General features: G+C 36.5%; 5 protein-coding genes across 5 annotated transcripts; 2 read left to right on the top strand and 3 right to left on the bottom strand.

Moving 5' to 3' along the window:
- The first annotated feature begins 1,061 nt into the window (after positions 1-1,061).
- Positions 1,062-19,707, top strand: LOC121431784 (neurotrypsin-like). The gene is made up of 9 exons (XM_041629484.1): positions 1,062-1,494; positions 5,901-5,986; positions 11,160-11,295; positions 11,972-12,109; positions 12,702-12,889; positions 14,301-14,451; positions 16,572-16,790; positions 17,118-17,258; positions 17,734-19,707. The coding sequence occupies exons 1-9, from the start codon at positions 1,362-1,364 to the stop codon at positions 18,018-18,020; spliced, it is 1,479 nt and encodes a 492-aa protein (XP_041485418.1). The 5' UTR covers positions 1,062-1,361; the 3' UTR covers positions 18,021-19,707.
- A 7,757-nt stretch (positions 19,708-27,464) lies between these two features.
- LOC121432046 (transmembrane 9 superfamily member 3-like) lies at positions 27,465-50,564 on the bottom strand. The gene is made up of 11 exons (XM_041629866.1): positions 50,344-50,564; positions 43,810-44,005; positions 42,860-42,982; positions 41,615-41,853; positions 40,427-40,558; positions 39,646-39,812; positions 39,194-39,288; positions 35,659-35,789; positions 34,951-35,159; positions 33,385-33,615; positions 27,465-32,776 (listed from the first exon to the last, which is right to left on the bottom strand). The coding sequence occupies exons 1-11, from the start codon at positions 50,422-50,424 to the stop codon at positions 32,632-32,634; spliced, it is 1,749 nt and encodes a 582-aa protein (XP_041485800.1). The 5' UTR covers positions 50,425-50,564; the 3' UTR covers positions 27,465-32,631.
- A 6,496-nt stretch (positions 50,565-57,060) lies between these two features.
- LOC121431960 (FAS-associated death domain protein-like) lies at positions 57,061-67,130 on the top strand. Its single transcript, XM_041629754.1, has 4 exons — positions 57,061-57,145; positions 61,821-62,207; positions 64,569-64,607; positions 65,584-67,130. The coding sequence occupies exons 2-4, from the start codon at positions 61,835-61,837 to the stop codon at positions 65,847-65,849; spliced, it is 678 nt and encodes a 225-aa protein (XP_041485688.1). The 5' UTR covers positions 57,061-57,145; positions 61,821-61,834; the 3' UTR covers positions 65,850-67,130.
- A 6,431-nt stretch (positions 67,131-73,561) lies between these two features.
- Positions 73,562-78,174, bottom strand: LOC121432255. Its single transcript, XM_041630114.1, has 2 exons — positions 77,975-78,174; positions 73,562-75,530 (listed from the first exon to the last, which is right to left on the bottom strand). The coding sequence occupies exon 2, from the start codon at positions 75,509-75,511 to the stop codon at positions 74,195-74,197; it is 1,317 nt and encodes a 438-aa protein (XP_041486048.1). The 5' UTR covers positions 75,512-75,530; positions 77,975-78,174; the 3' UTR covers positions 73,562-74,194.
- A 6,382-nt stretch (positions 78,175-84,556) lies between these two features.
- Positions 84,557-128,607, bottom strand: LOC121432237 (netrin receptor UNC5C-like). Its single transcript, XM_041630089.1, has 15 exons — positions 128,559-128,607; positions 126,102-126,317; positions 123,473-123,589; positions 113,065-113,346; positions 111,956-112,132; positions 111,625-111,777; positions 94,203-94,265; positions 92,269-92,424; positions 90,655-91,311; positions 89,892-90,160; positions 89,169-89,405; positions 88,476-88,622; positions 87,653-87,817; positions 86,874-87,049; positions 84,557-86,019 (listed from the first exon to the last, which is right to left on the bottom strand). Exons 1-15 carry the CDS (start codon positions 128,605-128,607, stop codon positions 85,848-85,850), a joined length of 3,036 nt encoding a protein of 1,011 aa, XP_041486023.1. The 3' UTR covers positions 84,557-85,847.
- Between the last annotated feature and the right edge of the window lie 15,572 nt (positions 128,608-144,179).

Here is a 144,179-nt window from a genome sequence, read left to right as displayed (position 1 = left end):
AAGTTCAAATTTTAGGAAAAAATTCATGCAATTTAAAAAAAAATTGCTCGCCCTTCGCACAGGCATTATAAAATAAGGATTATGATATTATACATTTATGTTGATTTAAAGAATAAAGCTAAGATGTGACTTGTAAGACTACCCCCTTCAAAGAAACAAACCCAAAAAAAATCTTCGAGCGGCCGATCGGGGAAAATATGGCTGAAAAAAAAAATTGGGCCCCTTTATTGGCGAAAGCTGGATCCGCCCCTGATTCATGTGCCTATGAAATAAGATAATTTAACATGCATTTAAGGCACTTATGATTGCCTGGGGAGGGGCCGCCATTTTTCCGAAAAGTACACAGGGGCGCCAAAATCAGGTCGAATTTGGGCCCCCCTCCCTACGAAATCCTGGATCCGCGCCTGATTTGGACTACCGGCTCTTATAAAGGAACAAACAAAAATCACCTTCGAGAGGCCGATCATTGAGAAAATATGGCTGATTTTTTTTCCACCCCTCCCCCCCCCCCCATTGGCGAATTAGGCTGGATCCGCCCCTGCTGTTTATGGTGAAGTGATGACTGATGGATGTAAATTAGTTGTGGAGATGTATAGGTTTGGGCGTATAGCTAGTTTCGATGGGGAGTTGAAGGGGGGGGGGGTGGATGGTCTGGGATCACGAGTCAAGAGATCTCTAGCTGTTGAACGCAGTTATTCAAATAGCAAAGAAGGTTAACGAGTTCAGCTGTCTAGTTGATTAATGAAAACCCACTTTTTGAAGACAGACTTATTCAACCTCTCTCATCTCACCCCCTACATATAGCTACGCACCCACCGGGGGGGGGGCGCACCCACACGGTGGACGTGTTGCTCACCTTTTTTGGCAAACACTCGACTAGCTGTTGTATGGTTTTAGTATCTTTTTCAAATCTTTTGTCCCGTCCATCAAACGCAAACATGACTCCAACCCCAAAAGCTATTCATCACCATACTGGTGGTTAATAGCCTATTATTGAACATCCAAACCAGAGGTGGTGCGCTGCATGCTATATAAATTATTATCCCCTGTCCATTGATCTGTGGAAAACAAGCGGAGATCTCTTGACTCATGAATCTCATATAGCAACACACGTCATTCGCAAACACTTTGGCATCATAAAATCATAAATGAATGAGATTTCAATTGACAAGCTCGTATCCATTCGCTTGAAAAGCGTGTACACGCTGAGGGGGGAAAACACACTTTGAAAACTATTCATGCCTGTGATTTCTTTATTTGCTAGTTTCTGTTTGTTAACTAAAGCAGGAAACGGGTGAGTATACTGACGCGCCAAATTCCGAACATTGTTCAGAATTCAGGTGACTCCTGTATGTGCGTGCATGTATCTAACTGAAATAATGGCGACAACGTCGCGACTGTTTTGCAGATATCATGGTTTACATGGTCGACAAACTGGACCTGGCCTGGTTCTCGTCCTGGTTCTTGCCATCATCTCTCTGGGCGTGGAATACGGTAAGTCATTACTCAAGTTGATTCGATTTGACCGAGGAAGGTTTACACATCTAGCTCTAGTCCACTATCGATTTACATTCATTAATTTGTACTTCTATCGCGTGATTATTCTGGGACTCTGACAGCCCCCCCCCCCAAGTCGGGATGAAAACTCTAGTATACGTAAAACTCTGAATTGTCTTTGAAGGATCGAGTTCAGTTGCCATGGTGCAGAAGGATCCATGCGTGGTGTAAGGTGATCTCCGAGGAGACATACATGTTCATGATAATATGTTTGGGTATCTTATCTGGGTGATCATTGTCGGCGCCCAGGGGAGTTCACCTGCTGTGCTGAAATGACAATCTTACCATGTTATGATAGATGGGGAAGAGGGGGGGGGGGAGTTCCATGTGCACCCCCAAATATGTGGAGAAGGTTCAAAATAATATATCTATCCCTAATATGATGGGAGAGTGGAAACACATACCAAAATATGGCTTTATTCCGTCAAATTTTCGAGCAGGATCGAGTGCATCTTTTTAATTAGACAGTAAAGAGTCTGAAAGTCTAGACCAGTCGAACTCGGGGTCGAACTTTTGGCTCAAAATCGCTTAGAAAACTTTTCGGTATTGATCAGCGCTGCTCGCTCACAGAGATCCTGACTGCTGTTACGAGGCGAGTTCGAGTCCCAAGCTAAGTAAATCTGAAGTGAAAGAACCGTAGGCCTTAGTCTCGACAATTTGTTTACTATTTTTTAAAACTCTTCCCTATATATTTCGAATACGGGAATGGCTTACTAATTTGGGAACCAAAATGTCTTTGGCACTAGAATGACTATAAGGACACAAAAAATTACTTGGGCTCACCAGAATGACTTGGGACATCAGAATGATCGGACACTACAATGACTTGGAACACCATAATGACTTTCTGTAACACCTGGACGCCAGGTGAGCGATTCATCAACATTTTAAAAGTTGTCAGATCTGACAACTTTCAATGATGTTGATTGGCTAAGAAGCAGTGTTACTATGGTAACTGTTGGATAAAACGTCTGACAACTCCTTCCATGAAACGCTCACCAGAATAACTTAACCAGAATAGTTTTGCACACCAAAATGACTTGCATGTGACATCTTAATTACTTTCACACCAAAATGTCGTTGGACACCAGCTCAGATATTGTGATATTTGAAAAAAGGAACGACTAAAGTATTTTCCACTTTTCAACTTAAATGTACGTTTACGAAAGAAGTATAGTTATAAACTAGGTTTCCAATATTAATTAATATTGTAATTTTGTCATCTTTTCTGTAAATAGTATTTGGTCTAAAGTCTTGACTAAACACAGATTTGTCTTTTCCCATAAGTTTTACGACTTAACTGTACTTTACTTGTGGACGTAGGCCCCCGGTACGTAGGCCCCTATTTGTAGTTTGAGGCTGCACTTACAAAATGTTTTCAAAACATTCTGTATAAGCATGATAAGCATGATAAGTGCAGCCTCAAAAATTGTCATAAGTGTATTTTATCTGCCATTGGAAATAAAACATATGTCGGCTTCCATCCGCAGTTTTGAGGTAAACTGTGATTATGACACATGGAATTTGCAAAATATGCATGAAAGCTATCGTAATAATTTCATTATAGTTAGTAAAGCAATATGACCTCAGTATCATGTCAGTATCTACATAGAAAATAACTTGTGGTTTTTGTGTTTATACGGGGTCAACATTTTCCGTATTTACTCTCCTCCAAGGACGACCGCTCGTTCCAAATGAATGACTTATATTATTCGTCCTCGATAGATTGTGTTGTATGGTGCAAGGTTATCTGTTTAGTACACAAAATGCATGGTAAAATAATAAAGCCATCCATAAACAAAATATACATTTGATAAATTCGATTATTCGCGTGGAAAATTTTACTTTCGGCGAAAATTTCTGTGGTAATCACGATGCTATATATATGAAGCCAAATTTTTGACGTTATCCACGGTAATAATTCTCTTTATATCCTTCAACTCTTGGAGAATGCCGTCCATTGAGAATTATGCGTCATGGTATTTGTATGCGGAAGTCCGCGGATAAAATAAGCAAGAATCGTTGATCAAGAATTCGTGAAAAGATGAAACGCCATATTGCACCAAGACCATCAGCGCATATACATTGTCATAGGCCTAATTGATTACTATAATTAGATAATGAATAGAGAGAAAGCAATGTTCTAATATATCATGTGTGTTGTGGCTAGAAATTTGATATCACTCTAACAATACACCTCACGGTATTGTCGGGATATTCAAACGAAGTGACGAAAAACGCTGCACGCCCCTTTTTGTCAACATTTTCTTTCTTCCAATATATTCATTGAACATTTTAAAGGATGAATACTTGTAAGTTGTATTATTCATGCCAAGCATACATGCGCAGAAAATTGATTATGAAATATAATTTTACTCAATTCGGCGAAAATATAGCCCCCCCCATCCCCCGAGATAGGAGTGCGTTATTGGGATCACAATAATGAATATTTGAAACTTAAATGATTGGAGTTGTCCAGATATTTACATTTGACTGTTTCAAAGCTACCATGATAGAAACCATGGTAAATTCATTTCGATAACAGTAATGCTATCTAATGAGACTAGAAATCAATCTGTCAGATTTTAGTTGAGGACCAATTTAAGATTATATAGTGTGAAAAAAAACTTTTAAATCAGTTAAAGATTTCAATCTAATTTTGGATTGGTCACTGACGTTTTAATTGATTCATTGTAAAATTTATATGATTGTGAATACAACATTTCATTGATTGTATTTCATTACTATACCCTACATGATATGATTATGGTTCACATGGAGGTACAGTGCCTTGAAATATGGGGCAAGGTTCAAATTCAAAAGTTGCAAAATGACACAATATTGAAAGTCACTGATTTTTTTTTCGTGGTGATGATTGAATTTCTCAGCTGTTTCTTTTTTTTTCATGCACCTTAACATCACCATATTAACATGGAATCAAACACACCTCTGCACAAGCAAAAACATAACACTCAAACAACCATGCATGAGTATTTCAAACCACGACTCAAACCATGTTGTCTCACAGAACCATCACTACATAACCACAACAAAACATATAACAAATGGAGAAGCAGGGGCTTGATTTGAATGAATTTTCATTCCTATTTACACAGACAACGAATCATGTTCTTTATTGACCCTTCATGACTATTTCTGCTCGTTTTGCAGCTTTTTAATTCAGACCTCATCCAACACTTTTGAATCCTGCTCTTTTTGTGGTGGCATGATCATAACAAGCATGGTATTATTTTAAAGAGAATCAAACGATCTTTTGAATGATATCGTATATGCATTGTGTAAAATTGGGAATAGGGAGAAATTAATGGCCAAGCCCAGATTTCCAAACCTCTTTTTTGGAGGGTTTAGATCAATCACTGTAAGGGCTACCAGAAAAAACTCGGATATAAGGCATAAAGAAGAAAAGAATAAAAGCTGAAAATTGAATTGGTAACCGGGATTGGTAATTTTTCAGAGTGTTTTATTGGGGTCTGGAGCGAATCGTTCTGAAGATAAAAAGCACACAATAATGCCATTGCTTTATCAGAATAGGACAACGAGGTCATAACGAGGTGGAGAAGTTCAAACTCGTTCATCTATTCAAGTGAATTAACTCAATAAACACCCAATTTGAGGTCACTCACAAGATCAATGGAGAAAATATGATTCAGTACAAAGATTCACAACGTTAGGTTTTTTGGATTTCCATTTTGTCAGTTGATAAAGTTACCAGCATTCCATTTTCTCTTTTTTTTCTTCCTTTTTTTGCTTCGTTGAATCTCAGTTATGTGAGAGCGGCACAAAATTGAGATTATGGAACTTACGAAGAAAGGATAGCAATGACATGAATTGTATCCGACTTTGAATTAGATTCAAAAGATGCCGATTTTTGTAGGGCAAACCACAATTCAAAGAACTAAAGATGTGTTTACAAGTAACAGATGGAAATAATAAACATCAAGTAACCTTTTTCAATAATAAGATGTTTCAAATCACTAGTCCTTCTGTTTTTAGGGTCGTATTATATTTTATCCAACATGTTTTCGCGTTTGTACAAAAACTGCAGTGTTCATGTATTTACGTTTTTAAAAGAGTCTTGGAGAATAACTTGCTTAAGGGCATTTAAATGCCTCGCCTGATATCGAACTTTGGGCTTCCAATATGTCTAGACTTTAGACCACTCGACCACATGATCTAGTCTAATGTTACGTTATTACTTTTTTCCGGGGAGTTTTTTTTTATGATTTATTGATTTATTGATCCTTTGTATTTCAACTAATATGACGTTATTGTTTTAGTGATATTAACCTGCCATAGAATATTACAATACCTTTTTCCCATAGTCGAACCCTCGTCAACGCAGGAACCTTCGAATGATGCAAAAGTTCGTTTGATTGAAGGATCCGACATACATGAAGGTGTTCTTGAAGTAAGTTTTTTAAAATTCATATTGTCTATAATTTTTTTAGGGAAATAATTTATTAATCCGGCGTAGACTTCATTACCATTCTCTATTCAATTCTCAAAATTCAACTATAATTGACTTACCATATTTTGTTGTAAATGTATTAACTGCTAGTTTGATTATCTTTGCTTGTTTATAATTTGATACCCATATTTTCTTCTACATAATGAAATGTCATAAGTTAGATTTGATTTTGATGATATATTTATGATTATCTTAGTCCTGTATACAACATGGAGATTCTTTTATATAGGTGATCCCCAGTCATTGACTGGTGCTTACTTATACTTTCTCATGTTTGTTATCATCTTGCCCGGAAAGTAAGTTGATAAAATAAATAAATATTTTTGTTATATTGTTATAGTGTTTTCTCAACAAACATTTGATCACATGATGCTGGAATATACTGTTAAAACTATGTGGTTCAGAACAACATCACATTTGAGATAACCATATGTGTTTCAGAAATACAACATAGAGTTTGAAAACAACACCAAGTTGTGTTCAAATATTCGACAGAATGTGTTAGAATAACATCGTTTGTCCTTTTTACACAGGATTTTCTTAACCCCGGACTATCGCTAACCCCGTACTATCCTTAACCCCGTACTATTTTTTTTCCTTTTCACACATGCCAAATTGTTTTTGCTAACCCCGGATAAGGAATGCTTGCTTTTCACACACGAAACTCGCTAACCCCGGACTAGTGGTTTTTGTCGATCATTCGTAGTACATTTAGCCCCACCTATAGACTATAGTACGGGGTTAAGCTTAGCCCACTTTCGTTTTACACATGCGATCTTAACCCCGTACTATTGCTCTTAGCACCGCAATTGGTGGGATAACCCTGCTTTTTTGCAGGGCCAAATAATCCCGTACTATAGGTGGGGTTAGCCCACTTTGCAAAAATGCTGTGTAAAAAGAAAGTGGGCTAAGCTTAACCCCGTACTATAGGTGGGGCTAAATTGCCATTTAGCCCCACCTATACAGTGCGTATCAAAAAAGTTTACACTTTGAAAAAGCCCTGGGAATTAAAAGATATACAAGATGTGGGTAATTTTTTCACGTATAATCTGGGGTTTGGGTCTCATCTATCCAGCAAAAGTAAAAGTTTTGACAGAATGTTACACTCGAGTGAGCACTGTCCATTTTTGTAAAGCTCGCAGAAATCTGTTTGCGCAGAAATGCTCGTTTGTACGCTGTGTCAAGAGGAAAGGGCGAAATCAAACTTACCCTGCGAAACATTCCTCATACATTTCCCTTGCATTTTTAGTCAATTGAAATTAAACAGATACATTCAAGCATTTTGTAACAATTTCGGCACCCAAAATTAGAATTTCAACACTTGGTAAACACAACCTTTTCCCTTTTTGTGCCTGCTGTATCTGAGGACATACATGTAACTGAATCTGAACAAAAGTTTATACCAGACATCTCTAGCATTTTTTTTTTCACTAAGTTTTTATCATTTAAAGTGGGTTTACATTTCATTTAATACTTGGTTCTCCACACTTTTCCCAAGCTTGACAATGATTAACAAAATGAAAATCAAGCCTAAGCCATTTTATGTAAATCACAGCTCAGTGTAAAGCAAATATCGTCACAATGGCCTCGGTGTGTGGGGGAGTGGGGTGGGGCGGGGCGCAATGCACTCCTGGAAGTGGTTTGGGCAAGGAAACAAGTTAAAAACGGTAAAAGATATCTTCAAATCAATTTTACTAGTTAAATTCCACATGCTCTTCATCATTAAGGTTTACTTTTATTCGCATAACTATTTCAAAGTTCTGCGCAAATCATTTTTCACTAACTTTTCAAAAGTAAGTGGTGCTCACTCAAGCGGAAATATTTTTCGACAGTTATATCGTCATTTGCTAAAATGGATCTGTACCAATGTTAAAATGTGGAAAAATCTTCAGGATATTACAAATGTATAGTTTTACAGGACTTTTTCGAAGTGCAAACTTTTTTTTGATACGCACTGTAGTACGGGGTTAAGGAAATTTTAGCCTGTGAAAAAAGGGTACTTGTGTGTTAGACTAATACAAGTCTGCGAGCACAGACTCATTTTAATCAAAGGGTCTGTCTGTGGTTGAGCCAGGTACATCAGACTCTGCATGTCTGCATTATGCACTGTTCGAATTGCGTAAAAAACCAAGTGTCAGTGCCTGCAGACTAGACTACATGTAATACAATGAATTCAACATTCGTGGGAACTGCATTCGGTGGAGTACTTTGTTAAAGGGATGGTCTGGGCTTGGGATATTTATACTTCAATAAATAGAGTATAATTCACAAAGCAAAGTGGTGAAAAATTGATCCAAATCGGATAACAAATAACGAAGTTATTGAATTTTAAAAAATTGTCATTCAAGTGAAACAGTTCTATGTATGTCTTCATGAATTTTCATTCGGTGGGCTGATGATGTCATATCCCCACTTGTTCTTTTGTATTTTATTATACGAAATAAGGTTTATTCGAAATCTGTCAACCAAGAACTAAAACGGTTTGATTGACAACTGACTAGGTGCATTAGTTATTTATTGCTGCAATTTATTTCATCAAAATGGAGACGCCATTTACGGATGTATAAAATATGCAACAATTATGATTTTCATGGAAAACAAAAAAGGACAGTGGGGATGTGACATCATCAGCCCACCTAATGAATATTCAGGAGAATGTGCTGTTTCACCGGAATAATCAAAATCTTTAACATTCGATAACTTCGTTAAATCTATTTTTTATATATAAATATTTTCAGCCCGGACCATCCCTTTAACACTAGTGGTGTAGTTTTAACACCGAAATCATTGTCATTCAAAAATAGGGCTGTGGTGTTGGTCATTCTCACAAAAACACACCAATTGATGGGGAAAGTCTACAGAATGGATTGAAAGATGTGTATTATGTATGAGAAAGTGGCAACAGAAAAAAGGCAAGTCGCCTTTGCGTCAATTTGAAGTGCTGACTGCCCGGACTGACTGGATCAACTCAAACATTGTATATCAATGTTACGGAAGTTAAAGGGGAATGAAACCTTTGGAACAAGTAGGCTTGTGTCGAAACAGAAAAATAAAAGAATAAGAACAAAGAAAGTTTGAGAAAAATCGGACAATTAATGAGAAAGTTATGAGCATTTGAATATTGCAATCTATGGAGATCCTCCCATTTGCAATGCGACAAGGATGTGTGATGTCACATGTGAACAACTTTCCTTTGATGGACTTTAAAATATCCTCAAAATGTCTTTTTGCTTTTTCTCATGGTGATACAAACTCTTTATCCATAATGTATTCTTTAAAAATCTGTATTTCTTGCCCTCCTATAGAAAGAACACATGATCTACTTATAGATGTGATAAAAGAGGCAATTTAAGTGAAATATATAAGTAATGAGGAGAGTCGTTCACAGGTGACATCACACATCTTTGTCGCATTGCCAATTTGAGGATCTCCATAGCACCAGTGATCGCAATATCCAATTGCTCACCACTTTCTCATTATTTGTGCGAGTTTTCTCAAACTTTCGTTAATCTGTTTTTTTTTATTTGTCTTTTTTCACGCAAGCTATCTTGTTCCAAAGGTTTCATTCTCCTTTAATCAATAACATTGTCCACGTGTGTTACTCAATTATACAGATTTTGAAATCAATAAAATAGAAATGCACACAATTCAGTCAAAGTATGGTATCACAGGTCTATTTAATGAAACAATATGTAAATGCGGTCCTAAGCTTTATCTTGAAGGTAGTAAGAGAATTTTCAGGAGGGATATGTACGATATCAATTTGTTCCATATCTTTCCACCTTGAAGCAAGAAACGTGTTATGCCCTATTCAGTTCAAAGCCAGTAGTTGGTCAATTCCAGATCGTGTTTTTATATTGATATACGGGAAACAAATATATCGCTAAATATGGTTGGCCAAGACAATGTAAGAATTTAAACATGACAACTTTAAACTTTCCTTTCTTATTTTACTTGAGAAGAAAATCCTTTGGCTTACTTGATTTCATAAAAATAATGCACATCTTTCGATGAGTGTGTAATGAAAAAAGTGTTTTTGCGTCTAAAAGGGAGACCCTTATTCCGGAAAGAGCGGAAACAATGTCATTTAGTGGATTAAAGGAGAAGTTCATCCTGACAAAAAGTTTATTGTAACAATAGCAGAAAAAAAATAAAAATATTGGCGAAGGTTTGAGGAAAATCCATCAAAGAATAAAGCAGTTATTAGAATTTTAATTATTTGATTTGTGACGTCATAGCTTCCCTACATACGGTAAAAAAACAATGACCCGTTCCTTAAAAGAAAACAAGTGTAAGTCATTATGAGTCGAAACAGTGTCACTTATTGGACAAGGACCTTTTTTTACATTAGCTGGTCTCGGCGTAGGTTTTCAACATTCACGACAAAATATGCATTGGAAATTTAGAGCTTGGAGACCATATCAAATCAGTTGCTGTTACAGTATACGTATCGACTCTTTAAGATACATGTATGTCCTGCTAATTACTTTTTAAGGCAAACACTTCAATTATTTTAAAATCAATGATGATAATGACACTGATTGAAAAATAGCTAATGATGATGATGATGATGATAATGATGATGATGACGATAATGATGATGATGATGATGAAGATGATTGTATTTATGATGAATTAATCATATAGAAATATAATGATATTGGTAATAATAATTATGAAAGGCCTACGTGGTAATTGTCATTTTCTATTTTGATAATGTTTATAATGATGGCGTTTTTATTATATTTGTTATATATGTAATTATTATTATCTCTAAATATGCATTTGCTTAATTTGTGGAATTTGAATCGGGTCGATAGTAATTTTGCAGGGCTTTGGAGCCGGGGGGGGCTTGGGGCTTCAGCCACCACCTTTTTTTCCAAAACCGTGTACAAAAATGTAAAAATCACCATATTTATTTTTTTTAATTTATTTTTTGCATGGTCAGCCCCCCCCCCCCCCCCTTTGAAAACCGTTTCGCGGCACCTGTTTTGTCATAGCAATTTTACAGTAACGACAAATTTTATGTTACAAGGATCAGTTGTGATATTTATCCCAACACTTTGACGTACTTGCATTTTTCCCCTTCTAAATCTGTATAATTTTGAATTAGTACTTCCATCCATTGGAGAAAGTATGGCTACCCGTGTGTGGTGAAGGCGTACAGACAGAAGACGCAAATGTTGTTTGTCGAGAGCTCGGATTCCATGGAGCTGACGTCATCAAGAACGTCACAGGATTCTCAATAAGTAAGAAATAAGTTTGACAAATAGAGAGAATGGCAGAAAGAATGTAAGAGAAAGGAAAATGACGAGAAAGTGATAGATTGAGGGAGATTAAATTAAAAAAAATTGTAAGCATCATGGAACAACGATGATATCGAGTTTCTATGGTAATTTTGATGTCCGATAAGAATGATAAAATTTTTTTTGGGCAATTCCATAAAATAATCAACCTTTTGTACATCCGACCCCGATTTTTCTGAAGTTATACTTGACATCATAAACCGACGAAGTCATGGTCATTTGGTCATTTGACAACATTACAGAATGTCAAAAGAACCAGAAATCAGAAACAGAAAATTTCATGAAGGTCCGACATAATGGGGTCAGACGTTCATATTTTATGGGATTGCCCAAATGTATAATTTAACCAAATTTTACCGGTCAAAGTACTACGCAAAATAAATTTTTCAATTCAATTCAATTCCAATGTAAATAAATGTTAATTTTCTTCCATTTTTCAAAAAAATATTTCACAAAAAAAAAATCATTTTTTCACAAATAATATATTTGCAGGAACTAATCATTTTCACCATGAATCTTGAGAATGTGTCAAACATTCTTTCCAAAAAAAGAAAGAAACCAATAAATAAAACTCTTCAACGAAATAGCGCCTTAATTAATAGCATTTCTTCGTCCACAGATGCAACTAGTGCTCTGTTGAATGTGTGGTGTGACACAGTGGATGGAGTACATATACAACACAACTCCTTGGATGAATGCTTACAGAGCGGTGTAGCGGATATTCAGTCGTGTAATGAAAAGGCGGCTCATATTAAATGTAAGTATTTGGTGTAACACTCCAGGAATAATATTTTTTTGTGCTTGTCATCAAGATAGCATCACGGTTTTGGCACAGTCAAAAACCCCGATCATCATCATCATCATCACCACCAACACCATCACTATTATCACCACCACCATCATCATCATCACCATGATCACCATCACTGTCATCACCATCATCACACCACCATCATCATCATCATCATCACTATCATCATCACTATCATCACCACCACCATAATCATTACCACAACCACCACCACCACCATCATCATCATCACTATTATCACCACCACCATCATCACCACCACCACTACAGCCACCACCGATATCATCGTCATCAGCGACCCTGACACTACCACCCAACCGAAATGTTATTATAATCAATAGTTATCACCAGCAAACCACCGTCGTCATCGGCATCATCATCAACCTCACATCGACATCAGTTTGTACGTTCCCAATATTTTCAGCTAATATAATACAATGCATGATATAATATTAGGAGCAGGAGGTGATTAATGAAGACTGTATTGGTGCATTTTCATCATTGTCCACTCATTAAATATCTTTTGGATTTATTTCAGGTTTGACTACTCGACTGACCGGCGGGCATGACATGTCCAGTGGTCGGCTAGAGGTGTGGTCACCGGGCTTTGGCTGGGGAAAGGTTTGCAGTCCGGACTTCGGAGAGAAAGAGCAGGAAGTCACCTGTCGTGAGCTTGGATACATGTACGTCAATTTAGAGAATCTGGGAAGCGCAAATCAATTTCAGGTATGAAAACGGCATCCTTGGTGCATGGACAATATGGAAAGCCAGCACCGCAGTAAAACGTACCGGGAACGAGTTATGGCGGTGCTGGCCTTCAGCCTATAGCACAACTATATTAGCGCGGGGGAAAATAGTGCGCAAAATGTGGAATTCGATCGTGTATTAAACACCTGTCTTACCTTGTTGCAATGTTGTGGCGTAATGTATTTTTTATAATGTAATGTATTTTGATTCAATAGTAAGATACTAGAATTGTAGGTTTTTGTTGGATAGCAAATCCCTTCCTTTCAGCCACCCCTGACAATCGCATTATGTTTATACCTTGTGTTCTGTCCTTCTATTTCTTATATTTATCTCACTTTATGTAATACTTGTTTAATTTTGTAATGTGCTTCTATGATGAGTGTTGAATAAATGTGAATCGATTGAATACTATGCAATGTAAATTCAACCCATTCTATCATATAGTATTATGTAGTATTATAAAGTATATTTTAGAATAAATTTGCAATCTTTTGACCTAGATTAACAGTTCGTTCTCAAATAAATAATTCCTTCAATGCCCTATTGTTTGTGAAGCACATTCAGATAATGAATATCACGAGCAATATAATATAAGTCATGGCTAAACTTCAGTCGCCAAGATTGGGAAGATAATTTGTTTGTGAGATGCAAGATCTCTTATTGCTAAAGAGTCCATTCTATAGAAAGACACATTCTCCCACATCTAAGACATGCAATAGGGCGAGCGATGAAAGTATGATAGTGATATTATTGATATATTACCTTTTTATCAAAGGACAAGACTATTCCAATAAAGAGTTGATTTGAATAAAAAGAGAAAATTCTAACGAGCAAAAAACACTTAAAATATATAATAAGAAAGTTATGACAGTTTCAAGTTTCACTTAATTTCACAAAACAATTAATGCACATCCTGGTTGGTATGCAAATGAGGGAAGTGATGACATCACTCACTATTTCTATTGTATTTTATTATATGAAATAAAGATTCTGATTTTCTCCTCATTGTCATGCTGTGAAACAAAGTTGTATTTCTCTCTGAACATGTGGAATTACCATTGTTTAACATTTAATGGTTTAGTCAAGTTGGTCCTTATTGTAAAATCTGTAAAAATCGAAATATTGTATAATTCAAACAATAAAAAACAAAGAAATAGTGAGTGAGGGACATCATCGATTCTCTCATTTGCATGTAACTATATTGTGAATATAACTATTTTCTGAAAATAAAGCGAAACTTTAAAATGTCATAAATTTTTTATTTTACATCCGATTTCGATGAAATTTTCAGCATTATTCTTGTCTGATTCTCTATTGATTTAAATCAACGTTTTTCTGAGGTGGACTTTACCTTTTACATTCTATTTCATTGTACGTTACACACTGGTAGGATTCTGCTCTGACGTATGAATGGGAGGATATAAGATGCACTGGATCTGAAACCAAACTAGCAGACTGTGATGTGGATACCACTGGCTCTACTAGCTGTCCTGGTGATAATGATGCATACGCATCCTGCACTAACATCGAGTCTGATCCAGGTACGTTGCGTAACGGCCCCGGCGCGCCGCGGCGTTACAAATATATATTCATACACATATAGGCCTATACATATATATATGGCGCCGAAAATGGTAATGTATTTGTATGTGACCCGCAGTGAGCCAAAATTTTCGAGGGGGCAAGACATAGCGTTTTGGGCAAACTTTATATTCAAAAGTTGCAAGCGAGCAATAAAAATTTCGACATTTTTATTACAGAAATCTAATTTTGTGATAGATTTTGACATGGCATGATATTTAGAAAATAATATTACATTTCATACTTCTCCCTTTCCTCTTTTCTTTTCTCATTTTTTTTCATGGGCATTATTATTTTTTCGGTGGGGGAGGGGGGGGGGAGGGTAAACGCCCCCATGCACTCCCCACCTGTACGCCACTGGTGACCCGGCTATATCCGCAACTGTTCCCCGTCTGTCTACTCTGATTCGTCATACTCGGATTAGACCCACTTAGATGCTCTGGGGCCCGTTGAAGAAAGAGTTGCAATCAATCGCGCATTTGGGACTTGCGATTGATTTTTTGACTTGCGTTTAAACGAAACTCTTTCTGCAACGGGCCCCAGGACTTTGAACATGACTGTACCTAAAACTCCAAAACAAGTATGCTCGTTAGATTTTGAATGCTGATTTTTCAATACTTACCAATGTTCTTCGCACCCAATTAAACTGGCAAGCCATCATGTTTAAATTGATTAATGATTTATGTTCCAACGTATTTAAAGGAAATTATTGCATATCGTGATATTAACTTTCAAACTCGATATGCACGTTCTCGCCAATATTAAAAATCAAAACACCTCGAACAGAGTATTACAAGAAATCTTTGCATTTTTTAATGGTTCAAACCGATGGAACAGTTTACCCCAGAATATGCAAAATGTAACATCCTTTCCCATATTTAAGAAATAATCTAGAATTTTAACTCCAAATTTTAAAAAGGCAGTATTAATTTTGATTTAATGTCAATATTATACGTGTATTATTTTAGAATTGATTTTAACTTAATATAAATTCTCTGCTTGAATGTGATTTTAGTTTTTTTATTTTTATTTGATGTCATTTTACTTGAGTAAATTTCTGTAGTTGTGTATATAATAATAACAATAATAGTAGTACCAACGTGCTTGTATAGCACATATCACTGCTAAGTGCGTCCCTATGCGCTTAATTGGATATTATTACCTTGGCTTTAGCCTTGCAGCATTTTACAGCAGTGGCATTTCAAGGAATAAATTCCTGCCAAGTACCCATTTACCTCACATGGGTCGAGTGCAACACAATGTGGATGAATTTATTTCTGAAGGAAATAACGCCATGGCTGAGATTCGAACCCACGACCCTCTGTTTCAAAGTCCGAAGACTAATACTGGGCCACAACGCTCCATAGACCAGTTCGTAGTTACTTCATGGGCAATTTTGGTCAAATGACCTTTCATTTCTTTCATCATGATAGGCATATTTCAAAGCGAGATATTACGTAAGCTTGCCTTACATAGCAGGATGAAGAAATTGAATAGACCAGGTGACTAGAATAGCACACCAATGAACACTTAATGAAGGTATTTGTTGCATTCCTACTTTGAATGCATATCTTAGCATGTTGCACAATGTACTTGACAAACTGTGAAATACCAGTCGTTCGTGGAAACATTGTTTTTTTTGTGGATGTAAATGAAAACGACAATTCAAAAGAATATATGAATAATCAAGACATCAAAGTTGGTGCTTATCTCATTAGATTTTAAAGCACCATGTCACTTTAGTACAAATGACCTTCTTCTGATCATGCGTAGAATCTTTTGATCATGCGCAGAAAGGAACTACGAACTGGCTTATAGTTTGAAGTTTTGTGTGTGTAAATTGTTATTCATATGTATTTGTTTTTTTTTATTGTGCAGGGCCCCTTGGTAGAGCAGTTTTGTAACTGATAGGGCTACCCTACTTAAATAAAACGGAAAAAAAAAATCTAATTCATATGTCGAAATAGGTTATTTTACGACATTATGACTTTTTATAAATCGGCATGGCAAGATATAATAACTCGCCAAGTAGATGACGCTTTACAGCTTCACTTCAAATGATCCCCTATCTATGCCTCAGGTAAACCTCCTTTCATGGGTGTGAAGTTGTTTGATGGGCCCTGTGCAACGGAAGGTCGACTGGAGGTCTTTGATGGTCATGATTACGGTACGGTCTGTCAAGAACAAATCACTCAGCTCGATGCACGGGTCGTCTGCCGTCAACTGGGCTTCGAGTACGAGAATGCTGAGGTGGTTAAATGCTGTGATACCTACCCCGCTGCTAGGGTGGGAGCCTCTGGTAAGAAAAGATATGCTCCGGTAGTATAGGCCTCAAGGTTCTTTCGCATCGTTACTCTTTAACCCGAATATTATATAAAGTTAAGTAAATTTTACCTTAAAAACTGGAAAATGAAATTTAAAGGAAAAGATACTAAATTGATATAAAGGGTAAGTTTAAAAAAAGAGTCCCATGTTCATTTTATTCCAACTTAATAGATCGTCTCTTGTCACACCACCCTTCGTTTTAATAGTGGCTTTTAAACGCTAGAAAACAATAAAAGCAGTATTTTTTATTTCCGCTCGAGTATGCATATTTCCCTCATGTCCTATTCCCTATTTCTGTTAGATTTATTCGGAGTTCTTAATTGCACTGGTGACGAGTCCATGATTGCTCAATGCCCCCACCCTCCGGTTGGATCCAGGGTGGGGTGTACCACGTTGAGACACGTCAATGATGTGGGGATCAGATGTCAAGCTTGCCAAATAAGTAAGTATACGGATAATCTTTAACATTGTGGGATTTCAAATTTGGTGTTGGTATTAGAAGCAAAATTTAGATTGTTGTCCCTGCATGGCTCCAGTACCTCGTGTGAGTTAAGAAAAATCGTGTAACTGATAACTAATTGAACACCAAACGGTCAACACAGTACTTGGAATCACCCATTATATATAAACCGGGTGAGAGGAGCGAATATTCCGAGCACGGTGGGGGGGGGGGGGGCTTAGGTCGCAAAAGTGTTTATAGTTGACTATACTGATTTCGCTCTTAAAATTATCACAATGTTTTTAGATGAGCGTATATTAGGTGATTTTGGCGTTTTAATGGTAACTCGGGGTAATACTTTCGAGAAAACTGATGATGCATCAATACTTAAAGAACAGAGTCAAACGATGTTTTTTTCTCCCTCTCTATTTACCCCCCCCCCCCCTCTCTCTCTCTCTCTCTTTCAACCCCATTACAGAAAAGGTCAACATCGCCGCTGTGATCGGGGGTGTCGTGGCCTTCACTGTCGTCTTCATCGTCATTGGTGTCGTGCTGTGGTACATCTGCTATATCCCTAGGAGGAAATACGAGGCAGCTGCCGACGAACAAGACGACGAGCCCGACATTGAACCAAAGGATGAGGCCACCGATCACGTACCTACGGCGAATGGGTTTGAGGAGAATGCAAATGAAGATATGGGAACCGAACTGAACGATGATGACTTACGGGAAAAGAAATTAGAAACGGAAGATTCATTCGTTTGATGATTCCCGAACAGTTTTTTTTATAGTGTAGGCTTACAAGCGTACTAACGAAAATCAACTTTGCTTGAAGGCGAGTTGATACATCCCCTCATGATAGCATCAACATGGTCAAGTTGATTTGAATAAAATAGAGAAAAACGCTATATACAGTGCATATCAATAAAAAAATTACACTTTGAAAAAGTCCTGGGAATTGAAAAATATACATTATGAGGATATTTTTTCGCACATGTTCTTGGGTTTGAGTCTCATCTAACATACGAAAGTAAAAAAAAGACTACATGAGCACTGTCCATTTATTGTAAAGCTCGCAGATATCGGTTGGCTCAGAATTGCTCATTTTCACGCGGTGTCAAGGAAAAAAGGCGAAAACAAACTGACCAAGTGGGATATGTCTCATACATTTCTCTTGCATTTAGCCACTTGAAATGAAATAGATACATTTAAACATTTTGTCACAACTTTGCCACCCAAATTAACACTTTAACCCCAGGTAATCACAACCTTAACCCTTTTTTGTGCCAGATGGATCTGAGCCTGGACATAACTGAATGTAAACAAACGTTTATTTCAGACTTCTCCAGCATTTTTAAAGTAAGTTTGTTTGTTTTCTTAATCATTTAAAGTGGGTTTACATTTCATATTTCATTTAGTACTTGTTTCTTTACGCTTTTCTGAAGATAATTCTAAAAAAAATATTTCATGTGTATCACAACTCTGTGTGAAGCAGACATCACCATGATCATGATGATGGTCTCGGTGCGTGTGAAGGGGCGGGGGTGCAATGGCGCTCTATGATTTTTTTGGCAAGAAAACGAGTCTAAAAGATAAAAGATATATTCAAATCAATCTTTCCAACTAAAGTCCATGTGTTCTTCACGATTAACGTCTACTTTTATCCATTTAACAATTTCCAAGTTCTGCGCAAATCATTTTTCACGAAATTCTGAAAAGTAATTTTTGCTCACTCAAACGGAAAGATTTTTCGACAGATATATCATCATTTGCTTAAAGAGGTCTGTGCCAACGTTTAAATGTTGAAGCTTCAGCATATTACAAACATATAATTTTACAGGATTATTTCTAAGTATAAGCTTTTTTTGATGCGCACTGTATATCCTTAATTTGAGTAACACAGGAATAACTGAGAGGAAATCATCTGAAAGCCTGTTGAACCGGATGTACTTTTTTTATTCAAAGTTTGCCTAGTTTCTTGAAATATTTATTATGGATAACACGAGGGGTATGATAAACAGAGGAATTTATTTGCTTTACACAATCATTGTTGTCTTTGCGTTTGGTTTGATTGTATGCTATACTGCTATATAATAGCAGGGCCCCTGGGAGAACAGTGTTCGGAACTGAAGTGACTTCCCTGGGTAAATATGCCGGTATTATTATTATTACTATTATTATCATACTTGATAGGTATCAATAGTGGTTAAACGACGATTTCATAGATCGAAAATATGACACGTTTTAAAATTTCATACAATAAAGTACAAAAGAAGAAGTGATTATTTGACACCATCGGCTCTCTCATTGCAATACCATCTGTAACACAATTTTGTTTGTTAAAGTTAGAAATACCATGATTTTGATGTTTTCATATCCGATTTTTATCTAATCGTCAGTGTTATGTTGTTTTATTTGTCTCTCTTTCATTAAAGGTATTTGTTGTAAGGTTGGACTTGGGCTTTAATGCAATGTCAACATTCTTTTTCACAACGTTTTACAATGTCATAGCAATGACTATCATCCTAATAAAATTTTGTAAGTCCGGGTGACATGTACATAAAACAATTCAATTATATCAAAACTCTCAGGAGGCATTTTGTACTGAAGTGTAGAAATTCTAAACAGGGTGACGCTTCGGAGGGGGGAGGGGGCAGACATTTTAAGGAAGCACTTATAGTCATTGTAATCACGAATGAAAATACGCATCTCAGCAATCAAATAATGCGAGCGCGAAGCGCGAGCTGAAAATTTTTGATATTCAGATCTAAAAAGGGACATTATAATCGATTTTGTAATCATGATACGTACTTGTCTCGCTAAACAATGCGAGCGCGAAGCGCGAGCCGAAATTTTTGTATATATTGACCCCAAACAGGGAGCTCTTAAGGACTATATTTTAGGAATCCCTTAATAGTATACATATCTCACCAAAAGTGCCAAGCGCTTGCTGATTTTGTTAGAATTACATCTGAAGACATGAAGCCCTTTTTGAAGTCATTTTAATCATGATTACTATACGCATCTCACTAATCAAATAATGCGAGTTCGAAGCGCGAGCTGAAAATTTAGATAATTCAGACCTGAAGCGGGTATTCTAAGGCTTACTAGTAGGAATTCACCAAGACCATACTATTTCACTAACCAAATGATGCGAGCGCGAAGCGCGAGCTGAAAATTTTTGATATTCAAATCAGAAAAAGGGACATTTTAAGGACTGATTTTAGGAATTATCTCACCACTCCACTGATGCGAACGTAATTACGGACAGGAAATGTTTCATATTAAGACCTTATAGCATGGGGCAATCATTTTAAGTAGTCATGAAAAAAAGAAGCGTATGTCACTACATAAACAATAATATATTTGGTGCATATTGACTTGAAACGGGAGTTTTTCGTACAACAGGTTTATATATCTCTTTAAACTGACAATGCGAGCACCAGGAACAATGACAAAATAGGCCCTGAGCAAATTATGTTTCATAAAGTTATAATAAAAATGTTTCTTATGTAATATAACGTAACATGATTATAATGTAATATACCATTATAATGAATAATAATTTCTTCTTTCCCACTACGTTCCTCTTCCTTTCTCCCTCTTTTTCTCCTTTTCCCCGTTTTTTTTTGGTCAGCCGATTGGGGGGGGGGGCACGTGCCCCCCATGCCCCCCGTAGTTACGCCACTGGGCCTAGGTATAACTGAAAAACCTTGCCTAATCCTTTGGTAAAATCAACTAATATTGTGGCTTCAATCTTCAGAAAACAGGAAAAGAAATGAAATATTACTAAAGGCATATGTATACATTCAGTGAATTCAACTTCACTATGCATAGAGACATGTAATAATAATTATTTGAAATATTGTTATTAAAATGTTTTTGTAGGGTCGTAGATGTCTAGAGAATCGAATGAAATACGAAATGTGTGCAAAGATTATATTTTGATTATTTACATGTTTATTATACTACTATTAAATTTAACTGAAATTAGAATTGGTGAAGAATTTATTATTTATCAAGATCTTCAAAAATGATAAACATTGTATACGTATAGTATAAGTGACTATTTGATAAATGAGGTCATTCAATGACAGGAATTTGTTATAAATGAAACTGTATATTGATGTAATATAACTGTAATAAGTATTCACTAGAATAAAAGAAATGAAAAACGTGATTAAAATCAAACAAACAAAAGAGTAGCATGATCACAATCGGACATGATGGAAATTAAATGAACGGCGTAGACTTGGAGTTTCGAGTTATTTTTTCTTCAATTTACATGTGTAATACTCAAGAATATATATGAAGAGACTTTATTTTATGCTCAGTCTCCACAATCTGAAACATCATCTGTAAGTTTTTATGTACAGTACTCTACAGTCTAAAGGGCTTTCATGTGTAATAAAAACGCGATCGTATTTGTACAAAATATGTTTCAAAATCGACTTGTGTTTCGCGTATTGAATGTGAATTGATGGATGTGATGTTATGAATTGAGTATTTTGCTATGTTACAGTCACAGATTTTAACAGAGTTACAACAAATATCATTCGGCGTGTCTGATTGAAAATATTAGATTCCCCTTTTTACAAAATGGAACACAGAGGTTGTTAAGAACTTGCGCAACTCTGGCAAATTATTCGACATTTTCCTCCCAACAGACACTTGGGTGAGTTGATTCTATTTCCTGCAGGTAATATTGAGAATATTGTATAATTCAATTAAAAACTCCAGAAATTATCATTTTAATCGTTTTTATCAACTGATTGATTTTCTTTACAGTACAATGGTTACCGTGGTTACTGTACTTTTTCAGATATTCGTGAGTTAAAACTAAAACGGAAGTTCACTTTTGGAAAAGAACAACGGGAATACGTCTCAAAATATCGTAGCTAATCTTTCTCGACTCTCGAGACGATAAGATATGGAGCAATGGCTGCATCCAGGAAATCGAAGCTCCAACTGCATCAAACATGTCAAAGGACTCTTCCCTGACGAAGTCGGGAATGAGAAAAAACAAAAGAACAGGAACCAAACAGACATAAAAAGACACCGTCAGAAGAATCACAGACAAGACTCCTTTGGTTCTCAGTCCTGCTCCACGAGCCGCGACCTTTCTCCTTTTTGGTGGACCAAGTGTAGATACTTTCCTATTTGCACGCTGATTGGTTTTAAGAGTGCCTTCTGAGGGCTCGACATTGGTGTCCTTTGTGGCGTCTTTCTGGACTTGGTGATTTGGACCTTTGCTCTTCATTGGTAAACGAATGACGTTGATATCCCTCCCAATACTTCTTGCGATTCGGAGGATCAAGGCATCAAGGATTGTAGTCATGACCAGTTCAATAGCAACCGGGATAGCTACATTCAGTGAAGATAGAACAGTGGTCCATGACCGCAGGAAAGAATGCTTCTTGTTCTCACAGCTATAAATAAGCTCGGAAATAAAAGGAACCCCTGGAATAGGGAGAAACATTAAACACGAGAGGCAACAAAGAATCTGCGTAGCTATTAAGACTCCTTTGATATTGCGAATGAAAAACAGAGTGTAGTACCGTAGAGGGCGGGCTAGCAGGTAGTACTTGTTGAGAGATATCCAACACAAGTAAGACGCCACCGACATCATTGCGGATCTGTAAACGAACGGGAAGATGAACATTTGTATCTGACAGCCTCTTTGATCATTGATTGCTTCCCACATGATAGACCAACCACTCCATGAGATTCCTAGAACTATATTTGCGTGCATTAGGATTCTGAAGAGAAGGCGGGTAACATCGTTGATTTCAACTTGGCGATGGATGACCACAAGAGCGAACGGATTTAGTAATAATGTAAGAATCATGCTGGTTATGTAGGCCGAGATAAGCCACCAAGAGCAATCATATGTGCCATGCTCTTCGTCACTCTCTGTTAGATTCATCGTCCTGATTATCAGAACAGTACAGTTTCAAAGGCTAATGACGTGCCAAGTCAAACTCTTGATGATCCGGAACTTGTTCTAAATTATTCATTATTTTGTGAATATCTAACTTGTAGACGTTGTCCGTAGTAAGTTGTCCAAGAAAGATCCATACATCAGAACAGCTTCAAGCTATTCAACTTCAACTTTACATTCAGCCGATATGAAGTCTTCTCCAATCAGTACCACAATTTCAGCACACACTCGTCTGTACCTGCAAACAGATGACTGGGGAATGGCAAAGAAGGTTTCCACTGCTGCACAAAATAAGTTGCAGCACATGTCTTACTAAATGCCCACCGCTAATTTAGTGGCATCTCAACTTACTTCAATTAAGTCATGTTTACCTGATGGCACTAACGACTAAAAGCAAGATTTATCAAATTACGTCAATCGCGGAAATTATGTCGAATGATTTTCGGCTCCTATTTCTGACAATCTCTAATCGATATTGACCGATGTCACCAACGTTTCAATATACAATGTGTCTAAAAAAATATACAGTTTTGAAATGGCTGCCAAATAGAAATATATCACCTTTGGGGAAAATTCTTATAATTATGGAAAGCCAATAAAGTCAATCCTAATGACACCGAAACTGGGAAAACTATTCATGCTTGAGTGAGCACTATCCATTCAACAAAGGGTGTGAAAATTAGGCTGGGCAGGAACTAGCCTTCCAATTTCTTTCGGTTTTGGGAGGCAAGTTCCTTGGAACTTGCAAATTTTAGGGTCTTGTGATAAATAAATGATCAGTCGTGATCATATTTGGTTGTTTTAGAAAATTTCATGAATTATTAGATTGAAATTTAATGCATGAGTGGATATGAATTGCATTTTTAGTGCAACAATTTAACTCTATGGATTCTATTATGGGGTTCATGGGAGTCAGGAGAATATGGGATAAGATAAGATTTAAATTGGTGAAGTAGGTTGTTGAATAAGGGTCAACAGAACATTAAGCTCCCCCCTTCCTCCTGTTGAGAGATTTCATGATTGCCATTCCAGGTACGTATGAAGTCCACAGCGGACTGTCAACATAATAAAATTTGAAATTAGGGCATCAAATTCTACCTATCAATCATTTAATCATCAATTTTATAAGTAAATCAAGTTGACTCAATGTGATCAATCAAACATTAAGCCTTTTCAATAAATTATTTAATATATCATAAAGGACAAGTTCACCCCAACAAAAGTTTATTTGAATCAAATGAGAAAATCCAAAGAACTATAAAATACGAAAGTCATGACATTTCAAAGTTTCGCTTTATTTCACAAAACACCCCTAACTTTGCATTGCTTTCACAAAAAAACTAAAACTTGCAATTCATGTTCACTTATATGCGTTAAATTTCTATTAAAAACTTTCCTCAAACAACAAACCATGGACCTACTACTCTGACCATGAACAAACTGATCATGATTGATCATTTTTGATGATTTCATCACAAAACTCCCGATTTCGCAAGTTCCAAAGGACTCGCCTTTATAAAAACTAACAGATATTGGACGGCTAGTTCATCCCCATCCCAATTTTCATACCTTTCATTAACAGTGGGCAGTATTCGCCTAAGCGTGAACAGTTTTCCATCTTTTTGGTGTCATATAAAAGTTGACTTTATTGGCTTTCTTTTTATCCAGAACTTTTCCCCCAAAGTGATGTATTTTTTGTTTTGCAGCCATTTCAAAAGTGTTTAGTTTTTTATTGAGACGCACTGTATAGCGGGCAGTTTTGATACCGATTTTGGAAGCTTTCATTTTTGTTTGAACTGATTTTAACTCTGTATTTGCTAGGGATGTGCGTCTCCAGGCTCTGTTGAGATTTTGTAAACATGTCACCCTATCTTGATATTTCACTACTTTAAACGACAACTAATATCGTCGCCAAAACAAAATATGAAAGCACTTTCATGTTTACTGAGAAGGCAACATCCGTTACGATGCTGACGGGTAATTTAACAAGGCGATAAGATGGGCATCGAAATAGGATTGATAAAGTCCACCTCAACGAAAAGTTGATTTAAATAAAAGGAGAAAAATCCAATAAGCGAAGTAATGTGGTTCAATCAAGTTGGTCATTGTCAAATCTGTAAAATGTTCAAATACTGTACATGAACAAAAAATGAAATAGAGAGCGAGGGACATCATCAACTTTCTCTTTTGCATACAACCGAGTTGCACATAATTATAACTGTCATGTGAAAACTAAGCAAAATTTTAAAATGTAATAACTTTCTTATTTCACATCCGATTTTGATAACATTTTCAGTGTTACGTTTGTTCAATTTTTGTCTACTGATTCAATGCAACATTTTTTCTCGGGAAGAATTGACGATTAATTTAATTGGATGTAGTGGGCATGGTTATCTACCGCTTTAGCACCCTTTCAAAGGCAATCATTGTTCTCATGTATTGGTCGACAGAAACGAGAGCACTAACTTTTTTCCAGCCATATGATATCGCAAACAACAAATATTTCTCTTTGGTGATGATGAAGTGGCGGAGGAGGGGGTTGTGATGATGGCTAATAATCTATTTGGTATTATATCCCGCCCGATCACACCAGCCGAGTGCATCTTCTGTGCCCACTCTCTTGATCATTCGGCAAGAATGGCAATAGACCGACCGCCCAATTTTACACCAATAATCATATTGACCAATTAAAGGAAAAGTCCACCCCAACAAAAACTGGATTTGAATAAAAAGAGAAAAATTCAAAAAGCATAACACTGAAAATTTCATCAAAATCGGATGTAAAATAAGACAGTTATTGCATTTTAAAGTTTCGCTTCATTTTACAAAACAATTATTATGCACATCTCGTTCGGTATGCAAATGAGGAACTGATGACATCCCTCACTCACTATTTCTTTTGTATTTTATTTTATGAAACATGAAATATTTTTATTTTCTCGTCGTTGTCATGTGAACAAAGTTTCATTCCTCCCTGAACACGTGGAATTCCATTATTTTAACATTTTGTGCTTCAGGCAAGGAGGTCCTAATCGTCAAATTCGTAAAAATTGAAATATTGTATAATTCAAACAATAAAAAACAAAAGAAATAGTGAGTGACATCACTGACTCTCATTTGGATGTAACTGGCTCGTTCATATAACTATTTTGTTAAAATAAGCGAAACTTTGAAATGTCATCACTTTCTTATTTTACATCCGATTTTGATGAAATTTTCAACATTGTGCTTGTCTGATTTTTCTCTATTGATTAAAATCAAAATTTTCTGAGGTGGACTCGACCTTTAACCCTATCTAGGCGGGGGGGGGGGGCCTCGGAGGCCCCCCCCCCCTCAACGAATCGCGCGATATTTTTCGGCGCGCGAAATTTTTTGACCGCACCGCTCGCTGAGTTTTTACTTTCAAGTCTTGCGCAACTTTTGAGACCAATTTTGCGTCACCCGGGTATGTAGTTCCGAAATTACGCAACATTATGTAAGTGCATGTCAGACCGCAAATTGCTCAAAAACGTGATTTCGTGTACAAAGTCAATGCAAATTGTGTTTTCAACCAAATTTCATAAATGTATGATTATTTCTAGTTTTGCTCGTCTAAATGTATTCATTTTATGCTTTTTATGATCACAGAAGAGTCCCCAAAAAATTTCATTGAAAAAACAATGAAAAACAAAAGGTCAAAAAAACAAAGAAATACATAAGAAATTGCAAAAAACAATATAATACATAAGAAAATGATTTGATATCACAATTTTTTTCATGTACTCTTGCTTAGGACAGATTTCTATACCAAAAATTAGTACATTTGGAGCTTTATTTAGGGAGTTAGAGGAAAAAGTATGATTTCGCATACTAATTACGCATAAATTAGCATAATCACTTAATAGCGATTCGCATGAGATAAATTACTATACAATCTTGTAGATTATGTCACAGGCAACCCGTGTGCCAATTTTCGGCGCGATCGCGAGGTCGACGGCCGAGATCTTAGGGGGGGGCCTGGGAGGCCCCCCCCCCCCCCCCCGGGGTGGACCATAGGAACTCCCAAAATACCCCGGCCTAGATAGGGTTAAAAGAGTACAAGTGTTGTATAGATGCTGACGATGACAATCACAATGATGATAATTGAATAGTCACGTCTGAAAACTTCACATGATTTTTTGATGTCTTTATGTTTTCTTAACGTCTCGTGAACCTCTACTAAATTACTTAAACTTCATTTTGTGATTTGTCAACACACACAAGAAACCAGAAACGTGCATTTACGAGTGTCAAGTCGGCAATTTATTTAATCATCAAATAAGAATCAACTTCACATACATATAAGCGCATTTTCTTTGCTTATCATTTTAAATATCAACCATAGAGAGAGTAACCATAAATTGTGGGAAAAATAAAAACAAAAATGACTTCATCTTAACGGGCTATTGGCAACCAAAATTGGACTTGATCATAATGTTTAACAAATATACATAATAATATATATCTACAAAAACTATAACGAAGGGGAGCTATCAATTTCTATTCAAATTTTCATATGTACAGAGCAATACATAATCTCTTTAGCTATACATTTCACACAGTAGAAATGATATATGTTACAGAAAGTATAATACACTTTGGTAAATAATACCACTTTATGAAAGTTTAGAACTATCAATGTGAGTGTGGGACAAATGTTATAACACATAACCATGTTTTCAGGAGACAAGAGCAGCCAAACATATCCCTTGAAATACAATAGCAATTCACTTCATCATACAGTAATCATTAAGATAAAAAAAATATATATACTCATACATACTGATTCAAATGAGTTATATTGCAAATACTAAACTAACAATTAAAATAAGATTTAGCAAATATGAATGAAAAGTTTGTTACCCTTTTTGCATGCAGCGTGCTTCTGAAAAATCATGAGAATACACAAATGTATGATTTAAAAAGAACCCCAAAATAAATTTTTCAAAACTGCATGACTGAGAATAAACATATCCTTTTGTTTTGACATTGGTCATGAAGAGTGCAAAAAGAGATATGAGAACATAATAATAGGCATATTGGAAATATTGAGAATGAAGATGGTCTTTGTATTGAGATGAACTGGTAATTATGATTGGTATTCAATATTGCCTGCCCTTACAAGCACAAGGAAGGAACTTTAGACAAGTGTGTGATGCGCAGATGTAGTTCCTTGTTCCTTTTGCCCCAAGACCACAAATAACAGAGTTCCAAAACAACAAATATTACACAACAAAAGTATCATATGCAAGTACAATCACAATGGTAACTGAATGTCAGTGCAAGAGAACAAACCATGTTTGAATTACCATTTTCTTTGGTGTTTGTCAATCAGCCTATTTCAAAACTCATATTTAGAAATGAGTTAAATTTTGCTACAGAGACCAGTCAGTGTTGTACAGAGGACTGCAAGCATTCCACACCAGTGACTTTTTTGGTTTTAGTTTAACATCCATTGGTGTAAATCAGTTGGTTATATCAACAATATTGAGTGCTATACTCAAGCTGTGGTGTATTTTTAACACCTGAATATGACACTCCTTGGTGTTGTATACTAATATGACACAATTTGGTGTTAAATTCAAACTCCATGGTGTATCTTTACCACCCAAATGTGTGTTCCTCTAACACTACAATGACTGGTGTTTAAAGTAAACACTGTAGTTTCATTTTTACAGTGTTATCGAAACTAAGGCATTTAAAGAGCTGGGAGCTATATTATCATTTACACTTAGCATTGGGTAATGACACCAATGCTTACTAAACAGGACCATGATATGTATGAAAGGGAGTAAAAGGGACAAATCATTCCCACAAAAATCTGAGATAGACACCATGTAAGACTAAACCAATGAACAAAGAGACCTCTTTCATTGCAACTGTAAAATATGGCACAAGTTTAAGTGCTAGGTGGTTCATGGGTAGGCTTAGACATTTTGTTGCTTGAAACCAATGTTTAACAATCAACTATGATCATTTTCAAGTGCCCAGGCAATGCCAATTATTAAAACCTACATCAGGTTAATGTTTAGATAGTAAGATGAATAATGTATGCCATCTGCTCACCTCTGTTTCTCTCGCAGTCTCCATCTTTCTACTTTTTGAAACATTTCTAATCTCACTACTACAATTGATCACAGAGAACACTACCAAACTTGTCACTCTTGCAGTGGAAATAAATTTGAGAGTCAAATTTTGTTAACGAGTCCCAAGCTTACAAAACAATACCAAATGCTTTCAGAAGTACAGGCACTTTTCATTAATGGATTACATGAAAATGAAAGCATATAAAACATTCTAGGTTAAAAAAAAAAGAAAATGAAACGAACGAATCTTTGGCATGCTCTTAAATGATGCAAGACATGCAGTAGGCCAAAATAGAGATTTATAAAGATGGTATGTCTAAATCCTATAACTCGCTTAGAACCAATTGAATAGAAAAATACTTGAATTTACTGTTATTAAATTCTTTATCGTAATATTTGTAAGTTTTGACACAATAATGTGAATGTCTGTCTCACCAACTCAAGCCAAAAAATTTAATGAGCTTTGTGGGCAAACAACATACATACAAAAATTTGAGGAAAACAAACAAATATTGACACCGTCTCTTAAATTGTGAGCATAATGGAACGATATGCATTGTGGAGAAATGTGAATAACTCTAATAAGGATTCAAATAAACCCTATCGTAGGAATAAAATTGGTTCAAATTACATTCCTTTCCACAAATTAACAGACTAATTCAGAAGGACTTTTTGCTTGAGCTGTCTGGCATACCAACAATGACATATCAACTAACCCCATTACAGATCATTCAATATCATATTATGTGCAAATTGGTGATCTCATGAGAAAATCCCATTATAAAAGCTTCTAAGACCAACAAGATAGAAATAATATAGGATTTGTATAGCGCACATATCCACCTTGCTTAGTAGGTGCTCAAGGCGCTCCTATATTACCCTGGCTAAGCTGGTCTACCGATTCTGGTGCCCAAAGCTTTTTGAGGAAATACTTCATGCCGGTACCCATTTACCTCCACTGGGTCGAGTGCAGCAGCAAAGTGTGGATAAACTTCTTGCCAAAGCGGGAGTCAGAACCACTAGACCACGATGCCCCTACATAGATAGCCCAGGCAATTCAAGCTGTGTGAACCATAATGGTGCGATCCTGGAACGGCAACTCTATTGCACTTCTTCTTAACACACAGAGCTTACCAAAGCATCATACCAACCAGACAATGGCTACCGGTTATCCAAAATAGGGGCTGTTCCACAAATATCTAAATGTGACTTAAAATCGCACTTCAATTCCCGTACCATATGGTATGAAATGCACCACAGTACCCGCGTAGCCATCAACCAAATTACATGCACTTGTGAAACACCGCCCAGGGTCCCGTTAACACACAAGTCAGTGATTGATCGCGCTTGATTTTCATGATTGAATGTAAATTTTACGCAATACAATCAATTTTTAAAAAATGTTCGATCATTGCTAAGCTTTGTGTTGCAGGCTCCAGGTCTTGTAATCCCACAAACCAGGAATTTAATCAGTCGATGCATCAATTAGCCCTGCCTAATTACATGTAAGAATTACTCTCCATTACCCAATCCTTTCAAAAAGAACAAAAACTGCCAGTCAGCCCTGTAATTGCTACACAATACAGGCATTCATGCAGCAAAATCAATCTTTAGAAAAGAGAAAAACAAACCCGAAACTTACCCAAAATCCAACAAATTCATATTACATTACTATGCAAATTAAATCAACATATACCTTGGTGAGAAATTCGACATCATCAAATTTTAACCTCAAATATTTTACGGCAAAGACTATTCACAGGTCAAGTTGTTCTAAAGTACAAACGTGTAGTAAGCATACATACGTGTGGAAAGCATACATACAATTAATATGTGCTACTGAACATTAACTACAAACACATCCTCCATAAGATTAAATGAATCATTGCGAACAGAAGTGAACCTCCCTTTTCAACACATAAATATCTTATTTCTAATTATTTCTGAGACTGCATTTCACTTTTACTTAAATATCATTGAGATTGATAGTTAAAGGAAAAGGTCAAACAACCTTTTGAAAAGTAATCATTTATCTTTCATGTCAAGTAATAGAGAAAAATATTTTTAGAACATGAAGAAAACGAACTCCAGTTATTCCGCAGTTTTCCAACACCATAAAACTCAAAATAGAAAAGCACGACACAAAACAAAGCATAAAAAAGGAAAACAGAAATAAAAAATTCATTGTGAAAAAAAATTAACTGACTGAAATAAAATATATATATTTTCAAATCTCAATGCTATATTCTTAAATATATAAACATCTAATACTCGAATTAGAGACTTTCAAAGCGCTCTTAAACTTATTTCCAAACCTATTTTTAAATCAATACTAAACTTGTTGATTAATCAAATGGTACATGAATTCATTTAAGCCTCCTCAATATTTGTTATAAATATATTCAGTGATATTCTTCTATGCTTATGCAGTGAAAATTGTCACGTCATAAAATAGATCAAGATGTAGCTTCACATGTCTTATGATACATAATCAACATTAGACTGGCTCGACCATCTTCTGGTTTTGTCTTTCTTTCTCAAACTCTCAACATCTCTATCTTCCTTGTCTATTCCTCAATATAGGAATGCCAATCTATTTACTGAAATGGTCTAATTAAGCTTAGAATTAGCACTTTGTAAGGATCCGAATTCAAACTGGCTTTGTGGTTCTCAACCCATTTTAACATCAAGGTCTGCAGTGGCTTATCAGAGCAGAAGAGTAATAATAAATTTGAATGAGAAAGACACTTTTTGTCAGAATCTTTCAAGCGCTGCATCCAAAGAGTTAACGTCACCAGTTGAGAAGCACTTGCACCAGACGATAATTTTGAGACATTTTTCCCCATTTATCTCAATATCTCTTTCCCTGTATCTTTTGTTTTCATTTTCTCATCTTCCTTTCCCTTTTCTTTCTCCCCTTAATTACTCAGTATCTACCAATGTACAATCAAACAAAACAACACAGGTTAATTGAACATTTGCTAACACTGGGTGTGCATGGGTGCAGACTAGCTTGAAAATACAACTGGCATTCTCTGAAACAATGGAATACACTGAAGCAATCTTTCCACATCTTTCAATTTCCTCACTTTTTTTCAAAGACAGAAGGGCACTAAGACATTGTAAATAAAACTGAGTCATACAAAATACAAGTTTTAATGCCTTTCTGTTTTAACAGATGAGTAGTTGTACATGCCTTATAAATCCATAACCAGCCTCGACAATTATAGTTCCATTTCCACCAAATCAAGATTCAAATCTTTTCTCCATTCCACAGCCAATTCAAATCCTGGTGCACGTAGCCAGATGGCCGATCCACTCCAAAACTGCTCTAATCTATTTTGACGGTGGAGTAGATCTTTCTTACAAAAGTTCCTGTACCGACGTAGCCGATGGTTCCACACATCACTCCCAGTGCTAAGCTGAACAGTGCCATGTAACCAAAGTAAAACGTTGTTTGAAACAAGCCATACATTCTGAAATGAAAAAAACAAGTGAGACCGGTGATAAGATCAGAGATCTAGTACAGTTGTAGTATATTTTGAAAATAGCATGTTGCTAGCATGTTGCAGACTGGTGTAGTTGCCTTGGCCCCATCTTACACAGAGTTACAATGATCCGATCAAACGCAACTATGGACAGCCAGCAACGTCAACATCTACATAATGCATATTTGTTCAAAATATTTTCTAACTATGATGTAAACTCATGCATTCATTGTTTTCTTGAAAAGTCACTATGCTCCTCTTTGTTTACAAAAGACATTGTTTAATTTCCTGTAGAAAAAGTTATGACGATGATGGATTTCCATGGTTACGATTCGATCAATCGTAACTTTGTAAGACAGGGCCCTGCTGTAACCCTTTTTTACTGTCTAAGCATACAGAAATTATTTTCTTTTTTTTACCTTTATTGTACCCTCTCTTTTTTATACAGAGAGATGCGTCGATGGACAAACATGAAATTTTCGCAAGCCTGCATTACATTCAAGATAGATAATTAATCAGAGATTGTATTAAATCAGTTACAGACCAATATTCACTCTAGTACAAAGGGTTCAAGTGAGCTCAGAAGTCCGACTTACTTTGTTTTGAAGAGGAAGTAATAGAAACTATACAGGTAGACATAGAAGGATGTAGAGGCCGCTGCCAGGAAGCTTGTCCACTGCCAACGATAGTCCTCTGCATTGAGCAAGAAGTAGGTACAGACGATGGTGACGCATATCGTCACAACGGCCAGGATGCCAAATACCAGCAACATGAAGCCAAAGACATAGTAGATCTTGTAGGCCCAGAAAGATGTGAAGATGAAATACCTGTAATGATAAATATGAATTACGATAAAATAAAGTGATAACTGCACCACACAAATAATAATATAGAGGATTTATATTGCGCACATATCCACCTCGTTAGGTGCTCAAGGCGCTCCTATATTACCCGGCTAAGCTAGGCGTTCATAGTGCACACAGCTTCTTGAGGAATTACTTCCTACCGGTACCCATTTACCTCATCTGGGTTGAGTGCAGCACATTGTGGATCAGTTTCTTGCTGAAGGAAATTACGCCATGGCTGAGATTCGAACCCACGACCCTCTGTTTCAAAGTCCGGAGACTAATCCACTGGGCCACAACGCTCCTCAAACAACATACAGGACAGGGTTCTAAAGTATACTTTAACTTAGGCCATCATCTTACTGTTTGCCAAAATCATAGCAAGCTGAATATGTCAAAATATTGTTTCCATTGTATGTTCCTTATGATAAAGATAACTATTTTCCTTCAGCAAGGAATTTATCCACATTGTGCGGTACTCGACCCAGGTGAGGTGAATGGGTACCCGGCAGGATCATTTCCTAGAATGCACCGATCGCCGGTGATGGTAGCTCGAGCTAAAGCCAGGGTAATAATAACAGCGCTTTGTATCCTCAGGCAAAACGCGCTTTACAAATAAAGCTATAATTATTATTATTTATCATTATTATTTCAATTATTGACATACAATTACGAATGACTTGAATGTCAAATGAGCTGATAAATACAATGCAATAGACACCTGTCACAATTAGCAATTTATTCAGATTATGGGCCACTGAAATATATCTTTAGTAAACACTCAAAGAACACAACAAATATGGCATTTGAAGAAAGAAGGCTGTTAAGGCAGCTTCTTATACACAATGGCCAATATTCTGAAGTCAGGTTTATCTTAAACCACGGTCTAATTCTCTGCTAAAAATTATGGGGGGCAAAAAATTCTGTTTATATTGAATATTTCTAATGTTTACTATTTTGTTTCCTTTTGCTTTCATAGTGAAGAAAAATACTTCAAAATACTTAAGTTATCATTCCCAGATGATTTGGGTGTCACATGAGTTAGTAAATAGAATGTGTACTATTAGGGATTTGTGCCCCAATTGGCTCTCCATGGTTAAACCACAAATTTAAACTAGGGTTTAATTTAAAATCCAGTTAAGAAAACAGGCCATAAACTACCTACATGGGAAACTGTTTTCATGGTCACTATGAGCAGGTGGCTGACAGATTTAATTTGAAAATGGAAAATGAATAAAAAATGGAGACGGGATGGAAGCATGCATATTCATGACCGTTCTTATGTTGTTCTTTTTTACCCCAAGCCTAAAATCTTACATTTCAATGAAGATAGAACCGAAGGGTAGAACGCCCCCAAGCAGCACGATGACCAAAGGTTCCATGAACCATTTCTTCTCTGGGATGGGGCGTGGCACTGCGTTGACCCTGCACGGGTGGTTTGGTTGACCGGCTAAGGCCCTACCCAGGATGGTACCCACAAGATTGAGGGGTAAGATCACAAACAGGCAGATAGCTGTCACTGCAAGCTGTACCAAAGAAAAGAATATTCATTCAATCATTTAATGATATACAGGGTTATCATCAACTAATTTTTAGCAATAATTGGAAAGTTGCCTGACAAGGGTAAGAAAATTAGTCGGCTTTCATCATTTTTATACACAGTGAAAATGTGTTTTACTGGATAAATTTTTTAACTTATCTTGGAATTCATTTTGATTGATTTTTTCTATAAAAGTAAATGCTGGCACATTTTTTCGATATGAAACCACTTCCCAAGTATGGAATAGGAGACAAATTTTAGGATATATCTTTAGTCTGTACTTTTGAATATCTAATTAAATTTGTTAAAGAACAATTTCAAAAGAAAATCTTAAACACTTCTGAGAGTGGCCACTAGAATATAAAAAAATAAAAATTTGAATTTTCATGAAGAAAAAAACAGTTGAATAAAATAAACAGCCTACACGCATTTCTAGGATAGGAATGTGAGATGATTGCCTCATATAAAGCTATGGATTTACTTACCATAGTGCCTAATGGGATAGCTCTTGATGCATGATAATACATAGCGATGAAATTGATTAAGAAAGCAACACCACAAACGCTCATTGGAACAAGAAAAGCACCCAATACCATCTGTTTGATCCATGATTTACCTGCAAATTTAAGATGAATATACTCAATTCCATATCGATAAAGTAATACACAGGCAAAGAAAAACATTGATACAAGAAGTGCCCCCTGTTACGGCACATTTTGATAAATTACCAAAATGTACAATTTATCAAATGTACCGATAGTGCATCTATGCCTGACTGGATCTATTATTACTGAACTCTTTACATAAATCATGATGTGTTTGCACATTTTGGTAACATAACTTAAAGACAACTTCGAATTTATTATGGAGTAAAAACATGGTCCTGTGTGGAAGATGAACAAGACGAAACTTTTAACCCTAATTCTCCCGGGGGGGCCATAATGCCCCCCCTCAACAATTTTCGCGATATACCTGCTGCGCGAAATTTTTTCACCTCGCAGCTCACTGACTTTTTACATTCAAGTCTCGCGCAAATTTTGAGACCAAAGTTGTGACGCCCGGGTACGCGGTTACGACATTACGCAACATTATGCAAGTGCATGTCAGACCCAAAATTGCTCATAAACGTGATTTCATGTACAAATCCAATGCAAATTGCGTATTTAGCCAAATTCATAAATGTATCATTATTTCTACTTTTACTGATTAAACTTAATTAATTTTGCCTTGTTTATGATCAGAATTATGTCTGGAACAATTTCCATTGAAAAAACAATAAAAACAAAAAGTAAAAAAACAAAGAAATACATAAGAAATTCATAAAACAATAAAATACATAAGAAATTTATTTCCAAACCAAAGTTTTTTTGAATTACGATTGTTAAGAATGCTACAAAGAAAATTTTTACCAAAAATTAGCATTTTAGGAGCTTTATTTAGTGAATTAGTGCAAAAAGTATGATTTATGCATAAATTAGTATAATTAATTCATATAAAATAAAAATCTCATTATTTTGGAAAATTTTACCATACAGCCTTGTAGATTACATCGCACACTACCAGCGTGCAAATTTTTGCGTCGCTCGCGCAATCGGCGGCCGAGATCTTAAAGGGGGCCATGCCCCCCCCCCCCGGGAATGACAAGAATCAAAATACCCCGGGAGATTTAGGGTTAAGTGTGTCGGTACTGCATCACTGCCATACAGATGGGAGGGGGCTTGGGGCTAGGGACCCCCTCCCCCCATGACCAAGAAAAAAAGGGAGGTAAGGAAATAAAAGAAAAGAGAGAAGGCTGAAATATGACATTAATTTCTGAAATATCATGTCAAAAGCTTATCACAAAATTAGATTTTAACTATTTACAATGTCAAAATTATTGGTTGCTCGCCTGCTACTTTTTATAGTTTTGCGTGATACGCCGTGTTTGGCCCCCCCCCCCCACTTTTCTTGCTCAATAAGCTACAATACTTCAAAAGCAATTTCCCCATCAAGAAGTATCTGATCAACTCTGATGATTATACCAAGCACAAATAATTCTGACTCAAGACAAGAGTTTCTATGCACTCCAGGAGTACACTAGCAAGGACAGCTGTTAAGTGTGGTTCTAGTACCCTTTTTACACAGGATTTTCTTAACCCCGTACTATCCTTAACTCCGTACTATTTTTTTTCCTTTTCACACATGCCAAATTGTTATTGCTAACCCCGGATAAGGAATGCTTGCTTTTTACACACGAAACTCGCTAACCCCGGACTAGTGGTTTTTGTCGATCATTCGTAGTACAAGTACTTCACTCGTACACTTTTTATACACTCTAAAATTTCCTTAACCCCGTACTATAGGTGGGGCTAAATTGCTATTTAGCCCCACCTATAGTACGGGGTTAAGCTTAGCCCACTTTTGTTTTACACTAGCGATCTTAACCCCGTACTATCGCTCTTAGCACCGCAATTGCTGGGATAACCCTGCTTTTTTGAAGGGCCAAATAATCCCATACTATAGGTGGGGTTAGCCCACTTTGCAAAAATGCTGAGTAAAAAGAAAGTGGGCTAAGCTTAACCCCGCACTATAGGTGGGGCTAAATGACAATTTAGCCCCACCTATAGTACGGGGTTAAGGAAATTTTAGCCTGTGTAAAAAGGGTATATAACATTTATATTGAATATCACCTTACAGAAATACAAGAAAATGGCCTAAAGCTATGCACTCATAAATAATATTGACATTCATGTACCTGAGAAGGGTTACCAACTGTTAACACTTCAGGGACCTTTTGCATAAAAGTTACTATCATGGTTAATTTGCCATACAATGGTAACCTCCCTGAAATCCTTGATTCTGATTGGCTGCTTGGCATTGTTACCATGGTAGTTATCATTGGATGGCAATGTTACTATAATAGTAATGTTTATGCAATGCGGCCCTGAAGAAAAAGCAGCTGTGTGGGATCAATTTCATGCCAAATGGATCCCTTGCAATCAATTTTTCCTGGCTACATGTTAGCTCTCCAGGGGTCCGTTGCAGAAAGAGTTGCGTTTAAACGAAAGTAAAAAATCAATTGCAAGTCACAAATGCGCGCTGTTGATTGGTTGAAAATCAAGTTGCGCAGGATTTTTAAAGTTGCGATTGATTGCAACTCTTTCTGTAACGGGCCCCAGCTCAGCTACATTCCATTTTTCATTGAACTCTGGACTCTTTGTGAATTCCAGGGGCCTTTTTCAGTTTTCCTGGGCTTTAGGGGGTATTTCAGAGATGAATTCACCCAGGCACTTTTTAAAGGTCAAGTCCACCCCAGGAAAATGCTGACTTGAATAAATAGAGAAAAGTCAAACTAGCTTAGTGCTGAAAATTTCATCAAAATCAGATGTAAAATAAGAAAGTTATGACATTTCAAAGTTTCGCTTATTCTTCACAAAACAGTGATATGCACAACTAGGTGAGTCAGTCGATGATGTTCATCACTCACTATTTCTTTTGTTTTTTTATTGTTTGAATTATACAATATTTCATTTTTTATAGATTTGACAATAAGGACCAACTTGACTGAACCATATAGTATTAAACAATACTAATTCCACATGTTCAGGGAGGAATTAATCGTTGTATCACTTGACAATGAGGAGAAAATTAGAATATTTCATATTTCCTATAATAAAATACAAAAGAAATAGTAAGTGGATGACGTCATCAGTCTCCTCATTTGCATACAGACCACGATGTGCATATAACTGTTTTGTGAAATTAAGCGAAACTTTAAAATGTCATAACTTTCTTATTTTACATCCGATTTTTATGAAATTTTCAGTGTTATGCTTGTTGAATTTTTCTCTTTTTATTCAAATCAACTTTTTGTTGGGGTGGACTTGTCCTTTAATTTTGTTTCTACCTTATTAGTTAAGGGTGAAAGGAAGCTGTACCTGCACATGTTTTTTTTAAGACATCTGGAACAATATGTTAATCATTCATATGAATCAATATAATATACCAGGGCAACATGAAAGAAGAATCAACATCACTAACCTCCTATTCTTGAATAAAGTCCTCCTCCATAATAACCGTTCACAGGCGCTGTAGCAGCATAGGCAAAGATGGCTGTACTGAGGATGGATCCACGGCTGAAATTAAGACAGAGTAGGTTCAATCAATCAATCAAACATTCAATGAAATTTGATGCAGTGTACTTTTGCTATTTATTTCCATATTGATTGCATCCTTTTACACAGCCTTTTCACTATTAATGTCGTTTTTAAACTGCCATAACTTTTTCATTCTTTCAAACTTTCACTATTCTGCTTTCATTTCTCATATTCTAGACAAACCATTTTTATTCATTTATTCATCTATCTATCCATTCATTAATTCATTCATTCACTCTCTTACTCACTCCATTCATTCATTCATTCATTCATTCATTTTTTATCTATTTTTCTACAAAGGTTTGATTTGGACACATATATCTTAATAATACTCACTCTGTGTATAGATGTCCCCAAATGCAGAAAACAATGACAGAGAGTACTACAGTACACATGTGATATCCATTGCCTATCAATGAAGAGAATACAGAAGGGTACGTTGGAGGTCTGAACACATCCCCATGAACCTGCTTCCATCCATACTCATCACCAAGGTCACGTTCCTATTTGACAGAAATAAAACGTATATGTGAACCATTCAATATAGATGAAAGTGAGCAGTTTTACAGTAGTACATGTAAAAATCTTTCTTGTTTTAATATCACTTGTGAAATGAGTGAAGAAACCTTTACACTAATTAAACTTTGTGCAGGATTGAAAATCAAAATTACTGATTTCGCTGCCAATTCAATCATAATTGCAATGCTTTATTGCAATTCTTCAGATCAGACAGAATTGACAACCACTTTATAAAGCCAAACATTCAGTTATTTCTTAGGATGTGATAAACTATGATTTCAGGATCAGGGTATCACCATTCTTTGGCAGGCATGGTATTAGATGGTATAAGATCAGATACAGGTGTACTGGGCATCCTAAGCGGTCTGCCTGTTGAGTGCTCAAAGGGCGAATGAAGAGCCTCAATAATTTGTTGCCCTTTTAGATAGCAAATGACTTTATTTTGCCTATGTATTTCAGGATTGTAGATTATACAGCAGGAGATAAAAATTACCCTTTTCAGTCAAAAGAAAGTTTCTAACTGAAGTGGCTACCCTGGGTAAATTATTATTATTAAACCAGAGTTCCGAAAACAGGCCACAATGTCACTCCTACATACCATGTCATCCAGATCATCATCCCTGCTGTAACGAGCGTAGTCTTTCCTCAGAGTCCTCATGAGAATCATAGAGACAAGGCCAACCAAGAAGATGACCATCATGAAGGAATTAAAGATGGAAAACCAATGAATCTATAGGACGTGGAGAAACCAAAATAGTAGAAAGTTACTACCATTAAAGAATGAAAGACGAAGAACAAAGGTCACACGTATGTACACGCATTTGTAAACTTTTCTTGGTTTTATTGGATGAGAAGTGCAGTTGTAATCTTTTCTTGGTTTTTATTGGATGAGAAGTGCATTTGTAAACTTTTCTTGGTTTTTATTGGATGAGAAGTGCAGTTGTCTTGACTTTCACTTTAGTAACTGACGGATAAAACACCTCAAGTAATTTTGTGAAACACACCCCATTAACAGGTTGCAGAAACACACAATAGAGGTCTGAATTATCAGACTACAGAAGCATTGGGATAGTGTATGAAAGATGTGTAGCTATTCCAACAATTTGTGCTAGACTTTTTTATGACTAAACCTCTTGTGTGTGTGTGTGTGACTGAAGGTCTGTGCTTGCAGAATTACCAATTGACTAGATTAAATTAGAGAAACTACATGCAACTAATGTTATGAACAATATTGTTTAATACTCATAATCAGGAGAGAAATTTACCAAGCAGAAGTAAAAGAGACCCCCCCCAAAAAAAGAGAAGAAAATTACAATACTAATAATAAAATGTGCACATACATTGACAGAACTCAAATGTTCACAAACTGAACAGTTAAGCATAATACCTTAAGAAATTGACAACACTTATATTCCCTTGAAAACAATGTTATCCCAAAAAGATGTTACAATTCATGAAAGTACATCATGTCTTTATCAATTCAGCTCAATGCCCCAAACCTCCATTTCATGTCATTAATAGGCAAGCTGTTCATTGCACCTGTGCTTAGTACCCAGCAACTCTCCAATCCAAATATAAAAGCTGATTACACAAGAGTGTAATAGATCTTAAAGAAGTTTGTGTATTCCAGCCTAATCTCACAACGCACAGGTGGGGTGCACAGCCCATCTTTCATTGTTACTGTTTAGACGATACAAGGTAACAAAGCTCTAGGCGAAAAGATGGTCAAGACAATAAATTGGTTGATTTTTTGTTTAAAATTTGTAGAATGAGGCGATTGACCTACCCTGTGTTGGAAGAAGTTGGGATCAAGGTACTTGTCAAATCGCTTCTTGAAGGTGACAGCAGACTTTTTCCACTGAATCTGATACGTGAACGGAATCTTGATCCCCTTCTCGAGTTTGACCTTGACCTCGGAGGTCAAGTTGACATCGACGATCTGGTTGCCGTTGTAGCCGATGTCCAGTTTCTTGTGCGTCCAGATATGGTAGTCCTGACCATTGTCATCTGCCTCTCCAATGATACCTGGGCGACAGGGGATATCATGAGAATGAGAGATGTTTGGGTGACATGGAATTCAGGAAAAAACACACTGAAGGCTAAAAATAGCCTTTCTTTCACCCCCTGTTTCAATTTCTCCTCTCTTTCCATCCCCTGTCTCAATGCACCCATCCCTCTCCCTCAGCCCCTCCTCCCCACCAATATCTCAGCTCCCCCCCAAATAGTGAGTGAGTGACATCATCAACCCTCTCTTTTACATATCACTGAGGTGAGCATAGAACTGTTTTTATTTTAAGAAAAATAAGTGACAATTTAAAATGTCACAACTTTGTTATTTTCCATCCGATTTTGATGAAGTTTTCAGCATCATTCTCATTTCATTTTTCTCTATTTATTCGAATCAACATTTTTTCTGGGGTGGACTTGACCTTTAAGCTACTGAAATTCTTGCATCTACATGTAATTGGCTGGGGGCGTCACTAAAAAATAGCTTTATGAAATGGCCTCTGGTTTCATTAGACAATAGGTGGTTTCAAACCGCCTCGATCACAAGAATCCCCGTTAAATTACGAGAACTTTTTAAGGCTAAAAAATACCCGTTAATTATTCCTGCATTCACACCGCCCCGAAACACATCCTTCGGGATAAGTTCCCGAAGTTACGAGCATGCGCAGTGTGGTCTGATAAGCAGGCAAGGCGGGAGATTCAAAATCACTTGCCCAGCAGCCACCACGCCGCCGCGCCCAACGACACGGTGGGATAAAAGTTCCCGTAATTTGCTTTCACATTGCCAAAATACCTGCGACCTTGGAAAAATCCCCACGAAAGTTCTCGTAATTTCGCCAAGTACCTACTATTTAGCGGGTATTTTCTTTTGGGGAAATTACGCGTAGTTTGCTTTCACATTACCAAAATACCTGGTATTTTCTGATCGGGGTAAATTTCCCGATCAGAGAATACCTGGAACTGGCGAACTTCGAGGCGGTCTGAAACCACCTACTGGGTTTAGTGTTACAGTGCAAATACTTACCCCAGATGGGTAGATCATCAATATACATCTGGTACCAATAATGATTCTTGACGGCATACGAGAAAGCTCTCAGGATCTCGTCTGTGACCTCAATCTCACAGTACTGAGTCTGGGATTTATCCACTAAAAATAATAACAGAGAGAGAGAAAGCACAATTAATTATACTGAATTACTAAAAGTCTTCTAGTAATTTAGAGCAAACATAAGCATAGAATTTATAGCAGTGAATTAATGAATTAAAGCTTTCTAAAATATCAATATCACAGAAACAATATTCATTCATTTATCCATTTCCACATAAAAACAAATAATAATACGTTATAATAATCAATATTACACAATATGGGGGGTCACTAGAAGCTTGTGAAAAGAGACTCCTGTTGTTAAGAAAACTAAAACAATGCTCCTTGCAATATAAATAGTACACATCAAACTGTATAAATTATTAAACGGCAAAATATAAAATGTGGGCTGAACACAAAATACTACAAATAGAGGAAATGAAATAAGATGCAAATGTAATAGCTTTAACCATTCTTAATTGAAGATCAATTGCTATTCTCTATCAAAACGAAAGAAAAAGAAACCCAAACGTCCTCTAAGGTTAATCTTCAGAACCTCACTGTAATGAATGATAAACATGGACATCTATGGCAAACTTAACAGGAATAGTAATGTATTATTTGGCTCTGATTCAATACAGTAATTGCATTATCCATTGCATTTTTCAATTCATTGACTATGAAACATGAACGTAAGGGAATAGCAACGCAAGAGTAGCAGCATTGAAATTTCTTGCTAGCAGGGTTTGCACACACAAAAAATAACACACATCTTAAAATTATTTACAAAACATTGAATACAATTTAAAACATTACAAAAAAAAAAAAAAACCTGTTAAATTCTCAATCAGTAATATTTTTATCACAACCCTTCTTTCAAGACTTACACTTGAAATCGATGTCAAGCCCGCTGAACTCGAGCTCGACGCCCTGCAACGCCTCGCCAAGAGTTTCATGGTAATGGCTGATGCCCTGCTGGGGCCCTCTACAGAACGGGAGGGAGAAGTAACTGTATGTCTCCTGTCGATTGTGGTACGGACCTACCGTGTTCATCCACAGGACAACCTCTTCCTTGTCTTCATACTGTCAAAGAAATAAGAGAGAGAGAGGGGAATAGTGATTACTTCATCGGATCCATGCTACATGTACATATGAACATAATCATTAACTCTACCACAGTAATGTAGCACATTTACCTGAAGGGAACATGTAAGCCTACATGCACACTACATGTATGTAATAAAATTTAAATTTACAAGTAACAGATGCATGTACCAGCACATATACATGTACGTGCATTTAAAGGCTTATGGTACATGTACATGTATAATGCCTCTGTGCAAATCACATTTGACCCTACTTCCCCCAAAACCTGATATACACATATGTGTTTTCCTCTTTTTTTTGGGGGGGGGGGGTTTGTGGGCTCCCATTCATCCTTCAAAAATGAAAAGTACCAGTAAAAGGATAGAGACAGGAAGTGAGAACTGTATGGATGGAGATATTGGGATGTGTGTGATGGCACGAGATTTTGCATGAGGTGAAATAAAGATGCTCTATTCAATGAGGCGTTAGCCGAGTTGAATAAAGTGTTTCTTTCTTTCACCTAATGCGAAATCTCGCACTATTGCAGGAATAAGAATATTTGCTATTTGCGTTGTACAACGCCTCGGAGTTGAACGAAAATATGAAAAAACGAGAGTTTTTCCCTGCAGTAATCTATGAAAAGGGAGCAAAAATATTGAAAACGAAAAGCAAAATCCCACAAGCGCACATGACCTTGGGCAGCATTGCGCATGTAGCCAGCAAGCTATGCACATATTTCACCTTTATTTATTACTGAGCGCAAAGAACTGAATCGTATTGTGATGTCACCTCAAGCCGTGCAACCGTACATTTTGGATGGTATGTCGTGTGTGGAATGGTACGAATGTTTGGCATTCAGCCTCCCATTTGCTCGGGTACAACAAGCTACATGTAAGTAGGCGTTGTACATGACAATACAGAATGGTTTACTCCTAAACTTGTTAGTACCTCACCAGTCACCTAATGAAATATCAAAATAAAACCTATGGGAAAATATAATGAAATATTAATTCAACTGTTCATCTTACATGTACATGTACTACATTTGTACACAAAGCACATTCTATTGTGTAGAGCTTTAACTGTAAAATGTACATGTAGGTTAATGCTTGCTCAGCTGTGGAATACCTTCCAAACCAGTGAACAAACAAAAAGATTTTTTTTTCAGAAAAATCAAACAATAAATCAGGCATGAAAAACAAATATATAAATACATTTTACACACTATAGAGTAAGTACATGCATTTCCCAGCCTTGAGGAATCATCTTTAATTGGCAGTAGAGGTGTGGTCAAAATGGGAGTTTCTCTCTGATAGGCTTGAGCCATTAATATGCTTTTCACATTGCATTTCCCTAACCCCATACTATCCTTAACCCCGGACTATCCTTAACCCCGGACTATCCTTAACCCCATACAATCTATTTTTGGATTCACACTGTCTTTCTTAACCCCATACCATCTGCTTAGCCGGGGTTAACGCCTTAACCCCGGACTATCCCATAGCTCATGAATATTGATGATTTTACCATACAGAGCGTGAGTAACGAGCAATTTCGACTTCTATGATTGGCTATTGCTTAGCCCCACTTTTCCTTAGCCCAGTTTCGTTTCACACTGCATCTCTTAGCATCACAATTGTGGTGCTAGCACCACAATAAGCCGGCTAACCCTGCTTTTTTGCAGGGCCAGATAGTACCGTACTTTTTGCTAGCCCACTTTGCTAAAACGTAGTGTGAAAAGGAAGTGGGCTAAGCTTAACCCCGAGAAATTGGTGGGCTAAGGCCCCCCCCCTTAGCCTTACCAATTTTCCCGGGGTTAAGGAAAAAAATGCAGTGTGAAAAACATGAGTCTAGTTTGAAAACATTTTAAACGCTATTAATAAACTGGCGTTTACAGACCAAGGGGGGGGGGTGAACCTTCACCATAAGTTGCTAAAATGTCACGTTTTGCATCTTTGAATCCATGAAACAGCTTTCTTATCTATATTTCCTGGATTGTTTTGATTTGGAAACTATGAAGAAAAAAATAAGAATATTCACCTCTTTCTTGACTCCGAAAGATCATTCTTTGATGTAACAAAAACAAATATATAGTTGTAACTTTACAGAAGTTGTTAAAATTTCACATTTTGCATCATTAAACCTATAAATAATGGCTGTCGGTTTTCCATATACCAAGAAAGTCTACATATGGGACTACAATACTGACGGAGTGTAACATTTTGACATTATCTTTCAGAGTCAAGAAAGAGTTGGACATTCTTCATTTACTTTATAGTTTCCAACTAAAAAAAACACATTTTTTTTGTAGTCCCACATGTAGACTTTCATGGTGTTGGAACATTAACTGAAAACGTTGATCGTGTGATCATTTTGATCATTTCTGATCGTTGTACATTTTGTCAACACTATGAAAGTCTACATGTGGGACTACAAGTATTTACCCAGTATAAAAGCATAAAAAGATCTTTCAGAGTCAAGAAAGAGGTGAATGTTCTTCATTTTTTCGGTAGTTTCCAACTATTAAAAACTAAATAATTTCAAGGAATACAGTGTAGAAAATAAATGGCCATATCATGAATATAAAGATACAAAATTTTCAGCAAACTTTTTGGGAAGGTTTTTTTTTTCCAATGCCCTGGTTGGAACTTATGTTGGAGGCTACATACATATATAAAGGTTTAAAGGTTGTCAAAGTAGGTACCGTAAGTAACGGTGTATTAACCGCACCCGTGTATTAACCGCACCCCCAACTTTGGACTAAAAAAAAAAAAAAAAAAAAAAAAAAAAAAAAAAAAAAAATCTTACATTTACATGCATATTTGAGGTACGAAGAAACAAAATCGAAGTTTTTAATATTTCAAAGTATCCAAAGAGATCACCGGTATGCGGAAATCTGCTGTTCTTGATCAATTCATCTACAAATGTTAGAAAGAAAGAACGGTCCCGCCAATATTGGCAACTTACACACTCACAGTCACAGTGTACACGCACACACATAGCACTGCCATTACATTGCAAACTACGATACAGTACCAGTCATGCCAGTACATCAAATTATGATCTGTGTCTTTCCCAGCGTAGGAGGAAGAAACATTCACATTTCTTGCATCACAACCTCACAATCACTTTCGAAAATTTGATGTCTTAGCATGAATTTTGGATACGGGATTACAGGAAGATTCAAGAAACAAAGAAATTGACATTTTGTCCAGTTGTTTTTTTTCGGCTTCGTGCCGTCTCTCTCGTGCATGGTTTACATGGTATCTTATGAAAAGCAAACAGGAAGGCAAAAAAAAAGCTGGCGCGAAACGGGACTTTGAATAGCGCCAGCTTAAGTCGCATTATAACCACATTCCAACGCAATCTAAGCAAGCTCACTCAACTCTCGCTCATCGGTGACAAAAATATTACCGAGTATGCTTGGCGTCCCTTTTAAATTAGCCAGGGAACTTCACTACTTTGAATCGAGAATAAAGTCAAAATTAGTGTCATGAAGGTTGGTGCGTTTGTTATGGACATCATTTAATTAAGATCGTTCGCTTCTCATTACCCGCGGCTCATACCCCTCTAAACGACATTGCCTGGGCGGCTACGCCCGGCCTCTCGACGTGTTGTGAACTGGCAGACATCGTACATGTACGGGAGGGGTACGGCGGGCTGGCTCGGACCCGTCACCGTGTATAAACCGCACCCCCGACTTTTGCTTCTATCCCGCCGAGAAAAAGGTGCGGTTAATACACCGTTACTTACGGTAAACGCTTTTTATGGTTGTTTGAACGGCGTTCCAACATTTCTACTAGCCTCATCGTCTTCTCAATCAAGTAATTATTCTGGAGTTTAGAGTGCCATTTAAAATCGCCGAAATTGATCGCGGTGCACAATTCTACCAACCGATATTTGGCAAAAAACAATATTCTGGTAGTACATGTAAGTAAATACTTTCAATTTACCATATTTTTTTCAATTCTATTTTTATGACATTAATATTCAACGTTTTTATTATGGAAATACACATTATTTGATTCAATAATCAATGATTGCATTTTTGTTTAGGTCCAATTTTGCTTAGGTGTCTGCTATTTGCACACTTTAATCCCTGGCTGACAGTAAATCTCTGTTTAGCCGAAACCGTCAAGTTGAAAAAGCTAATTGCATGGGCAGTAATTTACCCGATGGAAATATGCGTGCGTCGGGTAACGTTGGCGAAGAACAATAGTTAACAATATGGCGGCGTAAACATCACGAAAGTCTCTTCCATCTTTTCACAATATTTTTCTCACTTTTTTGATGAATTCTTGTTCAAAAATAATAAAATAACAAGAGCGTAGAAATGTCGGAAATGAAGTTTAATCCCATGTACATGATTTAGGGCTAGATCATTTAGAAGTAGAAATCTCGGGGGTGAAAGTTTCAGGTTTTGGCGTCCTCCATGTAGGTGAATGAAAAGGAAGACCTGGCTTCATTGAAAGCCTACGTCAGTAAATGATTTTTACTCTCAAGAAGCCGCCTGGCTAGGCTAGGTAAGCATACGTTAGTAAATGATGTTTACTCTATAGGCCTCCTGGCTAATCTCGCCCTGCCCCTGGCTAGCCTGGAGGCGTGTGGGGAGTAAAATTCATCTACTATACGTAGGCTTACTCCCCTAACGCCTGGCTCGGCTATCTATGCCTGGCTGTAGAGGCCAGGATTACCCATATTGAAACTACATGTAGACCTACATGTAAATCACCAATTTTATTTTTTGTTTTGCACCCAAACTAAAGTTCATGGGCAAGTATTATGTTTACCCCATTTTTTATTTCATTTTTTGTATTTCCGTTGTTTATATAGAAAAAATGTACGTAATTATAAATAATTGATATAATACGACCAGTTGTGTATCCGGATGGGTTGTGTGTCCGGACGATCAATTTTAGAATGTCATTTGGAAAAATTTACAAGCGAAGTTTCATCAATTTTTAGTACAAAATGTTTATAGGAAATATAAAGAACAAAATGGAAAATGATTACAAGTAATGAATTCATATTTTTAGTGTAATCCACAGAGAAGTAAAAAGATGTCCGGACACCCGACCCCCTTCCTATTAATTATTTATAATCACGTAATATATTTTATTTGTAAAATAATAATTTCTATCTATAAATGAATCTTTAGAACGGCATCGCTAACCGGAAGTACCGTTCATAATACATAAGCGGTTCAAGGGTCGACGCCATTGTATTTGCGTTGTTTACATCGGTAAATTACATGTGGATCGAAGGGTCTACGCGACATCGGTCTGGTGAGGATCCTTTATTTTTCCCCCGTGTTTTTTTAAACCTTCCTACGGCTACGCATTAGGTGAAGGAAGGTGTAGGCCTAGAGTTAAATAAAATCACGACCAATTAAGTGATTTTTAAAAAAAGAAGGATTTCCAAGGGGAATCCATCTTTATTATGGTGCTTCGCTTAAGTCTTAAGAAACTATTACAACGGCATTATCGTGATATTGGGAACCACCGTACACACCATACTTCATACAGCAGCACTTTATTCAGTCACACGCACGGTTCCCTATCTATTTCCACCTCCAGGCTCCATTCACTTTGTCTTTGTACACAAGTGCGCATATACAAATCAACGAGTGGTTCCCGAAACCACGTTTGGCCATTACAACAGTGTCAAGACATGCAAGACGTCAATGATATATTATATATATGTCAGTTTGTCAAAAATAATCATCATTGCGTCCTCAAGACTCAGAGCTACCAAGTCTCACGCATTGTGCGTGAGACTCACGCATTCAGGGTCCGTCTCACGATCTCACGCATGGCACCCATTTTTCTCACGCATATCGGTACCCAACAGAAAAAAAGAGGAAAAGTAGCATTATTCGCCAGATAATACGACTGGCTGACCGCCTTCGCGTCTAGCCCGGCACACGAGACGAATCAAAAGTGCAGTCAGCGCACAGCTAGTACGTGATACGATGACTAGCGTGCGTGCATCGCATAGTTTTGAAGCCCATATCTCATGCGCGCGCGCGTTGCGCGCGCACCTTTTCGCAACGTACGAGTGTAAGTACTGGCCGCGCGCGCTCAGAGACGTCGAGTCATGAAAATCTCACGCATTACATTTTTTTTAACTTGGCATCTCTGAAGACTAGGCTACCCCTGGCCCCCGTATTCCACACAAATCACATCACTCCACCCCGACCCCGGGCCATTGCATAGGCCATGTACAACGTCTACGGACGTTACCGGCTTCCCGACCCGACCTACGCAGCTAGCTTATTCCAAGATCACCCAAGTCAACCAGCGAAGGCTGGTCACAATAAAATAACATCAACTTACTTCGTGGGTATGTTCATCTCCTTTCACCACGAATATCAGAGTAAAAATCACAAATGTTAATATCAAAAGTCCCTTCCACATTTTGATCTGATGAAATTCTGCCTAAATAAAACAGCGAAGTAGATTATCGTCGATTTAGATGAGATAACCAACCAGTCACTCTAGCGATGACTACAGCTTCGCCACGTCACAAACACATACAAATTACACATAAAATTTTCATATCTGGCTATGCTAGCTAGCTACACTGTCTAGTCTACATGTATGTACGTGTACGACGATGAGGGCGGTTCGCTTCACACTTTCTAGAGTACTCTTACCACTGATAGAGATCAGTGACTCTTACTCTTTCAATTCCCACCATTTATTTATCAGGAATGAATTATTCTGACAGTGCATACAAACAAAATTATTTAGGCCTACGAGTACGAGTGAGCCTATTTTGGCAATGGCGTAGTTAGCCAAAATAATTGAGGGGGTACGTCAAAAAAAAAGATATGATTCTGGTGAGATTTTGACTTAATATAATATTTCTTGTCTCCTTTTCTGTCTTTTCTCCTTCAGTCATGAAACATTTTGGGGGGACATGCCCCCCCCCCCACTGTATAGTCTGCAGGAACAGACCCTCATTGGAACTTTGATCAACAAGTGTGACTCCACGCAAAGACTAGCATATAGAAAACTTGCTGTTCCAAGCGAGAGAGCCTTCAGTGCACAAGCCCAAGCCATGAGTAGGCTGCACATTCAGACCCTTATTTCGAGTGAAGGGTTTGCCCAGCAGACTACCAACTGTACGCCAGATGCCAGTATGTCATATTTCCTGAATCCATGCAGCTGCACATCAAGTTCCAGGCCCCTCTCTTTCTTGCTCCTGTATAGATTTTACTTTTTAAAATACAGTCATATACCCCTTACATGAAAAAAGTAGGTCTATACCGGGTCCCCTATAGTGTTTAGATTATGGTTATAAAGCGCGGCTGCATGCCAGTCACCGGAGCCAGTCAACCTTTCCGCGGATATAGCCTGTGTATCATGTAATCCCAGATAACATGAAGTTATCATTTTTGTGTTAATCCAGCATGTCTAGGGGGCTTGAAAAATGTTTATCCAATCATGAATACATAGGCGGATCCAGGGGGGGGTGGGAGCGAGGGGCCTGGCCCACCCCCTCCCCTATTGGCGGAGCAAAAAAAAAAGATTTCCAAAAAAATTAGCTCGCGCTTCGCGCTCGCATTGTATAAATAAGGATATTATGATATTATATATTAATGTTTATTCTGAGAATAAAGCTAAGAAGTGACTATTAGGACTACCCCTTCAAAGAAACCAAAAATCATCCTCGAGATGCCGATCAGTGAAAATATGGCTGAAAAAAATCCCCCCCCCCCCCCTATTGGCGAAGGCTGGATCCACCCCTGATGAATATAATAAATTCACATCTGAAGGGCGGCAGAACCAACAGGCAATTTTGATGGCTGAGGGGGGGGGGGGCTTGCCACTGACGACCTTTTTATGACTATTATTTTCACTTTTGCAAAACAGGGCATACTACCAACAGTGATCCACGTCTCTCATCTTATACAAAATTAGTCTTGCTCTTTTCGAAATATGACGGATATACTTTAGAAAACGGCAGCCCTGACCGTTTTTTCCCCTTAAACTTGATCATCAGGGGAGAGTTTCATCAACATTTTTGTCCGACAAGTTGTCTGATCTGACAACTTTCAATGATGTTGATTGGCAAAGAAGCAGTGTTACGATGGTAAATGTTGGAGACTTGTCGGATAAAACGTCTGACAGCACATGAAACGCTCTCCTGGGGGCGTTTCATGAAAGGATTTGTCGGACGTTTTATCCGACAAGTCCCATTTTATCCGACAGTTACCATAGGATCGGTGCCTCTCAGCCAATCGTCTTCTTCTTCCCTCTTTTCGGGCCGTTTTTCCTTTGCTAGTTTAAAAATCATAGAGGGGGCGTCTGCCCCGCGCCACTTAGGACAGCTGCAACACCCCTTAAATGAACAGTCTCCAAATGTCCGAGTAATGACTTGAAAATTAGCAGTATGGGATATGGTGAGCAAAATACCCGGGGGGGGGGGGCAGCCATGAATGCATTATTTGCTGTACGCACGCATGGCCAAATTCTTTCCAAACACCCCCTAAACGAGTTTTTCTCGCGCTTTTTTTTTTTTTTTTTTGGGGGGGGTTACACGTGTGTACAGCAATACTCCATTTTGACCCCCCCCCCGGGGGCAAAATATGAACATACTTTCATCACCACATTAAATCATGGAAGCTCATGAAACACATTACAACACACTCACGCACACACACCCCCTCTCTCTCACACACATGAGCTGAATTATCCAGCAAAACACAATCAAGTACAGTACTCGTATTAACACACCTCTTCAAAAATATATACCTCAGTCATATTTCCCCTACGGTTTAACATATATAGGTATTATAGGCGGATTGAATAAAAGTGAATAAAACGGCTGTTTTCGACTCGCCGTACGGCCACCGTAGAGCAAATGTGACTGAGACCAAGAATCGGCTTTCCTCTTCGAAACTAGGTTTACGAAACGAGGGGGCACCCGCTGGGCACCCGTATCATTTCAACGGCATGCTGTTTCACGAAAATTATAGGACACGTTATCTCGGAACTCATCGCTCAATTTGAACTTGGAATCAGTATGCCTATACTAGGCCTATTTTGGAAAACGCTCGTGTGTTTTTCAGGGCCGTCACCAGCTTTTTTCTAGGGGGGGTGCTTTTTATGAAAAAAAAAAACACAAAAACACAAAAAACAACGTTTTAACTCAATTTCATGCAGTTATATAGCCCGCCGGCCAGATCTTTTTCAAAAGAGCCCTCAAGTCTCCTTACCCCCCCCCCCCCCATCCGGTTTTTTTTTCTTTTTTTTTAAATTTTTTTTTTATTTTTTTTTTATTATTATTTTTTTTGGTTCTGAAGGGGGGTGCGTTTGCACCCTCCGCACCCCCCTGGCGACGGCCCTGTTTTTGTGCTTTGTTTTAAATTGTGTCGTATACGGATAGGCGGATCCAGGGGAGACGAGCACCCCCCCCCCCCTATTGGCGGAGCAAAACAAAAGGAAACAAGGAGAGAAAGAAAGAAAATAATGGGGAAAGAGAGGAGAAAAAATAAAAAGAGGAAGACGAGTGAATTAAGTAAAATGAGGGGAAGACTACATAAAACTTTTCGCTCGCGCTTCGCTCTGGCATTGCCTGTGAAGTGAATGATATATCTTGCACAATATAGAGCTTGAAATATCAATATTTCAGCTCAGAAATCGAGCTTTCATTATTTCGTTTGATTTACAAATTGATTTTTAAAAAGTACTGTGTAAATGTCAGTTTTATGGTCTAAATATAAACATTTTCTGCTCGCGCTCGCAAAATGTGATTTGTCAGGTATTACTGTCGTGTATTTCATGAAGTTTTCAAAATATCCCTATTCAGGTTTAATTTAAAAAAAAAAGTATTTGGAATGCCCAGATTCTAGGTCTAAATCTGAAACATACGCGCGCATGTTTATTTAGATACGCAGCTTGTTGTCTATCAGAATATCAGCAGTTTTCTGCTCGCGCTTTGTGCTCGCTTTTTTATTGTAAGAAGATCCCCCAATAACTCATCATCTTATCGATTTACAAAACATGAATAAAGTGTCTCGTTTTTTAAAGGTATAAATCTCCAACTTTTCCGCTCGCATCAATTTTTTAGTTATATACCTATTCTGTTTGTCATGAAAATCAATTAAGCAAGCGCGAAGCGCGAGCTTAAAATATTTGATATTCCGATCTAAAAAGAGGTCAATTTAAGCACTTTGTATATAGGAAAATTGTAAGGTGGATATGAATCGCATAAATATATGATATTTTTCATTATTATTACTTATAGTTTTGACTTAGGACCGAGACATTTAAAGGACATTATGTCATCATAGCTGATACCACTGGCGTAAATCCCGGGGGGATGGGGGGATATATCCCCCCACTTTTCGAGGAGGGGGGGGATGGCCTGTACAAACATCCTCCCACTTTTTACGAAAGAAATGAAAAAAAAAACAAGAGACAATTGTTTTTATTGGTGAAAATTCTTCCTGAAATACCGCTTGACAAATAAAACAATATTATTGAATCGTAAAATGCAAATAAAGAGCCAGTTCACCATTTCCAAACGAAATACTTATGTCCTTATTATAACATTGAAGAGAAACCCCCGTTTCTTCCAATCAATGATGGGGTCTTTGGGAAGGGATTAAAATGTCACTTTTTAATGTAATCTCTAATAAAACCATTAAACCATCATGGGGTAAAAAAGATAATAATATTGGAGGGGTATTTGCCATATGGACATACAGTGGTGTAACTACCCCTTCGGCTGACCCCCCCCCCCCAAAAAAAAAGGGGAAAAGTGGAAAAGGGAGAAAAGAGAGAGAAAGGAAGAGAAACGTAGTGGGAAAGAAGAAAATATTATTCATTATAATATTTTATTATATTATATTATAATTATGTTACATTACATAAGAAACATTTTTATCATAACTTTATGAAAGATAATTTGCCCAGGGCCTGCGTCTTTATTGTTCCTGGTGCTCGCATTGTCTGTGTAACGAGATATATAATCCTGTTGTACTAAAACATCCCGTTTTCAAGTCAATATAAACGAAATATATTTCCTAGCACTGAGTTATCATTGTTCTATGTAGTGACATATGCTTCTTTTTCATGACTCAAAAAGTGATTGCCCCATGTTAAGGTCTTCGTATATATGAAACATTTCCTGTCCGTGATTCCGTTCGCATTAGTGGATTGGTGAGATATCTGCTCTTCATGAATTCCTAAAATCAGTCCTTAGAATGTCCCTTCTTCTAGCTGATCTGAATATCAAAAATTTTCAGCTCGCGCTTCGCGCTTGCAATATTTGATTAGTGAGATGTGTATGATAATCATGATTGTAAAGAATACAAAAAGTGTTTCATGTGTTCAGATGTAATACTCGCATTAGATGACTATGGTGAGATATGCATACTCTTAATGGATTCCTAAAATATATTCCTTAAAATCTCGCTGTTTGGGGTCAAAATATACGAAAACTTCAGCTCGCGCTTCGCGCTCGCATTGTTTAGCGAGACAGGTACCTATCATGATTACACAAATTTGATTATAATGTCCCTTTTTAGGCGTGAATATAAAAAAAAATCAGCTCGCGCTTCGCACTCGCATTATTTGATCAGTGAGATACATATCCGTTTAATGACATTGTCCTAAAATGTCTCTATTAGGTCAGAATAACTGGCAACTGAGCGCGCTCACTCAGTGATTCAAAATTTTGCTGTGCCCCCCCCCATGCCGTGACCCACGGTGGACATATCTGTGGACATATCAATGACAATTCTTTGCATATCTAAGAACATGATTGCAAAAAAATGCCAAAATATTTCAGTCATCCCCCTACCCATCAACACGGATTTAAGCCAGTGGCTGATACGTTTTGACAATCAGACCTGCAATAGGGATATTTTGAGAACTACATGGAATACATGAAAATAATAAGTACCCAACAAATCAAATTTTGCGAGCGCCAAGCGCGAGCAGAAAATGTTCAAAGTCAGACCAAAAAAATGACATGCTTACAGAGCACTTTTTAAAAATTAATTTGTAAATCAAACAAAATATGAAATTTCGATTTCCGAGCTGAAGTATGTTTTGTATATTGACTTCCAAACTTTATATTTTAAGCTCCATATTTGGCAAATACGTAAATCACCTAACAGGCAATGCAAGCGCAAATTTTATATAGTGACATGAAAGATTTTATTCCCCTCATCTTTATTTTATTCCCTCGTCTTCCTCCTCTCTTTTTTTAGTCCCTCCTTTTTTTCTTTGTTTCCGCCCTTTCTGTTCCTTTTTTTGCTCCGTCAATAGGGGGAGGGCGGACCCCTCGCTCCCTGAATCTGCCAATGGATAATAGTTATAATAATAATAATAATAATAACTAGCTTGCAGAGCCCGTGGAAATTCCACGGGTTTTGGGGGTGTGATTAAGTTAAATAGAATTTGTTGTAGATTGACAGGTTTATTCAAGATAGGGAAAGAAATAAACATTTGAATTTTTTTAAGAGAACATTTTAGAAGCTTTTGGTTGTAGTTTGAAAGGAATGTGAAAGTTAGGTTTTTATTTGAAGTCGTAATTTTTTTGAAAAATAATATATGATTGATTAAAGGTAATAGTGAGAAAGTAAAAAGTCATAAAGAGTTTAGGATTTTGGTTAATAAAAGAAATACAGATAAGAGAATTAAAATGCTATTGAAGTTGGACGAATCATCCCCCCCCCCCCATTCGGACTAAGAGTATTCATGTATATGATACTAATCATAGAGAAGGTTCCATTCAGTATTTGAAATACAAATCAACGTTAAAACTGACTTATATTTCAAATACTTGTGTATTGTAATTTTTTTAATTAACCATGTATACCTGAGTTAGAATTATCTCCTCATGTTGACATGTTTTCATCATCTTTTGCTTTGTTCTGTGTATATACATTGTATCTTCATGTGTGTAAACCAGTGGAAAAAAGGTTTCCTTTATGGCCAATAAAGTTATTCAATTCAATTCAATTTAGTTTCTTTTTCATGATCTCTATGGCTGTGATTTAATTGGGCATTTCGGCGATACCATAAGCTGTCGCTGATATTTTGACTAAGCCGAACTGAGCTGAGCCTGAGGCCAGAGGTGAGCTGAGAGTTTCCTGGAATTCGGAAGAAATTTCATCAGGTGATTTTACTCTTTCATTTCCATAATCAGAAAAGATGAAAACAATAGATCTAGATGTGTAATGCATGGTTTGTCGAATAGTATCTTCCTTAACAGCGCACTAACGTAACGTTTGAGTGAGCTCGAGGTAGCTCGAGCTCGAAGTCGCTCAAGATCTGAGTTCGTCATCTACTTTGATGCTTGCGTGCTCCATTTCTTATGCATGTGTAAATGGCCAAATACCACGATTCCTTGATACTTGTATTCGAATATCACATAAGCGAAATTACCGGCTATAGCCCTAGCAAGTCGGTGTACCACAGCTCAACACCAAAGTAGTCCCCGGAACTGAATCACAAATTAGCTGATATTCGGTGATATTAATTTCCTGAAGTCTTCAATATTGTTTTGAAACGAAGTTCAGTTAATGCACTTATTCAATGAACAAGGTCAAGGTTATAATATAACCTTGTTCTCAGTTATATCTCCATGTGTGGCAAAATAAGGGTGGCAATGTTTGGCTTATTTTCTCTTTTTCTTTGGGGCAAATGCTTGATTTTTTTACACTGACAGTTTTTATTACACCTATTATTCATACTACTTGGCTCTTATTTCAATTTGATTCATTAAATCATTTTTTTCTTAATTAAAAATAGAGATCAAAAAATGAAAATCTTCTTGCCATATTACTTTCCACCAATAGAGGGCGTACACAAAAATATGCCCAAAATTCAAGTTTTTGAGCGCTCTGGTGAATACAAAAATTATTCCCAAGTTACTAATGAAAAATGAATTGCAACTGTATGAAAATTAGTAATTTTGGTCACAAAAGTGACATTTTAATGATTTTTTGAAGTGTGTGCTCTGTAGACTGTACAACATTGGCATACCATAGACAGTCCAACCTGTACTGTAGATTCACCACAGGCAGGGTGGTAGCAGTGAACAAGTGAGTTAATGGTCAACTAACTTACTAAGGCAGAGGCTGAAGCAAAAATAGACAGCTGGCAGCCGTCTGTTTCGAGTTTTTTTTTTATTTCTCCTCGTACACAGACGGCTCGCTATCGTGCAGCCACCATTAGGGGACTTGCAATGCAAAATCCCCCCGTCGGGGCTTTTCAATTTTTGTCTTTAATGAATAAAAATTTCGAAAATTATAGTGACCAGGGTGCAAATTTATATTCCCTCTTGGCATCAATTGCCAAAAAACGGAGAAAATTGAAGTTAAAAGGAACAAAAACAGTGACTTACCTCGGCTGTCGCGCAAATTCACTTCCCCGTTTTATCCGATCTTAAGTACATAAACATATGGCCATTGAGTCCCCTGTACAGATCGCGCTAGAACTTCGGTCTCTGTATTTGGTGAGTGAAGCCAACGAAGTTCAGCTGAACAACCAACAAAACAGAGACCGAAGCTTTTGGTCTAAAGCAAAAATAGCTCCTTAAATTATTGTAAAGATAAATTAATTAAATTTTTAGACATCGGTTAAGTATTTAACACTAGACTATGGCCTAAATTCTTCTGATGATGATAAAGTACAGTCCACCGACTGGTGTATTGTCATACTATATTTGGCAGGTCTGGTGTGGAGTATGTACAGTGCCATTTTAAAATATACTAAAAAGTTACTACTTGTAAGTGCAGCTAATAAACCATGCTCCTCTAACGTTATTATATTTACAGTTAACTTGTTAGTTACTTTTTTGACCAAGCTTTTTATGAAATAAATAACGTAAATATCTAGACTTGTCTTTCAGGTGATGATGATAAATAGTGATTGGTTAGGATGATCCGGGGTGTGTATTACAGAGTCTCTTAGAGTTCAGATTTTACATGTATGTGTATTCTACATGTCAATTCTAGCTGCTTTCATCTCATTTTGGTTTTGAATTTTAAGCTAATTAGTGATAATGGTGATACATGATGCAGATGATGGCGATGATAATGTTGCAGACTGGCTGATGATGTTGATGGTGGTGACGATGAGGAAAATGCTTGGCGGTGATTGAAGATGAAAATGGTGATGATGATGATTGGTGGTGGTGGTGATGATGATTATGATGATGATAATGATTATGATGATGGTGGTAGTGGTGGTGGTGGTGGTGGTGATGATGATGATGATGTAAGATGGTTATTTTGTCATTTTGCTATTTTGTTTATTTCCTTTATTCTTCAGCTGTTGTACATTTCTGTTCTGTCTAGACTTGAGTTCATTTGCATTTCTTTTCACACAAAAAATAATTCTGACTTTTGATCTTAAAATTTGAGACTGAAGAGTTTCAATATTTTCTTACAAAACATTGCCATCTTCTTTTCTTCTTGTCTAGTCTTCTGCCCATCATTTGAGAATATAGTGATTGGTAGTTGACATCTGTGGCCATACTTCAGATCTTGGAAGAAGTCCATGTAGTTCGTAATGACTGTTAGCTTGGGTTGGTACCGAGTCTGTATGAAGACGTACAGGTTTGGAGGTGAGCGCCAGGGTTGATGGTACCCTGACCTCCCTTCCGAGAAGAAGGATGATACTCTGCTTTGGAGATCTCAGAGAGAATGAAAGAATCAGAGTTAAAGGTACTCTGATCATTCATCCAAGAAGGAGGGTGAATGCTAGAATGGGGAGAAAAATGTGGAGTCTTGAAGTTAGGGTGATTACTGTAGGTGAAAGGAGACTGGTGAAGGATGAAGTTGGAGGCATCATCTTTTGTAGGAGACTCAACAATGCTGAAGTCATCTGCTGGGGTAGACTTGAAATGGCTAGAGTCATCTACTACAAAAAAAATCTTACTAGAATTTTAAACATTTCATTTCCATGCAAGTATGAGATATACATTGAAATTATTTGCATGTTTTTTATTTTTTTTTAACCAAAGCACAGTCATTTTTTTTGTGTGTGAAGTTACACATACGTTTGGTGCCAAAAATAAAAAGTTAAAAATTCTAGTAAGATATTTTTTTTAATTAATCCTTAATTCTCTCCTGGTCATCACATTTATATATTGTAGATATTGAATTATATCATTATGTGATTTTTGTTTGAATTTTATGTAAATAATGTTAAATGTTAAAATTGTTAAAATCTGGTTTTGCAGAAACTGATATTTATTTTACTTTTGATTTTTAAAAATTGAGGACAGATTTTTTGGAAGGAGAAAGTTTATGTAAGATGGTTATTTTGTCATTTTGCTATTTTGTTTATTTCCTTTATTCTTCAGTTGTTGTACAATTCTGTTCTGTCTAGACTTGAGTTCATTTGCATTTCTTTTCAGCACTGCCCTTGCAGTCTGAACTTAGGTTATTTGAGTTTAATGATATTCAGTTGTCATTCATTCATTCTTCTCTGAATGCTTTTTCTCCAATTCTCTTTTGTCATCTTCATTCCTTCTCTATTCTCTCTTCAGGTGTTCCACTCATTCCATCCCTCACCTGACTCCTTAGTTTATACTTTCATTATTACAAACACCAGACATCTTTGTCATCTCATCTCATTCCTTATTGGTTTATCTTATGAATTGGGTTCTAACATTATAGTTTGACCCTTCTATTTTCTTCAGTTTGATTGGCTGTTATTTCTAATTTAGATATTTATGTAAATCATAGAATGATTTGATTTTAGCTGAGGCAAAGCAGCCCAGATATTAAACAGTGCACTACCAGACTTCTTCGGTTTAAGTTCTCTTCATTTTGCGTCTGTTTTACTTATTTCCCTCTTCAGTTTGATAATTGAGTTTGAATTAGAACTTAGATTATTTTCTACCTCCAAACATAGAATTTTCTCAACCTTACAATGATGATGATGATGGTGATGATGATGTTGATGATGATGATGATGATGATGATGATGATGATGGTGGTGGTGGTGGTGATGGTGGTGGTGGTAATGATGATGATGATGATGATAATAATGGTCATGGTGATGATGGTACTGGTAGTAATGATGATGATAATGATTATATTGATGGTGATGATGTGAGTGATGATGGTAGGGATTAGCCTTGAGAACTCCGTGATGATATTTTAATCAATTTTACATTTCCCTTTCATCATCGAGCCTTGACATGGCTGCCGCAGAGACGGGTAAATTTTATCACAAAAATGTTTGGGAAAACATGTCATTTTATAAATCTTAAAGCCTTTATATTCTTAATGCATATAAAGTCTTCAAAATATATCAGATCAGAAATATAAAATTCCTCAAGTTTCTTACCAGAAAGATCACTCACGATTTTTGCCTATCCGCCATTTTGGATTTCCTTACCTCGATATCGTGCTGTTAAATCTTTGAATGTAGAGGGCAGCAGCACATGGCCGTATTGTTAAAATCAAATGATGTGTGCTTGTGAATGTTTTTGATATGGCCGACTGAGGGCCGGGGCGAAGGGTATGATCGATTGTGATGGAGTGGCCGTCTACATGTAACATTTAATATTCGTATTTTATTGAGATTTTGGAGTAATTTCTTTTGCTGTTCTTTTTGAAGAAAAATATGTTTTCCATGATTTTCCGTTTGAAATGCCACTTTCCGTTTCAAAGGCCGTTTCCGTGAATTCCTTCCATTTTCCACGATCACGGAAGATTACTGTCCTTATGATGGTGATGGTGAGAGTTGTCAATATTTAAAACAGCAAAAACTGTAACAATAACCTTTTCATACTCCTTGTTCATTACGTATGACCTGTATCTTTTCTGTCACAGGTTCCTGTTTAATCATGGCTGTGGATGTCCAGGACCTGCGCTACAAACAGGTAGCCTACAAAATTGGTAAAGCTCTCTCTCCAGAAGAAATACACGACTTAAAATTTCTTTGCAAAGACATTCCAGGCTTCTCCCAAGCAGATGTTGATGAGATTTCCGATGGTCTTGCCCTTATAACCAAACTTGAACAGCTGGATGTTCTTACTAAAGAAAAGGTGGATTTGGTGGTGAATTTTTTGTCTTTGGTGAATAGGAAGGACTTAGAAGGTGACTTGAAGCAATATGAACAAGAGTTTATCACAAGGTCATTGGCAGGGCAAGTAGGAGGGCCAGTAACCCAACCAATGAGCGCTCAATTTCAGCAGAATAATGGATATCAATCAGCAGGTAAACTTTTTTTTAAAGCCCATTCACTCGTGTCGGTGCAATAACTCCCCTAGCAAAACATTTTTGTGCACAGCATCGATGCAGAAACACCCTGACGTGATGCACTTTTTCTGCTGGTATTGTAAGGGCATTTTTTGCACTGACACGAAAAACCCATTTGTGTGATTCGAATAGAATTTGTTTTTGGCCGCTTGGTTCAAGTAGGCGATCTGTAGGTGCTTAACCCTGATGTCTAGTTCAGGGAAGAAATACACAGGTGCTTCTCCCTCAACATGCCCTAAAAGCCTGAAAGGTCCCCTGAAATTTCCATACGATCCAATGTAAACTGTAATACAAAGAATTTCAAAGAAAGAAATTGTAAAATCCATCAATAAATAGTGGGGGGAAAGATGCAATGACTCAATAGGTACAGACTGCAACTGAGTCTGCAATCACTTTGTCTACTTTTCATTTGACAGGGCTCGACACTAGCGGCGGTCCGACGGTCCCAGACCGGTAAAAATCTCTGTCGGGCCAGTAGATTTTCAGAAAAAGGAAGATTCACTGGTCTGACATGACGAGTAAAAAATATTTTTGTCGGGCCAGTAATTTTTCATAAAATAGCAAGATTTTAAGGGTCCGACATGACCAGTAATAAAAACCATTGTTGGGCCAATAACTTTTCCAGAAATGGTCAAATTCACTGCAAACCATTCCCCCCCACCGACAAATTCTGTCATTCACACACAGAACGAATTGCATGTAAGTGTTACTAGGCACTTGAGTAGATACATATACAGCTACAGCGAACATGTAGCTAGCCATACAACTCCCGTGGTAAATTCTCTACTGGCTGCGCGAACGAAGCTTGGCTAAACTCTGGTAGAAATCTCTCACAGAACTGTCAAAATTCATGGTTCATACTCATGAAAGGCTCTTATAATGTCCATATTTCCTAAAAATTGGAGTAACTCTGTCATTTGTAAGCAGTAAAAGGAGAAATTTTCACTTCTTTTTGGTTCAAACAGATCGGGTTTCGGGTGATATCGTCTGAATTCATATTAGCCCCACATATGCATTTATGTGTGTGTTGAAACACTTGCTTTCTGGCTTTCTTTTGTAGCTATTTTAATTGAGCCAAAAAGAAACTGATAAATTATTTATGATGATAGTTTTAGCTTTCTTCCTCTGTTTTCTTCCTATCTTTCTCTCCTTCTTTCTTTTCAATCTTTCTTTGTTCCTTCCCTCTCTTTCATTTTTTTGTTACCAGTATTTTGTCTTTCTTTTTTATTTTCCCTTTTTTTCTTTAATTTGTTCTTTCATTCTTTCTATCCTTTTAAAAAATAATTTTCTCTATTTCTTTTTCTCTTTCTTTCTTTCTTTCTTTCTTTCTTTCTTTCTTTCTTTCTTTCTTTCTTTCTTTCTTTCTTTCTTTCTTTCTTTCTTTCTTTCTTTCTTTCTTTCTTTCTTTCTTTCTTTCTTTCTTTCTTTCTTTCTTTCTTTCTTTCTTTCTTTCTTTTTTCTTTCTTTCTTTCTTTCCTTTCCTTCCTTCCTTCCTTCCTTCCTTCCTTCCTTCCTTCCTTCCTTCTTCTTTCTTTCCTTCCTTCGTTCCTTCCTTCCTTCCTTCCTTCTTCGTTTCTGTCTTGCTTTCTTTTTGTCCTTCATTCCCTCATGTTATTGGGGGGGGTAGCGAAACGTTAGAAAAATAAACTTGCGCCTTTTTTTTTCAATGTTTTCTTTATTTTTGGGACCAGTAGATTTTAGGTTCGGACCTGTAAAAGTTTGAAAAACTGGGTATCTACTGGCCCGACATGAATAGGTTGGACCAGTAGAAAAATGGGTTAGTGTGGGGCCCTGCATTTGATCTCATTTCATATGGTCTTATCATATTTTGTCTACAGCTTGTTTGCCTTATGAACATTTGACATTCAGCCCATTTTTGCTTTTTTAATTTAATTTCCACTTATTTATCCATTTCTTCTAGCATCACTTACATGTAGTCTTTGCTAAATTAACTGGTAACGAATCAAATTTTCATTTGACAAAAGTGCAGAGTAAGTTGAAATCAGAACACCTGGGCATTCGAGTTTCGACTATATAATGGTTAGTCACTTTGACCAAGTGATGGTAGGACTAAATGATAATGATACAAATTTGATAGTACATGTAGAACATGTGGGCCAAGTTATGATATTGTTAGACGATCTGATAATTGGACAATCTGCTAGCAGATCCAGTAGATACAATCCACTCATTGCAAAAAAGGGGACATTGAGTGATCACTGATGTTTAGACTAATTTTTTTTTTGTAGTTGGTGTTGACTTCTGCCTGGTTAAATGTGTATTAATTTTATTTTTTTACCATTGATTTCTCTTCCCTAGCTTTCAACTCTCAGAATCAACCAGCTGCAATGGGAGAAGGTTAGTAGAAGAAATAGTTCTGGGGCCCATTTCATAAAATGTATTATTGAAATTTGCAATAACAGTTAAATCTGATTGGCTGACAGTAAAGATATTGTCCATTTTATAATAAGTCTGTATGATATGGGACCTTCATGATTTTGTTCAGTATCATCAAAGTTGTCAAGTAATATGCTCTGATGATATTGTATTGTTATATATATATTTATTTTTTTTGGGGGGGTGTATTTGCAGAATTGTATTTCAAAATAAGCTATTTTTTTACTTTAAGTAAGATAACATAACTTAAGTCTAACTCGGTAAGTTTAGACTACAAAGAATATCTACATATTCAGAAAATGGTATTAAATGGTGCTATATTTTTATCATTAACTGTAAAGTTAAATGAACACTTGCTAAATGTCTGGTCCTAGATGTTAGTAAGCACTGTTAATGATTACCTCGTTTTTATCAAAAGTGAAGCTACTTTTGGAAGAGGCTGTCTGCAAACTCTTTTTCACTTGTTTGAGCATGTCACATACAAAGTTACATACAAGTCACATACAATCACTTCTCAAAGACTTGCTAAGCATGTACAGGGTATAGACTGATAAACACTCTCTAGCACAATTAAAGCCTGAGCTTATGCATTGGACTATGCTTTGAGCGTAGGCTGGGTACAAGGATATGTTGATGAAACGCGACAAAATTGTATCCTACAATCATTCTATCTCTGATCGTCTAATATCAGAGTTGAAGATGATGAAGCTGGGGGTTTGGACTTACATAGACACCAGCAAAAACTATCTCTAATACTCATTGAACATGTGACTCGGCCCCAAAGCATGGATACAAAGCCAGCAAATAATGGCCCAAAGGTCATCCTCAACATTATCCTTTTATATTATCCCATATTTACCACCAATTATTCAAGTTAATGGTCCTCTTCTCCTCAAGATACTTGACCCTTTTCTCCTTACCGGTCCTCTGCTTGCAGATCTTAGTACTGAATTTGACATCATCGTTGAGAACATTGGCCGTGACTGGCGACAGCTAGCAAGGCGTCTGGGTCTCACTGAAGTTGACATCGAATGCATCACTGAGAACCACAGCAGGAATCTGAGGGAACAGTCCAGACAGGCTCTATGGATGTGGAAGAACAAACACAGAAGAGAAGCCACAAGGCAGGCACTCATTGCCACCCTCAGGAAATGCAAGATGAACTACATTGCTGACATTGTGGAAGGGTATATAAATCCTTGAAGGAATCATCAAAATAGTCAAGATTTTAAAACATGGTAAGGATGTTCTTCAAGGTTTGAAGACATTGTTAAACAGTTTATTGAGGTTTGAGTACATTATGAGGAAGTTGTCAAGGTTGAAGGCATTGTCTGGATGTTAGTCAAGGTGTGAAGGCATTGTCAAACAGTTCATCAAGGTTTGAAGACAGTGCCCGGACATTTGTTTTGCCATGAAGTCATTGTTTAAAGGTATAATGCAATGGTAAGGCAGTTCATTGTTGAGACAAAGCAATGATAAAGCAGTGATGAAGGATTGCGGCTCCAGACCATCTCTTCCTTGAGGACAGCTTACTTTTGTTGTGACAGGTAGCTGTTATAATGGTAGGGGGTTAGTAGTTATCATTTATATATAGGTAAGGTGTCCTCATGGAATACTTGCCCCTAGGATAACTTTACTCTGGTGGAGACAGCATATGCTACAGGGGATATTTCATGTAGGATTTGTTGTAGTGGAGTTGTCCCCCAAGAGAGTTTTCCTTCTAGGCCCCTCATTGTAATACCTTGGTCACATTTGATCTACGGCAGCCGTATGGCGAGTCAACAACAGCCGTTTTTATTACTTTCAATTCAAACCACCTATAAGCAGTTGGTACAAAAAAATGTTGAAACGGCTGTTTTCGACTCGCCGTACGGCCGCCGTAGAGCAAATGTGACCAATGTATAAGTCAGAGCCACGTCTTCCCCAGGAAACCTGCAAGCAGATTTTCAGTAGCAGTCCTCAGATTTTATCTTGGACAAGATAATGAGGAATGCAGGAAAGCCACAATAAAAAGACATATTGTGCCAACGTTTTTTTTTTTTTTTATTCCTGCCGAAAAATACTGCAGGATTTGACATGTTGCCTTAAGGTACATTGGTACTCAAGGAGTTTAAGACCCTGCCATTTTGTTCCATGCAAGCCTTGCATGTGACTTGCAGATGACTATATTTGCTACCTGCAAGTTGCCTGCATTAACAGTATCTCTCAAGTATCTTGCACGTAGTTGCCCGCTGAAGTCTGATTTGCACGCCGAAAAGTTTTGAACATGCTTGAAAATGTTGTTGCGGGTGATTGCCCGCAACTCAACCACAAGGTTTGCATGGAACGATGTGACAGAGTCTTATGGTAGGGATAGAATTCTTGAAAAGCTGTGTAGACGTTGATCCAGATTATTTCATCCAGGTACAAAAAAAAAACTATCTACTAGGCTATTTAGGAAGAACTTGTAACTGGCAATTATTATCATTGTTTTTTTTTGTGGGGGGGGGGGGTTGTTTAAGGGCCTCTTTAAGATATTTGAAAAATATATATATTCTAAAATATTTGTGAAGATATGATGAAACCCTGAACATAAGCTATATTAAAGGATATGAAATCACTGTTTCATCTATGATTATTTTCCCATTGATCTTTTCTGAAATCATGTTATTTAATGATAAAGTATTCAATCTTTTAAATTGTGCTTTCTCTGCAAGAGGGATATTACATCTAGTTTCTCTATTGTCCATTGTTACATTCACCCAGTAGAGGGAGCATTATAAGAGGGAAAAGATAGAATGAGATAAGAACTTGCTCTAGGCACCTGTCAAATTGCACGCATAAAAGTTTTGAACATGCTTAAAACTTTGTTGCGGGTGATTGCCCGCAACTCAACCCAACCACAAGGTTTGCATGGTGGTCTCCTGCGTTCATTTGTTTATGCTGCTTTTATTATCATCCTAATGTGAAGTATATGCCCAAACCATTTTTTTTCGAATTATGTAATGTGAAGTATATGCCCAAACCATTTTTTTTTCTAATTATGTTTATGTTGTAAACATTATGGATTCTTTTATATATTGTAAACAATGTAAATAATTTTTGATAATGTGTTGTGAACGCAGAAATAAAACAAAACAAACAAATTGTGCTCTGAAGTTTTTTCAGGGGCCTGAATCAGTGGCCACAATTCATGGCCCAATTTCACAAAGGAAATTTTATTAAACATTGGCTAACGAAGATTTCTTGTATATATTACTCTTCGTTATATTACAAAGGGTCCAATAAAGAGAGCATGCTCTTGTCACATGGTGCTTAATTTGGGCTTGTTGCTACACTTAATGCATCATGAACCCATAGTGTGTATTACATGAAAACTCTGGACTCAAACCATAGCCTTGAACTTGGCGCTCTGGTACAAAAGCAAGAAATTTATCAACATTGTGCTGCACTCTACCCAGGTGAAGTAAATGGATACCTGGAATGTATTCCTTTGAAATGCTTAGAGTGTAAGAGTAGCTCAGCTAAAGCCAGGGTAATTATGCTGCATTTAGTGTAGAGTGCATAGTGACTTTTATAAACCATGCAATAAAGCATGTACATAGACTCCTTACTAAAATTAGGTGTAATTAGTGTATGAAATTGTTACTTTTTTTAATCATGGTTTCAACCAATGGAATGAACAACCTGTATCATTACAGACATAAAAGTTATTCATATGGGCCTTGATTCAAACAATCTATAATTGCTCTTGAAACTAGACGGGGGGGGGGGGTAGATGTTTATTTATGAATCCAGGCCATTATGTGTTGTGAAAAAGACCTTAGTTTGATTCAGTACTATAATGTTTGTATGGATATGTAAAGTTAATTTGTACCTACATAGATCTTGTCTCTTTGGATAGATTCAAGAAGGGAATGGATTGTAGGGGTTGTATCATGGAGCTTTTACCTCCATGATTATATATCAGGGCGATTCCATTTCAACAATATCTAGTCTCTTAGCTGAATCTTGAGCAAGAACAATTTATTTTTTGTCAATAAAGTTATAGTGGGTAGTCATGTGAAAAAACTGATAACCAACAAAAAATGTTTGATTATGGGTGAATTACATACACAGATGAAAATGCTGTGTGTTGTACGACATGCAACATTTTCACGTCTTATTCACCTGTAGACAACATATTTTTGTTGGTTATATTTTTACATTACTACCCAGTAGTACTTTATTATTACCACAAAATACATTGAAGTTCCTTGTTTGTTTTCACAGTAGGTTGAAAAATGTTGTAAAACTGGCTGATTTATCTAGCATGGAATCGCCCATCAGAGAGTTTGATTTTATGTGGTTAAATATCAAGAATTTAATTCTGATAATAATAATAATAATAGGCATTTATATAGCGCCATCTATCTAGAAATATTCTATTCCGAGGCGAATTTATTATTATTTTTACCACGGCTTTAGCTTGAGCTGCCTTTCAGCGCTCATGCATTCAAGGAATAAATCCTTGAATTAATATCAATAATTCAATTCTCAAAATCAAGAAATGGGAATAAATGTTAACATGGCTTGCCATATGCCTGCATCGATGAAAGCTCCATACGAACTTGCTATTGTGACATCCCAATCACACTCGAAAAGTGTGTTGTCAAAATGTGTAAAACTTTATGCATGTTTGCACTATGTTCTGTTTTAAATCTTGTAATATGTCATGTGGTTAAAGTTTCCAGGATGAATATTGTTGAGTCTCTGAAAACAATAGTTAAATAGTATTGATATTTTTTTTTCTCCTAGAAAAAATTGTCAGATGCGTCAAATGTCAAATTATTTTGAAATAATTTATTATTTGTGTATTGATGAGGTATGAAACAGAGTCTATTATAAACAATATCATCAGGGCTGGAGCCTCAAGTAGCACCTGTGGAGTGACTGAATACTTGTCTGTGGCATATCAATTGAACTAGAAATATCTATATTGTTGAGTAGACAACATCGTGGTCAAATAAACTTTTGATGTAGGCCAGGGGCCCATCTTACAAAGAGTTGCGATTGATCCGATCAATCACAACTATGGACAGCCAGCAACGTCAACATCTTTTATGCATGTTTGTTCAAAATATTTTCTAGCTATGCTGTATATTCATGCATTCATTGTTTTCTTGAAAATTCACTGTGCTTCTCTTTGCATACAATTAAAGGACATAAGTACAATTGCAGATATATTAATTAATTAGATTGTGATTCCATCTCCAGCCTGAATACTTAGGCTGGCGGGGAGGGGGGGGGGGGGGTAGAACGAGTATTGTGAGGTAGGTAAATTAAGGGTGAAGGAGTATTAGAAGGGGGGGGGGGTTACTACCTTTTCATACGGTAAGCTAAGTGCATTCCCCATTCTATCTGATAACTACTATTAAACACATGTTGAGAATTTGGAAAGAGCATCCAGACATCAGAGATCCAAGTCGAATCTGGGCCCCGTTTCATAAAACCTGTTATAATAACAGATTTGAAATAACAGTTAAAAGTTACTGAATCCCTCAATCTGATTGGCTGAAAGTAAATTTTCTACAGAAATTGTGCTTTATGAAACAGGACCCTGGTCTGCTTTGAATGATGCTATATAGATGACACTTTTCAATTTGAAGCTTTGAAAACTTACATTAGCCTATTATCAAAGATGACAATAGGGTTTTTGATTATTTGTAAATTGTAAATTTGAAAATTTCAATCTCATGAATCATCATGTATGAAGTGGCAAACAAGAGATCATTTCAATTGTGTCTGGTTCTTGATAGAAAAGAGTATGGTGTTTTATGTTTCCTAAATAATGTGTTGTGTACATGTACATTACAATATGTGAAGTGCCATCTTTGATGCTTTGAACACCTAGGATGAAATTTGGTCGGTGTCGTGTGTCTTATCTTATTACAAAAGGGAGGGGGTGATTCTGAGATCCAACTCTCCTCTGGCTATGCCCACCCGAGCTTTATTCATGATTTCTAGGAGAATGTATATTATGTTTTCAGAGATGAATATTGAAACCATCTATTGGTGAATTTATCATAAATTTTTGTACATAGGTTATTTATTTATCTCGACTTTGAAATTAATTTCACCTGTCACAAGCTTGAATATATTATTGATCATGGCGAAGATTATTTTGCAGAAGATTTTGGAACACATGTTTATTTATTACTTAATCTCATTCACATCATGGAACTTTGATATCATTTGTAAATAACTTTTAAAGCCATAATGCTGCTTGTAAAGTTAAGCAAGACTTGATGAATGCCTGGAAAATCAAGTTTGAAAAAAGATCCAAAAAAGAATATCTTCATGCCTCTCACTTTATCAAAGTTCTCAGTTTAAAAGAGGATATTGGATTTTGAAAAATCTCAATCATATGGTGGGAAAATACAATATATATGTACTTTGCAGTACAACAAAGGTCTGGATGATAATGTAAATCTTTATCTCTATTGCTTAACTTTTAACTATGATTAAAATGCTTGAGAATCACATTTGGCTTTCCATATTTCAGTTAGTCATTACAGTATGTACATGTATGGTATTTTACAATGAGCTATATGGAATATGTGTACATCCAGACAGTATCTGTTTTCAAATCGAATATGGCAAGCCAAATTTTATTCTAAATCATGGTGAATTGTAAAGTACGAATTAACATCTAATGTGTTCCAAAGAAGCTTTCTCATGATTTTTTCTTCACATGTGAAGAATTCGTAGGAAAGCAATCACAGGAGAAACGTCTTGAGTGTGCCTATTCTCACTGTTATCCCATTATTTTGTAAGGTTGTGTGTAATATAACCCCTGTCAATTTGTATTGATTCAGTATTCATTAACTGATTCTTTGTCAAATATTTGTTTAAAAATTAATCAGTAATCAAGTATTTATAAATTGACCTTTTTAAATTTTATATAAGTATTCAGTTTCACGAGTAATATAGCTATTCCCTTATGCGTGGATATCATGTATTATTCTATTTAAAAATATCTATAATGTACTCCATCTACTAATTTTATGTCTATATGTGTTCAAACACTATTTGGCATCAGATGTTGTAAATATAACATATAGTAACATAACATGTGGTTAAGTTACATGTTTTAATAAATACATCTTCACTTAATATATTTCATGAAATTGTGTCATTGGGATTAATTTGTGTGATTTAGTGAATAATCAGGACAAGGATAACAAAATGACAAGTGGCAGAGAGAAAAAGAGAGGGAAAGACACAGGGATAGAGAGGTGAGGGTACAGAAGAAAGAGAAAAGAGAGATTGCTGAGCAGAAAAACAAGAAAGACTGAGCGACTAAGAAAGTAAGAAGCTGAGGTGAGAGAGAGAGAGAGGGGGGGGGGGGTTGAAAGAAGACATACTTGATATACATGGAGTTATACAAAGTGAAAGATGGAATTCTAATGTGAAAGGCCATCCAATAGCTCGGAAATTTGGAATAATTATGAGAAGACGTGTAGCTCTATGAAACGAAAATTATTTCCCATCAAAATAAAATTAGAAAATCAATGTGTGTAGAAAGTAAAACAACAACAATATTAATACTACAGAACTGAAATTCAATATGAATTTTATTCACAATTAGCATAACATGCGATTACAATCAGATAAGAATAGAAAATCTCTTATTATCTTCGTTACATTATTTTTATTCTCTGGGTAGATTTCTGCATAGCGCCATCAAGAGTCAGATCATGTCCACTTGGCTACGTTAGGTCTCACAGGCCTAATTCATTCCCCCATAGACTCGTGTTAAATTGGCACTTTAAAAAATTCATAAAAAATAAGGATGAAATTCGGGGGTCGAATGTTTACTACCAGTGGATAGGATTTATATCTGGCAATCCATATCTGACCAGAAAAGGGTCCCTCGACCGGCTCATTTTAAAAATAAATTGGCGTGTTTGAAGACATCGTCGGGGGAACAGATTCATCACCTCAAACAGCAAAATAGCCCTAATCCTTCCGCCAGTCAAAATATAGTCCAAAATTGGTGATATTTCTTCCCAATTTGGGAAAAGGAAGTTCAGTAATTACCAAAAATAGAATCAGTGTTAGATGGACAATCATATGCATACACTTTGTCAATCAGCCATATCAAAATAAAAAAAATAGCAATGGGTTGGCTCGAATGAATATCTATGGCCTGCCACTAGTGATTAGGCCCGTGAAACCGTTACTGATCTGTTCAAGATCCCTTAGTTCTTAGTATGCTACTATGAGGGACTGAGGAAGAGAGTTATGAGGAAACTGACAGTTTTGAAAATACCATCCACAGGAATGAGGAGGGGGATCTCCTTAGGAGATAATGTAAAATAGGCCCATTCTAAACCACCATGATAGCGACGGAGCGAAACGCCGAAGCCTACCAATAATATAATATTATAAAGGACAAGTCCACCCCAACAAAAAGTTGATTTGAATGAAAAGAGAAAAATCCAACAAGCATAACACTAAAAATTTCATCAAAATCGGATGTAAAGTAAGAAAATTATGACATTTTAAAGTTTAGCTTAATTTCACAAGACAGTTATATGCACATTACGGGTGGTATGCAAATGAGGAGACTATGATGTCATCCACTAACTATTTCTTTTTTTATTTTATTATATGAAATATTCAAATTTTATCCTCATTGTCAAGTGATACCACAATTAATTCCTCCCTGAACATGCGGAATTAGCATTGTTTGATACTATATGGTTCAGTCAAGGTGGTCCATATTGTCAAATCTATTTTTAAAAAATGAAATATTGTATAATTCAAATAATAAAACACAAAAGAAATAGTGAGAGATGGATATCATCGACGGACTCACCTCGTTGTGCATATCACTGTTTTGTGAAAAATAAGCGAAACTTTTTACTTTTCATCCGGTTTTGGTGAAATTTTCATCATTATGCGAGTTTGATTTTTCTGTATTTATTCAAGTCAGTATTTTCTTGGGTGGACTTGACCTTTAAAGGATTTTGTGCACATTTTACGAAGATATGTATGGGGAAGCTCTTGGCGATCCAGGGGAGGGAGTGGGTAAGTCAAGCCCCTGCCCCTATCCACCCCCCTTCATTCCTGCCACAGTGTACCTCCATGGGCATCGTTGTGCAATATTGCTTGTACTTTGAAAGACAGTTTCAGACCGTTCACGAGAGCAAATTTGATTCAGGAACTAAAAGGATAAAACAATTTTTAGAAAATTGTATCTCTTGGCACATCGTCGTCCTTCAAAGTTTCAATTACCAGCCAACAACGCTAACATACACAAAAAAATCTAGAATATTCGTCAGCATAACCATCCTTTTTACCAAAAATAGTGCCCTTTAGTGTACAGTGCAGCCCTCACATGTGCCCTCAACCACTATTTTGGTGTGGATGGAAATAGACCCGTTCTTGTGTTTTTGTAAATTTGTTTTCTAATAAAATATCATGTGTCCTCTCCCCGTTCTGAAATCCTGTATCCACCCCTGATGCAAAGAATTGTTTTAGTATAAGTAAAATTATTCAAAGACTTCATATCCCGATTTCAATCAAGATCCAGGCTCGTGTTGTTCATTTAGTTTCTTAAGGAATCTTTTCGGTCTCTTCGTAGTATCAATAGATAACCTCTTTAAGTGATTGGTGAGGGGTTGGTCTTCATTTAACTTCTCGACCATCTCCTCATCTTCGCCCCATCGGATGTACCTACACTTCCGCATCTCATCGAACAACTCTCCTTCTTCAAGGTCCTCAATGCTTGGTATATCATTCTCCAGGACGTTGAGGCTCTCCTTCTTGAACTTCCGGAAGCTTTGGAAGCTTTTGACCTCTTTATGCAAAGTGTTCATGCCAGAAACGGCGGCCAAGCTGGTTCGCCTGAGCCTCTGCCGCAGACTTTTCCGGCGATTGGAAGCAGACGTATCCGACATGAACCCTGGGCTTTGGCTTCTTTCGTCCTCTTCGTCCTCCTCTGCGATCGTCGGGCCAGCGGTACGAGGTCTTTCGCTCGGGTCTTCTGTAATTGCTGTAGCCTTCGGCGAGCGTTTATCTTTGATAGCGGACATTCTTCGCTGGTGCTTTGCCATTTGCGTCTTGTACATGTCCAGGAAGTTTGTCCTTAGGACTTTGTTTTTTGGATCCTGCGCTTGTTCAATCATTAAGGCCGTTGCATTTGGAACGGACTCGCGTCTCTTGCGTCTGGCTGCGTCAGGTATCGATGTCTTTGGTCGTTCTGGCTGACTAAGTCTACTGCTTGATGATGAAGGTATCGCCGTATTTGGTCGTATGTAAGGGGTACTCACAGACAGTGACCCATTAGGTAGTGCTTCCTTCTGCTCAACACCACCAACACCCACATCACCATCGACGTCATCACCACCTTCGTTCCCCTGGATAATCTCATAAAGCGGTAGTATTTCCTTTTCCCGCATGCTCTCCAATGTTTTACGGTAATGGATGATATTCAAATCCATTGACTTCATGGACGATAGCCGTCTCTTGGAGAGCTGTCTATAATTTCCCGCCGATTGAGTCCTCTCCTTTGCCTTCTTGTTTGGTAAAAGCGAGCTGAGTTCTTGCGGGGTTGGCAAAGTCGCATGCGCTTGCTTTTGAAGATACGAAGGCACATCTTCCTTGGCACTGGAGTATTTCGGTGGATGAAGTCCAGCTCCCGTCACCATCCAGATCTTCTCCTGGTCACGACGGATATTGACGTCACGGTTGGTCGCCAGGCTCTTGACTGACGCTTCCAGCTGCCGGTCCAATGTTCGGTTTAGGTTCTGAGCCCGGTTGAAGATCCTGTTCGACCGGGATTTGAACTTGTCAAGGCGATTCTTGTAGTACGTCTGGGAGTCGACGGACGCAGACATGGCTGATCTTTGGTATATTCTGTAATTGAAAAAACAAGGGTTTGTGAAATAATTGAATGAAAGTTTTTAACTATCAACTCATTATTTAGTTGCAAATGAAACGAGTCCAACTGAAATTGATAGAAGTTAATTTAATGGCATGCAGTGATTTTAACTAATCTTAAATCTTATATCTAAAGGGCAAATCTTAAAACCAATAGGTTTGCAAAAACAAAATAGGTTCATCCTCGCAGCAACACCAACTTTGCAAAGCATTAATGTAGACAACTAATAAAAAAATAGAAACAGCCAGTCATTTAAGCTTAATATAATTTAGCTGATGTTCAACGTGCAGTATAGTTAGGCAAATATCTAAAGGGCAAAGGAAAGTTTTTTCTCATCTTGCTAATAATATTGCTTCCAAACAGAGACAAAAGTTTAGCATTTATAAAACGAATAATTTATTTGTGTTACTTCCTTTCAATGCATGCTTCCTACGTTTGTAAATGCCAATGAAAAAGCATTCTAAATCAGGGTAGGAGGCATGTCAAGCAGTCAAAGGTGACATTATATTGTTATCAAGATTATAACTTCGAGTTAGCATCGTGGGGATACAACGTGTTCGAATCTGAACAATACAATCATAATAATACTCCACGCATGAATTGTCTACAGTTGAAATACATAAGAATCATTTCTGGCGTTAACAAAAAAGTCCCCAGACTCCTTTTCAAATGGAAGGATGTTTTTTTCGGGGAAGCCGGTATCGTTCATCTATTCATATCAAAGCCTTGTTTATGGGGTTCCTAACGTTTAACGGGGGACGCCATGGCTGCATTTTATTAAAAACGAAGATATCATTTTAGAATGTCGAAAATGTATTCAATGAATAAATCTGACCAGACTTCTTTAATTGATCAAGGGGCAAAAATCACGTTTAGAATATTTCTATGGTTTGATAGATAAAAGGTCGAAAATGTGACATGTATCTATATCTCATCTTGATCTATGATAATTGTCTGTGAATGGAACAGGAACATGTTCATGATATAGAATAGAATCATGTAGAGATGATTTTAAAGTTGCATTGAATTGAATTGAATTGAAGGTTTTATTATCATTTCATCGCAGCCAGTGGCTGAATTGAGAAAGATTTACAAAGTAAAAACATAATATATAAACATAAACAGTGAAATATTTGACGTAAATCATAACCGCACTAACATTGAAAGTAATATTTTTTGAAAGAAATGTCCCATAACCAATTAATATTCCAGTAAAATTTGGAGACATGATAAACCAATGCGTATGAACTTATATATAGTTTTACTTGAAGTTGAAATTGTTGGTATAAACAATAGTGTTATAATAAATTGCCTACTGATGGAAATAAGAGATAATTGAAGAACTATTGTTCAAAGAGAAATATATATACGTTTGGAGAGTGGTGTTGGTCTGGTCCGACTGCGTGACTGAAGCATATCGGAAGGCCGCCTCAGATTTAAATTTCAGAGTCATTATCATCTTTATATATCTATTTTACGTTATATTATTTATTTTTACTCAGAATGCACCACGATTTCTGTATAACTGTAACAAACTTTGATATCTTGCAAATCTAATACAATTCTTGATACCATTCTTAAAGGGGAATGAAACCTTTGGAATAAGTGCATGGGCTTGCGTGGAAACAGAATTAATCAAAGAATGAGATCAAAGAAAGTTTGAGAAAAATCGGACGAAAAACGAGAAAGTTTAAGCATCATGAGATCGATCACTAATGCTATGGTCCATGGCCGAGACTCTGTTGTTAGAATAAGAAATATTTGATTAATGAGGCCGAAGGGGTTTCTATGGAAATATTGTTAAATGCTTCAATTCGACTAGGCTTAATTAATGTTTTAGTTTTATGTATTTGGAAAATCTCTTTATATGTTGTGAATATTTGGCACTGGAAAAAGTATTTGAGTACGTTGAATTTATTAGATTTTTTTGTAGCACTCAAGAAAAAAGTAAAGTGTTAAATATATGAGTTCTCAATGTATTTATGTATTACTTTGTAAAAAGATGATATTTCGTTTGACGTATGTATTCTATTTTGTATAGGGATTGAAGATGTTGACAGATAAAAACTTCTTAACACACAAAAAATAGCATTTTAGGGAGGTGGGGGGGGGGTAGGTAGGGTCCAGGGCTGAGATTTGTTGTTAGGATATGAAATATATGACTGAAGAGGCGAAGGTGATGGGTTTTTTATGAAAAAAATTATAATGGCTTGAATTCATGTAGGTTTCATTAATGATTTATTTTTGTGCATTTGAAAAATCTCTTTTTTATGTTTTGTTTTTGGGAAAGTTAATGTTCAAATTGATGGGGATCTTTTTCAGAAAACAACTTACTAAATCTAGTTGTTTTTAAGGAAATGATTACGATGAATGCGTTTAAACTCTACCATGAAAACAGGGACGTCATAATTATACTTACAATAAATATTAAGATTGCACTTGATAAGCTCTGGACCCAGTTTTGCCTGGAGCAGATTATGTCAGTCAAGTATCTTCCATCTTCTTGGGCTCAATAGTTCACACTTGGTTTCCTTAGGAAGGTTGATCTTTAACTGCAAATAAATCGCTTTACGTCTAGAATGTTTTCACATTTGCCACAAAGACGCGTCTCCATTCAACGTAGCAGCAGAACGGGGATTATTTTGAGGAAATCAGCCAAAATCCTTGTTTGTGTTCAAACTTCATTTGGCGAAAAATTCATAGATTATATCTCAAATCTGATGATGTTGACTGAGAGTTCTCATCGTGTACTGGTCTGTGTTCTCATATGAGCATGGGAAGATTCGTCTAGTGCAGATCATATCATATTCATGTGAACTTATTCCCAATTATGAAGAGAATTTATTTGACACTCAAAATCATACAGTTCTTCTGAAGAGTCCTCGGTTTTGGCGAAATAACAAGTACGAACTACTGAATCTAGAGCTTGATGATGATTTCATTTCGTAAGTCCACAAGGCACGTCCTAACTTCCTAACCGATAAAGGCAAACTAACTTAAATATATCACCAGATTGCCCTAATATCGATCGTTTGGGGGTAATAACTTTTCATCCAAGCAAAGACACCGATGAATGTGAGATCCCTAGTCTGAGCTGATGACTTCCAGAGCACATTCAAGTTCCAAATTGATCGGTAAAATATTAATATTATTGAAGATAGGGGCTAGAACTGCAATCGTGCTAGAATGATGCCACGATTGACAAACGAAATGATGACCAATGGACATGAAGGAAGAAACGAAGATCGGCAAAGATCCAAGAGAATCATTCCCACAGATGATGTATCAGGGATTAGTCTTAAGTATTCTAAACTGGAATACAACGGTACTCATCAAAACCCAGGTGAAAATATATCAATAAAAGAACCGACCACAACCGACTCGTGTGTATTGCGTTGCCTGGCTCTACCCCTCGACAGCGCATCAATAACATTTCGAAATCCCATACAATTAAAATCAATACATGAGGTTTGAAAGAAAGGAGGATGGGAGATTAAAAGACCTGCAACAAAGTTGGCTTTGTGTGGGGTGATTGAGGGGTATTGTAACGAATCGATGAAAATTTCCCCAAGTTTTATTTTGTCCCGCGCGGAGGTAAACGCTCCAGCGGTATCGATCCAAGGTGAACATGGTCGACGGAAGAATGGAAAATGAGACTCGTCATGATCGAGACGGTTGGCAGAGACAAGGGATGGTATAGACCCACAGGGGTTCGAGGGCGTGGTGGAGCTTTGCAGACTGGTGGTGGTGTTGGTGGTATTGGTGTTGGTGTGACGTGTGGTGGCGAGGGGAAAGAAAGGGAACAATGGTGGCGAGGGTGAAAGTGACGAATAGTGAGAAGGCGAGAGGTGATTCATTACATGATGAAGATGGGTGTGCCAGGGTAGGGGCGTCGCCCCAAGATGGAAGATACATTTACTGAGGTTGACTGAAAATTACGGGGGAATGATTCCACAAAAATGCTGAGGTGACCGGGGGAGGTGGTATTAGAAAGAAAGATCAGATTGACGTCATCATGACAAGACGATCGAGGGCGTGATCGCGTCGCTTATCTTGAAAAAGGGCATGGTCGTAAGAGAGGTGAGTTCGTGATCTCTCTTAATTAGTTCTCTTATAAAAATCACAACTAAGTCCAATTTTCTCCCAATCAATGTTGGATTCAGGGGGAGGGGTCGTTTTTAAAAGAATTAAAAAATATGTAAAAATGTGGGTTCCCTACTGCAGGTGGGGGAGGAAAGGGATGATTGTCATAAAAATGACAGGATTTTTTCCATTTGGAGCTTGTCAGAAATATTTTATAAGAAAAATTGAGCCCCTTTTTGCCCCCTCCTGTTAGAAAATATATATGGGGATCAGCCATGCCCCCTACCACAAACAAAATCTCATACGCCATGTACACATAAACCTCTCATGCCTACTGTAAGATCTGATCTCTATACAGTATTCTGCACATATCTCAACACATAAAACAATATACAAAAACAATTCACAAATGATATTACAAGTGAAACATAGTTTTATTAATAATTCATACAAACATCAAACTCCTCTCTATACAATAACAGTGTTATTTATCTTATCTCCAATCTCCTCCATATATTTGTAATGATTCAATAATTATCTAATTAGATTAGTCTTCTTTAGACAACATTTTGTCAGAATTTGACAACAAAATAACAAAAAAAATCATAAGTGAAAATCACATTGTATATGTTCTGTACCATTTCTTTTGAAATAACAAAAAAAAAACAAAACAACTGGACAATGTATTAAACGAAAATGGAGGGGTTATAATGTATGCCTAATGAATATTGTATAGACATTTATTTAAAAACAAAAACTGGGAATGTATTTGATGCAGATTCTAGATTTAGTAGATAGAATTGTCTTTATCTGTACCAAATAAATGACATATCCCCACCCTCTTAATTTGTTCTTTTCTTTTTGGACAACATTAACAGCAACAAATGAGAAAGGAAAAGGGAAAAAGGCAGAGAAAAACAGAGATAGAAGGAAAATAGATGGGAAGAGTGAGGAAGAATGTCTCCCCTCGCCACCCCCCAAAAAAAGAGAATGTGAGAGATTGGAAAGGGTCGCCAGCAGTGGTCGGGAAGCTCTTTATCTAATTTTTAGAGCATACAGCACCTTAACAGGGTACAAACTTTGCTCATTCTCCTGTAGACGACAAGAACACACTTGTCGAGTTGGGTGGTCCTTTTTATGACCAACATTTGCCCAAGACAGATACATGGTGTATTGTGAAACCTACGCCATGAAAACCTTAAGAAGTTACAGGAATATTGTCACTATACAGAAAAAAAAACTTGCTCATTATTTGATTGGTCTATATTCATTGTATTTCATCTTACAGGCAAAATTTATCTTCATCAAAATCATTATGATTGCTGTCTCTTAACAATTATCAGGCCTATTCAATCTAGCCCACTTGATAGTTCTATTCTGCATTTTCTCTGTAAAAAGGGCAAACAAAAAGCAAAAAGTAAGAAAAGTAAAACAAACAAAAATGCAAATAACAGTTTTGAAACACACAATTGTCAAAGAAGAGCATATTGTATTGAAAAAGCAGATTATAACTCAAACCAACTGTTGCCTAACCTTCTATGAAATAATCAGGAGGAAATGGTGAGTGGCTACTGTTACAAAAAAAAAACTTTGGATCTGGTAAAGAATTATTTGTACATAGAAAATCAAGAAAAAGAGTAAAGCTATTGATCAACCAGTAAAGATGACATTTTCTGCTACCACACTAACAGGATGATAGATGGTATTTGCAACATGAGCTACACATACGGATATCAATATGTGCCATGCTATTCATTCTATAAATCATCAATAGGAAAATGAAGGTTTTTTTTTAACTTTCATTATCAAAGAATCAGTTTTTCAGAAAATCTATGATTACAACAGTCATGAATGTATCCTATGCAAAACGGCAAAGACCGGAATTTGCTATTGAAAAAATCATGCATAGTATTTGTAGTAAAAACATAAAACCAGAAGACAATAGGTACGGAGCTGGTGCATAAGTGTAGCCAACCTTACAATGAGCGATCAACCAGGTTTAGATTTGGAAATACATTAAATTGATCTATTCACTACCCCAACAAAATCACCCAAAACATTTGTTTCTCTCCAAATTTGAATATCATAGATGGTAAGAAGATCAACTCTAACAAAAGGAAGCGTGTATCAAAATTTTTTTTTTGGAAAAGAACTATATGCGTCTTTCTTTGAAATTTTGCCTGGAAGAAATGATCAATTTATACAATGTAGATGCAAAAAAAAAAAAATTTCTGCTAATATGTACTTGCTTCCTTTTGTCAAACTACTGACATCATAAAGAGGAAGGATGTAAGTACTGATTAGGAAAAGTACTTTGGTTTCTTTGGAGTTTGATTATTATATCACTATCTAATACTAGTGACTGGACAATGTGAGGACAAAAGGACGTTAACTACAAGGAAACATAAAACCTGTCTCTCACTTCACAGGACACACTTTTATTCCAAATGAATGCATAGTATAATGCATGACAAGTGAATGTCATTCTATTAATTGCAGCTGTCCTTATAATGAGTACGAACGCCCCCTATTGAAAAAATTACATTTCCATCCCTATCGTTTCCATTATGAGATGAATGGATTTGATTTTATTTGTCATAAACTAATAGACATATCCCAAATCAGTATATTTTAGGATGGCTGATTTGCAAAATTTGCACACATATATATTTTTTTTAATGTGCAAATTTGAGCTAATAATACTCTCAATTTCTGTGAGGTTTTCGTACTTTGGGGGAATTATGCCTCTATGTTACTAAATCTTAAAGGGCATATCTCATTGGAATGCCCTTTTGCCAGGCAATAAACGAGTGTACACATACACTTCAAATTCTTATATTCTTTTCCACTTTGATAAATATATGTAAAACTAACATTATTTGAAATATAGAAATAGAATTATATTCAAACCCAAGTCTTATAATCTGAAATATTTTTTTTCATTATACAAAATAAATATTTCCTTAAGATAAAAAAATGAAATTAACAGGTTTCATGTTTATGGGAGTATAAATATTGGTGAACCATCTTTTCAAAAGTAATTCCTAAAAATTTGTGCTATTAAAAAATAGTAAAAAAAATGTAAAGTGTGCATTCTGGTTCTTAGTAGCATGAAACCTTCTACTCTTAACTAAGAACATGTATCACATGTGGTAGATGCAGAAGGATACATCTTTTACAAAGGAAAAAAGACACTAAGACTGATCTTATATCATATCATGACAGATATATATATATATATGGAGGAAACACACATATGTATATATGCACAGAGATAGAAGCGAAATATACACCATTTCCCGTGCCCGATATCTATCATTTTATAAAAAATATCCTCACCATTCATAAATAGGATCAGCTTATGGGGGTTGAACACACAAATTACCAACTTAAACCCCAAAGTGATATAAATCTATAATCATATTTAACATGTATTAAAGTGGGTACATTCATAATCATCATCACAAGCCCCACCACCATTTATAATCACAAATAGAAGAGTTATAAATATTTGCAATCATAACATCTTTTCCTTTTTTCTTTCTCTTCACAAGATTCTATTATTTCTTTTTTACAATATTTGTTCATCAAAGTGATAGGTATATTATATTTGTACATATTCATTTACATATTTCACAATTTACACAGTTATGGAATCATGCTCACAATCGAATCACAATGTTGCTCATGTCGGCCGATTTTGCCCCCAAAATCATTGCATAGATGACTTCTCAAGCCAGTAAAACAAAAGTAAAGACCCAACTCAACAAATAAGAACATGTTAACAACCTAATCACAAACTTCTCCATTTTGGAAGAGATAGAAATCACATATTCAGGAAAAAAGAGAACTCTCATGACCTGGGCTACAGAAAACAAAGCTTGTCAATTAATTACAGAACAAATCTTTTTCGAGTGATTGCATTGACTACAATGTACGTAAAATCAATCGTAAAAATCAAGCATATGATCAACTGCTAAGATTTGTGCTACGTGACCCTGGTTATCTTTTGACATTCATCCCTTGTATCTATAGGCCACAGATAAAATACATTGCTGATGGCTATGTGCATTTCTTTAAATCATTACCAAGAGAAAAGTGATGAAACAATGAAAATAATCCTATGTATCATAAGGCTAAAGTGAGCAGCTTTTGCATGTGGCAAAAGAAATGAGGAAAAAGCAATATACAAAACATTTAGAAGACTCCAGCAGCTGTCCGTATGAATTAACAGTTGGAGATACTTTATATTCAGGGATGACAGACTTTGTGACTGCTCATAAGATACCCAATTAAGTATGTTGTGTTAGTCTTTGCTATGCTCCCCAAAATACCTCGATGATCTGGGTTTATCATAACAAATATCAATCATAGCTCTCAAACGTATCATGCTACATTAGTGCTGAAGGCATAGCCATTTTTAATAGCAAAAATTGTGTTCCTATTTGGTGAATAAGCTGTTACCATATCTGCAAACATAATTTCTGAATATATTAACATATCTTTGAACAATAAAAAGCATACACTTGGTGCAAACATAAATTATGCAACAAAACAACAATCTAAAAAGTGCACATTTTTTTTCTTAGTGGGCAAATCACATTACAAAAACAAAATATGTACAGCAACACCCCAAGAGGACTTATGGTCACCAACAATGGCTTGCAATTATATGAACAATCATTCATCTATCTGCAAGTCATGACGAAAAAATTGTGCAGCACTCGATCTAATTACAAAATAAAAAACAACCTAGAAAGGTACATTTGCATAAATGGAATTGATAATTATGGAGTTGTTTTAAGGTTACAAGTTCTAACGTCATGATTTAAGATTGATATAAAGCATTCATGATGGGGAATTTTCAATTGCACCCACAGCTAATGGAAACAGTATCTCAAACTGAATGGAACCAGTTGAAACCGGTAAAGTTTACCAGTTTGGTAAGTGAATGTTCCATATGATTTCAGTGGATGCACAAATTCAAACTGGATTGGATTCATTATCTTTATTATCTCATTGACAAGAATAACATGATATAAAAGCATGACCAGGCTAAAACCCTGTATTACATAATAGGCCAACACGTTATATTCTTTCCACAGAATATATACATTCAAAGAATACGATAGCTGATTCTTTTCATATATTTATATAAGATCCTCAATGATTGCAGCAAAACAATTTTAAATTCCAATAGTGGATTCTCATGAAATTACCTGTCAAAAACCTTTCCTTAAAAACAATCTGGACACGTTTCTTGTCATAAACACTTGACCTTTGAAAGGTTAAAGATAGCAATAAATTCAACCTATTTCCTTGAATGCACACACATTTGATTTCCAACATTGCTTTACCATAAAATGAACTTATTGATTATTCTGTTAATATCCTTATTAACCAATCAGAATATTCCATACATTGACATTGCTTCCAAATTTAGTTATGTAATAAATACACAAATGGTATCTGTTGGTAGATTGAAATGATTAATTGAATTGAATCGCTAATATAAAAAGTACTTCATATTGTAAATAAGTTACCTATCCCAAACAAAGAATTAATATACTTGAGGGGTGAGGCTTATTCAGTCATCACCCTTTTCTCACAGTCAAAATGTTTCGGTCACATGTGACCTTCTGTAGCATGAAAATATGTTTGTGAATTAGTTATACAAGCAAGCAGGCAGTATTGAAATGAATTGTGCATTCAGTGAGCGACTATATGCAGGCGAGCTGACAAATGATTCCTTCCTTATGCGTGCAACGTCTTGGGAAAGACTCGGATTTGAATCATGTAGAAGGATACCAATGCTAAACCAGCATACTAACTGAAGACCTTGCAGTGCTTCAGGGTATGAGACCACCTCAGAATTGCCAAAGACTATGAAAAGATTTTTCAAATCACTGTTCATCACAGGTCTTATCTGTCTCAAGTAGGTCATACAGAGGTGTTTATACTAGCATGGTGTGTTCTGCTGAATCCTCTTTCTATTAGGCTGTGTCATGAGTGCAATTCCGGGTCCAAATTGGGACCAGGTCCCTGCACGGTCCTGGTTCCATTAGGGGACCAAACCTTCATAGCTGCTAAAACATTCCATCACCCCACACATCCATCTCTTCACAAAGACGACTATTGCCATGTAAGCACCAATTAGAGAGTGTCAGTTAAAAGTTTGGATCGCTTTTGCTATCACAGGGCGGTAGACGTCACATCCATGCAGCCATCTGTTTCTGGACTATCGTGACGGCATCGTGTCTACCCATCTCCTGGAATGCTCCTGCTAACCTCATGAGGGCTCCCTCCTCACTGTCCCTGGCTTCCCACATGTCAAGGATTTGATCCGTTGGACTTGGTTTGATGCCAAAGAAATTTAGATATCTGATAGAAGAAAATTACAATATTGTGTTTATGAGTCTGATCTAAATGAAACTATGTAGTTTCTACTAAAAGAGGGGGCTACTGACACCCTTCCAATACAGCAAAATATACCAAAGAGCATACAGAGTTTGGAACTGGAAACCACTGTTTGCAAAGTCTTTATTCAGGACTTCCTAACATCAAATAATAACTAAGATATATAATGGTGGCAGCGGTGGGATTTAAACCCATGTCATTGAGATGAATGTTGGTAGTGACTAAGATGTCACATGGTCCATGGTAGGATTCAAACCCACACCATTGAAATGAATGTTGGTAGTGACTAAGATGTCACATGGTCCATGGTAGGATTTAAACCCACACCATTGAAATGAATGTTGATAGTGACTAAGATGTCACATGGTCCATGGTAGAATTCAAACCCACACCATGGAAATGAATGTTGGTAGTGACTAAGATGTCACATGGTGGCAGCGGTGGGATTAAGCCACAGCCATTGAAATGAATATTGAAAGTGACTGAGATTCATTTCAGGCACCCATACTCGTATCTTTTTAAAAATCTAAAGAATGTATAATTGTAAATCTGATTATATGAGAGTAAAAACAGCTGAAGTTTGTTATTGAAAATTAGGAATAATGACTAACTAAAGCATCATCTTCTGCGGAAAAGCTGTACAAATCCCCCTAAAATCACGTATCAGATTTTGAAGGAATAGCTTGCAAACCTCCAATAATAACTTAATATTCTAGATTTTATCTACATGTTAAAATTTCAATACTTTCATTTCCTACAACTTCTTTACACGGATTTTAAGAATGACTAACATTATCTTCATGATATCATCAACCTACCCATCGACACCTAGTTTGGTTGCAAGAAGTTTCCAGTCATTACCCTTGGGCTGGGGGATATCAAGGCATTGGCACAAGGCGGTTCTGACTGGTTTAGACAGGTGGAAGGCGTTCTGAGGCGGTACCATGTGGTTTGGGCTGTAACCATTTAGTCTCAAGTCTTGCTCAACTAAAACCTAAACAAGGATGAAATAAGAAAAGACACTTTTAATCAGGGATATGAGAAACTAATGTATTTTAAGGTGGATGAAATGGAGGGGGGATGCCTCTTTGTCTAATAACATTACTTATCTTGAATAATTGATCCAAGATGGTAGAATTCAAAGCAAATAACAACCATAAAATGCATTTATTATAACTCTGATCCTCGGGAAGTAATCAACAGGATGGCAGGGTTGGGGTCAAGGCAATGCTTGAGGCCACAGTTTGCTTAGATTGACACAATACAAACTCTGGAGAAGTAGAGAATATTGTATTTTACTGCATTGCCAATTAAAGGATTTTAATTTTATCCATAAAAAAAATGATCAACTTTAATGATGGCCACATTCAAAAAGCTCTAAATATATCATACAACATCATGCTGCATAGAAAAAAGAAATTATTCAGTGCATAATTTTTAATGTAAGTATTCTACATAGAATAATGCTTTATTTTCAAAATACCCAGATACTGCCGATGCATCGATCTTCTGAATATGACACTCTACCTCTGACAGTTACCATAGTAACAGTACCTCTCAGCCAATCAACATCAGAGAAAGATGAACCACTACCTACCCCATCTATGGTCCTCTCCATGACCTGCATACTGGTTGTATAGGTGCCCTGAGTCACCTCTATCCTGCAGCCGATTGGTCCGATACCCGGCTCCGTCTTAGCCAACGCAAAGGAACAGTGTAACGTGTTAGAGGTCCCGCTCCAAACATGGTAGAAAGGAATCTCCTTGGGAAAAAGAAACGTTGAAAATGACTCACTAAAGATAGTTGTTTTATATCTATTCTACTTCATTAAATATGTCTTACCAGCTATCATTAATAGCTCATTATTCAAAACTACAGATTATTATTTTTTGCTACAGCAATTAATGCTTACCAGTTATGGATAATGGATTTTATTCAAATGATTGCAAGAATAGATGTTTCAAGCAGTCTGATAAAATGATCCATTATCGCTGATCTTGGGTAGATACATGTGAAAATTTTGCATCAATTTACTAAATATTTCCATAAAGTTGTTTCAAACCAATTCATCATCAATTTTCCATTTGACAGGTCTATTGGTTAGTAAAAACCTTGATACTTCTCGATTATAAGCACTTGCCAATTTACAACATGCAACTTTACAATTGCATCATTAATTCATTTATCAGACCAAATTTTAATTCCCCAACTATCAATTTTCACAGAGAAGATTAAAAATATATCACATAATGATTAGTGGAATTGATACTCAACCTGCTCCCTACCCTAGCGGAAGTGGTGAATACAAATGAGCTTCAAACATCTGAAAATATATATAACATCTATTTACAATATCTCTTATCTGAGCAATAATATCTCTTATCTGAGCAATAAATAAAATTTTGTTTGAGATAACTTACTTGACAGTTCTTGGCCAGCTTGCATTGCCAACCAGGGACTATGTTTTGGATCTCCAATCTAAGATTATTGCCGTTGTCATGGTAATCAAATTGGCAGCTACCTTGGAGAAGCTGCCCTCCTAGTCTTCTCTCAACATTCAAGATATGCTGTTAAAATGATAATGAAGGAGTATTTTTTCATTACTCTGTAAAATTAGGAGCCATATTGATGGTATTTAAATAAATGTTTGTACCAAATGAAAAGGATTTACATTCACATCAAGAGTCCACAGAAGATATTGTAGTTTTTATGTAAAAGGCAAATAATTTTATACTCTTATGGTTTACCTCATCCATCAAAATTATTTCTATCACTCTATAATTGATGATATATTGATAATGGAAAAACAATGAAATGGTCTTTGAAAATATATCACCACATTTTGATTATATGTTTTAAATATGTCATATACAAGGCAAGAATACCAAAATGACACACATATTTCCTTTAGATTTACTCAATAAGGATTTAACTTGCTGCCGCTTCAGTAATCTTGAAGCTTAGTTATTTCGATATTGAGAATTCATCAAGCACTATTTGCATTATTCCTTTCTTGTCTTAATATCAAACCTGTTCATTTTAGGGGTTGTGTCAAAAGATAATAATCTAAACAAAAAAGAAATTGAAATTGGAAAGAAGATTAAAATTCTTACCTCTAATGCATCTGGGGTATCTTCTGAGATGTAAACCTTGATATGATAATCTAACGTTGAACGGAGTGCTGGACCAAAGGCTAATAGTTTCAACCTCTTTGCGGATTGTCTCTCTGGCTTTGACTCGCCACTGAGGGCGTACCATCCTAGCTGATCCGTAACGATGCAAGATCGGTGGCTATCTACTTGACAGAAGACTTGAAGGTTTATGGTTTCCTCTCCGACTGTTGTCTGTTTCTGGATTAGGTCATAAAATTTCAAAATTTTAGAACACAACATTTGAGGATAGTCTGAAGTCAAGGGTAAGGAAACTTGATTTATTTAGTGGGAAACAAAAGAGTTTAAAAGTTCTGATGGTGACTTTAGAAGCCCCATTAACCATATACCCCCACTATTTTCTGTACCACAACTTTTGACAGCATAAATTTGTATTTGTATCATTCATTATTCAAATGCTCATTTTTTTAAAGACCCATATTTAAAAAAAAATTGGCACTGATTTTTTTTATTTGCTCAATCCAGGAGACCGATTCATGAAGCTCTTAGTAAATTAAGAGTGACGTTAAGAACTGGTGATCCTTTCTTGTGGTAAATGATATTCACCATTAAATGTCCATTTAGCACGTAAGAAAGGATCACCAGTCATTCTTTAATGTCGCTCTTAATTTATGAACAGCTTTATGAAAACACCCACCGGGATCCATCCCTGATGCTCATGCTTACCTCCCAGCATTTATCATCTGTTGGATGTGTACTGCTGGCAATGACAGAGAACCTCCAATCATTCTTACTCATCTGAGCACAGTGTGGTAAGACTAGAACAACTGACTTGGCAAGGACTACAGAGGGCGGTCCACACAGTATGACCGGGCTGAGTAAGGTCTGATTGTGTTCTATGTGTGGTCGGTCCATGAGTTCATGTGAGACGGCTAAGTAGATTTCAACAGTTTGACCGCGAGCTATGGCTCCTTCCGGTATCATCAGACTAACACCTACAACAAACAAAATAATAACATCGCTGAATATGTTTATTTTATTTTGGGATGCTACAATAAAAGCTAATACATGAAGATAATTATAAAAATATTTTACGTAATAATTTCCAGAACAATGTGTAATCAAAAGGAAAATTCAGATATCACTAAGTAAACTCCAACTGTGTCTCTGGTCCTAAATGAAAAAAAAACCACAAAAGAATGTTGTGATGCATACAAGTAATTTTGAAGAATATAGGTGTTTTCATAACAAAATATTGTTAAAAAATTCAATGTCAAGGAGTACAAGAATATATTATTACAACAAAAAGATTTGCACATTAAAAATATCTCCCAGGCTTTTATATAATACACGATCTAAGAATATTAAAATTTCTATCTCAGTTTCTGTTGTCAGCAATTTTATCTATAACCGCTTTGAAAAGAATCCACAGTAGTTGTTAAATCTATCAAGGTACTTGTCAAAGACTGAATTCTAGAGAGGAACAAACCTGAATCCGGTAGTACTAATCTTCCTCCTCTTGATCCGACATGCCCCGTTGCTATGCTATAATCAGAATGAACTGGAAGCCCAAGAGCACCGCTAATCATTGTCCTACCAGGATCAGAGTCACACATAGACTTAGGTTCAAGACTTTCCTCTGAAGAATGTCCCTGCAGCATATAGTTCTCATCTGCCTCCTCCATGATGTAGCCATCATTGTCCTCTATGTCACCGTAGCAGCGCGTCTGACAGTATCTAGGATCCTGCGGAGGCTCTGGAGGATTCAACGTGGCGTAGATGTGCTTGTCCTGTCCTGGACCTACAAGAGGGACGTACGTGTGGCTCTTCGTCGGTGACAGCGACCGAGAGTGCGGATGTGAATGCAGCGATCCGTTCGTTAGCGAGTACTGCGAGATATCCGATGACCCCAGGCATCCGAGCTGTGTGATAGTACCTCCCTTTTTCGGCGAGAACTGGACAGTGAGCTGGTGCGGGATCTTTCCTCCTGTCAGGTCAGGGTGGTGGGGATGGGTTGGTGTCCCGGACATGGGTATCTTCTCATCGTGGTTCGGGAGGCTGACGTGGGTGGATCTCAGAGATGAGTGCATGGTCTGCGTGGTGATGTCTGGTGGTTGTGCTGTAAGCATAGCCAGGTTACAGTCGTCTGTTAATGCAGGTATTGTTCATGAAGGGGTAGCCATTGCAGCGGGGGGAAAGCAACGTACAGACCAAAGAGAAAGAAGACACAAAGAAGCAAACTGAAATTCTCATGCAAACAAAAATACAAGCAGCAAAATTACATTAAAATGCATTAAAACAAAGACCTGATTTTATACTTGTACATCATTGGAAGGTCTCAATTTTTTGCAATTATGGAACATTTTGATTTATTCATGAGTGTATGAATGACACTCATTGAATAACTTCCAAATATTTAGCAAATACATGATATACACCACAGATAATGGAGCAAAAACATCCACAGTCACAGAACAAGGGGCATACAAGAATTTAAAATTTGTATTCTTCACAAGCAAACATGAATTCAGCCATTTTGAAAACTATTGACTAAAAGTCAAAATGAAATTTGAAAAAAAATCAATTTCTTTTGTTCTTCATATAATCATTATTTATTAACATTGACAAAAAAATTTCAGTTAACATTTTTCTTCTATGGCTCATGCAAGTAAACAGTTAAGCTTTTTTTAACAAGTCATGCAAAAATCATCTTACTAAGATTGCTTTTATAAACTTAATTTTTTCTCACATAAATTGACATGCTTTTGCCATTCATGCACACATCATCAACAGGGACATCTGAATTTTACAGACGGAGTTCCCCCACACAATTCATACTTGTGTTTTTTCTTAGTTTGTGAAAGCATTTTATCTTTGAATTGAATCTTAATAAATCAATCAGAAACTGAAAACAAAACTTGAAATTTACTTAGGGGTGGGGCGGTGGTTCAGCATGAACATAAAGGGGTGGGGTGTCTCATCCCCTCTAAAGAGGGAACATGTCTACACAATCTAGGAGTATAACTGACAACTTCTCTTTTTACTTGGTACCCTAACATTCATCATCTTTGCACAGCATCAAAGGATTGTATCATCTACTTACCGGTAGAAGTGGTGGTGTAACTAGGGGAATTCCCCCTTTTCCTCCTGGTTACTAGGTAGATAGCGATGAAGAGGAAGATGAGGACAAGGAGGACAATGGCGAGAGAAATTCCTATGTAGACTGGTATTTGTTTGGACAGTCCATTCTTGCTACCAGCTGAAATTTGAATGAAAATTGGAAAATTTATTCCCAAATGTCCAATGGTGGAATATTCTGGGTTGACTCTTGCAGTTTTAATGAGTAGTAAATTGTGATCAGCACCAGTATTCTTGTTTACATTCAAGAAATCAAGATAAGGGGGGTGGAATATAAGAAGCTCTCCTTGGAAAGCAAATAAACAGAAGACCATTTACAATTCTAATTTCCTTGATTCTAATTTCAAACAAGTCATGACTACTTTGAAGAACATAATGGGTACTTCATGCATAAAGGGTACTTTAAACTTTGTTATAACCAATTCACAATGATTAAAATACATAAACTGTGTCTGCTGGCCGAATTATTTTCATCTCTGATTTTTAAATTGATATCAACCCCATATTATCTTGTTCAATTGTTATTAGGTTGATGACTGCTCAGTGGACTAGAGCCCTCTCTAGGTGAACATTGTACATTGTGTGAAAGCTAAGATGAAGATGTACAAAGGTTCTGATACTTTTCAAATAAAGGTCGGATATGGTAAATAAACAAACATCCAAGTAAAATGAAAGGTACTTAGAAAATAATGAATCGAGCATAGGTTGAGGTAATATAGAGGTGGACACAGGGGTATATAATTAAAGGGGAATGAAACCTTTGGAACAAAGAGGCTTGTGTAGAAACAGAAAAATCAAAGAATAAGAATAAAGAAAGTTTGAGAAAAATCGGACAAATAATGAGAAAGTTATGAGCATTTGAATATTGCAATCACTAATGCTATGGAGATCCTCCCATTGGCAATGCGACAAGGATGTGTGATGTCACTGATGAACAACTTTCCCTTTGGTGGACTATAAAATACCCTCAAAATGTCTCTTTTTACTTTTTCTTATGATGATACAAACTCTTTATCCAAGATGTATTCTTAAAAAAATATGTGTTACATGCCCTCATGTAGAAAGAACACATGATCTATGGATAGATGTGATAAAAGAGGCAATTCAAGTGAAATATATACTAAAGTAATGGGGAGAGTTGTTCACAAGTGACATCACACATCTTTGTCGCATTGCCGATTTGCTATCTCCATAGCATTAGTGATCGCAATATTCAAATTCTCATAACTTACTCATTATTTGTCCGATTTTTCTCAAACTTTTGTTGATCTGTTTCTTTGATTTTTCTGTTTTCACACAAGCTATCTTGTTCCAATGGTTTCATTCTCCTTTAAATGAATATGATAAAACATAAATATTTTTAAAGTTAATCATCTTAGAAGAAAGACAAGAATGAAGGAGACCTAGGAGGTGTAAAAAGCAAGATTCATCTCAGAAGGTTTAACATTTCCCTGGTTCAGGAGAGATTAAAAAGAATAGCAAACATTTCTTGCTTACTTATATTCAACACTGATGTCAAATATAGATTTACAGGCTTTACGCATGAATATTTTGATTTGGCAATTTTCTATATATATTTGTGGAATATTTTAGGATTTAGATTTTCAGAAATTTTTACATACGGATCCTACAAAATGATAACAAGAATTAAGATGGGGCCATCATCATCATCATCACAAGTATATAACAAGCTACACAGACCCATTCATATATCAATCCTGTCTGTACTTAATAATCAAAAGCAAAAACCATTGAATAAATAAAATGAATGATATCAAATTATTTAAGTTTGGGAAAAGGGCTTGCCTATTGACTAAAAGACGTATATTTCTGACTGTATTAAAGAAAAGAAAAATCAGAAAAATTGAAGAAAAGAGAAAAGAAAGCACTCTCTCTCACCAGACGGATTTTGAGACGATGTGTCTACAGCGCTAGGAGAAATTAATCCTGGATCTTCAACTACTATATGAGGCAAATCATAGGAAAATAAAATATAAATGAGTAAATAATACATAATGGGGTAACATAAAACCAATTCATAATCATGCAACAATCAACTGACACTTGGTTGCAGCATTCATTTGTAATACAAAATAAAATATGTTCATTAACTCATATTGTCCTATTTATGACATTTGAACGAGTGTGAAGTCAACATCCAAAGTGCATTTTTCATCACAGCTAAGGTATGTGAAATCAACAAATTTAGCAAAGATGACTTATTACATACAAATTATTGGTTATTATAACCTAAGCCAAGATTGGCCATTCTTTTTTTTTCTAAATAAACAAATCAATGCCACAACAAGTTTTTCAGAATTGCAAAGGTAATATAAATAACTTAACTAGGTAAATCATTTGTGTGTACGAGGAAAAATCAATAAAACATTATGAATGTAATAACAACATAAAACAATTAAAAAAAGGAGTTGGGTGGCTTAAACAGGAAGAAATTATAGGTTAACGATAAGTATCCATTTTGATTCCCTTTCTCTTGGGTAGACAATCACAAATGTTCACACAAAAGTTAGCACTGGCTTGAGTGATCATGACCTAAAAATTTATAGTATCTGATCTCAATAGAATTTCATATTATTTGCTATTCTTATCAGCGAAGAATCTGAAACAGAAATGAAAAAGGAATATCCCCAGCAGATTGTTACAATATTAGATAAAATTGTCACTTATCATTTATATTACATTCCTCAACACACTATCAGGAAGGAGCTTTACTGGGTCATATTTGTAGTAACACCCTATTTTCAATTACAGAAAATTTATATAAATAGTAATGCATCAAGATTTACATTAAGATTAGACATGACTACCAACTTTTCACGTTTTGATAATCCCCCATTACTATCTCACATAATAAACCCACAATAATTGAAGACAGCTATCAATAGATCTCTTAGAAAACATGACAATGTCAAGGATATATTTGATCAAATATATTTATTCATTTTCCCATTAGCATGATTAGGCCAGGTGCGTAGTGTATTGCATTCTAATTTAGTTACAACTTTTATGACCCATTACTTGTCCTACTTTTCGGAGGTCAGATTGGGTTTCATAGGAAAGACATTATTTTTAAAAGCGATTTCCTTTTAAGAGATGAAAATTGACCTAAAACTTCACTTTTCATCAACAGAAGTGCAGAGATGCAATAAATTGGCATTATATTTGTACTGACGGTGGGAAAAATGGGAATCAAGATAAAAAAAGAAGAAGGTGGCTGTTGTAAGAAGAGGCAAAAAGGAGGGGAGAAGAAGCAAAAGAGTATAAAAAGAGAGAATAAATGACAGAGATTAAAAAAACACTTGTTTCTGTTGAGCACCATTTTAATTAATCAATTGCAAAAAAGGAACCACTATTGTCATGGTATTCACTTTTCACCTCTTCATAGTTATTTCTTCATTCTGTATCCATTTGATCCTTGCCCCTCCTTGGTCTTTTATCCCATTTATTTCAAAATCATCTACTGATTGGTATATGGTAGGTTACATTCTGTTGTCATACTGCACGGAACATACTACTACCATCTACCATCTGCTAACTTTAGAAAATGACCTCAAAAGGATGAGCTCATTACAGACCAAACATCTGTCCATTTTGAAGTCCATCATACCCAAAGATAAATCATCCCATTCAAAACATTTCAATGAAACTCATCTTTTCTAAAGCAAAAGCAACGACAAGGCCTCTGAATCACACATATTGAGTGCTAACCACCCCTCTTTTTTTCTACTTTTCAAAAGCTTAGAACTGTGGATCTTGATTTTTGATGAGATAAGATAACAATGTCATCAATAATCTTGCAATGGATGGGACAGACTTTCCCATGAAATACTTGAAGTAGAGAAAGATAAAACAGAACAGTCCATCTGAACAAACTGCTGTCTTTTGATTTGAGAATACAGATCTTGGGCCTATGAGCCAAATTTGTGAGATTTATTCTTAATTTTACCATCTGATTTATCACAGAGATGATAATAATATTGTACTTATATAGCACATAATATTGGTAATCTCTATGCGTTTAACAAATGAATTATCTATTACATAAGAGATCAAAATATTAATATGGTTTTCATTAAAAAATAAAATATTCTACATTAAACTAAGTATTGTGCTACATTGTAATAAAAATTAAATTTACATATATCATTACATGGTATTAATTTAGTACTAAACATATTGAAGAAAACTATATTAAACTATATTACGCTACAACAATGAAAAAAGATCTTTCCAAATTACTCACTAAACGATGGGATTATGAATCAGTAAAAATAAAATAGTTTTTGTTGGTTAGAATGGTTTCCGAGGTGTTGGGGGAAGAAGGCCCTTGATGAGCAACAATATTTCTCACCAAATCCTAAGGAAAATTCACTTTCGCCACTCAAAAGGTTTCAGGAAAATATGTCTTTCCTACCTCAAAGATTCCTCTTTTGCCATGATAGGGGCATTAATAGGCAAAGATTTATTTTTCAAAAATATACTCATGGACTCCTCCAAACAGCCATCTAGGATCAATACATAAACAAAACCAATAAATTCAATGTATCATAATGATTATTCTAACCTTATAGGTATTGACATAGAAGTCAACGAGGTCTGACCCAATACATCTTTCATGTTCCTTGAAAGAATGCATGACTGACAGACTGGTACGACACATTGCTAACGATTACAATCTATCAATGCATTACATCTAAAAGGTTAACATATTTACATCAAGCTGTAAATTGGCAACATATGCACATACCCAAACAAAGATCAATTTAGTGTTGCCAATTGCTTCGCTTCAACCCTGATTTCCTATTTAAAGTTATCAAGCTCGGCTTTTCATTTTGCCTTTAAATTAAGACATTTTAAAAAACTGAATCTTACACAAAATGCCACAACATTACCAATCAATGACATTAAGTCAGATTAATTTATTGAATACTCCATCTTTACATTAAAAAGCCATATGCTCACTTAATCCTACTAGATATGAAATAATATGACTTCAATAAAAGTATATTTTTTTGATAAAATTAAAAAACTATAATTGGGTCTCATTGGTGAGACTAGTACTATCTCTCCTCCTCCTGTCATGTATTATCTCAGGTCAGAGAAGTTGCAAAGTAACATTTGTTTTAGATTTCAACATGAAAGTATTGAGTAAAGTGAAAACAGAAGTGGAATGTCACCCCCATCCTCTCATCAATGCTAGGATAGCATCAATTGCTCTAGAGAGGATGTAGTAAGCTCCCATCTGTTCTATGTATTCCTAATCTATCCCCCCCACCCCATCGACCCCTCCCCTTCATTGCTCTCCTGTATCTAGGTGGTTTCAAACCCCCTCGATCACAAGAATCCCCGTTAAATTACGAGAACTTTTTAAGGCTAAAAAATACCCGTTAATTATTCCTGCATTCACACCGCCCCGAAACACATACTTCGGGATAAGTTCCCGAAGTTACGAGCATGCGCAGTGTGGTCTGATAAGCAGGCAAGGCGCGAGATTCAAAATCACTAGCCCAGCAGCCACCCACAGCGCCGCGCCCAATGACACGCTGGGCTAAAAGTTTCAGTAATTTGCTTTCACATCGCCAAAATACCTGCGACCTTGGAAAAATCCCAGCGAAAGTTCTCGTAATTTCGCCAAGTACCTACTATTTAGCGGGTATTTTCTTTCGGGGAAATTACGCGTAGTTTGCTTTCACATTACCAAAATACCTGGTATTTTCTGATCGGGGTAAATTTCCCGATAAGAGAATACCTGGAACTGACAAACTTCGAGCGGTCTGAAACCACCTTCTCTTCCGTTCCTTTGTATTTTTCTCTCCCTCACTCTCTCTTTTTCTTTATCTCCATGTCACATCCCCTTCCTACCTCTCTTTCACTCATCCTGCCGTCAATCTTATCTTTAATTCTTCCCAACTCCTCTCTGCACTACAAGCATCTATTGTAGAAAATCCTTGGGGGAGGGGGTGTTGGTATATCATATTGTTGTATTGCATTCTTTATCATATACCTGGGGGCCATTTCATAAAGCTGTTCGTAAGTTAAGAGCGACTTTAAGAACGCCTGGTGATCCTTTGTTGAGGTAAATGGTATATTCAGTGGCTTTGGTTACGCGCGTAAGAAACGTTCACCAAGCCGTTCTTAAAGTCGCTCTTAACTTACGAACAGATTTCTGAAACACCCGCCAGATTGCAAATGATATATCTTTTATTCATATCAATAGTCAACGTAAACTAATGGACCTCATAAGCCCCCTTACATACTATGATATTCCTCATGATCCTTCGACAAGCGCACTAAAATAGACAGACAGGACTTTAAACAAGACGTCACTTCTGAAAGTCGATGATGGTTGATTGTGAGGAGGAAGATGAAACTCTATCTTGTAGGCCATTCCAACATGGTAGAGGTAGAGCTATAGGAAGGCTACAATGACATTCTGTCTGTCAAAATACTCTCTACCCTCCCCCTTGTATCAATATTAGCTATTCCTAAACCCACTGCTAATATCTCATGCCCCCAAAACAAGAGTCCCCCACATAAAATTATAATAATTCTATTTTGAATCTCCACATGGGTGTCTCTATATGATTCAGAGTTTTAACTGAATACTGAGTTGTTCTAAGGGTGTGGCAGCATAAATTATGTCAGTCAAATTTTAAAAATCCATTATTTCATCAACTTAAGATCTAGCTGTAAAAGAAAGAAGTCAGGGGCGGTATTCTGAACATTGTCTTTTCTCCATATTTTATCTTATCTCAGAGATATGACAAAATCGGTATTCTGGTGGATGTCATAACTTTTGTCAGAAAAATTGTCATAAATTTTGTCTCTTCTCTTTAGTGCGCACCAAAAATAAGTGGCTTTAAATGCGTGTAATCCTTTTATACAAGCAAAAGTTATGACAGGGCAACTGTTTTGGGGATACGCCCTACCTGCCACGGAGCCTTCCTATTGGCTAGAAGGGCTCCCACTGGGAACTAACGATGATTTTGATTGGTTTGCTTCCGAAAAATGTGTGGGAACTTTAAGAGATATGACAGGAAAAAACAATGTTCAGAATACCGATTTGTGACAATCATAGCGGTGTCATATCACGGAGAGAAATGACAAAATTTATGACAAAAGTTATGACAGAGTTCCAGAATACCACCCCAGGATTTCAGTTGAAATAAAATAATGTTAACTTTCTCTTTTGAAATTTATGAAATAAGAATAGAGGGAAAAACAGCTTTGGAATCATAGACATATTATCTTGACTGGTGCCTTGATACATATAGATCTATCTAAAAGTAAACTCTCGAAGGCCAACATAATTTGAAATCAATAATGACTGACATACATGGTTGTAGTGGAAAAGTCACCTTCCACCAATTACAGGAAAAGAAACACTTTATATTTGGAATTCAAAATCCATCATAAAAAAAAATCATTTAGAAATTCTATTTGAAATGCATAGCAATAATTGGTATCTAGATCAAGAGCTGCCTTAAGATTGGCTGACGAGTGAGTGAGGTCTATTAACGACTTGTTCAATCTCATCAGGATACCCATACTGACCTGATCCCATCACAAATAAACATTGCCTGACATAGCGGAGATGACAAGGAAGACATCTTAGACTCTATTAGATGTCATTAAAGGCATATCATATCAAGCTCAAACTCCTGACCTCTCGCAAAGTCGTTATACAACTATCCCCTCTGACATACTAAGCAGTCTCGGATGCTGTGTTCACACTGAACCAAAAACTTCAACCAAACATTATATTTGTTTATGATTGTTTACTCCTTTTCTGGGTTTGTGCAGATCAAAGTTGGTATAAAGGCCTACATGTAACTATTGGGTTCATCCTTCAGATAAAGGTCGTGTTTACAACCTGTTCAATTCAAATGTGTTAAAATCAATAGCATGCTAGTATAAAATCAAGTTCCTTTCCAATCATAATATATTCGCAATTTGAGAAATGAATGTTAATTGGCATAAATCATGAGAGGAGAATAAACTATTTCGAGGATCAGGTTATTGTGGTACAGTAGCTAGACACTCAATCCTAGGGTTACGGGTTCTAATCACAGCTTACAATGTTCTCCAACCACATGAATTAAACAATGTTTTCCAATCTCAATACAGGAAAATTAACATCTTTTGAGAATCTCGTATGAATGAAATCATAGAAAAACATCCTTGGCTCGATGAGCCATTACATGTAGTATATCCAAATTCAGAATATACAATATTTTTCTCATTCAAATGTTTGATAAGAGCAAATATATGTATGGTTTAGACTTCAGATTCATGTTTTATACATAATCATAAAATGATCTCTTCTATATATCATCTGCTTAATTAATTGGTTAAATAGTAGCTCTAGTAGATACAGGATGCATGGAGTATAGATGTACTCATCATCCATCATTCTATTACACATAGGTCATCTCCAGGATAACATGTAACAAAAAAATGACAGCCCACATCTATATCAATGTTGATGCTCAGTAATACTTCATCTTGTTTGAATATTTAATCTCCATTTCTAAAACATTTAGGCCTATACATCTATGACTCAAACAATATCCTTGATTATTCATGAATATATAGCAAATCTACTAAATAATGAGTGTTTGTAGAGCATCCTTTTGATAAAAAAATGGGTCCATGTTTTTATCTTCTGTAGGAATCGGAAATTATGACTCATGCTGGGTTTTCACTTCTGATTTATTTATATGAGAAACTTAACAATGAACCGATTTGTTGGGGTTTCTCTCCATACATGCATAAACCCATTGGCAAAGTTATTCTTGTGGTTTTGTCGTAACTAGCTTTAACTGGTTGCTTACGAGGGTTTTAAATTGCAGTCTACTTTGTCGGAGATCAAACGTGCTGCCGCCTAGTTTAATGACAAGAGCGGATTCCACAAATGTTGATAATTTGTATGATTTTTGAGCTTCTAAGCTTTATGCAATTGTAAAGATATGTAAACATGGAAATCCACAAGATTTTACTTTATTCATGGGATTTTGCATAATATTATTATACATAAGCTCAACAAGTGTTGTTATGTATCTCTTTTACTTTGTAATGTACTATAAATACATAATGGTGAAAAAAGAATATTTCAGAAACTTTTCAGAGTAAAGAGGAATTCATTTTTGTTGCGATGATTGTAGAAGCTGGATAAAATGATGAAAGAAAAACATGGCCCTATATTCAGTAAGAAAGAAAATAAAGGTGATTTGAGAAAGAGCATGGCGGAAAAATTACAAGTATATGGATATAGTGATATTAAATGTCTGATAATAATAGTAATATGAAATGGGAAACAGAATAAAGAAAAAAAAGGTGAATCTCTAAAGACAAATAGAAAGGGCAAATTCAGCAAATACTATGGAGACAGAGATAACATAATGAAACATTCTTCAAAATAAAACACAGGAAATTCAGACACATTAACTTCATAATCACTCCAAACCTCATAGAAATGCATCCTTCTTTAACATGAATGACTGTGATACAACAGGAATCATTAAACTATGTGAGCTTGCTTCATCAAAGGCCTGGGGCGATCTCCGAGCCCATGCACATCACACGCGCCAAATCAAAACAGACAAGCACGTGTAATCGTCGCAGCCTCTGGCAGCCCATTGGAGGCTCTCCATCGTCAGACGATTCATCATTTGCATGCTTCTAAGACGCTTCCTCCCCTACCCACTACACTGTGTCTGGCGTCCGCTGGACTTATTTCCCGCCTAAATTACATCAATAATCATAAATACTGTCTCCATTAAGCCCCCTTCATTCTTCCTTACCATATAACGGACCTGATTGAGAGAGATGGAAAACTAAAGCAAGGAGCTGTTCTTTTCTCTACGGAGGCCATAACTATAATTCTTGTATTCATTTGAATCCTCTGCATATCTAGGCTGATTATTATTTTTTCATCATTGCTGAGTTTTATCATGTTTGTTGGTATATGAGAAAAACAAGATTAGGATATTGAGACACTTGGGATGGCAATGAACAGATTCTTCATTAATCTGTAAATTTGTTGTTGACATAAAGAAATATGAAAATAATTTACATTGATACGTATTACAGAAATTTATAATTATAATTATTGCCCACCTATTTATATTCACTGGGGCAAATTGATAAGGAATAATAATAGGCACAAAGTTGTATATGTACATTTTTTTTATTTCCTATTCATTTTGACACTTTGTCTAGAAATTACAAAAATGTTAACCAACTTTACTAAAATTTCAGTACTACAATCAATTCACCAAATGATGTAATTTAAATATGATTTGAATTTTTACCCTTGTATGAAATATCAGTTTGATCTATATGATATTGTAATAATAAAATTATGAAAGACTCACTGAAGAAATATTGAAAGCATTTAAATTAAAACTGTAAAAACTGCATGCCTTTAAAAAAATTAAATTGTACATAAATACCATCCATTTCATATGCATGATCCAATGTTTAGGAAGAAAATATCCACAGACCCCACTTCATTGTTTAAGACACAAGGGTTTCTACAAGTTAATGTTATCTATCCTACCTTTTGAATCTTGAATTAGTTAAAACCCAGATTAATATACAAGTGATTTTGGGTAATGCATAAATCCATATGACAAAGTCTCATGGAGATGACCAAAAGCCATAGGTCTTCTGGTTTCTTTCTGAATAACACATGTCCTTTGTGGCGCAACGAAACGAATCAATTGCTGCTTTATTGGCAACATTTATAATTGAACACCTCATATCAGTTTTACCATTTCCTGATCACTAAATCCAAGGGAACACAAAAAAAATTAACATAGGTTGTAGCAACGGTCCTTCCACTTAATTACAAAGTACATTAATTGCTTCTTAATGCACACATGGCATAAAATAGAACTGCCTTTCAATTCACTTAATTTCCTATTGAAAATCTAGAGCAAACCTTCCTCGATTGCTTGCAGATCCCAACCCAAAATAACTGGGGCGAAGCAAAGTACAACATTTGCTTTCACTAGGTATTTCAAACTAACCCGAAGCGAAAGGCGAGCAATTGATAGTGTTTGAAGCAGTCATCCATTAGGGTTTATTGCTACTGGAATTATTTATTGCAGTACTCCCCATCTTTCATGCACTGATTCATGATGTTGGTGGATTTTTAGACGTATTGGAGAAATAATGAGTACGCTTCAATCATTTTAGATGAAGGGGATAAAAACCGTTGGTCAGCGATTCACTTGACCAGTCTAGGAATGATGCAAATGACCAGGTCATCTTGTAGTCAAATCAATCCCTGGACATACACAGTCATACATATATCATGGTCAACGCTTATGACATCCATCATTTCAAAGATGGAATTATTCTGCAGAGCAATTCCTTTGGTGAAAACACGCTTTGTTAACATCAGTGTTACGCCAGCTCAAAAAAAAAATCACGACAGATGGAAAGAGAAAACATGATATTGTAAGAATGATCAAGTTATCTTTTATCATGATTAAGAAAGAGTATTCCCTAGACCTGTGTTGCTTTCCAGACAAATATCATCCATCTTTAATAAAAAAAAATCTTCATGAGCTAGGTACTGGGAAATAAAATGAACATGTCATGTAAAATGAAAATGCAATGAAAATACAGAATAAATATTTCCCCTGCTTCTTTTCCTTTTTTCATTTCTTTTCATCATACAAAATGACTTTTTGACACGACATTTTAGCTATACAAGTCTTAAACATCTCAATGCCATGATGGGATGTATGTATGAGATCAATTTGCTGTCGTTGGAGCATGCTTTTGTGCCCACTGACAGAGTGCAAACATATCATAACTATACCAAGTACAAGCAGTTCAAAAAAGGTGAACATATTAAGTGTCTTAATTTTTACTTCAAACATGTTTTAGTCAGGTTCAAATTAAGGTCAGCTCTTTTTGATGATAAAGTGGAAAAGACAAGACTGCGAGTCAGCTTTTGAAATGGATGAAAGGGAAAGGGATAGATGCTTTTTAATGGTTTTTAAAAAAAAACTATTGCTTTGTGAAGGGTAGCAAGTAGACAGGTAGATTTTTGTTTAATCTTTGTTGGAAGAAACTTTCACAATACCCTTATGCTTATCAAATATGACTTCTTGGATATTACTTGGCTACCGATCATTAACTGCATTGCTGTTTATACTGGGTCCCTTTATTGTTGCGGTACGCTGATCTCATTTGCATATCTATAGCCCAAAGCAACACCAAATGGAGGTGGTGTTGACTTTCAAAATAACACTCACTTCAATCTCTATACTTGGGACTAATGGTTTTTCTCTGCAAATCAATTTTGGTGTCAATTACAATATATCGCAGGGATGCGCATGCTATACATGGTGTTTATTGTGGATCGTGACAAGCAAAAAGCTTCATGTGATTTATTTAATTGCTGCAGAGGAGTAAGCAAATATTTATGGAAAATATGTTGAAAAAAGGCTAGCACTTCCTGCAATATCGCCATGAGAGCATATTTCAATAAAATACATGAAGGGTACTGGTTTATCCTTATCTTAAATCATATCATTGTTTTGAAGATCCAGCCAAATAGGGACAGAAAAAATAATCTCATAGGTCTAAATGTTAGCTTTTTATGGATAATTTTCCGCTAATTTTGAGGGGTTACAGAATGTGATGCCAAACAATATTTATCTCTTCCCCATTTCCTTAGAAAACCCATGTTCAAATATTTTTAATAATATCTGAAGTTTGAGCACACCTCTTTACAATACAGTCAATTTGAAACCATATTTCATCCACAAACATTATATACAGCAACTCCTATCACTAAAGTAGTATAACACTTTAACCATCATTCCCTATTTTCTGATGCCTACAGTGGATATACAAGCCATGATTCACCCATACGTGGAGACATTAAGTCTAGTTAATATTTTTCATTCTTTGACCCCGTATTTGGGTGGATATTTTGACCAAACAGGGGGCACCGAGAAAACGGACAGAGAGGATGGAACAGATACATGGTTGCTTTCATTTAGACTCTCTGCTAATAGCTTACAAGACAATTGGTCTCCGTGAAGATATTAAGCCGACGGACAGACAGGGGGGATGGAAAGCAAGAGAGTGAGAGAAAAGGGGGGCTTAAATGTAATGAGAGTGGGTCAGATATGGAGAGAAGATAGAAAAGAGAGGAGACGGATAAGTCAGCAAAAGGACAGAAAAGCAAATAGTTAAAAATAACAAAAAGAGCAAGAATAAGGGAAATATAGAAACATGAAAGAGAGAGATAGTGGGAGACAAACAAACAGAGAAAAGACAAAAACAGATAAATAGAAAAAGAGAGAAAGAGGGTGAGAGAGATAAAGATGGATTAAAAAAACAATAGGCACAATCATGATATTGACAAGAAGGAGAAACAACCTAATAAACAATATAAAGAAATAAGAGAAATTTATAGAAAGACAGATGAAGTAAAAGTTAATTAAAGACAAAAGAAAAGCAATTTGACATTGAACAAAACAGTGAAGGAATGATGAAGAGAGGGTAGAAAAAGAGTCGGAGGGGACCCTATCAGTCGAAGAGAGAGAGGTTGGTGAAAGGCTTAGGGAGAAAGGATGCGGAAAACATCTCCCGGGCATCAGATCAAATTTGGTAAAGTGCAGAGGCAATCTGCAAGAATCTATGATGTTTGCACGTCAAGATACTAGGATTTATTCATACATGTTTTTTTTTTCTGTTTCATTATGTCTCTCCTGTTTCACGAGACGCTTGCATTAACAGTGACCTGTTGCTGAGGTGCACAGGCATGGCTCTGATCATGTATATCCGCGTCTGGGAATTATACGCCAACAATAATGACAGCTTGTCTGGCGAATCAATGGGATTGCTTACAACTTGGGGGTTACATTTCAAAACTGTAATAGCCTCCATGTTCTTATTTGATGTTTTCATATTCCATTACTATAATCCTTGGAAAAATATGCATTTTCTAAAGAATTTTCCTCTTCATGAAATGTATCGTTTATTAGAGTACTGGAAAGTATATTTCTATTGTTACTTTTTAATAAAATGTTATCTTTAAAAAGGGAGACATGTTCTTTTCAACAAATAAGTAAAGGACTCGCTCTCTGAGAAGTATTGCAATTAATCAAGGGCTGGAATAATCCCAAATTTAAATACTGGATATAAATACATAGCATTATTCACTCATTAATATTTCTTCATACATGTCTCACCTGTATAATTCACATACAAATATAACTCTCCCAGTATACTGTCACATGACAAGATGGGGGGGGTTGAAGTCGGATATATTCCGAGCTTCTTGTTGTTTATTACAGATTATTGACAGTAAAAGAGTCAACCATCCGATAAGCAAAAGTTTTCAACATAATTGAATAAATCCTTGACACACCAATAATTAATAACAACCAAATGATTAATCTTCATAATCAAAATCAGCCACATTTCTTTATGATAATTTTCACCATAAGTAAATCTTTCAAATGCCAACATCTCAATTTTGTTGGGCCTTGCTGCTTTTTAAGTGATCCAAACAGTCAAAAGAAAATATCAGGGGAAAAATCATGACTATGAATATCGGCAGGAGAGTGACATGTTTACTGACACTTTGGTAATGTGCCCGACTGCTTACTTGGAACATGGTGATTTTGATACTTCAACATCACAGCTGAAGTAGTGGATAGAGTGAGTTATATATACACACGGGTCTACGCAAACTACACTCCTTCAGACTTGAAACGTTTGCGGACATGAATCGTTTGGGGTCAACAAGAATATGACATTTCGCTTGCTTTCAACGCCTCCCGCGCAGAAAAGTGGACAAGTAAAATTATAGAGCCTTGGTTTTAAAGTGTTTAATGAGTTGTTATCAGGTGCATTATTACAGAGAAAGGTAAATATATCGTGGGCATATATTCGTGACAGGTCAAATGATGAGCATTAATGCTACATCCTTTTTTCATTCATTGATTTTAAATAAGAATTTCAAAGGTATAATAATATATCCAAAAAAAAGAATGAGATATGTGCGTGTGAGAGAGGTGAGAGAGAGAGAAAAAGATAGATATATAAAACACAGAAAGCATAAAAAAATGATAAATCCATAATTTATTGTTCGAAATGGACATGAAATGAAATACTCCGAAAATTTGCTTTGCCTGTAGAAGGAAAGACAGTGATAAGAGACAAGGGGGGGGGGGGAAGAGAGAGAAAGAGAGAGAGTAGACAGATTGAGGTGGAGCAGGGGCTTGTGGGTAATATAAAGACAAATACACATTCATGAATAGAAGCTTCGAAAGGAATGCATTCATAAAGTCATATGCATGAAACCACTCAAGCGATTCCAGCAATTTCAACATCATCAATAATGGACCAATCGTTCACATGACGGTACGAAATTGACGATGCTCCCTCGTAAAATTAACCCAGATCTTGACTAAATGATCTGGTCAATGAACTCATAAAACCAAGACAGGGCCTTATCAACTTTACAATTTGCGTGTTTTGGTTAGGACCTTAATTTGTTTGAGAATAATGAAGAAAGTAGCCAGGGGACTTATGGCTTTGGTTCTTCAAAGAGGAACTTAGTAATTAGCACTGAAATACAACCAAAGACTTCTGTCAGGAATCAATTCGAAGATTATATGATAAAAGAGTTTGATCTAGGTAAAGGATAAAGCTGGCAGCATTTTTCATATTATAATTCATTATACCAAACATTGTCCTAACCTGAACAGTCTTAGGCCGTGTTTATGCTTCCACTTTTCAGGCCAGAATCAGCGTTTCCAAACGTGATTAGTCCAAAAGACGGTTGCGTCCATGCTTACTTTCATTTAAACGCTGTTTCAAAACGCCGATCGTAAACTCACAAAAAGGTGCGTTTGTAAACGTCGTTTGACCAGAATCAGGCTTTCTGGGGAAGTATAAACAGAACCACGATCGTAAACGTGTTTAAATGACGTCATTTGGTACATGCTTCCGGTGAGATGAAAATCCGCGGGCAAATACAGTCGTATTGCTCCATGTTATCTCTACGTAATAACAACAATCGGAAAAAAAACTTTCGAAAAAAGAGGCGCCCAATTTGATCTCGCTTTACGATGCGAAGCCAGCTGGAGATCATGATTTGCTCTGAAAAGTTAAGCATAAACAGCACTCCCAGAACCACGTTTACGATCAGCGTTTTGAATCGACGTTTGAAATCGCTGATTCTGTCCTCGCAATGGAAGCATAAACACACCCTTGAATGAAAGCATATCATCTTGCATTGAAAAAAAATGTTTAAGGGTTGATTATGTGGTTGATGACTAATTATACAATAGATAAAACTGATTGGAGTTAATTTTTCATTCCATCCACTAAGCAAAAAAATGGTGGCAACTTATAAATAGAAATTAAATAAAGAGGTGCAAAGCTCTATTAGTTCAAGTTTCAAATTAATAGGAAAATTTCATAATTTTCATTGCAAAGCTAACAAATTGTTAGTAAACTTGATACACATAAAAACCATTTTCGCCAACGGCCACAGCCACCAAATCATGCTCGTCGTTAATCAGACAAATATCACTTTCCAATATTTCCAAAGTCAAGATCAGGTCATGCTATTTGTTATTTTTTAGATAAATGATTGCTACAAAAGTTTTTTAAAAAGCAAGCTTTAGTTTGAAATGAATACCCCTCTCATGTTATATATACAAGGATAGAATGACACAACTGAGAGACGTTTCCAACTCCTCAGAGTTATTCTCGGAAGTATCGTATCACCAAAAAGCATTCAGCGTCTAGCATTTGGAAGATGACATTCATAGAAGTTATGAACTAACAAATCAGAGTTATCATGTTCCCAGCATTTGCTCTGTAAAACGAGACTTTGTTCATATAGTGGGAGATTGTGCCAGACATTAATGGTTGCTATCGTTTACCAACCATTGCCAATAACGTTTCCAAATGAATAGATTTCATTGGCTCATACAATGAAGAGATCTCAGGATGGGTTATAGGGAAGGTGTATGAATCATTCATCAAATATTATTCTATATATCCCTATACAGATAATATCAATTCAATAGGTGTCTCCTTTCTCAGTGTATATAAAATTATATTGAATGATGACCAAGCAATTTATATAGGGGTGCTTTGTGAAATTAAAAGTATTATTTAGCAAAGTGCTATATTAGAAAGTATTTTGTCAAATGCAAGATTTCCTTCCAACATCAAAATATAGCTATTCATAAACTTTGAAAATCATATAATTAAATGAATTCTTTCTAGTTTTTCAATTAAAACTGTTACCGAAAATTCTCTCTCATTATATTAACAACAAACTTAAAACAATGTTTGTTCAGCATATTAGAGGGCATAATTGACAAATAATGACCTGAAAATTACTTTCATAACTTCTTCAGGAAAAGTCATCTTGTCAAAAATTCAAAATGAAGTCTTAGAGTGACTACATGTACTTCTAGTGATGACCATTCCTATGAAATCATGAATGGTTTGACGAGAGTCAAGACCCCAAGAGGTTAATAGTGTCACGATAATACGCTTGAAATCATGTGTTCCTTCATGATGCGTTTGAAGCGTCAGAAGCAAGCCGCCAGTTTATTACCCAGTCCCACCCAATAAAATTCACAGGGTGTTCACTCAAGTGCCGTTGATGGTGGCAATGATCCTAATAAAACTTTTGGCATTACATCTCGAGGCGTCGAAATTGAATTGTCCGACATCAATCAAGTGGTTGGATGGATCATGAGCTAGCTAGCCAGCCTACTCCGTGTCTTGCCCAATCCAAACATATCAAAGGCAAAGAAGAAAGGCTCACCATGATTTGCTTCATATCAATGTTACAGGGTGGTGAAACAATTCATTGAATGAAATCAAACGCAGATTCAAAATAACCCTTAAACGGTGACCATGAGTCATAGAAACAAGGATAGTCTATTTCGGAAAGTAGGATGCCCTTGACAAATCAGAGTATGCGGAGAGTGTCTGATCAGAACAGAAATACAGTTTTATAGCAATTCAAGAAAGTGCATTTTGCTGGTGAGCTGATAAAACCATGCATCTCAAAATTGGAATATTTTGATGCACTCTTAAGCTAGATTTTAGAGTTACAACACGAGTAGCAACCTTCTTTTCATTTGAAAGAGTTCTTCACAGGAATCCTGACACTGTTTTCAGACAATATGAGACTGCCACCATTGCTATATTTTCAAAATACAGCCTTTTCTAAATTTTGAGATACAAGCTTTTATCAGCCCACCGGAGATTTATGTTCTGTGCTCATGTTGGTTCAGCAGTGAATAGAATTATTATTAAGAAAATAATAGTCTTCTAAACATTTAAGTTCAATTGAAATTGATTTGAATCACCTTCCCTGCAACCTTTATCATGTCCATCATGTTTTATCATTCCTAATAAAGACAAATATTCATCTTTCGAAGGTGGATTGTCACTGTTGTGGTAAATATTTTAAGTGATGACTCAGCCAGTGCTACTTTATATTGTCTACCTTTAAGAATTCCATAAACAAATATTTTTAATCTGTCACTTATACTGCACCATAAAAATTACAGGAATACTGGTTTCGGGGGGGGGGGGGGGGGATTTCTCATTGATAATACACAGACAATATTTAGAAACAGGGGGGGGGGGATGGTTTTGGCTTGGGCAAAGGCTAATAAAATGGCATGTAACTTACAAGAAAATATGGATTCTCAAAGGGTTTACTCCTCTTACAAGGGGATTACTTGTATACTGACTGGGTTCAACATTAAACAATGGATATATAAAAAAAATAACAAAAAGAATGGGAAACTTGAGGGAAACAACTAGGAAAATGAGGTATAGGATAAGGCCCAAGTGCAATAATGGCAAGAATATGACAATAAGCAATAGTACATTTATACTGCAATAACTTTTTTTTAGTATATTTTCTTCTAAAAATGCTGTATTTTAAGAATATGAAAGTAATAATAATAATAAAAGCTTGATTTATAGAGCGTTTATTGCCTTAGGATAAAAAGGGCTGGTGTTACTACCCCATCTCACAGTAAATAAAAAATAAACAAGCAATCATATTTAAAAAGATGCTTGAATTTGTCTTCATGGATGGAAGAGAGGATGTACATTATAACTCAAAGAGAGCTTAAGTAACATAGTTTTATGATTTTAGAATGACAGCTGCACAGGAAAACCAAGAAAAAAAAACCCTGGTACATTTCTCATGTCGTAGTACTTGCCATTACTGCACAAGACCTACAAATTAAAGCGGTATAGAGGAGACACATACGTGCTGGCTCACTTAAACAGAGTCCTCCAGAGCAGTTCCTCCGTTGCTGCGATGCACCCGAACAACTCCTGGTGCAGGTCCTTGTCCGGATCTGCTCGCAGTCTTCCGTGCAGCGGGACCACACGCTCCATTCGCTCCAGCCGATAGCTGCAGCTGGGTGACAACAAAGCGGTGAAAGGGAAATGGTAAGTTGAAGATATCATCCTCTTTAAAAAATGGGGTAGCCCTTTTTTGTTCTCCTTAAAATCACCAGCTTCAAATCTAATCTGCAACAAAGTGCCTTCTAAAAATGACTTTGATAGATGTCTGAAATGCTATTAAGGTATCTCACCTGGGCAATCGATTGAACAGTCTTCCGTCTCGAAAGCACTTCCCACACAGTTAGCACCGTCATTGATAGGTGCAGGATTGGTACAGTATCTCATCCTCCTCCTGGTCCCTCCCTCACAGTCTCCTGTACAGGTGCTCCACTCCGTCCACGTTGACCATGCTCCATTATTAGAATCATCTGGTGAGAAAGACAGGAGTTTTAAAGTACACTGCTTCAGCGACCACCCGTATAGGACAACTTGTCTACAAAGATCACTAGACTGGTTTCAGATTAAAATTTGCTAGCGATACATGCATTGCCAGAATCTGTCCATACAGACCACCTGCTCAGCAAGAAGACCACTGTTCTTTTGTCTTCCTCGGGAGGTCTTTATATACAGGCATTATTTGAATGATGCAAAGAGACAGAGTGTGTGGATACCTTTATCAAGATCACCTTGTATGCTGTTTGGTACTGTATCTACAAACCGGACAGGACAAGAAACAAAGCCGATTTACATACTGTTCACCACTCCCTAGATGATAGGGAGATAACATCCACCTTGTTTTGACAACGAGAGGAACAAGTGTTAGGAAACCTACAGCTTTGGGGACCATTCAAGGAATTTGTGGGATGGGAGACCAAAGTCTCGTCTAGTAATTCCCAATCTAATTTCCCCACTAGGAAAACCTACAGCTTTCGGGTCTATTCCAACTCTTTGTGGGAATCAAGTAGTGTGGCAATTCCTTATTTACTTTCTCTTCTGGTTCTTCATGATCATCAGCAAAGACCTTCCTACTCTCATATTCCACTTGGCTTCACTTATACATTAGCATGATATATATTCCCGAGATCATAAACGTTGGCAGTGGGAATCCTCAACAGTGGAATGTATCTAAGGCAAAAACATGTTTGATATTTTTTCAATGGAAGGTCTTCAGGGAAGCGATAGATGGACAAGTTCATCGGGCTAATCATTAAAAGAATACTTAATGATCTGGCTATAGATGATCCACCTTGACCACCATGTGGAATATACAAGGCAACAAGTTAACAAGTAAGAAATTTCATAGGAGTTGATAAGGAAATCATAAGTGCAATACAGATGATGATGGATGTAAGGATCTTACCATATACAATAACGCGAGCTGGGGTAGTTTTCCTGAAAGTTGCAGCATTGGTTGCAAAGCACGTATAGTTGCCGGTATCTGCCAGAGTGGCTTCGTTGACGATGAGGGTCCCGTCGTACGTGATCACGTAGTGGACGAGCTCGTCGTCGATCACCACTCCGTCCTTCTCCCAGTGGATGGTTGGTTCCGGGACGCCTTCCGGTGCCCGGCAGAGAAGATGAAACTTGTCGTGGAGGGGTACCCTGTGATCAAGAGGCTCCTGGAAGAACTGCTTCCGCAGGTCTGTAGGAAGACAAACAAACAATGCAGGACTCATTTGGTTAAGATTTACAGGTGCTGGATGATATTAGATTTATCAAATTGAAACTGGTTGAAATCACTTCCATTTGATCAGTTTAATTTCATTCACTTTAATAACTTGATCACCCTCGTAGCTCATTATGTGAGGATAGAACAACTTTGATAAACTAGAAATAAATCGGACTTAAAATTATACATGATGGCAATATATAATGAACATGAAATTTAATTGGCAAGTATGAACAAACATATATATTCATCTAATTCACAACTTCATAAATAAAAAGATTTGAAGAAACTTTCTACAACCATCTCTCATAAAAAGAGGGATATATCGAGTAAGAGAGTAAAAGAGAAAGGGAGGAGAGAGAGAACGGAGAGGAAGGGGAAGGCGACAGAATGAATAGGGATAAAGGTAAGGTTAGTTATGGTGTTGTGAAAAAAATAAAATGTTTGGGAAACAGACAGTAGAAAACTCGATATGATTTTTTTCTATTTCATTGCATGTCTTTATCACTTTAGTATTTAATTTTGCATTATCAGCAAACATAGGAAGAAGAAATACAAGCAAAATGATAAGGAGAGTTTCTGAAAGAGCAACGGAATGTACACATATGAAATGATAACCAAAAGATTGCTATAGATCTCTGTATGGGTACTTTCTCTCATCTCCTCTCATCAACAAGGGGCTGTCAACAAGTCTAATATTACTCCCTCTGAATATAATTTTCTCTCCATCATCATAGCCTGAACCCCCTTCAAGAAAAAAAATGGTGTATTATATTTCAAGGTGACAATTGATTATTGGCTGGGGGTAGGCCTACTTCTAGAGCGTCCAAGAAAAAAATCCAGACAGTATACCTTACTATACTTCTTTCTCCAAGATCCTATCCTAGCAATCGCATTGAATATGAATATATGGCTCATCTTACTAAAAATCTTAATGTTGAACATACCTTCGATTTTCTGCTTTTTATTCATTTTGGGGGGGGAAATTTACTTCATTTGTAAGCTAATCAATAGATAATATTAAAGATTATCTTTATTGAAGTTTATTCTCTTGTCAAAGCACTAATAAATGTTAAAAACATGAACCAGGATGTTGCCATAGAATTGACTTGTTTGATAAAAGTAAGATGGAAACCATCCAGAATCTGTACTCTTATTCCTATGCCATGAGTTCCGCGTTATACCTGAAGTTTGTGATTTTATTCTGTTTTACGCATCATGGAATACTGCAGACTCTAGTCCATGTACTTCAAATAAATGGCACCTATACACACTTCAAGCACAGGTTTCAATACCTCCTTATTTCTCATAATCACCAGGGTAATAATGTTCATCATATGATATCTGTGTTGAAGGATGTAAGTTATTATCCTTCTAACTCCTCATAGTCAGGTTGTTATCTCTACTTGACTACATAATGTTCATTCTGGAAATGAAATGAATGAAGTCAAACTAGTTTATAACCTGGGGCAAAACCATGTTAACTCATTACTTGTCATGAATTATCAAAATTTTCATCACAGAAACCACGCTGAGATCAAGTGGGAAAGCCCCTTAAAGCCCTGAAGCCTTGAAGGCCACACTGGTGATGTCCCAGCAGGCAGGTCGCAACGTAGCATTCGCTTGACTTCGCAGGCATCAAGTTTCCACACCATGGATGGATGCTGGACGAATTCAATGGGGTAAAAATGGTGGGGCACAAAATATAGGATGCAAATTGAAATGATTTTATGTAGTTTTATGCTTTGAAACTTCCAAGGTTAAATCTTATTTTTCTGCATGGTAGGTAGGCACATTACCTAAATTCATGATAGATTTTGAAACCTTTATCTATTCATTTTACTTTCAAATGCATTTCTTTTCATTTCCCTTAACACATTATCTAAATGCAAATGAACTTTATTTAGTCCTTACTTAGGGGCGTTTATTTTTCCATAAGCTGTGGCAAAAATGGATGCAGTGGTTGATATGACAAATATTTATCATTTGCTTTGTGCTTTTCCCCCCAAAAGAAATTTCATTAGCCATTGGGAGAAGTTGGACTAGGTTTGGATAGGAATTGCTTCCTAATATTTGTGAAAAAGGGAAATCTAAACACTTTGAAATTGTATGCTGCATAGGTAGAAAGAAAGAATTCAGAAAAAGAAATAACAAAAAAGAGAAAAATCCCATGAGCTCTCCATGGCTGATATTGAATTTGGGAGATGTATAAAAATGAATATTTACGATCAATAAACAAAACAAGGAAGAAGCTCCGAATGGATCCAGGTATATTTTTGTTTGAATCTTCAGGTTAAAGGTCTTCTCTATATTGCAGGGGAGCAGAGGACTACTTCCCCATGCTAGCCCCTGTCATAGCTGATAATGAATTCTTAACAAGTCTACGGCTGGTAAAAAAGAAATGGAAAGTGTAAATGAAATGACCACAGAAGAGGGTCAGACGTAATATCCCTAAGCTCTTCCCAGGGTGAAGTCTTCTTAGAGTGAGAAGAAGAAATTAGAAGCAGAGAGGGTGAAATAAGGATAGAACGGGATGAGAGTTGAAAACATACTGTATGAAATAGAAACAAACATAACTATAAAGGCCCGTATTCTAAAGTCAGGTTTAACTTAGACCATGGTGTAACTCTGAGCTAGAATTATGGGAAGCCAAAAGTTTCAAAATTTTTATTAACTTGTATGTTTCTTTATGTTTGCTGTGCTCTCTCCTGATTCATCGATGGTGAAGACAATCATCTATTCATACTTCCTAGACAATTATGAATGATTTGAGAGCCAAATAAGGTGAAATATTATATCTCTACTGTTAGTGTTTTATGTAACAATTGGCTATCCATACTTAAACCACAACTTTAAACCTGAGTTTAAGTTAAACCTGATTTCAGAATACGGCCAAGAGAGTACAGTACTATGCATGATATAGATAGGGAAGGAGAGGGGGAGGAGAGTGAGATGAGAGACACACAGACAAGAGCAAGTTAGAAAGAAAAACAAAAGAAAAGGAAAGAGGTTGATAGAGAAGGAAAGACAGAAAATGAAGAGATTGAAACTAAGAAAGGCCAGAGATCGGTGCTTGCACCAAACTAACATGAAATGATGTGCGTTTTATCTTTTTTTAAAAGGAAATGGAAGATAATGACAAACAGAAAGAATTATCAAAGAAAAGATTAGTAGTGCATGAGAAGGCCACCAATATATGAAATTAAATAAGAATAAAGTCTCATCTTTAGATAACTTAAAAAGGGCAAAAAATGAGCGATGAAAGATGGATACTTAGATTGAAAGAGAGAGAAAGAAAGATATTTGAAGGATAGAACGAACAACCATGAATAACGGATGAGGGCTCCACCTTCCCACAATGCCCTGCGGCCATCATTAATATACTATCGCAAGGCACAGGTTCCATTAATCAACATCCTAAAAGTCCGCAGGGTGCACACTCCACGGGAGACCAAAGCACTACCAGGCGTTAAAAAACTTCTCATCTCTAGACTACCCAAGAAAAGAAATACCCGTCAAGTCTGATTGCGAGGGACCTAGGACCCCTCTCGTCCCAGGGGGCCGCATCGAGAACAAGCTCAAGTTCAAGCCATGGAAGAACGGGTGTTCCATGTCACCCGGGAAATAATAATTACCTTTGGTACATCTGGTTTGAGTTGGGGCAACTAATGAATTACGGAAATCGGGAAGACAACCGTCCGATTAACTGGTAAATGACATGAAATAAAGCTTCCACTCTTTGTGTTAAAGTGCTTGTCTCCTAAGGGTGCTTTTCGGCTACAGTTTCAGGTTGGTTTCGACATCTTGGTAGAAGTGACAGGGCCACCCTATGTTATTATCATAGAAATGGATATGGGTCTACACTGACTTCAAGTAATAGCTGAGGACTCACTTATTAATAAATAGTAAAGAATTCAATTCAATATTAATTTTACTCATCTAAATGGCAGGCAATGATCAACAAGAGATATAAGGACTTTGCTCTTTTGTAAAATGATATAAGTACATGATCTTGTTCATAATGTTTGAATAATATCATGAAGCCCTAACTGGGCAATACCAAACAATATCTGTGGTACTGTAAAGGCGTCATACCTGCTATGAAATGGCAAAATTGCAATTTAGAAACTTTGTTATTTTGATAATTGCTAATAACCTGATGTGAAACAAATTTCCCTTAATGGATAATAAATATATTAATTTTAAAAAAATCCAGTAAAACTATCAATAACTAAACATGATAAACAGATATCATTTACAATTAAAGTTATGATAAATTAGAGTACCAACATTATTTTTAATGGTACTTAATTTAGGACCAAACAGACACATGTCCTTGTATTTGAGCATTCACTATGCATACATGTAGGAAAACAAAAGTCTCATGCAAAATAATTTAATAATTGCAAGACTCTACAGTTTATGTACTTAATCATCAACCCAGAGAGCTTTAACAGGTAACTTTGATTATTGTCTGGGACATATCACTAGACCTGTAGTAATTTCTTTAAATTCTTTTAAGATTTGTTTTGTGACTGCTATCTTGATGGGAATTTGTCTTTAAAAAATACACCCCTTTCCCCCTTTATATTCATATCAGGTTTCTAAACTTGGCTTCACAGTTAAGCCTTGTTACCACAAACTCAAGTTGTTTAGTTGCCCAGGGCTAGATCGGAAAAGTGGCCGTGTAGCACCTCGTTATTCTTCTGGAGTGTGGGTGCTCTCCTTGACTCGGAGGGGTTGAATGTCAACAAAAAATCTCCTTATGTTCCGACTTCACAAGATGCGGAAACGTGGGAGAAAAACGGCATGAGCAGAAAGTCAAACTTGTTAGAATACCAACCGGTTTTGGATGTATTAAGGAGTATTCTTCTTCAAAACATACTTATAAAGCATGTTGATGAACAAAAAAAACATAACAGAGGAAGTTTAGTAATTGAGCCAGATTTACAACTATGACCATCGCCAATTATGACAGAGTACCAATTTGAATTTTGACAGATTAATGTTGAATAAGTCATTAAAACGGCTCTACTTTAACCTTTAAATTGACATTTCTACTTTCTTCAATAAGCTCCCTTAAATAGAAGAAAAAAAAACAATATGATGTAAAGATAAATATTTTCCCCTGTGTAATTACCATAATAATATGTAACCAATTAACTGAAAATATTTTTTCTTAAGTATTGTTTTATAATAGTGTTTTCATTAGTTTTTAAATTATATTAAATTACAGTATCTCGAAATCATTGTATTACATTGGAGTAAAGATATTTGAACATCTCCATGTCATTTGATTCGTATACATTTAATAAATGCTGCCCTTCAAACTCTGGTTTTCTATTACAACTAGGTAGACATTTGTAATATGGTGACATACATGTCTTAACCTGTCACTTGTGTTTTCGGGTTGGATATGTCAGTGAACTTCAGGCAGGGGCTTTTCAGGCTTGTTGAATATCAACAAGCCATCAAAGAGGACCATTACTGTAATCAACATCTAGTCTCATCATCATACACTCTTCTATCTCCCGCTGAAAGTAAAGGGTTCTCGACTCCATGCTGAAAGGAATCATAATCCGACTTTGATGATGAGCTAAAAACAACCTGATCATTATAGAATCTATTTTATAACAAATCAATTGATCATTAATAACTTCTTAAAGAGCACACAACTCACAATATACTAAAGACTATTGATAATTTGTAAAACATGTTTATGGAAGCTTTTCTTTCAATCCATTCTCCTCCAAAACTGTGAATGGAAAATGAAATGATACTGAACTAAAAAATCTTATAATGCACAATCAAATAAAACAACATTTTTAAAAATGTAAACCTGTTAAAAACTGAGCTTTACTACAAGACACAAACTTTTGAATTAATGTATCATAAACTTGTCTTATGCTCAGTTATAAAAAAAAATGATAATATTGTGATTTTCCTTTCAATGTTTTCTGAAAGGCTTTGAAGTGAAAAGTAGTCTAATCATCCAGGCACTTTGTGGATACATGGGTACCTTAAACACACAGGAAGACAATACTACATATCTGTATCTTGGGAAGAATGTTTGCTAGATAAGACTAGCCATATTGAATGTCAGGAAACCTTCAGAGTCCATGAGCAAGTGTAATTAATTTGGTGAAATTGACCATAAAACCTAGTTCTCAACACTACGCACATTCACTTAGTATCATGGCAACGCATATACCCAAAACTGGGATAAGTTACATGGACATCATCAATAAAACCCAAAACAATCTTTTGCCCTATCTTGTCATACATTTAGGGTATTTCATCAAGATTTACTTTACGATTGATGGCCTATGGCATGCTGTCAATTACGGAAAAAATATTTGTTTCATAACAACTGCTTATACATTTATTTTAATACATCACAAGCAAATTTTTTTATAAACATTGGATTTCTAGTTTTATTTTGCTAAAGGCCTTTTTTGTATTTATATAAATGAAAGTTACTGAATTTTCAATGGATAAGCCCTGCAGGACCTTTGAAAACCTCTTGAAGATAACAACATTAATTACTAATGGTCAAAAGCCCCTATAGAATAGAGCCCCCATTGCAAAAATGTTACCATTGCTGTAACTTTGCCATGCAATAGTAACTTGCATTGGTTGGTCTGGGCCCCGTCTTACAAAGAGTTACGATCACCCAATCAATCGTAACTCTAGCGAAATCCATCAGTGTCATAATTGTTTATACAGGAAAATTGAACAGTGTCCTTTATAAACAAAGAGAAACACAGTGAATTTTCAACAACAAAAAAAGGAATGCATGATTATACATCATAGTTCGAAAATATTTTGAACAAACATGCATAATAGATGTTGATGTTGCTGGCCGTCCATAGTTGTGATTGATCGGATCAATCGTAACTCTTTGTAAGAGGGGCCCCTGGGGTCCGTTGCAGAAAGGAGTCAAAGAAAGAAGTCAACAATCAATCGCAAGTCCCAAATGCATGTTTCTGATTGGTTGAAAATCAAGTTGTGAATGATTTTTAAAGTTGCGATTGATTGCAACTCTTCCTGCAACGGGCCCCTGGAGTCTGTTTCATTCGTGTGGCTGTACCATAGAGAATAACATCCATTTGTATGTTCACAGCCAGCAAGAGCGAGAATGAATAATCAATACATCCCACGCACAGGGTGTATTGGATAAGTTGTTTATCCTTGACGTAAAACATTCATCAAAATCAAACATTAATTGATTGAAATGTCACATTTCCATATTACGACAACTGCATCCCAACTTGGACTGCTGATGTTTACTGCAATGCAAAGCGAGTCTGATCTGGTCCACGTAATCATTCACCAATTAGGCTATTCGTTGGGGCACATTTGCCATCAAAAAGGTGGATGACATTTGGAATATGTAACCAATAAAACCGAAAAATTATCAAAATCAATATAAAGAGTAAAACTCTGATTCATGGACAATTTTGAACTGAAAAGGGGGCCATTTGTATCAATTAGGCAAGTGAAACTCTCTGCCTTCAGATCTTTGATTCGGCAATCAGATGTGGCGCTCCGTATTTCGGGCAGCTAATTGGCAAAAAATGCAAATGTTGAGGATTCTAAAATGGACATCCCATTTGCCTGTGGCGTAAGTAGACACGGGGGAGTTATTACAAAGTCCGAAATCACCAACGCAGGGGTTGAAAAGCCAGATTGATGAGGCAAGGTATTCCCATCATCTTAGATCATAAATGAGCTCGAAATGAAGGTAAATTGAATTGCGAATAGCGGCAGAAATATGCCGGGATTCAAGACACGGCTCTCGTCGACAAACAATCTATTCTTTAAAGACTTCATCGGGCAAGGTGATTATGGAATTAAGGGCGCACATGTATATGAAAAATCATAGATGATTGCACATACTGTGGTAAGATGTTGAGGCTTAGTAACTTGAGGGCATTAACGATGGGTATTTGAATATTCAATGCCTCCTGGATATTGCATCGGACGGCCTGTCAATAGTCATAGAGTACTTCATAATGTCTCTTTCTCAATGACTTCATCCACAAAATGTTTCTTTGTTATTGGGATTAGCTTCCAGAAATAGTTTATTGAAACTAGAAATAATGAACAAGATACAAGGACAGCATATGCTTGATTGAATAATTGCTCTTCTAAGAGATATATCTGACCGAGTTATTTTTAAGTGGACAATTTAAGCAATAATGGTGGACAATGCATGTCAACTACTCAGAAAGAAATTGACCAAGTTTTTTAAGAATGCGACTTAACAGATGGTAGATGACCAAAAAACTACAAAGAACCACATTAAGAATGACTCAGAAAGGGTATATTGCAGAAAAAAGAATCTATTTCAATTTAGATACCTAATAACCTTAAGACTGATCACATCATTAGAGATTATTTCAGAGATTAAGATTTTGACCAATGACCATTGAATGCAATGTCCATGAAAAACAATTTATGCATTAACTAGGATAAAAGGGGTATCCATTACAAACTTAGTGTACTACTCTTTCAAAAGATCAAAAGAAGAAGTTTGTTCACTCTTTTTTCCTTTTCATATAATTAAATCAAATCATTATTTAGGTGATCCTTGATGTTCCCCAAGGAGTAGAAAAAAAGTGATATGTCATGCAGCTACATATATTGTAGCAAATGAATTGAAACCAAAAATTTGGCAGTGGTAACACAGAGTGAATTTATGAGTTGGTGACAATCTCTTTGCTTTATCCCTCAACGCTGTGCTTCCTTCAACTCGACTGGTCCTGTATGAAGCCTATGTAGTGAATGTGATCATCTTGGCCCCGTCTTACAAAGAGTTACTATTGATCAGATCAACCTCAACTATATATGTAAATCCATCAATGTCATAACTTGTTTCTACAGGAAACTTGCACAAGTCCTTTTTTAAAACAGTGAAAAGCATACTGAATTGTCAAGAAAACAATTTATTTATGAATACACATCATATATACTGTAGAAATCATTTCAACAAACATACATTTTAGATGTTGACGTTGCTGGTTTTCCATAGTTGTGGTTGATCAAATCAAGTGCAACTCTTTGTAAAAAATGGTCCTGATAACACAGTAATTTCCTCCTTGATTATTTTACATATCAGGGGTAGATGTGAACTAATAGTGTTACAAGCTACCAAATTCCTTGCATCTGATTGGCTATGAGCAAATTAGTGGGTGTGGTTTTTGTAAAACACTCCCCTAGAGCAAATATGAAAATATGATTACACAGATGGGATAAAGATTGACCTAGAATATAAATTGCATTACTCTGACAAAAATAAGCATGAAATAAGTGTGTCCTTTGCTGCAGTAAATCAAAATGAGATGTCCATTCGAAAGTACAAGAAAATACATTAGCAATCATCATACGTATCAGAAAAAGATTGCACTTTTTCTAAGAGAAAATCTATCAATAACATGAAAAAGGTTCTGCAAAAATATCAAAATCTCAAGTGAAATTTTTGGTGTGTTTTATATGAAAATAACATAAGTATATTTGTATAATTAATTCATAATAATTCTTTTTGTGTTTTTTTCTTTTATTTCTGTGCTTTTCCAAAGTTCGGCGAAAGTGAAACTGCGAATTATGTCTGCATTTCTATATATCTTTTTCATTATTTTATAAAGGTAAAGTTTGAAAACGTGGGAAAATAGAAGAAACTTGAGAATGGCTAATAATGTCATGTTCTCAGTTTATAACTACACCATTTACTGGTGCTAAATAGCATGTTTTTGTGTTTATAAAACCATAACAATCTTTTTACTTTCAATGTAAACAGCTGTATCAAACGACTCTCAATTTCATTTCCAAACTTGCCTCTTGTCCTAACTGATATTTAAATTATAAATTTAGATGTAAATTAACATTGATGGTATACCATCTAGGAAGGGGCCTCAAATTAAACCATCATTTACATTTGTTTGCTTCGTTCGCTTGGCTACCCAGCTACACCAAGAAGGTCGCGCAAGATTTGGTCAAGCGATGAATTTAACTCAATTCTAATCCTGAACCTTACTCATCGGTCATATGACCCATCACATGATTATAAATGTTGCGCTTTGGGGTTTCATTCACTTACATGCTTCTCTGATATAGGCTTTGTCTGTCCTGATTGGCTGCGGCTCAGCTGCGGCCTCACAGAGGCACCAGAAATCCTCATCACCGAAGTACTCAGTCACCTCATCTTTGGTTATGGCTTCACGGAAAATGAAAAAAAAAAACATTAAAGAAAATAGAATAAATCCCCAAGATGATCGTAGGTGTATCTTAATATAAATAAATAAATTTCAATGTAATACCTTTCAGGAAACCTACAATAATTCACCAGACAACCTTATGTTAGAAGCCAAAAAAGTTTTCATTGTGGCTTTTGAGGCAGTCAGATATTTCTGATATTAATTAACAAGTTCATGATAATAATGACAAAGAACATTTTCATCCTTTTTTTTGTCTTGGTATACATTCGACACTGGTTATTACCATTAACATGACCTCAATGTGATGAGAAGGAATGTTTTGGAAAATGAAAAGGAACTTGGTGATCTCATAAACTTCAGGAAAAAATCTAATAACAAATAATAAATTTCACATTTAACTATTTGATGATAAAAGAAGCATAAGGTTCAGTTGTCTTTTTGTACTCTTTATTGACTGTTTGGCAGAGTAACTACTCGATTCAAGTTGAAGTGCTTATGACATGTGAAATGGGAAGACATGAATCAATTTAATCTTAACAAAGTAATACAGGTATTTCATTACAGCTCATTGTAAAAGTACACAGCTGGCTTGATTCATTTATTCATTCATGTACATTGATAATAGATTAATGAGAACTATCTACCCCCTTTAAAAATATTATCACCTCTCTATCATTTTATTTCTCAATCAACACGACCATGTACCAACCCATACTTCACAACACACTGAAGGTAAAAACAAATGAGTCCATACTTGAGAGGTCAAAACGCACTCAAAATACCCGTCCTACAAAGGACCTAATCAAACTTAATTGTAAATTACGTGGGTTTCATACGCCGGTCTCAGCTGCTCGGCAATGCCAGGCAACTTTGCCAGCCAGACACGATCCCATGCAACAGTTGCAGAGGAGGTCTGATTTACAGCTATGCAGGGCAGACCGATCGTGTGCTTTACCCCTGTTTGGATCATGGGCTAGACCGACCGGTGTGGTATGAATTTTATTGGGGTGTGCTCTGAGCGGGAAGTGGAACCAATTAACAGGAGCATAACTCTCAATTTCTTCTCAATCGAAAGCCTGTCGAAGGGACAGGCTCCTAATCTTAACAATGTAGATTGATGATAGAGGAAGGTACTTCAGGATACTGAAAACAGAATTAAGTGAATTAAATGCACCATTTAAATCATCTCTTCCACCTTCAAATACCCCCCCCCCTTTGGTTTGTGGTCCACTGAAAAAAAAACTAATAAAAAAGAACTGCACATGTGATAATAATAATGGGTTCACACCTCTGTTTGATTAATTTTTTATCACTGACGTGTGAACAGTAATTATTGAATTAAAAGTGAAATGAAAGATTGATTGCAGAGATGACCTCAAAATAATCCATTTATCCCACGCACAAATTAATTGGCATTCATCAAAATTCTTATCTCTCACATCAAAGCGCTGCAGTATTATCCGCTTGAAATGAAAAATTTGATAACCCTATTTTTCTAATATCAAGATTTAATAGAAGATTTCATTTAGGTTACAAATGTATTCATTACAATGTGGATCCAAACTTTGTGCAGTCCAGTTTGTTCGATGCTTGATTTAATTATTGCAACTTATAGGTCACTCTGGCTGTGAAAAGAGGGTCAAACATAGCAAACCATAATCTGATGTATATGAAATGATTTATAGCAAGTAAAACGAAATGGAAATGACTACCATTAAAGTGATAACACTTTTTAAACGATTTCTTTCATTTAAAATGCCAAATCCTTTCAATTTTCTCAAGGGGGGGGTGGTCAATGTTGATAATGCTTATTCACGACAAAGTAATTAATTGGCATAATCTAAATGCGTATATGAATTATTTTGATATTTCTAAGCTTCCAACAGCAGTGATTAATTAATTCAAGGCCTTGGCCTTATTGAGTGATCTCGATGACCCTATCAGTGGCCTTAGATACTGTTGTTGGAAATGCCCAAAATGTACTATAATATACAAATGTGCCCCTGATATATAAATTTGTACTTGCCCTTGAAATATCAAATTATGTATATCAAAATCAAGGCCAGCAACAGTACAAGACTTGTAGCCTGCTAAACATGTATGGTTTTGATTGATTTGAACAAATGTACCCCACTGGCCACCTTAAGCCATGGCTAACTTTAAACCAAAGTCCAAAATACAGCAACACTTTTAAGAGATCATAATAATAATAATAATAATAATAGGCATTTATATAGCGCCATCTATCTAGAAATATTCTATTCCGAGGCGCATTGTTATTATTATTATTACCCCGGCTTTAGCTCGAGCTGCCTCTCAGCGCTCATGCATTCAAGGAATTAATCCTGCCGGGTACCCATTTACCTCACCTGGGTCGAGTGCAGCACAATGTGGATAAATTTCTTGCTGAAGGAAATTACGCCATGGCTGGGATTCAAACCCGCGACCCTCTGTTTCAAAGTCAGAAGACTTATCCACTGGGCCACAACGCTCCACCATGGTCATACTTACACAATCCTATATGCCTGATGTTGTCATAGTATTCATCGAAGGTGCCCAGAGAATGAGTCCTGGAATCGGCTATTCTCTCATCGTTGCAGATGAAGTAGACGTTGGGTGAAGGACCAGCCTTGCATTCTAAGTCCACAGTCTTCTTTGTGATGTAAGAATCTTGTGGAACGATGAAGAATACTGGTGGAGGAGCTGGGCTGGATGCTGTAGGGTCATCTGAAAATGAAGAGATTAAGAGGGAGAAAATTGAAATTAATTGAATAGTATCATAATTTTTTTCATAAAAGAGAATGTCAGTAGTGAGAGAAGCTGTGACTCGGTGGAGGATTCTGTGGATTTGAGCCAAAAGGACAGAGGTTCAAATCCTACTACAGCACTCACATTCTTTGGCAAAGCATTTATCTACATTTGCCGCTCTCCATCCAGGTCTAATAAATGGGTACCTAGGAGGAAGGAATAAAGGCTTGCACATTACATAAATCATCTGAGTTCATAGTCAACAATACTTCTGGATCTCCAAGATCCAACAAAAAAACTTGCATTCAATCCTAAATCTCTATAACAATAGATAAGCAATGAATACAATCAATAATACCAATGTAAAAAAAACAAAAACAGTATCTCTCTTTTAATGGTTTATTGTTCCTTGACCCATGTTGGTTGCAATTTGTCTCAGCTTCAATTACCTCAATCCCAACAGAACCATGGAATCTACTTACAAAGTGTGAACGATAATATCATTCAAACGATGTACTTTGTATGAATTATCATCTTATCATGCCATCCACAGGCTTTGCCAAGAAAATACTTCTTGTATTTCATGTATGTAGTTTATCATTTAATCGAAACCAAATAATTGGATGACTAATATTGCATCTCTTGCTTATAGACAAGCCAAACCAGGGTCAAAGCTTCAAATAACCAAGGAATAATCATGGTAATATGGATCGCTTGTCAAGTGTACTTTGGGGGGTATTCTCTGTAAACTTGACCTTTGACCTGAAGTGCCAGGATGCCAGCATTCTAGGTTGATATCAAGAGACAACAAGGAGGATCTGCTTCCCAGACGACCCTCCCTTTTCTTTGATCTCTGTCGGTGGAAGATCAAATAACCCGAGTTTCAAAGCCTCATCTTTCATATTCGCAACCTTCGCACTGATCCAAGGGATGCGCAACGCGATTACAGGAGCGTCATCACTGCCATGATTGTATCAATTTGTGTGGTGCACAGCCTCCCTGAGTACATCCCAGAAGCCGATGCTGGGCCCTTTCCCCTGCCACATTTGCACTGTTCTCAATACCTACAATAACTCATCCTACACAACACCGACCCTAGACCTAGCACTGAACTTTATCTTAATTAAAATATCTATAAAAAAATCTAAAATCCTATGTAGCACTTATCCTACATCAATCTTAATTACTTCTATCATACCTAACTCTGGTTTGAATCTTGCCACAGCCTAAACTGATTCCCAATGTAAAACACTTCTAATCAAACGAGCACGGATGCAAGCTTGGAAAATGGCAAGTGCATTTGTAACAAATTTATCGTGAATATTTATTTCAATAAAGTCAACGACATCTAGAAACGGGCCGCAGTGAGGATGATCACGGGTAATGATAGCAAAAGAAAAACTCATTTTCTATAAGCTTTAATGAAGTAGAGGGAGCTTTGAATGACTATAGTTGTGCAAGGATGAGGAGGATGGAGAAGGAATCATCTCGGTAAAACTCGAGCAGGATTTGGTTCATCTTCTGATGCCGAAAACAGAGCCCGTCAAGTGATTTCACACACACTAGAAGGCTTTCAGAGTGTTCTTATTTATCTAATGGGGATGGGCTTAAAATAGATCAAAGAGAATATAGGTTTGCTTTGATGATTATACAGCCATGATGTCATATTCATATGGTATATAATCATGGTGATACAGAGCTCAATGACAGAATCATTTCATTCCTTATCCTGGTTTGCATTGCACAGGCTATCTCTGTAATGTAAACTACTCCCTCTTTTGTCAAGTATTTCAATCTTGAGCTTTGTTCCCTCTCTTCCTACTTCCGTTTTGTTTTACATTCCACAATGAGAGAACATATCTCTTCTCTCACTACTTCTTCTATGTACACTGTTAATAAAACCCTGATTTTACAAAAAAAGAGAAGATTTTGCAGAAAGCAATAACAGAATCATTCTGTAAATTCATAAAACAGGATTTTGTCTGCAATCTAACAGAACAGGTCTATTCAAAAAGGGGAAAGGGTGTTTTATTAAAGGAAATTTGTAAGATTCCATACACCAAATACCAATTTCCTGTAAGATTACACAATCTGGTAAGATTTCAGGTGTTCTTGAGACTCTGCTGCAGGAACTTCTTTTATTTTAAGGATAAATTTTCAAACAGTGTAGCTTTGTGGCCCTTTCACATGTTTCTGTTTTCTTTACATTGCTTCATTCACTTTCTTGCACTATCTGTCTCTTGCTGTGCTCTGTCTCCTTCTCTTTCATTATGTCTCTGTCCATCTCTCTCCCCCTCTCGCTCTTGCACTATCTTAGTACATACAGGCTTATTTGTCTCTTGTCTATATTTCTACATCTTTCTTTCTGTTTCTCCTCCTCCCAACTTCTGTACACCTCAAGACATCACTTTATCATCATCAAGACATCACTTTATCACCATCAAGATCCTTTTCCAAGATTGTTGGAGGAAAATTGACAAACTGTCACTACGCTCTCGGTCCACTAAAATAAAGAACCGATGCGACAAATACACTCCCAAACCACACACAGTGTCGTTACTATCACAGGAACCAAACATCAGATGTTGCTTCCATCAAATAATGTCACATAACATGTCAATGGGAGAAGGAAGAAAAGGAGATACACTTGACTTTTAAGTTGTAAACAAAGCTAGAATTTTCCTCCCACCCCACTCCCTATGAGTGAGCACTGGCAATAAGATTTAATATCGGCATGTACTTCCATACAATTTTTTTGCTCATTAAAAAAAAAAGTTCCTAAACTGAAAATATTATCAAAATACCACAACTCTGACCCCTCCCCCCAAAAATGGAACTAAATTTCAAATGGCAAAATACAAATATAATTTTTCTGTTAACACTTTCTTTGAGTATTTTCATTTTACCACAACTTTATCATCGAACTTCTGTGCCAAGCGCACAAACAAATACACCAATAAAAAACAAGAAAACGAGCCAACTATTCCTGTTCATCTTAACCAAATACAGCAATTCCTATCTTGCTGTTTTATAATCACAAAACACACAGGAATGCTATAACGTGCAGCTGTCTGGGTTTTATCACAAAATTTCCTGCCATAACAACTATCACAGCTGAAAAGTTCTCATACACGTTTAAATGGAATAATTTACATCTATCGTCACATTGGATGTGCGATCTGTAAGGCAATGAACTTCTTAACTTGTGATATAGAACTTGGATTAATAAAGAACATTACAACCCTGGATAGACCATGCATTGTTGGAAGATTAATTCATTGATATTTCTATTCCCAGTCCTTTACTTGTATTTTACTTTAATTTCATGAATATCACCATTCTATAGCATAAAACCTGTTAATAACAGCTAATTTCAGCACATTGTAACAATCTTGTGAAATCCTGAAATTTAATTGAAAAGGGCCAAATAGTAAGGAAATGCTAAAATATGTTAATGGATTTTTCTTTAAATATATAAAACAGGATCAAGAATGAAAATTATTCATACTAAAACCCATTCAGATATAGGCCTTCAGTGGTGCTCAAAAAGTTAGTGAACCCACCAGAAATGAACATATTTAATGTGTTCCTGATCTACATGTTATTTAGATATTTAATTGTGAAGTCAAGTGACAAAATATTCAAAAGAGTTTGTTTCTCTGGGCTCACCAATCATTGTAGTGTTGTTGTCTACATTCAACACTCGGCATTTAAGGAGTGCATTTTTTTGATGATGTTTACTAACTTTGAGCACAACTATTTCTGTGTTCCTGGTACTCTTCATAGTGCATTTATCATTGCTTGAAATTTGTTTTTATATAAGGTCTGTTAATTTTAAATGAAATCTCTCATGAGATCTTTGATCATTTATTATACAAATGTCTTCTGAATCCTTTACCACATAAAGGCAAGGTGAAGAAGTATGAATATCATTTTATGATTTTGTTGTGAAAGAAAGCAGTTTATCTGTTGCCTAGATCTGTTGGCCAATCTTAGCCAGACAACAAAGAGCTTCACTAAACCAGATATTTCACCTCCAAATTGGCAATAATTGGGATGATCAAATACAGCGTGTAGGCACGTGCAGCTAGCTAAATAAAACTTTTTTCCACATTCCCCTTATCTAGAGCTCTGTGTCATAAGTGGAATACCACACATTACATGACTGGCGATACCACAAAAAGCAATGTGACTTGTCAAAGTTTGTAGCAGGAGAATATTGCAACCCCCTTATTCTAGCACTTTTTCAAATTCTACTAATTACTACAGAGCTTCATATCTACCCATCAGCAAATCATATGTCCTACAAGACAATGATAACGGTATATATTTAACCAGGGTAGCCACTTCAGTTCCGAAAACTGTTCTCCCAGCGGGCCGTGCTACTATTCGTACCCCTGCTTTTGCTCGACTCCCTATATGCACTCAAGCATTCAAGGATATTCTTCCTACCGGGTACCTATTCACCTCACCTGGGCAGAGTGCAGCGTAATATGGGTAAATTTCTTGCTGAAGGAAAACAAGCCATGGCTAGGAATTGAACTCATGTCCCCAAGATTGAGAGACGAGAGTCATAACCACTAGACCACAACGCTCCTACAAGATTTTTTTTAACCTAAAATGACAACGTTGAGTGGGCAGAATATTTTTCAATTCTGTTTCCCGAATTTTGTAGACACATAGGTCTCAACTGTCTTGGTAAAAAAAATGTAGGTTTTATCTAGTCCATTTGGTTTTTAGCGGGAAGAGCTGCACCACTATGAACGTAAAACTTATGAGGTTTATTTGAAGTATGAATATGTTACAAGATCAAGTTACTAATGTGAATGCAGCCGATGTGAGCATTTGCAAAGATGGGAGATAGCGCCCAAGTGTGAACACTGCTGATGTGAGCGATTCCAAAGATGCGAGATAGAGCCAGTGCTTGTTGACTGAGGACCAGACAAATGAAGTGTTATATCATCATGATCCCGATAGTAAAGAGACCTGACATGAAGAATGTTATGTGGGACTGAGCATCGGCTACAGAGCCACACACGGCTAAATCGCTTTAACAGAGACCCATTTACTTGGTATGAGCACTCTATACTCTCTCCAAATTTTGATTGTATATTTTAAAAGGATATATAGATTTGGCCCACAGCATGGCAGACATTTTAAAGCTCTGTCATGATAGAAACGATGAAACAAAAAAGCATAACACAACCATAATTAGGGGGTGAAAATTCAATTATGAAGATAAATACCTTATAAATTTCTAAGATTCTCCCCCCCCCCCCCAAAAAAAATACACAGTAAACAAAGCTGTGCAAATGGATAACATTTGCTGTTTCTAGCTGTTTCATGTACTTTAAAGCCTACGCAGAAAACACAATTGACAAAATATGATGTTCACATTGTATCTATATATTGTTTTTAACACGCCCATTTTAGTTTGGTTTGTGATATAAAGATGAAATACATTGAAATGAAATTAAATGAAAATTTGTTGTTTTGTAGCCATTTTTTTGACAAAAGAGCTACTAAATGGCTACAAAAAGCGAGAGAAAGGGCAACATATTTACACAAGTATAATCAGCAAAGGAAAAGGGAAAATCACTAATGAAGGGATTTACCAAAACTTACAAAAGCCTTTACAAGTCTTTCATGACCTCATTCTTAAATTTATGATTTGTATTTTTTGAGAACTCTTCTTTCGATCAAACTCTATCGTGAAACGACTACAAGAAGATGTGATTCAGAGAAAAATAAATACAAATATCAGAAATTCATTTCAGCATTTGAAGCTTGTTTGAGAATGAGTAACTCTCCTCAAATTTTGCCTTTTAGGAATGAAAGCCGGGGACTCTCCTGATTGAGCGAGATAGCCATCGCAGTTTGCTTCTAAAAATGAGCTTAAATAAACCGTTTTATACCCCAATCCACAAATTTGGTGACAAAAGACTAGGGTTCAATTTCACTTCCAACCTGATCTAATCTGAGGTGGTGGTATTGTAGTGAGGTGGTATTAATACCTGAGATTGATATATACACTATTCATTGTTGTTACCGTAGTGACTCATTTGTCCCCCACATTGGAAACGGGGTTTCTTACTTGGATAAATGCTCCAATTGAATGCATCTCAATATTCCATCTCTGGATGACTGGAGAAAGAGAATAGTGTTGACTGAGATCTAGACGAGGTCGAGAGTGTTATGAAATCCCCAACATGAAACGCAACCAAGGAGGATACCACGAAGCGTTTGTTCGAGGTGTATACACAGACGCTTCGGGTTACCGGCCAGGCCTTCGCCTGTTGGGGGGAAGAGGGAGGAGGGCATGGTCGCGACGACACGCTCGCCCAACGAATCGGGTAGGAGCTTGGCCAAGCAGAGAAAAAAATTGTGCTAATATTAACTCTGCCAATGCGAGTGATAAGACGTGGGAACAAAGTGGTACAATAGTGATTTATCATCAAATCTGATTTGATTCATCGAGTCAGACGGAGAGTGACCCCGTTTTCAACGGACGAGCACTGAATTACACATGATGCTTGAAATCACAGTACATTTCTTTGCTCTATAGTAGAATGAAAACAAATTTATCAAGGAGGACTAAAAGCCAAAATTAATCATACTTCATTTATTTCCTTTCATTGGAAAATCGATGGTAGAAAGGCCTAACAGGCTCAAAGACGCAACGTTACAAGATTTGTAACAATATTTCTGACCTAGGGAAATAATAAACATCCAAATTACCCTCTTGGAAAATGTATCTGACATTTAAAGACAGTTTTGGCAGCACTAAATGAAGCTTCTTCAATTCAATAATGACATTGTTGATATTTAAATTGATGATGACAGTTCATTTTGTTATCACCTTCAACCTGCGTTTTTATTTACTTTCTGCACTTTTCACCCCCTCAGCAATCACAAGATCAATTCGTAAGCAAATGAAATAGACAAAATTTTGAAAACAAAACATTACTGGGAAATGTCACATTTATTTGTCAAAGAAATATGCAGATAAAATAAAAAAGGTAAACCTATCTCATTTCTTCCCATTCACATACCTAATAATTTTTGACATGCCAGAAGTGATATATCATTATGGTTTTGAATTATCTGAAAGATATTGAATTGTTCTCATGACCTCCTAATATGACCTTTCAAAAGATGACCTTTTTATTAGATGAATTAGTATACAAAGTAACATGAAATTGTTTTAAGAAAATGAATAATAATAATAATAATAAATGGTACAAATTTGAAACGCAATGAACCCTGAATTAATGACATTGGACGGTATCAACATTAATAACCCTGCATCACAGGATTATAAGTCAATTAACATTTAGAATCATAACTGGATGGTATTCGAAGAAATGTTTATTATGGTGCAGAGCAAAGAAGAGGACCAAATGGCATGAAAGATATAATACCAAGTTTGACATGAACATACAAAATCCATATCAACGCTTGATCCTCCTGTATATAAAAGTAAAGAATGTGAATGAGACGAAAATATTGAGAAAATTCAAATCTAGGTGGTTTCAGACCGCCTCGAAGTTCGCCAGTTCCAGGTATTCTCTGATCGGGAAATTTACCCCGATCAGAAAATATCAGGTATTTTGGTAATGTGAAAGCAAACTACGCGTAATCTCCCCGAAAGAAAATACCCGCTAAATAGTAGGTACTTGGCGAAATTACGAGAACTTTCGTGGGGATTTTTCCAAGGTCGCAGGTATTTTGGCGATGTGAAAGCAAATTACGGGAACTTTTATCCCAGCGTGTCGTTGGGCGCGGCGGCGTGGGTGGCTGCTGGGCTAGAGATTTTAAATCTCCCGCCTTGCCTGCTTATCAGACCACACTGCGCATGCTCGTAACTTCGGGAACTTATCCCGAAGGATGTGTTTCGGGGCGGTGTGAATGCAGGAATAATTAACGGGTATTTTTTAGCCTTAAAAAGTTCTCGTAATTTAACGGGGATTCTTGTGATCGAGGCGGTTTGAAACTGCCTTCTGTTTCATGAAATCCAGTTTACTGGTACATCAGAGGTCTTCCACCTTCATCCAAGGACATCTAAGCAACAAAAAAAGGGAAAGAACTATTTTTCTGCAAAAAAAGCAATCATCCCCAAAACATTCTCCCCTCCCCCTGCATCCATCAAATGTACAGATCCAGTATCACAATGAACGGACACGCATGATTCATTTATTGCACCAATGTTATCCTCACTCCGCTAATGGGATCAAATTGGCAGCACTGCATGAAATGACGTTTTACTCTCTTTAATTGATGAATCACGTCCAAAATCATTTGGATGTCGCTTACATAGTTAAGAAAAACAATCCTGGAGGGCCTTTTAGAATATAACCATCCCACGTTGGGTTTTTATTCGCCATTGTGTCCGGCATGATGTTCCAATAGTGGGGCGGGAAGTAGACAAGGTTTGGTAATTGGTGTATGTATAGGTAAAGTGGAAGGATTTCTCTAGTGGAAATTGCCAAATTCTCCAAATAATGGTCTGATTTTGATGCAGTGTTACGAGCAACAGCTTTGGTAATGTGAAATAAACACCGAGAGGCATCCATGACGTCTCATGCTCTGTTCACATTCAATCACTTGAAAGGTAAATATTCGAATATATCCAGGCATCTGTTCCCACTCTGCAGTAAAGTAAAACTATTACCACATCATAAAACACGCAATAAAATACAACCAAAAGAAAAATTGGAGATAAACAAATAAAAAATCAAGAAGCGAATAGCAGTCCAACCTGCTTTGGCTACCACTTGTCTGTAGAGACCACAAGGTTGGTGTCCCTTTAAATAAATGTTCTCATTGAAGGAAATCATATAGGCCTATGACAGAAACATATCAATAAAGACCACCAACTCATCAAGAGCAATGTTTGTGTCTCCCTTTCAAGAATATCTACCAAGAGGTTTTGTTATGAAATAATAACAATATTCATATCTATCTTGCCAGACAAGTGTCTGGTACAACATTTTCTGAGAAAATATATCTGGAGTCCTTGATAAGAGATAAGGACTCTGTCTATGTCATGAGCTGATTACATGCCACACACACATACTGATTGCATAACAGATAAAATCTCTCTCTTGGGGTTATCAATAAAAAGAAAATGACTTCACTATTCCATGGCTTTTAGAGGTCACTGTACTATTACGAGAGGCCATTGACCTCATGTCAGGTCAACCTTCTCAATAATGTGGTTAATGGATTATGCCAAGGAATCTTTGTCATTGATGTGTTTCATTCAGCATGATACCAACCCAATTTGCCTCTCTCCACACAGGTGTAGGATATGATCTGATGTAAGATTAAACAAAAAATCAACACAGAAATGATTCCTAGGCTAAAAGAAATCACAAATAAAAAGAGAATCCACCCCAAACTGGAACATAGAAAAGAGAACAATTAAATCAAGGAAGTGGAAAGCTGAACGTTAAAAAATAAGAATACTTTTATACTGTTAAGGTTCCAAGTTACAATCATGGGACCTATGTGGTTTTCATAGGTAATGTCAACTAGATTTGGGAGGGGGCTTATGTACAGCTAGAGAGTTGGCTGTACACCCCGCCCCCCTCTCCTTATGGGAACATAGGCCTATATACAGCTGACCAATATCCATTGAAGCTCCTCTTTGGCTTTACATCTTTTGTTAGCATTACTACTTCATCTGTTGTCCATTACCCCCTTTCCTTTCTACTCACTCAATCCCCTCCTTTCATATCACACAATATCACATCAAGGGACATCTCTTTGCTGCAATTCTGGAGAAAGAGAGAGAGGGGGCAATTTATTTCCTAAATCAGGTACCCCCATGCTATTAAGCGCATCTCTAACAAGTGACTTAAGATTGTGATACATGTCCGCAAACAAGAGGTGCGTGAAGAGCCTTCCGTGAGCCAGATTCCAAAGCGGTAAGCCCCATTGTGCGGCCAGATACCAGATACTGCTTATGGCACCTCAGAGCTGACTTCGCACCCCTCGGACACCGCCAAAGAGAGATAGAGGGGCGGAGAACTACCGACAAAGAGAGACAAGGAGAGAAAACCTTGACTAAAAACTATTTGAATACCTGTGTAACACCTGCTTATCTACTTTTCATCATTTATCCTAAATGTGCAGATTCAAGACATCATTAATGGTAAGGCTACATAAGCCAGTTTAATCACTACACATTTATATTCCTCATCTGTTTTACAAATGGATCCCACAGAAGTACAATTATCAAAAGTTCATGTCTCTCATTACAATGAAAAATACTTAAAATACAATAAATTCATCATTATCCGGACACTAAAACCTTTATTATTTGAATGCATAGGCCTATATTGTTAAAAATTGTTATCAATATCTATTTGCCACTGTAGAATGTGCTTATAATTTCCCCCTTTTTTAAGATAAGAGGAATCACGTCCTGCATTGCAGCATATCATTCCTCTTTTTTTATTGGTGACTTCGGTTGTTGAGCTTTTGATGTTTTACAAAAAACTGTATTCATTGGATGTTTCTAGATATATCTTCATCCTTGGCTCTGTAAGCAGTAAGCTTCTTTAACTTCTGTCACTTTTCACTTTTGTTCCTTCTTTCTATATTGAATTTCTTTTAATGCTAAATAATACCCTACACATCCGACTTTATTCACTAACTTAATCCATCCGTTTTTCGTCCGGGCAAATGAAAGAAATGGTGCGACGTATCACACCATTCACAGATTTATCTTTTTCTCTCATGTGGGATATTGCAAAATCAGGTTATAATTTCATACTAAAAGGACTCGAAAAGAAAGAAGACCCAGACGCTAAATATCAGTCAAGATCTATAAACATCTTAAGAGATAAGGAACCCCTCCACTTATCCTTTACCTTTGGAAGAGGGGATTGAAGGCGGTTTCAGACCGCCTCAAAGTTCGCCAGTTCCAGGTATTCTCTGATCGGGAAATTTGCCCCGATCAGAAAATACCAGGTATTTTGGTAATGTGAAAGCAAACTACGCGTAATTTCCCCGAAAGAAAATACCCGCTAAATAGTAGGTACTTGGCGAAATTACGAGAACTTTCGTGGGGATTTTTCCAAGGTCGCAGGTATTTTGGCAATGTGAAAGCAAATTACGGGAACTTTTAGCCCAGCATGTCGTTGGGCGCGGGAGCGTGGGTGGCTGCTAGGCTAGTGATTTTGAATCTCGCGCCTTGCCTGCTCATCAGACCATACTATGCGCATGCTCGTAACTTCAGGAACTTATCCCGAAGGGTATGTTTCGGGGCGGTGTGAATGCAGGAATAATTAATGGGTATTTTTTAGCCGAAAACAGTTCCTGTAATTTAACGGGGATCCTTGTGATCGAGGCGGTTTGAAACCACCTATTCTATTTTTTTACGGGGGGGGGGGGGGGGGGGGTAGGGTACAGGACACTGTATAAATGTGCAATACTCAAGGTGGTGGTGGTGGATTACAATACTGACCATTCTACAAAATCAAAGCAATAAAAATGACAAAGGGCCACTTTCAAATGCATTACCATTTACCTTGATTGAGGGAGCCATTATTCATATAAATTATACTTTTTGTATCATTGTTATTGATATTTTTTGGAGGGGGGGGGGTACTGAGTATTAAGTCGGATACTGGATCATTGAAACAATTGACCGTTATAATATGCAAGCAATATAAATGACCACTCACAATGCAATGAAATAACCATTTACCTTGGAGGGGGAGGGGTGGCATTTATTCTGCTATGATTTGTGTTTGGGGAAGGGGCCATTATTCACAATTTCTTGAAGGTGGGGGATCACAAATGGGCAATTGAAAGGTCATTTTGGCTTGAACAGAAACCAGGAGAGGTGAATGGATTGCACTCTTGGCGGAAATACCATCCCATCCATTTGCATGGTTCCGTGCATCAGGCCCGTTCACATTCATAATTTATGACGGTAATAGAAATAATCTAAACCTTTTCACTTCAGTTGCATTACAATTTATGAAATCCAGGCTCAATTCAAGCTCAATCCATAGCCCAGAAACATAAACTTCAATGGTGTATTATAGGTTATTAAGTTTACCTTTTGTGTAGAATGAATAAATGAAATAAACAACTGTATACATATCCATTACTTGTAATGTTTATCACATACCTAGAAACAATCAAATTCAAAGCAGAAAGCAAATCGTGTATAATTCCAATCAACCTACGAACTTGCTTAATCTGTGGAAAAGTGCCACTTGCATCAATATTAACAATTACTGTTAATTTCCTTCAGCAAGGAATTCATCCACAGTGTGCTGCACTCGACCCAGGTGAAGAAATGGGTACCGACAGGAAATAATTCCTAAAAAAGCTGTATGCACCTGTATAGATAGCCTAGCTTAGCCGGGTAGGCCCGCTGGAAGAACAGTTTTTCGGAACTGAGGTGGCTATCCTGGGTAAATATATTGTTATTATTATTATTATTACTTACTTGTAAAAAAAGGGATGCAACGTTCTAAATGCAGTATTCCCTCACTCTGCCCCCCCCCCCCCTCACCACATCTCTCCATCCTCCCTCCTATTGTAGTAAAAGTACACATGAACTATATAAGCACATCTAATTAATGGAATGGATCAGTATGGGCATTAAGATAATTTGCTCATCTTCACTTTGAGTCATGGTGTATATACTGGGAGAGAATAACAAGTGAATTACTCAACTCCAACGAAGCAATGGAAAAATCATATAGGCCTAATATGATTGACATCATCAGAGCGATACCCATCACTGCATAGAGAAGTAGCACCTATAGAAAAAAGCCCATACCTTCATTAAGATAATGCACAGGAGCCCCCTCCCCCACACTTAAAATATGACAGAAAGAGCCCTCCCCTTGAAGAACCTTTTCTTCTCTGGACCAACTTCTGATTACAAATAGGAATATCCTTTGAAATCCTTACTATTAAAAGCTATTAAAAGCACAATTATATACAATAAAATACGGTGTGACTGGCACAGTCACGCTGGTCTTCCGTGGGGTCCTATTATTATTCACCTGACTATCCCAACTGTGCAATTCTAAAGTAATGGTTAAGTATAAAAAAAACAAAAACTCTATAAAATGTAGCAATGACTGTTTGCAATGATTGATAGATATTTAAAAAGCAAAATAATGTTGTTGATATTTGAAGCTATTTCCCTTTGAATACACTTCTAACTAATCGGAAAGCTTACACCTATGTCAATTATCATATCTACCAAGGCAGAGGAAACAATTAATCATAAAGATTAGATTTAAAATGGGAAAAGGGTTTTTTGACAGAAACCAAATGGGAAAAGGGTTTTTTGACAGAAACCAAATGGTATCTATTGTCCGCTATAAATCATACTGAGTGTGCGGTAGACCAAGAAATATTCCCTAAAGACAACAATAGGAAGAGGTTTTGTACACTACATTCATTCTGACATTTTGATGGAGATCAGTGTCCAAGAAATATTTTGAGAAGAGGTCCTCAAACCCTTCCAAACAATTACCACTGTACCTGTTCAATATCAACTTCTTCAACCAAAACTATTGTTGAACAATCTATCCACAGTTTACTTTGTATCATAAACAGTTTTGGGGAAATCAAAACCAATTTAATGGGGCTCTGTGATGAATCAGACTTCTAAATGGTGTTTGGTTCATCTCCTGAGAAAGACGTCTGACCACCTTCACGATCTCCTCCTCATTATCTCTTGAGTGGGTGATATCATAGGCCTACAGAGATAGGAATATGTGGGCTTGAAGACTTTATTATCAATGGAAAAACACTCCAATATGATTAAAATTATTCGAGGAGTTTTCACACAGAAATGGAGATAATACAAACACTTGAGATTATAGAATCTTATAAAACAAACAGGTATTTTTCCTGAATCAACATACAGTTTGAAATAAGTTTAGGAGTTCATGAACCTTTTGTTATAGGCATTAGGATAAGCTTAAGGCCAAAGAAATAAATTCTACTACATTGCAGAGCCAATTTCCTAACTGGCATAGAATTAATACAAGTACAGCAGAGTTCCATAATAACACAGGCAAAGAATTGACAATAACATAAATTGTAATTCCAATCTCAATTACTGTATGGTAACAGCGAGGGGTATGTGACCATCTTACTGATGCTGTTAAGACAAATAGATAATCAGGATCATCAACTTTGAATGTCTGTGCCTGATTACTTCATTCTTTCTTATATATTGTCAGTTACTAGTCATGCATGAAATTATTATTATGGTAATGCATGAAATTATTATCATCATAAAGGCAATATTAAACTTGCTGCAGCTGCTCCATGCTCACAATCCTTACTTCCTCTGTTTTGTTGGAAGTTTTCATAGACACATGTTTTATCAGTTTATTTTCAATTGGTCTAATGCCAATTCGTCCAATTGCCAACTCATCTACTTTCATTCGGTCTACCATCAGTCCGTCCAATATCTATGTGGTCTAGTTGCCAATTTGCCCACTCACCATTTCGTCTAATGACCAGTTGGCCCAATTAGCCAATTAGTCCATACACCATTTGGTCTCATTGGATGAAGTGTTAATTGTGCAAAATGAATGAAAATGAAATGGATATTAGACTAACTGGTTATGAGACGAAATGGTCGCAGACGAAATGGTGATCAGACAAAGTGATGATTGGACCAAATAGTTATTAGACTAAATGATTGTTAGAAAATTGTTGATGGACAGAATGGCATTAACCTAAATGAAATGTGGTGAGTGGCCGAGTTGGCAGTAGACGAATTGGCAATTTGCCGTTTTAACCTGCTCCTTCTCTGTTCTCTGTAGTCCCACTAGCTGTTTGTTTTGACATTTTTTCTTTCCAAGGGCAATTTCTGTTTCCTTCTTTGGGTTTCCATTTTCATATCATACATTGAAAGTTTGTAAAATCAAACAACAAGCAAGCATTTAAGGATAAGGAAATAACTTTGCAAATAAAAAAATCTAAACAAGCAAAACAAACAATCCAACAATAACAATGTTAAATGCTGACTTCAACTGAATCAAATTCTTTATTATGCTTCTATTCTTTCCTTTATGTTGCATGATATACTCAAACCCAAAATATTGTATAAAACTGACACCATTCCATAAATTTCCATGCAATTGCTTTTATGCCAATTATTCAAAATTATGCTTATTTGTGTTTATGAAACAATTTATTTCAATATTTTCTTTGATATTTCAATGCACTTGCTTTTGATTGATTTCTTTTTGTCAAGTCTTCCTGTTTTCTGATTATGAAATCATTTTTATTCTATAATCATTATTGGCTCTGCATCAATCACTCAGCTGACACAGGACATGTCAATCTCACATCTTTCACTGATTGCAATTGTAAATAGGACAGAATTTTTACAAATATATTCCACTCATCACATCAAAATCATCTCAGAAAAAATAGATATCTGTAAATAATTTCAATCATTGCATCAGTATCCCTGTCTTTCTTTCTCACTTCTCCGGTTTCTTCTTTCTCTCTCTCTCTCCTCGTTAATAGAATATTCATCATGTGACAACGGATAACCAATCCAAGGATAATCATCGTTGAATTAATGAAATTTCATCGAGCCATTGTTTTTGTTCTTTGTGGTGAGTCACAAGTTAATATCGGGATGCATACCAATAAAGGGAAGAGCACAAATTGAATTTATTTATTATTTATGGGCAGATGTTGTCTCAGCATCTATATGGCTAGTTATTGATGCATTCATGATGATGGGTGACGATGAGGGTTGTTGGTGGTGGTGGTAATGGGTTGTATGCGAGATGGAGAGGGAGAAGTTTATTCTATGGTATCTTCTAAATTAACCACACATTCCATGCCGGACATTAACGAGGGTACCTATCGAATGAGAATCAATCCCATGATCCTTTGCATCCATACGGGATAAATAGATATTGTGCTCATGATTTCTTTAATCTATGAGAGCATCCTATTCAATTAAAATGATGCAAGATGATACCCGGTTGTCATGCCAACTAATTTACCCCTACTGCCAGTTCATAATTGCTGTCTTCTCGCAATGATGAAAACTTAATTATTCTGTGGAAATATTTGTTAAAGTATGGTATGACTCCGCAATTTCCAATCTCCTGAGATGGTAATCTTCATAACTAAGGTTGATAGGATTTCTTCCAAATGAGAATATCCAAAAGTTAGTTATTGGTTTACATCCAGGCTTCCATTTGAATTTGTCTAGCTATCACTTTAGTGAGATAGTGGATAGGGGTACGCCCATACCAGAAATTAAATCACAGAAATTGAGCCTTCTCTCTTTCTTCTGAGAAGAAATGGACGTGCGTGCCTCCACGCACCGTTCCCTCCATTCATAAAAAATACACTAATTCAAGAGTGTTTGCGCAAGGTACTCTTTTACAATCAAACTCCTCGGCTGTTTGCCTAGTCCTATCAAAAAGTATCAATATGAGTGGATGGCGGACCTGAAGAGAATACGGTAGAAGATACAATCTGGGAGAAAGAAGAGAGAATAAACCTCCAGTCTCTCTCAGGTGGGAGAAATTAGTCATCTTTCAAACACTACGGTCTATTGTCACCGAGTGTCATGGAATACTCCTGCTGTATTTCATCCATTGTTGTCTTGTTTGAGTTTAATACCCCCAGCCTCAGACCCCGGCTCCTATAATTATCGAACAAGCGTTTTTTGCATGAAAAATCAGGTTTTGTGGATTTTTCCCCTCGTACCTCTAATGGATCTACCGGGCGCTTCTTGTCTCCCATCCTCTCTCGCTTGCCCACACCTTTCCGCAAAACGCTGCAGAGATTACGGACTCCCAGATATCGCATTTCAGGTCGATATATCTGTCATTTTTTGGTAACATATTAACAAGTCTAAAGTGTTCCTATAGCCCATCTACCAGAGTCCGGTGTACTGGAGATTTGGGTGTCGGCATGGGGGCAGGGGAGCCCAGGTGGGTGTCGGATTTCTTCAATTAGCGGTATCTTGCTACTCTCGGATTAAGTTCCCAGGATGTGTGTTTTCGCCGTCCGTCGTAACAGTCAATAACGGACCCGACATCTCACAGCCTCTATAATCTTTTCCCCGGAGAATTATGAATCCTTTTATGATTCCAATCATTCTTAAAAAGAGCCATTCATTAGGACTATTGATTGCAGGAGTTAGAGAGGTAGTCCTCCTCTGTACCAATCAAGGGAATCAGAGCAGAAGAGAGAGGGGGAGGAAGCTTCCATTTTAAGAGAAGAAGAACTGTACTAATCTTTAAAGCTCACAGTAGAAACAAGTAACATATAATCATTCCTATAGGATTACCACATTGTTAAGAAGTGTCATAAGAGTACATGCAAAATCACTAATTTTGAATCAAACAACACTATGACTCAGAAAGGTATGCCGAATGGATAAAATCTTCCATCCTAGTTACACCATTGCAACCCCCTCTCTCATTTCACTGAAAGGGTTGTCAATAGAATGTATGCACAACCCAGTTTGGAAAATATAGAAACTGTAAGTGGGAACTATATGCCCTGTTTCAACTCAATTTCTTACTGTAAAATGAACAAAGGCACCCGTTTTTTTTTTCAACACAATTTTTTTTCAAAGCAATATGATCTATCACAGCTCTTATCTGCAGTTGTCATATGAATGGTCTAAATACTGTGGTTTGAAAGAATGAGGTCCAAATCTGTCCTATAAACAGTAACCTTTATTGGTAGGTTTAATCTACATGCACCTTTTGTTTAAACAAAGACGGGACAAATCTTTTCAGAGTTCAACTGTCAGAATGAGTAATGTCATCAAGGCACACAATGGCCTTTCCTCTTATTCCT

The sequence above is a fragment of the Lytechinus variegatus genome, chromosome 18 (assembly GCF_018143015.1).
Source record: "Lytechinus variegatus isolate NC3 chromosome 18, Lvar_3.0, whole genome shotgun sequence".
Lineage (NCBI taxonomy): Eukaryota > Metazoa > Echinodermata > Echinoidea > Temnopleuroida > Toxopneustidae > Lytechinus > Lytechinus variegatus.
This window is presented reverse-complemented; position numbering and strand designations above follow the sequence as displayed.

Excerpts from the sequence above, each read along its gene's own strand:
- LOC121431784 (XM_041629484.1), top strand. The coding sequence starts at position 1,362 with ATGTATCTAACTGAAATAATGGCGACAACGTCGCGACTGTTTTGCAGA. Across the intron at positions 12,110-12,701 it reads AAAGGCGGCTCATATTAAAT|GTTTGACTACTCGACTGACC; the intron begins GTAAGTATTTGG and ends GATTTATTTCAG. Across the intron at positions 12,890-14,300 it reads GAAGCGCAAATCAATTTCAG|GATTCTGCTCTGACGTATGA; the intron begins GTATGAAAACGG and ends ACACACTGGTAG.
- LOC121432046 (XM_041629866.1), bottom strand. The coding sequence starts at position 50,424 with ATGTGGAAGGGACTTTTGATATTAACATTTGTGATTTTTACTCTGATA. Across the intron at positions 33,616-34,950 it reads GGTTCTATCTTCATTGAAAT|GTATTTCATCTTCACATCTT; the intron begins GTAAGATTTTAG and ends TTATCATTACAG. Across the intron at positions 32,777-33,384 it reads TACTTCCTCTTCAAAACAAA|AATGTATGGCTTGTTTCAAA; the intron begins GTAAGTCGGACT and ends TTTTCATTTCAG.
- LOC121431960 (XM_041629754.1), top strand. The coding sequence starts at position 61,835 with ATGGCTGTGGATGTCCAGGACCTGCGCTACAAACAGGTAGCCTACAAA. Across the intron at positions 62,208-64,568 it reads TAATGGATATCAATCAGCAG|CTTTCAACTCTCAGAATCAA; the intron begins GTAAACTTTTTT and ends TCTCTTCCCTAG. Across the intron at positions 64,608-65,583 it reads ACCAGCTGCAATGGGAGAAG|ATCTTAGTACTGAATTTGAC; the intron begins GTTAGTAGAAGA and ends CTCTGCTTGCAG.
- LOC121432255 (XM_041630114.1), bottom strand. The coding sequence starts at position 75,511 with ATGTCTGCGTCCGTCGACTCCCAGACGTACTACAAGAATCGCCTTGAC.
- LOC121432237 (XM_041630089.1), bottom strand. The coding sequence starts at position 128,607 with ATGAAAGAGAAGGAGACAGAGCACAGCAAGAGACAGATAGTGCAAGAA. Across the intron at positions 91,312-92,268 it reads TTACACCACCACTTCTACCG|ACGACTGTAACCTGGCTATG; the intron begins GTAAGTAGATGA and ends CTGCATTAACAG. Across the intron at positions 87,818-88,475 it reads AGCTGGCCAAGAACTGTCAA|GAGATTCCTTTCTACCATGT; the intron begins GTAAGTTATCTC and ends CTTTTTCCCAAG.